Source organism: Sinohyriopsis cumingii, chromosome 18, assembly GCF_028554795.1.
Source record: "Sinohyriopsis cumingii isolate HCF-2022 chromosome 18, ASM2855479v2, whole genome shotgun sequence".
NCBI classification, from domain to species: Eukaryota; Metazoa; Mollusca; class Bivalvia; order Unionida; family Unionidae; genus Sinohyriopsis; species Sinohyriopsis cumingii.
Genome location: NC_142978.1, coordinates 49699208 through 49843386, shown reverse-complemented (window position 1 = coordinate 49843386; position 144179 = coordinate 49699208). Strand labels below are relative to the sequence as shown.

At 37.0% G+C, this 144179-nt stretch overlaps 1 protein-coding gene across 1 annotated transcript; it reads right to left on the bottom strand.

Annotated features, from left to right (window-relative positions):
* Window positions 1–72933: 72933 nt before the first annotated feature.
* On the bottom strand, window positions 72934–133759 carry LOC149776603 (uncharacterized). Its single transcript, XM_089941094.1, has 10 exons — window positions 133632–133759; window positions 117460–117575; window positions 114905–115289; window positions 103274–103364; window positions 102414–102548; window positions 99369–99510; window positions 97208–97348; window positions 86684–87036; window positions 81746–81884; window positions 72934–80827 (listed from the first exon to the last, which is right to left on the bottom strand). Exons 2-10 carry the CDS (start codon window positions 117563–117565, stop codon window positions 80214–80216), a joined length of 2106 nt encoding a protein of 701 aa, XP_089797220.1. The 5' UTR covers window positions 117566–117575; window positions 133632–133759; the 3' UTR covers window positions 72934–80213.
* Window positions 133760–144179: the final 10420 nt, after the last annotated feature.

The window sequence follows — 144179 nt, the reverse complement described above, 5'->3', positions numbered from 1 at the left end:
TCAAATTGTGATATTTGCAAACCAGTGTCGACGTTTTGATCACGACCCATGTATGACAGCAATCGATGGTACACACGTGCGATATGGTTGTCGCCGTAATTAAGCTGTATATCCTCGGATGGTTCCTGTTGTCCGTTTATTCTCAGCGAAACATCCCTGACTCCTAATTGATCAAATATCATATGGCTGCGTTTCTTGATTACCCAATCGTTCCCTATTCTGTAGCGCTATGAATATATGACGCGGGGCTGAAACACCCTGTTTTGATGCCAGGTGCCATGTAAACGTATCGGCGACGTTATCCTCTTTAGCATCAGTTGTTACCGCTAGCCAACTCAACAACGATTTCCCTCCCTGTTCCATAAATGCTAACAATCGTGCTTCCGTGGTAACTGATGGAGTCAGCACCGGCATCCACAATGCCATTTTAGTTAAAATGACTTTACCGGCAGCGACGCCAGCAGCACGCCATATTGCATTGTTATCATCGCCCCTTCGCGTTAGCGCGATTGTATGCTTAGCCCCATATATAACTTTTCTAACATTTCTGCAGAATCCAAATATGTGATGGAGTGGAATCGCGCATGAAAACTTTCGGCGTGGTCTTTTTAGCATCAATATTCGTGCTGCGAATCCCATATTGTAATTATCGTTAAGACTTTTTATAACAGTGAAATTAGCGCCTGGTCTTGCTCTGCGATCTGGATTGGCTGCTTCAGCTTGATCAGCAACTGCGGTATCTCTTTCCGCCAGCACGTTAACGTACTGAAAGTGATCAGCGTTATCGGTGGAGTCCTTTGCGAACATCATAGATGGGCCCGCCGATCTTGTATAATCATCCGAGTATCTCGCTAACCCAATTATCGTCGTTGCAACATCAACCTCGCGTTCTATTGACTCAATTTCTCGCCCGTCAATAAGATATCTGGCGCTCTCAAATAACGCCATGATACCGTTGTTGACGAAACCAACTCGAACATTATTGTCATCTGCGTATGGTGCATTATCGGCGGCATTTGTCACGAGTTCTCCCTCGATTTCGATAAACGCTTCACACGGCAGAAAGTATTTACTGGTATCTTGGACTTGAAGTTCAATTCGCGATCGTAGGTCAGGTTGCGCTGCATAATAAGAATAATATTGATAATCACGGACAGAATCATCCCTGCGCACTGGGGCATCCATATCAAACGCGGGATCAGCGGTTCGCGCAAACATTTTATTATTTATCATGTTGATGTTTTCAATTGCGATTTTTTCGTCGTAAATTCTTTGAATTCTGTTTAAGACCACTCCCCCGCTATTGTGTTCATGGGCGCGTTGTGGATGACTGAGCCGCCAACGACTCTAGTTTTTCTTCCACGGCGTTATTTATTACTTTACTGACATTCGCAGGCATCACTGTCGTTGATGGCATCACCGGTGGTTTCTGTTTTTTTCTTCTCACCAACGACATTAGTTTGTCCCGCGCGGCTGAAAGCGCCTTTCCGGCAACATCCCCAATAGCACTAATACCCTTATGACGAATAACATCAATAGCCTTCATTCCTAATTGTTTGGCCAACGGCGCTACTTTTGGAGCCATTCTTGTAAATAACCCCGCAATGGTGCTACCGAGACCATCTCCATAGTACGCGCGGTAAACAGGCAATCGCGAGTTTACCACGTAGAAGAGTACTGGTTTATCGTGGTTGTAGTGTATGATCATCTTTATTATAAAAACACCGGTTTTTCAATTAGTGATTGACCCCCCCCCCTTTCCCACCGCCGTGTGGAAAACCGGAATAAATTTTGTCAAAATTTCCTTGGGTTTTTGCCCTCGATAAAAATCCGGTTTTTTTCCGGTTTTTTCTTGATTTTTGGTCATTTTTGGTCGTTTTTTGTTGCCTATAGTCGTTTTTTTCGATTTTTCAGCAAAAACATCGATTTTCTCTAAATGATTTCCTGGGGTTTTTGCCCTAAAAAACGACCAAAAACGGTCAAAAAACGACCAAAAACAGTCAAAAAATGGCCAAAAACAGTCAAAATTGACGCGGATTTACAATATTATATAATTTTGCAAACGGTTGACATGTGTGGCGGGTTAGTTTTGTAAAACATTTTTTACTCTGACCAGTTTCCATCGATGGGGGAACTGTCATAATTATTCTGACATTTCCTCCATTACTCTGTCATGTGGAAAACCGGAATAAATTTTATCAAAATTTCCTTGGGTTTTTGCCCTCGATAAAAATCCGGTTTTTTTTCCGGTTTTTTCTTGATTTCTAGTCATTTTTGGTCGTTTTTTGTTGCTTATAGTCGTTTTTTTTTCGATTTTTCAGGAAAAACATCGATTTTCTCTAAATGATTTCCTGGGGTTTTTGCCCTCGAAAAATAGCAAAAAACAGTCAAAAAATGGCAAAAAACAGTCAAAAAATGGCCAAAAACAGTCAAAAAATGGCAAAAAACGGTCAAAATTAACAAAACGATAATTTTATAATTTTATAATTTTTTTAATCATCCACGAGTTCGTCTATGAGCGTTCGATACGCACCAATGTCCATGATACCGCCCGTAAATAACCGCTTGCAAATATCAGCGGCCTCATTGATTATTTCCGGAGAGTTATTTCCGGCTCTTTTTCCTCCGATTAGTACCTCTAGCCGTGATATATCACTGAGAACACTGTTAGGACAGGTAACGCCGTAGGATTCTTTACCAACAGAGTATCCTTTTCCTTTTTTTGGTTTTATACTTTTTACTTTATTGTGGAATATTATATATTTATTATCACGCGGTGATAATACGTTTTTATGTTTACTCGCCAAATACACTATTCTTGTCCAATCCTTTAACGACTTTATATTTTTCTCGTAACCGCTATTGATATGCTTCTTATCTCGTATGCTCTTAGCAAAATTGTTGGCAGCAAAATTAATTAATTCTTCATGGCTGAAGCCTCTAATTTCATCTATTGTGCTCTTCTTGAGTACATTACGGGGTATATCCCTCTCTTTTTCTTCCGGTATTTCTTCTTCTGGTATTTCTTCCGGTATTTCTTCTTCTGGTTCTCTTGCGGTAGCACCTAGTTCTTCTTCGTCGGCCATTGTAACATAAGGTTCTTGTGGTTCCGTTATAGCGAGTGGTGGTGACCTCCGTGTTGTATCAGCCGCTATTTTTGCAGGGAGTGTTTCTAAAGACCTTTTTGTTTGTTCGGTCTGAGCCGCTATCTTTTCAAGCGCATCGAGGACGGGTACAGTTGCCGCCGTAACATCTTTGGTCGCTTTAGTTACCGGGGCAAAGAGTTGTTCGCTTCCAACAGTAAAATCGGTTTGTAGTTGCTGCCGCGTTTGAAGTTGTTCTCGGACCTTGTCTCGTAACGGTATGAACTTTTTAAGCGCCGCCAGCCGCTCTCTGGCTAGCCGAGTAGTAAGTGATTCGCCTACCATTATTGCAATTGCGAAGCAATTTCTAATTTCTCGCCGGAGTTTTCGTCTATAATCCTTCTAATGTTTTTGATCTTACTAGAAATCTCCCGGCGTCGTTCATAAACACGTCCGAGTTTTTTTCGTATTATTTCAACGGCAGTAAATAGTCCAATGAATGCATTTGCGTCATTGTGGTACAAGTTTTCATTAATCATATGTTGTAATCGTTTTATAAAAAAGTACTCGCGGGCCAGGGTAAAACGCCCCCGTTTCGACTGCTCGTTAATAATCTCGTAATCGGATAATATTTTTTCACTGTCGAGACCATCAGATAATTCAATTCCTTGATTTTTTAATTTTGAAATCTCGGCTAATATATTATTGATGTCTTCGATATTCATTATTCTTATAAAACATCTTGTTTTTAAATAAAAAAAAATGAAACCCCGCGTATCAATTCCGGAATGGACAATTTATTGTCATGGCGACTTCGTCAGCGCCATAGGCGCCGGTGACTTCGTCACTCGCTGATATTTACATATGAAAATCGAATTCTATGCCCGGTCTTTTTTGAGATTGCTGTTTGATATACTCGTTCTGCTACTTTTCGTATTGAGGCGATACAAATGTCAAAGTATCTACTGGCTTCATTCATCGACTGAAAAGTTTTTTCTTCGTGAGTTGTTGTATCAAATGACTTTACGGGTTTTGCTTTCTTTGAGTATTTACCAGTTTTGCCTTTTTTGGTATTCTGACTTTGCGAGATAGCTTGCAAGTTTATAAGAGAATTATCAGTCTTATTATTATTAATATGATCAATCACAAGTCCATTCTCGATTAATCCGTTGAATACCTCAAATACCGCCCTATGAACATAGTACTTCTTCTTTCCGGCACCAAACATCAAATACCCCTGATTATTTACGGTACCAACCGGCTTCTTCAGTCTGCGGTTTCTGACAATGCCGTCGCGAGATGCCTCGTAATTAACGAGCACAGGATGCGGCTGAAATTCTTGGTCCATTTGTATAATAATACTACTTGTCTAATTTATTATTTGGTTTAATTATGAATCTTTCAACGTAGTCTTGGGGGGTTTTGATGACGAAGTCAGCGGTGGGGTCAATGACGGCGTTTTTAATTCGTTTGTCATAATAGCGTTTTAGTTCCCTGTATCGCTTTTCGCCACAATTGATACACAACTGCGATTTTCCTCTTACACCGACGTGGCAAACCAAGCACGGGAGGGGGCCAAGAGAACCATTACGAACGCTTTGTAAATGATACCCGCAGAATTCACCTCTACATGATTTATTGCACGAGGTTGTCGACCCAATCATCAACCATTTGCAGTGATTCATTATACTATATTCTTTCATTTAAATACTTGTTTTAATTATATGGATGAGTTCGAGAGATTAGCAGCAATTAAGCCCTGGAAAAATATTAAGTTCAATCTCGATAGAGTCCTCAAGGACACACCAAAAGCGTTAATAAACGATAGAACCCTGTTGAGTAAAATACGCGATTGTATCATTGAATTGAAGCGTGATGGTGCATCTCATAGTTGGTCAACATTTCGAATTGATGGCGTTGTTGATGCTACCATGAACGACAACCGCGCAGCAACGATAATATCACAACTTGACGGTAAAAAGTATTTCTTCAGAGTAAAATTCATTGTCCGGGTGGAATCAGGTGATTGGATCATACGTGATAAATTTGAACCAGTTCTCAGCGACAAGAAAACAGTCATTGTCAGCCGCGACTCCAAGCCGGGGTTGTTAACCGGAATTGACAAACCATACTATGAACGAGCGTATCCTGAAACAGCAGTTGTTTATGGAATATACCCGTTAAATAAGAAACCTGATATCGGAAAACTAGCGCCGATGAAACAGTCAACGGGGATAAATTGTGTAGCAGAACGAGTAATAGAGCATTTTACAAATGCATGTCGAGGAAACAAATTGACTAATTTACGACGTAGCAAAATCAACCAGTGGGAACTAACCGTAAAAGAGCGTGGAGCAACCATCAGCGACATAGCGAGATTAGAAACATCGCTGAGATTTCCAATAACCGTTACAACAATAACCGGTGAAGTATTATACGAATCAAAGTACAAATCAAATGGAGCCCCAATCAAAATTATTGATCATAACGAACACGCATGGACGCCCGCGATCACAGTGTTTCCACGGGATAGAACAGTAAAGTATATACCCGAAGAATTCTCCAAGGATGGTTTTCTCGCGGAGAGGAAACTATTTGATGCTATTGCTTGTTTGTGTAAAAACGACCCTGTATCAGTGTGGTTACTTCGCAGCGCTGATACCTTTGATCAGTTTGTAAGACCAAACGGTGAATTATATCGCACTGAAGCATTTCACAACAAGATGAAAAAAACGGCCATGGAATTTGAAGAGCATGATGAACAACTGCTAACAAATTGTTTTACGATTCCATCGGTTGCGGCTCATGTTGCAGCGAGGAAAAATGCGTGGAGACCAACGCGCAAGGAATTTCTACCGGATGTACAATCCAGTTGTTTGGAATACTATCACGGTGGACTATGGAACACTGAATACAGCCGCGACGCTATGATCTCGGTTGATATGGTTGCCTGTTATCCAGCGAGTTTTCTCGGGTATGGATCCGCCGCTGAGTACTTTAGACGATTTGGACACCCCAGACATGAAATGACTCGTGTTGCTATTAATGGACCACTGCCTGATTTTGATTTAACCGGATTCGCTCGCGTAGTATCATTTGAGTTCGCGGCAGGACTTCATCGCTGTTGCTATATTTGGATCGGTAGACACATGGCTGAAAAGAAGTGGTTGCCAATAGCGCTGCTACGGTATATGATTGATTGTAGCATGCTAATTTCGTTGATTGTCAGTGACGCGATTATATCATACCGAGCGCAGACTGAAGTCTGGTTACCAGAACCGGAGCGTCTAGATAGCATAATTGACGAGTCCAAAAAACACATCGATGCCGACGAGGAATATATCGTCGAATGGTCCAGGAGGATATTTAACCAACGAAACCGCGAGGCAAAAGATCTCGGTAGAAAAATAATCGGTAAGTTCACACAAGGTGGAAAAAACCACGACTACAAACGATATTGCTCACGGCTGATTATAGATGACGCAGAATATGATTTCGTGATCAAGGACGCAGTGGCGAAAAATAGATACGTGAACTGCGAAACAGCTTTCTTGTCCAATGGAACAAGGTTGGGTACAGTTGTTACCTACAGCGATGGAGACAGCCCGGCATACCCGCATTTGAGGGCGTCTATGCTGGGTTACGCCGATATCAATTTATTCTCGATGATAAATAAATTTCCCGACACCGCGGTTAGAGTAGCCGTTGATTCGTTTTATGTTGACGTAAAGTACAAGGAAAACGTAGCCGAGTTTACTAGTCCGGACGAGAGTTAGGGTACATGGAGAATTAAAAATGAAATACGACGCGATTATTCCCCGTCAGCAGATGTTACCGTTGAAAACAACTACTTACGCGGTGATAAATTATCAGAATGGTCTAATGCACCACCGTGTTCTGACCCAATTTGTAGGCACAAGACGGTTTATTTAAGCGGCTGTGGCGGGTCAGGAAAGACGACTCGGGCAATTGAATTATTCCGAACGCGGGCAAGTATAATCGTGCTTACACCGACCCATAGACTAGCGCGAGAGATAAAACAACGAAATGTTGACGCCGTTACTTATCACAGCTTTTTTCGATACAGCGGCGGTGAGTGGACTCCTGATCGAATGGGGGAAAAATTTATTCCCGAGGTTATCATCTGGGATGAAATATGTACTGTTTCGTCAGATGTTTTACAAATGTTTCTTAATTGGTTGCTGTTCGCGAATACAGCGGTGATCATGTGCGGAGATCATGGCCAACCACCACCATTTGTCGGCGAGGGTCCACATGATTGGTTAAGGGATTTTGTGGACTATTATGAAGAAACCGATACTGATTACCGAGCACTTGATGAACAACTGCGCGAGGTGAAAAAATTAATCAGATTACAGCCGGATAGAATTCAGTGTGAAATAATCCGCGAGGTGATTCCGGAAACGCCGTTAAATGAATTCTGGGAAACATGGAAACCAAACGATTTAATTGTAGCGAGTAGAAAGATAGTCAGGGACACACTTCAGCGGAGGTTGTTTACGTTGCATAAGGAAAAGTTTACAACGCGTCCAGTGCCGTTATGCTATAGACCCGCGGATACACGGCGGCAGAACATTGAAGTTGAGATTCCAGGCCGGACAGAAAAACAAATTCTCGTGCTGAATGATATCGTGCTCGTTGATATCAGCGTCGTCGAGGACGCGCTACGTGCTAATAAATCCCCGTGGACGCTAGGATACGCAACAACAATACATTCCTCGCAGGGACTAACCATCACGGACACAATTGTTTGGATGGTTGATAATCGCATCGAATGGTCGAATCTAGTCTATCTTGCGGTGTCCCGAGTACGGAGGATAAATCAGCTTCGAAGAATTGTTGTTGACGGAGTCGGTGACGACAACGACATCATCGATGCAAGCGTCATTGATAGAAAACTCTCGGGTTACCGCCAACAGGATAAAAAAAAACAGCGGCGTTTTGATATTGATGCCGAATTAATAATTGCGTTACGACAACAACAGAATAATCACTGCGCGAGTTGTAATTGTATAATGAGTTGGCGCTATTCGGATAAAGACGCTCGCCAATTTACCGTGGACAGGATCGATAACAGTCTCGGTCATGTCAAAAACAATGTGAGATTGACCTGTCTTGAGTGCAATAGACGCAACGGCGCTAGTTAAGACCACGCGGGGGTAATTGAGTATCGTTAGGTATCACTTGTAGTTGCTCGCGTGTAAACCCGCGCTGAGGAGCAGTTGAATCCAGTCTATAGATCGGTGGTCTATTAGTTGATAGTGTTATCGTTGATATGTTATGTGTGGTAACACTCCAAATAGGATCAGTAGCTCTTTTTTTACCGCCTTCAAGCTCTCCTGGTTCATATAGATATCTCACGGTAACATCGCCGAGAATCGGCTTGGAAACGCTATCTATTTTTGATCCTTTGGGTATATACTCGTATTTAATCGCGTCGCTGGGCTTTATGTTGATTGCTCGGGTAATCTCGTTATTTAACGCTGCAATTACGCCTGGCAACCTTTTAACCCATTCACGAGATCGTTTTTCTTGGATGAATTCCTTCGCGTATTGATATCCAAATAACCGTTCAGCAAGAGTCCGATTGAATCGTTCAACAATTGCCTGATCACGATGTAGCGCAGTATGACCTCGTCGTATCGCGACGCTATGATGTTTCAGCGTTGATAAAACAGCGCCGCGAAATTCACTACCAGGATGAACTTGTAATAGATTTGGCCAGCGCAGAGGACCTCTTCGATAAATCCGCTCAAACGCATCGGCTACTTCAGTTGCTGACTTTGTTTTTAACGGTTCCGCTTGTTTATATCGACTCGCAACATCAACTACGGTTAGCGCGTATTTGTAACCGTTGTCATGCGGCAGAAATAGTATATCAGCCTGATGAACTTCATTAGGTACGCTGACATCAAAGCGCGAGAAGTTGATTTGTTTAGGCGGTGGTAGATAGATTTGCCATATAGCCTGTTTGGATAACCAATTAGCCGCAGTGGCCTTTGTTACCTTTGCAGCGCTTGCAAGCTTACCAATTGCGGCCTTCCCCTTCCAGTATCCTCTCGGAGAATAATAGATGGATTCCATGTTGTTATTAATTACCAGCGCCCACCATTAATTTACCTTTCATAGCCGATTTTACCAACCATGAGGCTAATTTTTCTTTGACGGATTTATCAGGAATAGCATTTAACGCGTGAATTAATTTTACGTCCGCGATATGACGCTGTTGCAGATCGCTACTTTTGTAAGCAACATCATGAGCATGACACGCCTTATCAATAGCATTTATTGGGTACTCACCGGGTTTGGGTTGATTTTGATCATCGAGTCTGATATCTAATCGTGTTCCGGGGCCACAGTAGCTATATCCTGGGAGGTGCTTTTCTCCTGGATACTTTGCCCACGGGGGTCCGGGGAGTTTTGATAACTTGGCTGCAATATCACCTCCTCGCTTTTTTTTAAAACATCCCCGGGTCTAATAGAAATAAATCTAAATTTCTTTGTACCGCATTGTACACACTTACCAGTAAGCGCCGATCTGTTATTTCTTGTTGTAACAGTTGTCATATCATTTGTGCCAGTACGCACTCTACACTTTACACAATATAGATCCATAATTTATGTATAGAGACATGAATATAATTGACTTTTCAGCGACTAAAACAAGAGAACCAGTTAAGCATGTTGCAGCGTTACCAAACTCGATCCGGATGATTATCATCGGACCATCTGGATCCGGCAAGACGCAATTGTTACTTAATTTAATAATGAGATGGATGAAGTGGGATAAGTTGTATTTGGTTGCTCCTAGCGTAGATGATCAACGATGCTACGAGGTGTTGAAAGATTTCAACGAGAATGCATCAGCGATCGCTAAAAAAAATGTTATTGAGTTTATTACAGATATCAATGATGCACCAGGTATCGATGATATTGATGGCGACGTTAACAATCTAGTCGTGTACGATGATGTTATGTTAGACAATCAAAAAAACCCAGCTAGGATATTTTCCAGAGGCAGGCATAAAAACACTGACGTGATATATGTCACTCAACGGTATACTCAGATTCCAAAAGTAATCAGAGACAACTGTAATATTCTTGCTGTATTCAACGGCGTTGATACACACACGCTACGAAATATTTGGCAGACATGGTGCGGCGGTGACATGGACTTTAATGTTTTTCGAAACTTTTTTAGTCATGCTCAGTCGACCCCACATGGATTTGTAACGATAAATTTACATGACCCTCGGACACGATATCGTATCGGACTTGACCAAATATTCGGTTAAATTGCAAGCAGCAGGGGGGGGGCGATGACATCGACGCGGTCGTCGCTGTGTTTACCGGACGCTGACGACGCTGGGATCGCTGAGTGCAGAAGGTATTAATTAAACCAAATGACGATTGGACGATCCCCCGACGACAACGTCGTCTTTTTTTTTACCAGGCGCTGACGACACCGGATCCGCTGAGTGCAGAAAGTAACAATTAAGCCAAATGACGATTCAGACAAATGTCTGATTCGCCCCCCCCCCCCCCCCGCTGCTGTATTTCATATTTCACAGAAAAATTTCTGAATACTGTTTTTCATATTTTGAAACTCTGTTTGGTATAATATCAATAATAAAATTGTTTTTGACTCGTAAGGTAAGGACTTTCTGCGTAGACAACATATATCCGAAAGTAAATGTATTTGGTAACCGTGTTAGCATCAGCGATAGTAAACTTTTAACTTGTTGAGATATAAACACCCGTTGCGCTGTACAGAGTTGTCCATGTAATATAATCGTTAGATCCCTCTAATCTCCAGTAGTATATGCGGCCGACACTAGCACTTGATCGTCCTTGTAACTGAAACTTCCAAAGTGCAACAGCATCAGGGCACCGACTTTTTATCCAAACATTGCTTGTTTCTTCATGCGTTGTCCACTCGCGACCTTTTAGATCTTATTCAGTTAAACGAACAAGCGAAATTTGGATCATTTCCAGGGCAATGTGTTGGCGTTGTCGCTGTAAAACCTCAGTCATTATCTGTCGAATCTATAAGATGTGGAATATAACCGACGTTAATGCGAGCTCTTTTTGTGCTACCTACAACACTATCTACGTACAATTTATTTACAAGATCAGATACACCAACAGTAACGTATATTATTGTTATTTTATTCGCTACCATGTCTATGGTACATGTGATTGTACCTCCGGTTTGTTTGACGTAAAGAACATCGACTGAAGTACCTGCGACAGCAAAATAATTATTGCTCAAACGTCGACGTAAGATTTGTTTGGAGAGACTGGATGCTATGTTGTTGTTATCTTCCTTGATCCCATATTTGGCGTGCATGTCATTGTGTCTCCAGATTCTGCTACTCGTATTGTGGTATAACGAGTTATCATATCATCGGCGTAATTCTTGTTTGTTAAATCCGATATTGTTGCTGGAAAAGCAGTTGATGTTATCTTGTTGACGTCCATGTCAAGATTACCTGTCATTGTGTGGCAGAATTTAATTGAAAAAAATTTGTCTGACACATTTTACATTTGCTACCAAGCTATCGTTGGACAACGGAGTGTTATCGAGTTGAGTATTGTATATCACTTTAACTCCCATATCTAACGAGTTTTAAGTAGGCGCTCAATGATCCTATCAGCTAATCATAAGATACTGCATCTGATTCTTCACTCGGAGGAAAATATGTTGGTAGTCCTATTATCTTACCACCGTCGACAAATGAAATAGTACCTGGTACAAAATCATCAGATTTATTTATTTTTAAATTTGCCACTGTATTTAGTTGATTATAACTTACCGCATGCGTGATATCAGCGTTGTTTAACGTCTGTGATGTTCTGATATTTGTTATCTTATTATTGCTCATGTTTGTGTTGCCGGTCATTGTTCCGGCGGCCAGTGAAAGTTTTTCAGGTAGAGCTGTGGTTAGCTGATTATAACTAACCGTTTGTGTGTTATTGACGTTGACAGGAGCATATGTTGTTTGTAGATCTACCACTCGTTGTCCTGACATGATAAGATTGCCGGTCATTGTATCCCCAGATTTCTTGAGATAATTTGTTACATCAACATCTGTTGTAGTTGCTTGTTTCACCAGATGAACCACTTACTAACATACAAAATGTTGTGTAGTAACTCATGTTTATTGTAAATTATCAGGATAAAATTTGTGTACATGTTATATGATGAGCATAATAAACTTTGACACAGAACGATTAATAAAAATTAAACGCAATTTTGAGCTATCAGACTGTCATTACCTGATAGTTGGACGCACTGGATCTATCAAAACAAACTTGTTAATGAACTTGCTACTCAACGACATATTCAACTATGATCGGGTGTAATATTTATACGGTAAATCCCCAGCAGGATAAAAATGAGTTGCTAAACGAGAACAATGAATACATAGAAAAACTAAAAAATGAACTTGGTGCTGGCAAAGATATATTTGTTATAAAAACACCTGAAGATCTTGTTCCTGTTGCCGAGCTATACTCTGACGAACATAAGATTACATCCCGTTGAGCAATGCTGGAATAGATAAGACGAAATCTAATTTTTTCATTGTCGCGAAATCGAAGATGTAATGCAATTTATCTTGCCCAGGGCTTTTGTAAACGTTGATCATTTTATCATAAGAAATACGGGTTGTTTTATACTGTTTATCTGACTCCACAACAATGATGTGCAAAACATATCACGAGAACAATGCGGCGATGTTTCAAGAGACACATCGATAATGAAATAGTTGAAATACTTGATCATCTAAGATCAAACGGATCTTTAACGACTGACGAGTATTATGTGTTACCCAGCTCTCTGATTCACTAACACAAACCAGTTATTATATTTTTATCTGCGAATAACTAATTAACATGTCGTCGATGGCACTGTTGGTCGACTCATCTCAGACAATATCGAACAGCATATATAATAACTGCTGCATGTAGTGGTATATCATATGATAATTTCGAGATCGTTCCAAACTACAAAACGCTATTTGCAAGAATAACACTAAAAACAAATTATGTTTTGATCTTAGCGGACAATACATAATAGGATCATTGTTAGGATAAGCGACAATACGGATCTGACACATCCGTGACAGTATCGTATGATATCGAGTCAGCCGTCAACATCATAGATGTAAATACAATCCTGATAAACTGTTCTATTGCAACTGGGTCATACACGACACGAGGTAACCAAGGACAAACAATGTATTCGTTTAGTCCTGATGTTCCGCCGGGATTGTTAATTCAAATAAATCCGAAACAGATAATATACTATCCTATTAGTGCCCAAAATCAAATATCATCTATCACGATGACACTTACCGATCAACCACGTCATCAGATTGATGTTAACAATGAAAGTGTTACTTCCTATCTTCATCTTCGCGTCAGCAACTGACCATAGTGAGTAAGCTCACCATAATTAGTTACCTAATCACAGCCAAGTTTTATCAGACAATTTGTATAACAAGATGATACAACGAAAACGCTATCACAAAATAATCGTAGGTGGTTTCTTCGGAAATATCTCCTCAAAGATAATAGAAAATATACATAGAATAGCTCACAAAGTAGCACCTATCATCTTAGACGCATTAAATGTTTTTGCAACAGGAGCCGGATCTACAGCAGGAACAGCTGTCGGACAAAAGATCGCTGATGAAATCAAAGGTGGAGTAGTAACTGGTTCGGATATAAATCATGTTATTTCTGAAATAGCTCCATCATAAGAAACAGCACGTGCGATGATAACAACCAAAAATATTTTGTCTCCAGCTGGAGCAAGTATTATTAGAAAGTTAATAACACGAGCTTAACATAGGAGTGGTAGCACTTGACATGATGTTGCTGCGTTTTATTTGGTTGTAAAATAGTCACTATTTGCTCTGACAATTACAATACAAATGTCTATAACAATACCTTGACCTTGCAGACGAAGCAACCCTAGACGAATCTGCAACGGAGTTATTGAATATCTCGACGAGAACTAATGAGCCTAACAAGATGGGAATCTAAACATTTAATACTCGAGACGAAGATGTGTTTTTCTTGCCGCACAAAGCCGTAATTGAAGTTCAAGGTAGTATAAGGACAGCTGCTAGTTGTAATGAAGGCGTCAATATACATGTTGCACTTATTAATAACGGATGGAGTTTGTTTAAAGGCGCACGTTATCAATTTGCGAATCAAACAGCCGAAAATATTTCTTTGCACTTGCCAGTTGCAAGTACTATTCTTAACGTGGTGGCGTTCATCGATGATTACTCGAGATCTATTTCAATAAACATGATGTGGTTCAAAGATACTGGAAGTGAAAAATTCAGTTTCAAACAAATTTGCTTATTTTGGTGAACTTGCAGCTGGAGCTAATATTGGTGAAAGAGAGGTTATAGCAAAGCTGAGCACAATATTTGGGTTTAGCCGCGATTATAACAAGGTATTCCGTGAAATAAAACATACGCTTAGACTTGACCAAGCAGATCAAAGCGATTGTCTAATGAAAACTGCTGATGCTGGTGCTGGTGATCCAGCTAATACTTTTCAGTTTGTGATTTCACGATTTGCGTTATAGATTCCACGAGTTATTGTATCCATCTCAAAACTAATAGAACTTGAAACAATGTTAGCCGCTTACAGCAGAAAAATATATTTCGAAAAGCTTAAGGTATACAATATAGTTGTACCTAAATCGACCAATAACACATGGCGAATAACAACAGCGCTTTGTGAACAGTTATTGAGATATATATTTGATGCATTTCAACGACAAGAATGGCGCAATAATCAACTACAAAACAACTCGATTTTCGATAACGTTGACGTCAGACGAGTATTTGTCAGAATAAACTCTAAGCAATATCATGAACGAGCGATGGAATGCAATTTTAGAGATGATGCTAACAAAATTTTGCCTCGCGTTTGTATGTATCTGATGGAGGCGATACAACAAAAGTATCAGGATGCTGACAGTGAATCTCAGATATCTGTCGAAGAATTTCGATTTCTTTACCATATATTTCAGTTTGATGTTAGTAAGCATAGCGAACTAGCTATTGGATCAACAGCTGAAGTCGAAGTAACATGGACGTTAGGAGAGGTTCCAGTTGATGCATATTACACGGACAGATATTTAACACTTGACGCTGTACGGGGTGGGATGATTGTCCAAGTGTAATGTTTAAGAACATTGCAGTATTATCAAACAAATGATATAGCTAAAATGAAATACATTTTACATGATATTGATTTGTCACATGGACAAAAAACAAAAGCTAGCACGATCTATATCTAAACAAAAAGTAGTTTCACTAAAAATAGATTTCAAGACTCAGCTCGTTCCTACAAAATTACCTCTGATGCAACGACAAATAAACAAAATATTAAAAGGTATGTATTCGATCTGTAAGTGGCACAAATCTTAACATTTTCCAGATCGAAAGCGATCCTTGGCGGATCAATCGCAACAACAATAGCTACCTTAGGAACGTTACGCTTAGTTTCAGCGTCAGGTGCAATATCAGGAGCGACAAAAAAAGCTGTATCCGGAGATGATATAAAACAATTATTATAAATGGATTGCAGTGGAGTGCAAAACACTCTAATTTTATCTGATCAGTGATTATAAACAATGCCAACACCACGAGGACGAAAAATTCCTATGACAACAAAAGAAGAACCACAAGAACTAACCGCAGCGCGGTTAGGGCCGGGTTTAAAGGTCCGCTGCTAGCATGGATAGCTGGAAGTCAATTACGAAATATGTTAGGGATAGGACGTGAAAATGCAGGTATACCCAATGCAAAGACGGACGACTAGTGGAAGTCGTGGCCGAGGACTGATGCTACTCGAAGAAAAAAATAATCCGTTACCGGGACAAGAACCTTACAACGCCGTTGATGCAATTGCGATGCGTCATAATATTTGTTACAGTGATCACCTCGAGGTTGCGATCGGGTCATTCTTGACGAATTATGAGATATGAACGAGGAAAAAAATCTTGTTTTTGCTCAGCAATATTGAACAAGATCACATGCTGAAATAAGGAATAATTAGTTTGAATACGACAGAGAAACTCTAAGCAAATATGTCAACTGCTGCTTGACCAACAGCGATGTTGCTGCTATACTAAACATCAAATGACACGGAACGAAAGAATATTCTATCAAAGGACGTTGGGAAAGCTGCTTTGGTAATACAACTATATATTTGATTAATGTTGATTAATATTGAAATGTTTTGCCGCTGATGAGATTGAATGAAATAGTGTTTCTTCTGTTGTAGAGTTTGTAGCCTTAACAGATCTGGCGGGAGTTTTGAAATTAATATCACGTCCTCTGCTGCATCTTGTAATTTCCTACTGAAACACAAGATCAATATTTTCGAGACGATTATCGTTTTTAATGCTATTTTTATGATCGATAACTAAGCCACCTGAAATCAAATCATGAAAAACTTTAAACACAAATCTGTGTGATTTATATAAAATTTGATTAGTATTACCTCCTCGTGCCATTATCCGAAAATAACCATCTTTATCAACACTGCCAATATTTTGTCTTGTTTGGATGTTTCTGACAACACCTTCTTTGTTAGCCTCATACAAATCGTAGATCGGATGATGTTTAAAATCCTCTCTCAGTGACAAATTTGCAAAATTATTGTCCGTGACTTGACATAATAAAGTTGCATTCCAGGTGGAATACCATCATTGAACAGTGTGCAGATAAATTCATGCAAAAACATGTCAGTGTACTTTGCGTCATCGATGGATTTTAATCTTATAATCAGCTGGTGTTATAATACCGAAAGAAGCTTTAGTTTTAAGATTAATAATCACTCCCAGTTCATTGCCGGCGAACAAATTATATTTTGGATGACACCAGAATATTTCCTGGCACCTTGCAAGACTATTGAATATGATAGGTCTCAGGTATAAATTTGCCATCAAATCTCTAATTGGTATTTTCTTAACATGTTATTAGAGAAATATAAAACACAATAGTACACAATGCTGAAATTTGCAGATATAGTAAAACGAAGTTTGGTCGTGACAAATATCAGCCTAAAAATTGCAACAACACTTGCCAGATTCGATAACAGTTGGAAATTTGATAATCAACTTTTACCAACAAGTTTCTCATCTACAAATCTGTTTCATTTACTTCAGCCAACTGTAAAATCTGAGCTTGCAATGCACAAGGGTATAATAATCATTGTGCAATTTCATGTTCGTTTTCCAAAGATGAGTATATCAGCGGATCTGCTAGTCAATCAACAACAGCAGCAAACACAACAGCAGTTCGAAGATCTTGCCGATCCTTTCATTACATCGCTATTCCCTAGAGTTTTGATTGGAAAAAATTTCATGTCATTGTCACATGATATTGGTACATGTCTATGCTCTTAAAATAAGTAACGGAAAATAGTGAAGACAACAATCTTTGTAAAATTTAACAAATAATGTATTTCTCTAGAAGACAAAGTGAAAAAGGAGAAAAAATAACTTATCATATTGCGAATTAAATCACCACCACCACCCCAAAAAAATACTCCAAGAATTAAAGACAAAAGTCCTGGTAATAAAATGTCCTGAATAAACTCAGTTCAGTTCCCGAAGAGATTCAAAATTGAAGGCGATGATGTCTTTAATGGTCTGCGAGTTACTCATGTGTCAACAGTCTCTTGTTGAATGACAAAAATATTATTCCAGGTTTTAATTCAGTATAAATTCCAGCTAATGTCTTTATTCAAGAATTTCATCAGAGTACTTTTGCTTTTCCAGTTAAAATAATCATTTGAATTCAATAATTTGAAGAAAATAAAATTCAGCCACAACTGGTCACAACAAATTACAACTTAAAGTGTTAGATGTTATAGCGCAACTGGTAAAATCCTCACAGTCTCAAGATAATATAATTCTCTAATTGACTTCAAGGTCACAATTAGCACTTTCTAAAAACAACCATTACCTAATGAAAAATAACCGTCTAGAATGATATAATGAGCCTTGTTTATTTACAAAACCATAACCTACAAAATTCACTTAGGATTCTCCAAAACCCTGATCCTGATCAACTTAATTACTCCTTCTCTGTTTACCTGAATACTAATTCGTTAATAAGCGCATACACATGCCAGGTAAAGATGAAAACATATTACAGTTCACGAATTACAAACACAAGATGAAAGTTCCGTTTATAATATACCACGATTTCGAGTCGATTCTACTTCCTGTGCAAGGAGCAGAATATACACCTGATAAATCATCGACAAGAAAAGTACAAGAACATGTTCTTTGTGGGGTCGCATACAAAATTGCACGAGCTTTTGATAAACATTTATCAAAACCTGTTAATCTTAATCGTGGAGAAAATAATGCTCTGTGGTCATTAAAAAATCTCAGCGAGGTTTATGCCATCAGGATGTTGCTCGACAGGATAACGAAAATAAAACCGCTTAAAATAAAACAAGAAACAGAATTTGCGAGCAGGTGTTTACGACTCAAGATCGAGTAAATGATCACTGTCATATTACATGTAAGTATCGCGGCCCATCTCATAACAAATGCAATCTTAAATATACCGCAACAGATTTTGTTCCTGTTGTCACACAGAATTTCCGTGGATATCATTCTCATATTATCGTAGAAGAATCCGGCAACTAAGATATAATTAACCGCCTATTCATCAAAGCAATGATAAAGTAAAATGCATTCCAAACAATACGGAAAAGTATATGAGCAGCAGAGAGGGCGAACAGACCAAGCAAAAGAAGTGTCCAACTGCCGAAATAAGCCTTCCTAAAAAAGATTAAAATGACGTAAATGACCTTAAAAATCAAAATAACTAACCACGTTGAGAATTCCCTGTAACTCAATTTTTTTCTCTGACTGAAAACTCATCAAGCGTGTGACTATGTTACGAAATTGAATCAACTTGAGGTTGTGCTCTCTCTTCTGCAGGAAATTAAATCATTATTTGTTATAACAAATAATGGTTCATCTAGAATCTCACACAGCTTGGTTAGCCCGAGAGCGACTAGAAGCAAAAAATATTTCTTCCTGTTAGAGATTCATTCAAAATAAAAACTACGGGCGCGGCAAGAAGCTCAAGTTGAATACGCAGAAGGCACAGAACAGTTATTCAAACCCGTCACAACAGCTACTGAAAAAGTCGTAACAGCTATTAAGGAGGATCTTCTTCCAGTATCAAAACAGAATGCTGAACACACTGAAAAAATAGCAAAAAGAACCAAGAAAACAAAAAAAGATTTTACGAGAACTTCCAACTGAAATAGCTGCAACTCAGCCTCCATCTGTCGATGAAGAAATACTTGAATGTATTGGCAAAATTCGTACTGAAGTTGCCGACGTGAAAAAAGAACTTGCACCTAAACCAATAGGAGAAAACATTGAATTGATTAAAAACTTTAAGGAAGGTTTTATCGCAGATATTTAAAAAACTGAAAGTGAAGAACTACCTGAAAAATATTAATTAGTATGTTTGATGAATCTAGTATTTTAAAACCCGGTTATAAAGGTATAAGTGATGATAGTCTTATTAAATGGATATATGGCATATATAGAAACAAAAACAAGCCAGAAATGATGATTTAGAATACTGAAGTCTTGATGAAGAAGTACGAAAAATGTATAAAGAGACACTAAAACAAATAGAACAATGACAAAGACTACAACACAACCCTTCCAGCAGGAACCTTCATATCAACTTCCTCCACCGTAGCAACAAATAAAACAACAAAAGTCTTCTTCACCGCAGCAAATGTTGATGTCGGAACTTCAAAGGTGTAAAGAGCTACTTAAAAATGCAAAAGTAGGAAGATTACCCTTAAAATTATTTAAGGAAAGCTCGAAAATAGCAAGTGAGGAAGAAGGAGCAACTGGTAGCGGTTTCACGGGAAGCGGTCTTGTTGCTTGTCCTAACAATGTTCTCTCCGACATAGAACGACTAGAAATTCTTATAGGAGGAAAACGAGCTGGTAATAATTCTCCTTAAATAATTAATGAAGCAGCTGATATTTGTCAGCGATTATTTCAAGGTGGTATGATAGATATCGGCGTTTACCGGGAACTTGTTGACGAACGTGTTGACGATTTCAGTGACTAGTTGTCACGGCGATTAGATAAATGGCAAGTAAAATAAGATGATCGTAGACAATAGTCATTATAGACCTGTAATGGTCAGAGCAATAAACTCACGATTACCTGCCTACACAGCGATTTACAGAGATGAGCTTTATGATGTTGTTCAGCGATTATTCAGAAGGTTATCTCCAAAAGAAGCGCCTGTTGCAAAACAATTATCAATGAAAGCTATTGACGTTGTTAGTGAAAAAGCTCCTGTTGCAATCGTCAACATTGCTGGTAAAGCATTTACAGCGGCTAAAGAAAGACTAGCACGATTAATAAGACGAAAATCACAGGCAGTGAAATTACCAAGAACTGAACTCATGCCTGCAAATGTCAGTAAAATAATAAATCAAGCCGCAAATCAGAGACTGGCATCGATAGCAGATCAAGGACTCAGTGAAGCAGGGAATAATGTTTCAAGTTTAATATCAGGAAGCGGGGTTTCCGGCCGGCGGTATCAACGTGTTAGACGGAAACAATTATAATAAAATGTTTAAGCGCATATCCGACACAGCATTTGACATGGAAGCACCTGTCCTAAAAGATGAGTCCTTGCGTGATTATCAGTTTTATTCTTATGACGTACGATTACCAGATCAACTTGGAAGAATTGAATTGCAAGTCCATGATACAAGCAAATATTTTCTACCCGCTGAGGCTTTTATTGAGGTAGAAGGTGAAATTATAAAACAGATGATAATGAATATGCAGTTGAAGATAAACTTTGTTTTGTTAACAACGGCATCATGGCACTGTTTGATGGCGCTACTTACGTGATTGATTGAAAAAACATCGAGACGATTCAGAAAGATGTTGACGTTGCTACAACAATAATAGGACTAGCAAGATACTCTGAGGACTTTGCAAGGTCAGCCGGTCCAACGATGATGTTTGTAAAAGACAATTCTGACGTCCCTGACAGCGATCAGCATAGTAAAAGACGACCAAGAAACAATGCCAATAACGCTGGCGCAGATGTGGAGTCGATAATTATTGAAGCTAAATGAAATCACAACTTAGGATTTGCAACACGCCGAGCAATGTTGGAGGGACGTCGTAAAAATTTCTCACTATCACATATCTTTAGGTTTTGCAGAAATGTCAGAAAAGTTATCTTTGGAGCTAAACACACAGTTGCTCTAGTGAGAAAGGGTTCCAACATTGAAGCTTTATGGCATCCTGCTGGAACTTTTGTTGTGGATGCCGGTAATGACTCCAACGATCGCAGAAGAACAGCGACTGTTATCTTGTATGGACACAGGTGGTAAATCATTACTGTCATGGTTGATAACAACTACAGATAGTATAGAATCTAACATTAACGGGCTATTTACATGGTACATAGCATCACAGCAAAGTGTTTCTGCACCACGACATGCATTTGTTGCGCTTCAGGAGACTGCGCCATTGCGCTCGCAAGAACGTTCCGATTTGAAATTTGACAAACTTGGTGTTACCGAGGTTTCTTTACGAATAAACGGACAACAAGAACCAACAGAAAACATATGGCTGGATTTTGAAAACAATCAAATAGCACGTGCGTACCATCGGTTAATGACGTTTATGGGACGTGATCAAAATGTAGATACTGGTATGCAAATCTCACAGCATGATTTTAAAAAACGGTATCCGATCTATTATTTTTTACTGGAGCATCTTGATTTATCCAGACAATCTGTCGTTGATATACACTTCAGAGCCATCGTGATTACTGGTGGTGGTGTTAATTACAGAACAATCGCGGTTATACTCAGTGAGAAAGCGATGTTACTTCAAGGTGGTAGTGGTCGAATGAGGGTCGTTGATGCACCAGTGGAAAATCTTTAATCCACGCTATTTAAAAACACGAGTATTATCATAACCTGTCATATCATCACGTTTGTGTTAGTCTGACTCTTGGTCAGATTATAAAACTTCAATCAAATTAGAACAGAACTGCGGAATGAAAATATCACTAAAGCGGGATCAAATCACGGGTGGTCAAATTAAATTATCATTATCAGAACGTCAACTTGAACATTTCAACAGCGCTAAACAATCCAAAACAGGCGTCAAACTTAATCTCTCTGCGGGTGCGACTAAAGACTCAATTAAAACAGGTGGTATTTTTTCCACTTCTCGCGGTTATTTCAGCGTTGATAGCATCAGCCGCATCTGCCGTAGCGAAAGCAGCCGAATTAGGTGCTGTTGGAACCGCTGATGGAATGGCATTAAAGAAAGCAGCAGGAAAAGGATTAAAAAAGAGTGTGGTCTACTCGTGGACTGGGTCAAAGATTACCAGGATCTTATTGAGGAAGAGGCCTGAGGCTTCCAGGAACACTTCGTTAATTATTCCAGCATCAAATTTTGATTTACTTGATCCTACTAAACAACTAAAAATAAAAAAACTTCATAGATGTTTTCGTGTGAGATCAATTACCACAACGACCAAACAATATTTAAACGGGTATTATTAATTTGATGATAATTCAGGACCCGGTACTCATTGGGTATCATACGCAATTGATCCACGTGGAATTGTTTATTTCGATTCGTACGGGTTAGCTCCACCTTGTGAGTTTATCAAGTGTGTCGCGCCACTTTATGCAAAAGTTTCATTTTCAGCGCTACCAACAAAAACAATAACATATCCGCCAATATGCAGCCGTGAAGTAATTAATGTACTTAACGCTATATCAAAGTCTTCCAATGCACCTCATAAAGTCGTGTATGATTATACAAGTAACCGCTTCGTTTTAAACAGATCTTAAATTATAATATTTGGTATTTACGGAAGATCTTCTTCTACCAGTGTTAAGAAAGAAAAAAAAAGATGATATTAATATGTCGAAGGACGCGACTAAAGATGAACTTGTTGATATTATGAATCTTACTGGAGTTGACTGAGATAAAGACGTTGTTTTTCAGGATAAATACGGTGTTTTAAACACGAGCAACAGCAAATGGAATTATATACTTCGACGCGTGCTCGGTGAGGTCACGGATAACATTCCAGTATTTAGCGACGTTGGTAGAATCAGAGACTCATGGATATCGTTTGCAACCATAAGAGATGAAATTGTAAGAAGCGTTGCTAATCGGTTGAAAAACACTGGCGACACAATGACGGGCGAACTTAGCATGAACGGGAATAAGATAGTGGTTTTGAGAGATCCAACATCCGACAAAGATGCCGCAACAAAAGAAAAATACGTTGACGTTAACTACAGCACCGCAGATGATAAATTATCCACGTTGCGGGCCGAGTACGGTGTTCACGCAAGCGCGTTTACAAATCTCCGTAGAAATTTTAGAAAACTTAATGAAATCGCAGATGAATTCTTTGGTGATCCGTTGACAGTTGACGCAAAACTTTCTGATATCAAGACGAACATTGACACGATTTAAAAAAAACACAAGAAGACATCGTAAGTGGGATTCCTGAGATCGTTAACAAATTTAATCCGATTAAAATCCCACACAAGCAGATTACCAAAATAGTATACATAGTATCATCTGGATTCTCAACATGGTCACAGCAAAATGAAACTCTCAAGCATACCGCAGAGGTTACTGGTGTGTACAGGCTGTCTGTATTCAGTGCTGCAAAATTTGAGATATTTACAACGTATCCATGGCGGCATTCAACCGAAAAGTTTTCTGGAGTTGTGTCTATCATATTAAATAAAGGAACGAAGAAATATTTATTCTGGAAGCAGCTGATAAAAAATTAACCGCAACATCTTGCTGGTGGTGTCTATAATTTGTAGCTGAAACACCTTAATTGATTACTGTATAAAATATAATGAGTACCTCAAGCGACGTTCAAAGATTCAGGTACAATCAAGCACGTGAATAGCAAACAAAATTAAAAGATACCGTCGAACAAGACACAATAAAAATAAAGAAATATCGTAGACGATTAGTTATCGTCGACGTAATCGTTTATTCATCATTCACTGTTGTTGCTGGAACCGGCCTATTATTATCAATGATAACAATGATGGCGCCAGTAGCTGTAACAATCTGTATTTCAGCTACAACAACAATTGCCGGTGTTCTCAATATCATTGCAACAAAAGAAATATGTACCTGCACAAATGCAAAATTGCATGATTATATGATACAGTTACACACAGCGACAACAGCGTACTCCAGATTATCATCATTATTATCAAAGCGCCTTAAAGATAGAATAATTTCTGATTTTGAGTTTTCAGAAATGATTAAAATATATCACGATGACGCTGATATTGAAGGTACAGATAGATCCAATAATGACATTGTCAGGCGAACTACTTCAACAAATTGTAACGAACACAACTCCGTTTACATACTACGATGATCTCAGTAAGTTCGACTAATCCTGAATTTAACGTCAACTTTCCAACTGTGATTCCAGTAAAGGAAATCGCAACTGGTACAATTACGAGTATATTACAGCTGGCCAAGCATTAGTTCGAAATCATTTAATGGAATGACAGCAAATAATTCGCTTGAATTTACTAACAAGAACAAACCGGACGGAACACCTGACTTGTAAGTTGTTGGGATATGATTGATCAAATCAACGATGAATTTCAGCGTAGAATAAAATCAATATGCGAAGAGAATTAAAAATATAAAGTAATGTTTATGAGCCGACCTTATCTGCCACGATTGAAATACATTCGCAAGATTGCGTCGTTGATATGTATGAATCTTCAATAAGATTCGTACTAGGTTGGCCTGATGTCGCACCTGCGTATGAAGGACCACCAGAACCAAAATTAGAAGATTTTACATCAAATGAAAAGAAATTTATAACAGATTCAGGATATCGAAAAACTTGTCCGTGGAACGAAGAAGATGTTGTTTATTATACTACTCGTCTTGATGGCACAGAACAACCCAAGTTATTAAGTCCCGGCGACGACTTTTTAGGTATAAGCAAAGAAGGTGGAACTTTTATCGATGAAAACAAAATTGGATCATATTCCTACATCATTAGGTCCGAATATAAAAGAGTAATTATTAAATTACAAAATTTATTTTTCAGTGCCACACAACATTACAACGATGAAACAAAGCAACAGATCACTGAGTCAATACAACATCTAAACCAAGTTGCATCAGATCTCGAGTTTATCAATAAAGTGATCAGTGTGTTTATGTTTGACTTTGGTGATTTTATACACCCTCGTTATCCTGTATATCCAGGTGTGAGAACAATAAGACAAATGTTTTTAAGACACTACGCGATCACAGAATGAGAATTACCAACTTTTATAATACCAGGATTTGAAACTGACGAGCTAAATAAATCACTCCACGATATTATCAACGAAAACTTTCCTAAAATTGTCGAGTCATGGAAAAAAATAAATCATCCAGCAGGTATTCTCAGACATGATAATGATCCATACGGAGGCGGTCGTCATATCTCATCATGAATAGTCAATATAACATCAACGATCGCAGTAAATCTAGTTTGTGATGAATCGATGACAGCTATCAAATAGATCTTGATAGATCTTGGAAAGTCAAATCAGGCTCAACAAGGATACGTTTTATACACATTCACTTCACAAGTACCTCCTGGTGATTTGATTGTGCAAGAACCAATCAATCCTGTTTATCTACAATGTCATAATAATATATTATCACGAATAAATTTCAAACTTTCTGATCATTTGGGACACTTAATTGACCTGCGCGGGGAAGAATAGATGATAAATCTGTATGTAAGATCGTAAATCTTTGATCTTAATGATTAGCGTGAACTTCAGAAAATGAAATATTCATAAAAATAATAAATATTTCTGATGATGATAATTCGGAATAATAATAAATATTTCCGACAATAAATAATTCAGAATAATAATAAAATATTTCTGATGATAAATAATTCAGAATTATAATAAAATATTTCTGATGATAAATAATTCAGAATAACAATAAAATATTTCTGATGATAAATAATTCAGAATAATAATAAAATATTTCTGATGCTAAATAATTCAAAATAATAATAAAATATTTCTGATGATAAATAATTCGGAATAATAAAAAAGGATTTCTGATGATAAATAATTCAGAATAATAATAAAATATTTCGAAAAATATTTACAAGGTTACACGTACTCAGCGACAATCAATATTTTTTCACTTTCACTCAATCGTTTCATCAGTAACGAAGTTACTTTGGATCGTATCACCAGTAACGAAGTTATTTGCTGACATAATTGTTTTCTTTGCTCCGTATTCACGTGATAATTTTGATCTAATTTTTCCTACTGCGGAAGAGAGAGGGACGAATTCTTTCACCTCGTTATCTTTTACTGCAGCTAGCGACTGAAACATCGCCGTTTTACGAACTTGTATTCAAATGGTAGCGTGTATCCACCTTCATGTTTACGTTCTTGTAATATTTCATAAATCAGAAATAATTTTTTTTTTAGGATTCAGTTCATCAGATATATTAATGCCGTCTTTTTCTAATCTTTAATAGCAGAAATAATATCACTGATATTTTCATAGTTTATTATGCAGTATATAATATATATTTAAAATAAAAAATATTTTACACAACACAATTCCAATGTGAACGCCAAGCTTGTCACCGCATTCTAGTAAGTTCAGAGGGCACGAAATATTTACACAACACAACTCCCATGTCAATTCCTAGTTTGCCACCGCGTTCTAGTAAGTTCAGAGGGCACACGAAACACGACCCCCTATGTGAGCTCCTAACCTGTCAAACAACAGTCTAGCAAGCTCAAGAGGGCGTGTTTAGTGAATGACGACACAGTACGCAAATCTTAATTAACTTAATTCTAAGGGCTGCACAAAACATAAATCTTAATTAACTTAATTCTAAGGACGGCACAAAACATAAATCTTAATTAACTAATTTCTAAGGACAGCTCAACATATAAATCTTAATTAACTTATTTTTAAGGACAGCATAACACATAAATCTTAATTAACTTATTTCTAAGGACAGCACAACATATACGGGAGCCATTCTCTACGCTCAACAGATTTCTGCACACACCCTCCCATATCAAACTCGTGATTGAAAATGAGCACCCACAACGTTGCCTGACCTGGTGAGGAGGTGTGCTTTTTTGTTGAGGTTCGAGGCTTGGCAAAGCCCCCAATGATATATATATGAAAATCGTGAAATATGTGCAACCACCGACAGTTGTTAGTCATGGGACTCGATCGCCAGACCTCGAGTATCACAGTTTTAGCAATGAGCTACGGAAGCATCTGACAGATTTATGTTTTAGAAATCATTATAAAGTTAGCCGTTTATTTAACACTTTTCATCACACACTGTTTTCACAGGACAGTTGTCCCACGCCAGACTTCATGATATAACCTTTCCGACTCTTTATTAACAGAGAAAAATCATCACGATATATGTCACTGAAGAAATCATATATTTTGCGTATTTTTCCCAGTTGAATCGCAAGATTCAACATGAATTTAGTTCTGAACGCACGAATTCAGAAAGAATCTTCTTTTTTTGGGGGGGGGGACAGACAGATCCCCCCCCCCCCATTCTAGCCAAAAGGTTGTAAACGGTTTATGTGTTTATGTTTTCCCCGAAGGTGTGTTGTTTGGATTTTATGGAAATTTAGAATTAAAAATTATTTAGAAATTTCGAAAGGGGTATTTCAAAATTTTCCCTAGCGTGTCTATGGGTTGTTCATCGGAGAGTGATTTCCATTACCATCTCGGAATTCCTTCCCTTGTATTTTTGTCGACCTTGCTAGGGTCGCCCATGTCCCATGTTTGCTATATGAGTGTGCGATATGTTATGATTGCTATTTTTTGTTTTCGTGTGGGGACAGCATATGGTGTCAATTCTATTCCCAGTTGTCTTATTTTCTCCCGTGTTTACATTACACCGGGAGTGTTCTTTTAATTTGGAATTTTCTGCGAGTAGCGTTATTATGTGTATAAATTTGAAACCCTGTTGGTTTGTATGTGTGCACTATATGTCGCTCTCGCGTATTGAAAAAGATTGAACTGTGCTCGAGGTGGGGTCTATACTTTCTTTATTTTGTGTATGTCTCCCATCTCGAGCAGGTTCTCTTTTATTTAAATTTATGCTAAAGTACCAACATATTTTTTTTATTATAATTTGTCTTCTTAGTACATATGGAGCTGTGCTATGATTAGTACTGATAGAAGAAAAAAAAAAAAAGAAGAAAAAAAGGGGGGGGGGGAGCGGTGACCTAGGGTGATGTATTTATATGGTTAACAATGTTACTTATTTCTATATTTTATTATCCCTTCCGTAAGGGTTCCTTTTCCAGATTCTTCGATGGTCTTGTTCACTTCGCGTAGCGCCATGTGACATAGCCCCATGGCGTCCTTATCTGTGCTTTCCTCATGGGGGATATTATCATCTATTATCTATTGGTATCACCTGTCCACAAGCTTTCATAGTTGTTACTATGTAATTTGTTATTTTGTATAGTATATTTTTTGTTAAAGTTTCCATCAAGGTACAGAATATTTTCTGATTTGTATGTCTCATTTTTTTGTATTTATGTTATAACTTGTTCTCTGTTGTTTTTGGTTGATATGGATTATAATATTGTGCATGTTTTACTAAAAGGGCCTTTCTTACACAGTACTCTGACCATATGCCGTCTCACTGCAGCCTCTCCCGTCAACCATGCATCATGCATGTATTTGAAGCAGAGACTTTGGATTTTTAGGGAGCCTATCGACCAGTGCCCTCATGCTTTTTTCCAATTAATATACATGTGTTCTTTTTCTACTTTACATGTTATTTTCCCTGTGATTTCCTCCCTTATCCAGTGATATGTAAATTTTTCGTCAATTTCCCACAATTCTTTCTTGTCTCTATATTTAAACAATAATTCTTTGGTACTTCTAAATTTCCTAGGTATTTCAAGTAATTTAGTGAGGTTATTATTTTTATTATTATTTTTATATAAGTCAATTCTATTTCTTAGGGTAAAGTCAAACCAATATATATATATATATATATATATATATATATATATATATATATATATATATATATATATATATATATATATATATATATATATATTCCCTCCCACGGTAGTTTAGGATCTGAATTTAATCTTTTGAATTTATTTATAGTTGTTATTTTGAGAAGTATCGGGCTAGGGATTCCTATTCCTCCCCTTTCTTTTGCCCTATATTACGTTTCTTTGTTTATATAATGCATTTTGAAATTCCATATATATTTTACAATCTGGTTATCTATCTTGTTCAGTGTAAGGTTATTTATGTCTCTCTACTTCATAATATAATTTATATTAGCATACATATATGTTTTTGCCACTTGGGTTCGTTCCATGATACATAGTGGCGTTAGTGCCCAGATATCAACATTTTTATTTATTTCGTTTTCTATTTTTTTACAATTTTCCTTTTCTTCATTTATTCCAAAATATATGCCTAATGCTTTAACCCTTTTTATAAATAGTTGTGGTGGTAAGTCTGAGTGTTTACCTGTCCAGTTTCCTATTTCTAAAATTTCTCTGTTTTATCTTGAGTGATTTGCGATCCGGATGCTTTACCAAATTTTTCGAATTCCTTTATTAAATGTTTATAGGATTTTGGATCTTCTATAAAGTTTGTACAATCATCTGCATGCTGCAGCATTTTCACATCATCTTTTAAATTTGGAACTTTTATACCAACTATTTCTTTGCTGAGTTTTATGCTAATACTCAGCATTTCGATTGCTATTACATATAATAGCATAGGTAGTGGGCATCCTTGCCTCACTGATCCTTGGATTTCAAATCTTTCTGTCATGGCTCCATTAACCTGTACTCTAGAAGTTATGTTGTTGTACAGTATTTTAGTCCATTTTCGAAAATTATCTCCAAAACCGAATTTTTTAAAGAACTTTTTGTATATAGTTATGTTCTAATCTATCGAAGGCTTTTTCTTAGTCAAAAAGTACCATAGCAGCTTGTTTTCTTATTTTCATGTAAGTAGTCTATAATTTTTTTTATATTAAGTATGTTATTTTGTATATCTATTTTTTTTAGGGTCCACATGTCTGATATGTATTAATCATTTGGTCCATACCTTTTTTTAATCTGTTTGCTAATATTTTGCTTAAAATCTTATAATCCATATTTAGGAGGGAGATGGATCTCAGATTTTTAGGTCTTCTCTTTCTCCTTTTTCTTTATATATTAAGATTATAATTCTGTCCGTCATACTTTCAGGCATTTTCCCTTTATTCGATGTTTGAATACTTTCTCTTATTTCTTCTTGCGAGATGAAATCATCACATAAGTCTTTATGTTCTGATGATATCACCTCGCAAGGGATATCTTGCACTATTCATCGATTGTTTTCCCTGTAATGTTTTGTGTTTTTTATAAACTGGAATAGAATTCTTCAATATGATTCATAATTTCCCCCTGTTCTGTTGCTAATTTATTGTCCGCTATTTTTAATTTATCTAGTATTCCCCCCCCCCTTCATTCTCTCTTCTCTTTTGTACAAGCCTTCTGCTGTTTTGTAAATTTGGGTGAATTTTCCAGCTCTAATTTCTTTCCCTCTCATTTCTCCCTCTATAATCGCATCTAATCTCTTTTTTAATTTGGGTTCTAAATCGCTGTTATTAATTTCTTGGAGTTAAAATATTATTGCTTCTTTTTCCAATTTCATTTTCATACTTTTTATATTTGAGAATTTAATCGCTATTTCTTTGAATTTCTTTTTTAAAGTTTCCCATTCTAAAATGATATCTATATTCCCTCTTTGTTTAAAATCCTCTATTTCTTTTTTTTTCATTTATAAAATTAGCATTTTTTAAGAGTGAATTGTTAAACATCCATCTCCCTTTACCCCATCTATTTTATGTTTTAATTTCCATGGTCATATAAATAAGTTTATGATCTGAGATTTTTAAGTTCGATATCCCTGCTTCTTTATGTATATTTTCATTGTAATTTGTACACAGAAATTTATCTAGTCTGCTTCCTTTATTTATTTTATATTCGTATGTATCTTTCTCCCTTAATATGTTTAGCCTTTTATATATGTCTACCAATTCATGTTTCTTTAAAAAGAATTCCGGTTTAATCCTTACGTCGTTAGGTGTTAATTCCTCTTCCCTATCAATATTTTCTCCTATCCAATTGAAATCTCCCCCTATAATAACATTTTCCAAGGTATATTTTTCTAGGTACTTTGTAAGTTTCTCTATAAAAAAAAATTGTGGTTTCTGTTAGCTGGCATATATATGTTAATCAGATGGGTCTTTTCAATGGTTATATGTAGAAGCCTTCCTTTAAAAAATTTCCCTTCATCTATTCTTTCCCACATTAGTCCTCTTTTATTTTTAATCAATGTCGCTATCCCCCCCCCTTACATCATTTCCTTCATAGTCATTTTCAAAAGTATACAGTCAAGAAAACTTTCACACAGTGCTTTGGTTTCGTTGTTAAAGCCATTATGCGTTTCTTGGGAAACATGATATCATAATAGTAGTGAATAGGGTCACCCTAGCCTCAATGGAAATTAGCATTACAGGACCCCTTGGGTCACTCTAGCCTCAATGGAAATTTAACATGGGGAAAAATCATGGGTCACTCTAGCCTCAAGGGGAATTTAACATGGGGAAAAAGTCTTGGGTCACTCTAGCCTCAAGGGAATTGAACATGGGAAAAAAGTCTTGGGTCACTCTAGCCTCAAGGGGAATTGAACATGGAAAAAAAAATCTTGGGTCTGTTGAGCGACAAGGGAAAATGGAACAGGATCGGGACCCTATTTTAATAGGGTCCCGACCTGATCTGATGGGTCTATGGAAATGGAACATACGAAAATTGAAACAGGGAGGGGTCTCTATTTTTTTTAAGCAAAAAAAAAAATTAAAAAAATGGGGTAGTCAATTGAAAGTCTATCTCTTTTCGAGAGATGTGGGTGGCCCTGAAAAGGGCCTTTGGGTTTCTTCTTCTTCTTCTAACTCCTTAACTTCTTTATCCATCCCCTTATTTTTTCCATCATTCCTTTCTTCTTCTTTTCTGTTTCCGGTATCCAGTCCGGGTGACCCATGGCTCGGAACTTCTGTTGGATTTTCATCCAGTTAGCGTTCAGTTTCTCTAGTTCTTCCTTTTTCTTTCTATTTTCTTCTTCTTTCCTTTCTTTTGCCCACCTGTCCTTGTTTTTCTGCACTTCTTCATCTATCACCTTTCTCATCTTTTCTTCCCCTTTTTTCAATTGTCAACACTCCTTTTGACAAAGGGCCACTCTGACCTTTGTTCTATCTCTTCCAAGAACCTTCTTACTTCTTTTACCTTCTCCATGGCCTCTTTTATTGTCCCCACTCTGACATAAGGGGGATTTATCAGACCTCTCAATCTCTTCACTTCTTTAATTAATCCCTCTATCATCTCCCTGGCTAATTTTAGTTCGTTCACGTAGTGCAGACTTGTTCTTAACCTCCAATCTCTTTCAATCCTTTCAACTCCATATTCCCCATCCACCATCCAAAAATAAACATGCCTTAAATTATTAAACAGTTGTGACACCTCCATCTTCGTTTTGGTTATTCCGTATATTGGTTCTAACATTGAACCTTGTGGGTTCTTATAGTTAAAGCGCGGACGTGAAGGAAAACATCCCCCTACTTTTCTCATTTCATATAATATACTATCCACATAATCCCCCTACTTTTCTCATTTCATATAATATACTATCCACATAAGTGAAGCAGCAATTAACAAACCCCAAATCTACTATCCACACACACAAAGCATTATAATTAAACCCAATAATCTACTGTCCACACAAACGTACGTGAGTGCTTACAAACACACACACACACACACACACACGAAAAAAGAGTCAGTGTTTATATTCACACTACTCAAAATACACACATTGGCAAATCGATTACTATTTCGTTTCTAAAGGTTTGGGTAGCCCTGAAAAGGGCTGTTTGTTTTTGAACTCCAGTGACACCTGGTTAATGATGCCACCTTCCAGGCCTGGCACCACACACACATCTTCTTCCCCAGTCTCCTTTTAATTTTTTTCTTGAGAGCGCAGAGGGAGGATGATTGGCTTCAGCACCCCAATCCTCTGTCTCTGGTATCTTGTAAGCCATCCTCTCTCCTATTTTCTTTTCCTCCTCTTCCCTCAGCAGTAGAGAGGGTGAACAGACCACTTAAGGGAATGGTCACCCTTGTGTTTAGACCAAAAAAAATAGTGACCCTTCATAGAGGTCAATACCACGTCTACGATTATTGCTTGTCCCAAACAGAATTGTAGACGAACCCCCTCTGCTGCTATCAATATTGGGAATCATCATCTGAATCATGGGAATCTTTTGTTTTGTTCTTCAAGTAATATTCAAGTTCTGATGGTGGTTTTTCTATTTTTGGATTTATGTTCTTTCTTTTTCTGTAATAGTTCATCAAACTTCTGTATCGATCTCCACCGCAATTTTTGCAAATCTGATATAATCCTCTAACGCCGTTGTTACATCCAACACATCTTCGTGAACCAGCATGAGGATTTTTCTTTAAAATATAATTATGTTTTTTACAATATTCTCCACGACACCTTTTGTTGCATTTATCTGTTGTTCCTTGAATTAACCACGCACAGTTGTTCATTATATTAATGATATCTGTTTAATTAAATTTATTAATTTATCCAAATATTTTATCAAGACCCACACGATATCTTGTTCTAGGATCATGTAAATTTATTGTTATAAATCCATGCGGAGTAGCTTGCGCTCGTGAAAAGAAATTTTTGAATTTAATTATATCCATGTCACCGCTGCACCAAGTTTGATGAATATTTCGCAGCGTGTGTGTGTCTACGCCATTAAACACAACTAAAATATTACAATTGTCCCTGATTACTTTTGGTATTTGTGTATATCGCTGAGTAACATAGATAACATCTGTATTTTTATGTCTGCCGCGAGAAAATATCCTGGCTGGATTTGATTGTTTATCCAGCATCACATTATCATACACAACTAAATTATTAATAAAACCGTCTAAAAAATCAACGGACGGTGCTTCATCAATATCTGTTATAAACTCTATAACATCATTATCTTCGTCCAGTAATCTTGCATTTTCGTTAAAATCTTTTAATACTTCATAACATCGTTGATCATCAGCGGATGGTGCTACCAAATATAATTTATCCCATTTCAACCATCTCATTATCAGATTAAGTAATAACTGCGTCTTACCCGATCCAGATGGTCCTATGATAATCATTCTGATGGAATTAGGTAGCGCAGGATGATGCTTAACAGGTTCTCGCTGCCGAGTTGCTGAGAAATCAATTATATCCATATATATTATAACATGAATTTATATTGTTTACGCTGTAGAGTTAAAACTCCGACTACTGATTTAGCTACAGTTATAACAAAAAATAAAAAAATAGCGTATGGTGGAAAATGTTCTGTGTGCGGTAGAAAGAAATTTTCGTTTTTACCTAATAAGCGTGGTGGTGATATTGCTAATTTGATGTCAAAGTTTCCGGGTACTCCATGGGCTAAATACCCAGGAGAAAAATATCTACCAGGATATAGTTATTGCGGTCCTGGTACTCGACTCGATATCAGGCTCGATAATCAAGATCAACCAAAACCAGGCGAGGAACCAGTAAACGCTATTGATCGAACTTGTCATATTCATGATGTAGCTTATAAAAGTAAAAATCTACAGGATAGGCATATTGCAGATGTGAAATTAATTCACGCGTTAAATTCCATAAAAAATAAAAATATCAGAGAATCATTAGCTAATTGGTTAGTAAGATCCGCGATGAAAAGTAAATTAGCGTTTGGGGCTGGTAATTAATAATGGAATTAATTTATTATTCACCAAGAGGATATTGGAGAGGCAAAGCAGCAATTGGTAAACTCGCTGATGCAGCAGCGGTTAAACATTCTACTGCTAGCGCGTGGTTATCCAAACAGGCAATATGGCAAATTTATCTACCACCACTGAAACGAATTCAGTACGCGTATTTCGATGTCAGTGTTCCTAATGAAGTTCATCAAGCTGATATTCTGTTTTTACCACATGATACTGTGCGTGGAAAAACGTACAAGTACGCGTTAACTGTAGTTGATGTTGCAAGTAGATATAAAGAGGAAGAGCCGTTATCAACGAAAACATCATCTGAAGTAGCCGATGCGTTTGAACGAATTTATCAACGAGGTGGTGGACCACAAAGTGGTCTGCGATGGCCACAATTATTACAGGTTGATCCTGGTAAGGAATTTCTTGGTCCAGTATCATCGTTGATGAAAGGACATAATACCAAAATACGACGAGGTCATACTGCAATTCACCGTGATCAGGCAATTGTTGAGCGATTTAATCGAACACTTGCTGAGCGGTTATTTGGATATCAATATGCTAAGGAATTTATTCAAGATAAAAGATCTCGCGAATGGGTTGCAAGATTACCAAGCGTGATAGCTGCATTAAATAGCGAGATTACACGAACAACCAACAAGAAACCCATTAGCGCAGTCACAAAAAAAAAAATATACCAATACAACGAAAAGGTACTGAAAAGCAAAAAATATTGGGTGATGTTACAGTTAGATATTTATATGAACCGGGTGAACTTGAAGGTGGTAGCGCGAGAGCGACTGATCCTATTTGGAGTGTTACCACACACAAAATATCCACCGTGACAAGATCGCCAGGTAGACCTGCAATCTACAGACTAGATTCGGCTGCTCCTCAACGTGGATTTGCACGTGAGCAACTACAAATAATCCCCACGGATTCACAATTACCACCGCGATCACTTAACTAGCACTAGCGTCAAGGGTGCCTGCACCCCTACGTCGATTACACTCAAGACAGGTCAACATGGTATTTTCTCGTGTATGACCGCTACTATTATCTTTTCTGTCTACGGTAAATTGTCTTGAATCATTACTCGAATACCGCGATAACATTATACAATTGCAACTTGCGCAATGATTATTCTGCTGCTGTTTTAACTCAATAATAAATTCAACATCAAGATCAAAGTCGCGTTTATTTTTTTTATCAGATTGTTTGTATCCGATTAATTTTTTTCTTATTATATCATCATCGATGACGTTGAATTTATTAACGATTTCAGGAATTATAATTCTACGTAACTGAGACATTTTTTCTCACCCTCGATACCACTAAATAGACTAAATTTGACCACTCGATGTGATAGTCTACAATCCAGACTCGTGTGTCAGAAATAGTTAATCCCTGAGACGAGTGGATCGTCATAGCGTATCCCAACACCCATGGAGATTTGTCAGCGTGTAATGCATCTTCGACCACACTGATATCAACGGCGACAATATCATTTAATACGAGATTTTGATTATCAGTCTGTCCTGGAATATCAACATTAATATTCTGTTTTCGTGTATCTGATGGTCTGTAACATAACGGTACGGGTAATTCTGAATATTTTTCTTTATGCAGCTGAAATAACTGCTGTTGTAAATCGTCTCTGACTATTTTTCTGCTTGCTACGATCAAATCGTTGGGTCTCCATAAATTCAAAAAATCACTGATTGAGGTCTCTGAGATCACTCCGCTTATTATTTCACACTGAATTTTGTTTGATTGTAATCTGATTAATTTTTTTAATTCCTTTAAATTTGCATCGAGAGCTCTATGATCATCGTCTATTTCTTCGTAATAATCAACGAAATTTTTTAACCAATCATGTGGAGATGGTCCAACAAAAGGCGGCGGTTGACCATGATCGCCACACACCACCACAGCGGTATTTTTCGTCAACAACCAATCAAGAAACATTTTTAATGTATCCAATGACACCGTACATATCTCGTCCCAAATAATTATTTTAGGTATATATTTTTCTCCCATTCGTTCAGGAGTCCATGTATCCCTGCGCCACCGAAAGAAACTATGATACGTACACGATTGTACTTGCCGTTGTTTCATCTCCCGTGCAAGTCTATGTGTGGGTGTCAGCACGATCATATCTGAATTTCTAAAAACATTAATCGCTCGAGTCGTCTTGCCGCATCCACCAGGTCCATTGAGATATACTGTCTTATATCTAGTTATTGGATCACTCAACGATGGCGCTTTCGACATTTCTGATATTTTATTACACTTACGATAAAAATGTCTCATCGGAACATCTGCTGATTCTGTATAATTGTGTAATATTTCCTTTTTTGTTCTCCACGAACTCCATCGTTCATCATTACTTGTAAATTTCATAGCAGACTCTAAATATTTACTCGAAATATAAAACGAATCTGTTGCGACTCTGACTGCGGTCTCAGGAAATCTATTAATCATCGATAATAAATTTATAGAAACATAAGCCAACATGGAAGATCTTAGATGAGTATACTGTGGGGAGATATCATTTATGTAACTAACGATCGTACCCAATTTTGTTCCGTCGGATAAATAAACACTTTCTCGATTTACAAATATATTTCTCGCTGTTGTATCAGCGATTATAAAATCGTACTCGGCATCATCTAAAATTAATCGTGTGTGATGTCTTTTATGATCATATGCACCACCCTGAGTAAATTTACCTATAATTTTTCTGCCGAGATCTTTTGCGGTTTTGAGTTTAATCTCGAGAATTTTAGGAGCTTCTTTGATAATATCATCTTCGGAAACATCAGGACATTTTTCCTTAAACTCGCTAATAACTTCATCAACACTGATAGAATCTGGCATGGGCAACCAAACTTCGGTCTGCGCGTGATATGATATAATTGCCTCACTAACCACCAACGATGTCATTACCGCACAATCTAGCAAATATCGTAATAAAACTATAGGCGCTCAACGTTTTTCACAAAAATGTCTACCAAACCAAGCATAACAAATCTTGTGAAGATTTTCCTTAAGCTCGAATGATTCAACACAAGCGAATCCAGTCAGATCAAAATCAGGTGATGGTCCATTAATTGCCACTCGCGTCATCTCGTTTGTAGGGTGACCGAATCTTTTAAAGTATACAGAACAATCTCCGTATCCTAGAAAACTTCCTGGATAACATGCAACCATATCAACCGAAATAACATCGTTGTAATTATACTTGGTATTCCACAATCCGCCATGTCCGTATTCGACGCAACTTGCGCGTACATCTTCAAGTAAATCAAATCGTGTTGGTTTCCATGAATTTCCTTCTCTAGCGAAATGAGCCGCAACAGATGGAACGGTAAAGCAATTAGTTAGTAATTTGTCAGTATTTTCCGCGGAGTGCTTGCATTCTAAAAACTTCTCCGCGAGATTTTTCATCTCGTCGTGGAGAGATTCTGTGCGATATATTTCACCGTTTGGTCTAACAAACTGATCAAATTCACCTTCCTCATTACTTTTAAATAACCATACCGATACAGGATCGTTTTTACTTATTTCGTTGATAAAATCAAACATATCTGCCCCCATATCTGGGGGGTAAAATCTAATAGTTCGATCACGTGGAAATATTGTTACTGCGCTGGTCCATGCGTGCGCGTTATGATCAATAATATTTATTGGAGCTCCTTTTGATTTATATTTTGATTCGTACAGTACTTCTCCCGTTATTGTCACTACGGTTATTGGAAATTTTAATATTTTTCCTAACTCAGCAACATCTTTCATTGTAGCACCGGTATCCTTAACTGAATCAGCCCACGAGTTTATTTTTTTACGTCTTAAATCAGTTAATCCATTTCCACGCATCGCGTTTGTAAAGTGTTCTATTACTCGCTCGGCTACACAATTTAACCTTGAAAATTTCATGGGTGTCAGTTTATCAACGTTGGTTTTTTTTATTTATCTCATAGATTCCATAAATAACCGCTGTTACAGGATACGCTCGCTCATAATACGGTTTGTCAATACCCGTTAATAGACCCGGTCTGGAATTTTTACTTAATATGGCGATTTTATTATTGCCAAGGACAGGATCATATTTGTCACGGATAATCCAACTACCTGTTTCTGTTAATACAATAAATTTTACTCTGAAGAAATATTTTTGATTGCCCTCATACTCAGCGATGTAGTTAATGATAGTTGCCGCTCGCTTGTCATTCACTGTGGCGTCCTTGACAGTATTGCGTATAATCTTGAACGTTGACCATGTATGAGATGCACCATCCGTTTAAAATTCTTTCTTGGCGTCGTGAATTTTATTGATCAAACTTTTATTTTTCGGATCAACCAGATCTCGTACTGGCAAGTCTGGAGATAATCTGTCGAGGTTGAATTTATATTTAACAGGCCTAGTTTGGGATAATCTCTCAAACTCATTCATATAATTAAAACAAATATTTAAATAAAGAAAATTATGTATATACAATGTCTCAATGCAAATGGTTGATGATCGGCTCAGTAAATCGATGCAACAAATCCTGCAGAAAGGAATTTTGTTGGATACACTCACAAAGTATACGACGAGGAAGTCTAAAACAATACCGTGTCTGCGATGTGGTATTGGAGTGCGAGGAAAAACAGAATTATGTGGAAAGTGCGGTGGAAAACGGTTCAGAGAACTTAAAAGATATTATGACAAAAAAATTAATAATAGTGAAAACGCTATAAAATCCGTGGAGGATTATATATCAAGATTTCAGGCAAACAATGATTTAAACAAATAATATTATTGCATATATGGAGCAAAATATATTTGTCCCACATCCCACAATAACAAACTATGAATCAGATCGTAATGGCATGATCAGACACTGTAGGTTGAAGAGACCAGTTGGTAATGTTACTAATGCTGGCTATCTAAGGTTCAACGCTGGAAGAAATAAAATGTATCATTGTCATCGATTCACGTATGAGTGTTTCTTCGGAGTGATCAAAGATGGTCTTGTTATTGATCATATTCACGGGGATCCTCAAAACAACTCCTTATCCAATCTGAGGGTTGTCACGCAAAGTCAGAACTCTGCACGTGGTAATACTGGAAGATGTAAGACAGTTTCTAGAAGGGCGGTAAATTGCACAAACACAGAATCTGGCGAAGTAATTATATTTCGTTCGATATGTTTAGCTGCGAAATACTTTGATATTCACTCATATTCAGCACAAAGAGTAGCAGAAAATATAACCAGATCTGCTTTCTCAAAAAAATATAAGCAGAAAATCACCTTTCAGTACTGCTAACTATCATCACCACCTCGAATTATATTTTTTTTTTTTTGGGGGGGACAGAAATTGTCATTATTATACTACTTATTTTTTGACTCACGAAGGGGAGGTAATTTATGGTCATGTGCCGTCATTCATTCATTGTATATATCCATTTCATTGTACATACCCATTTCATTGTACATACCCATTTCATTGTATATCTTCACCAAACACACCCTCTTGGGCCTCTAGACCGTTGTTTGACGGGTTAGGGGCTCTCATAGCGGGGTAGTGTTTCGTGTACCTGTACCTTGAACTCGCTAAAGACTCGATAGGGGTTCAGGGATAATTTTTTTTATTTTAAAGATTTACATATTATATAATGAACCAAGAAAATATCAAAGACATTATTTCTGCTATTAAAAAGCTAGAAGAAAACGGAATTAATAAATCTGATGAACTAAACCCGTCGCGCATGCACAATGTGCGAAGGCGACGTTAATTCAAATAAGATAAAAAGTCGTACCCAACAGTATTTACTCGAAAAATTTACTAAGAAGGCAATCGCGGTAAGCGAAATCAATTTAAATACACACAGAGCAGGGCTAATTCCTTAAACACCATTATATTGGTTCAACTGTTTTGTGATTACCCCATTCCTCTCCTGATACTAGTGATTAACGATATCTATAAAATCTACAGCATCCAGACCCAGTCAATACAACATCTACACCAGTGAGAGGGCAAAGAATCAATTGTCTTTTAGCAAGGCTTTTCAATATAGATTGAAAACCCGATTCCATAAAATTTAAGTCAGTCAATTGTGATTCTTCAATCGCTGTTGAAAAGAATATTACAAATGTATCTAATTCCGTGAATAAAGTTCAGCTGGTCACTTAGACCTAAACTTAGTTAATCCCTGTATTTCAAAATGTAAAGCATACTATGTACGCCAAATTCTAAAATTGAATTGCATAGAAAAATTATGAACTATAGAGACTGACTCAAACTACAAATGCGACTAACACAAAACTGGCAATAGGGAATTGCCCGAAATAGCTAAATGGTCAAAATTTGACCTATTAATAAGTCTTTGCATTTCATCGTTCGGCGTACGTTGGAGTTTACTGCCGAGTCCTTTGCCTCACGCACGGAACTGGGTTGTCGCCATGAGTGTGGTATATTCCCATCTGACAACTAAGTTGCAATGCAGACAATTGCCGACGAGTGCGTGTGTGGTTAGAGTCCCACTCGTCTAGCATAAGACATCGTCCTATTGGGGATTTATAGCCCCTAGACCAGGGGGTCTCAAACTCAAATCACCCTGGGGGCCACATGAGGGCATTTTGAGGACCCAAGAGCCGCATCACCTTTGTTATCTCCCATGACACCTTGTGACTCCAATCATTTTGCGAGCCACATGATACGGGTTGGCGGACTGCGTGTTTGAGACCCCTGCCCTAGACGTACTGAGGCTGGGATAAAAGCTGAAGTCCCGTGCTTGCACGTTGGAATGGGTATCATCAGGTGCTTGGACTCTTCATATACAAGACAGCTAGTTAAGGAGCATATTACGTATGTATAAACGTGTACGGGTATGTGGCTCCTATTCCCTCACGTAGGATAAATTAAGAAGCCAGTAGTGTTGGCATTAACCTGTCTGAGTATTTTGTCATTGTTTAGTTGTTGCAATATGAAGCTCTTACCAGATAATTTTATTGTTTGCTTTACTTTGCAATTTGATGTCTTAGTGTGTGCCAGCGTAAACTGAAAGCTTGTCAGTACCAGTCGATATAATTAATTATATTTGTTCCATTATTCCATGCAGATTAAAAACGAAAAAACTTATTGCCAGTCTTAACTATGATACAAATTATCATTATTTCCTTGTAAGCTGCTAATTTCAAAAAAATGTACAGATATGCAAGGACTCTGTGTACGTCTGAAGGCGTGTGTCCGTGTGTGCGAGTCTCTCTCGCTCTCTCTCATACGAAAAACAAAATAAATGCCAGAAATGGAGAAAGTGCAACAGAGCAAAATACATCTAGCCCGTATTTACAAAACTCCCCAACTTGACTGTACATGCCTACATATATATAAACATACATACATACATACATACATACATACGTGCGTGCGTGCGCGCGCGTGCACGCACGCACGCATGCATGCATACATCCATACATGCATGCATGCACGCACGCATGCATGCATACATGCATACATGTATTTCTCGCGGCTCTAAATAGTTTATGTCAACGTTAAAGCAAGCGACTTCAAACACAAGTGTCCGACTTCTTCTACAGACCCGTCACAAGTACAAAGGGTTATAAAAATGAGCTTGAATAAAACTTACTGCATGGACAAACTCTGTGCGCGCGCGCGTGTGTGTGTGTGTGTGATATGGATTTTTAACGTAACTTTAACAATTTTTCAGTCATATCGCTACGATGTCTGCAGTGTGACAGTTTATAGTTATGTCTAGCACTGGAGCATCATGCCGCAGACATGTAGCATGATGTCCCACCTAGTCACATTATCTTTACACCAGGCCGACCAGTCCTAACACTAACCTCTTAATGCTGAGCGCCAAGCGAGGCAGCTGTTAGTACCATTTTTGTAAGTCTTTGGTATGACTCGGCCAGGGATCGAACCCACGACATCCCGCATCCGAGGCGGACGCTCTAACCACTAGGCCACCGGAGCGGTCATGGACAAAATACATAATTTATTCGTTTAACACGTCAAAAACGGATATTAATCGCAATCAGGCAGATAAACCTTTTCTACCCGAAGTTCTATTTTGACAATATGCATTTTCTTCCTTGTCTGAGTCATAGACACTTTGGACTACTATTATCCACTGATGATAAATGAACTGATCATATTTGCATGATTATTCAGAACACATTCGTCTTTGCCCGTCAGTAAGTCGTATTTCGACAGTGTCCCGTCAGTAAGTCGTATTTCGACAGTGTCAACATTGATATAAAAGGAGATCTGGGACATGTTTTAGTAGATATGCTAAAATCAGCGTTTCGTTCGGTGGCCCCAGTTTTGAAACCGATGGTCACATGAGGATTGCACGCCTTGAAAGATACTGCTTTGACGCAAGGCAAAGAATTTCTCCAAAATGTCATCATTGACAAACAAAATCCCAAAAGAAGCCTTCTTGAGAGCAGGAAAAAATGTCCTGCTTTAAACTGGAAAAGACATTTTGGGCCGACGAGAAACTCCTATAAATGCCCTGGACGCTGCCTAGTCAGTCATTCCCGCTTCCCTGTCACCACAGCAAGGACAAGGTAGAATGAGACGACGAAGACACCTCTCCAGGGGACTTCACACACACAGAGCTAGAAAGACAAAGAAAATAAGAACCGTTCGAGAATTAGACGTTTTTGATTATTAAACAGAAAAATGATGCACCGAGAGTCTTGCGAATGTCGGAACTAGATCTGTCTGCCATGCAACACACTATGATGACGATGCAATAATCCCAAATGAATAGAATTTCATCCCACCTCCTTTATGACGAACTCAGCCGCCATCGAATTTGAAACCAAAGGACAGCCAGAAGATTACATCGATCTGAATAGAAGTTTCTTGTACCTGAAATTCAAAGTGATCAAAACCTCGGACACTGTTCCGGGAGCCTAGGTTAGGGTAGCTCCCGTCAACAATTTCATGCATTCCTTGTTCAGCGAAGTGGATTTGTACTTGAATAACAAACTAGTCAGCAGTAGCACGGATACATACCCTTGCCGAACATACGTGGAAAATCTCTTGACGTACGGAAAAGATGATAAGAACACTCACCTGGATGCTTGCGTCGTATGGAAACCTGACATAGCAGGCCACTACAAGTTTAACAACACAGTCCTGACAGCAGCTGACGATCGTCACAATGTGGGTTTTAAGGACCGTCGAAAGAAAATCCTGCAAGGACGTAGTCTAGAACTGATGTATCGTTTGCATTTAGATATGTGGTTGCAATAAATGTATTTGCTGAACGGGGTAATTATCCAACTGGGACTGAATCGTAGCAGTACCGTTTTCACTTGATCGCCCACGCCAACGAGTACAAAACTATCATCCAAGAAGCCTGACTCTACGTGCGACGTGTGGAAGTGTTACCTAAAGTGGGAAAAGACATCAGCCACACTTTGAGCAGAACGACTGCCAAGTATCCGATACGACGCTTGGAAGTGAAAACCTTCACTGTTGCCGCTGGACTTCGATCCAAGATCGAAGTTCATCTGTTCCAAGGACAGTTACCCAAACATTTAATCGTTGGTATCGTCAGCAACGAAGCCCTCAACGGAGCCGTCACTGCCAATCCTTTCGAGTTTAAGCACTAAAGAGTGTCTAAGATCGAACTCAGTCGCGATGGCAAAATCTTGTGTACCACACCCTTCGAACCTAGGTTTGCCGAGAATAATTACTTGCGATCGTACTTGTCCTTGGACGAAGCCACGCGACAGTTAGGGACCAACACCAGTCATGACATTTATTACGAAGATTATGCAAGAGGCTACTCTTTGTGGGCTTTTGATTTCCCCAGACCAAGGCAGCAACGAGGGACATTTCCGCCCTATAAAATTTGGTCAACTGCGCGTGGAACTTCAGTTTGCAGAAGCTCTAACCGAGACGGTGAACCTCATCTTGTATGCCGAATTCGAAAAAACTCTAGAAGTCAACAGTTTAAGAGAAGTCGTTTTAGACTATTAGAAGCTATGAAAGACTATTATTCCTCTTTGAGGGCAGAGTCTCTTTGGAAATGGAATGGAATGATATTTAGGATATCTTGGAAGCAGAACCAAAAAGACAGAGACGAAGAGAACATGATAATGTCCAGATAGCCAGAACAATAACAACATTTATTTTCCTGCTTTGCAAAACACCTGGCAGCATCAGCAACAACAGCAGCAAGAGCCATAAAGAGCCTTTGTGGACTCTTGAGTGGACACTAATGAGTTCTCCTTCTCCTTTCGATGAAGCAGAATGTATCCCGTGGGAAAGTCTGCAGCCAGACGGGGACGAAATCCGAGACATTAAGAGAGATTTTCCAAACTCTTAACAAACAAAACAGCCCTTTTCATAGTATCCAAAAAAATATCTAGAAAATGCATATTACTCTATTGCCAAATTTGTCTATATTTTTGTATTGGTCTGTGAGTCTGATTATAAGTTGAAAAAGATAGAAGTGTGCCTATAAACACTTCGTTTCCCAAGTTTGTAAGATAGTGAGTGTGTTTGTTTAGGGTGCTAAGTATGTATGGTAATAAAGTGTACTTATGTGACAAGTGAAAGTGAGTGTTAGATCCGCGCATTCCATATTTTGATTGTGGTGTGGGTATTGTTAGTTTTTATGTAATGTGTGTTTTCCTTCACGTCTGTGCTTCAGGGATACAAAGCTGAGTAGGATTTCAAAACTGTAAGAACTCCAAATGCACATGGAGTATGCCCAGCGTCTGCTGGATGAACTGGCCATGGAGGCGATAGAAGAAAGTGTTAGGATTGAGGAAGATTAGGAGAAGAAAAACGAAAAGAGGAGAAGTAAAACAAGAAACAATTGTACTTCACCTCATTCTAAGGCAAACATGTGAGGTAAAACCTGAAGTAAGGATGTCATCACTAACATAACGTCAGCCACAGCCACAACCAGTACAGAAAGCCGCTGTCCCCCATATAGAAAACTGGGACGAAGAGTTGTAGAGGCAGCGGCAAGAGTATGAGCCGCAGAGACCTCAACATCTGGAACAGACGAAGGAGAGAAGTCTTCACTATCCCACAAACTGTGGAATGGGATAGTGAAGCCAATCAAGCTGCCTCTTCACTCCCAACCACACACATAAATTGGGAGCAAGATTGGAATAGGCGTTGCGTGTGTGAAGCCAGACCTGGGAGGTACAGGCATTAAGCAGGTGTTTTGGGAGTTTTACATAAACCAGTCCTTTTCAGGGCTAACCAGATCTCCAGAAAAGAGAGAACGATCAAGTTGCCAAATATTAAATTTGTGTTTGTTGGTAGTGTGTGTAAGTATGTGTGTGTGTGTCTTTTTCCCATAAAAAAACAACAACAAAAAAAATGTCCATACACTCATGGTTGTTAGTATTGTGTGAAAGTCTAGTTGTGTAACCATAAACACTGACTCCTTTACTGGTGTAACAGTATGTGTGTGTGTGCATGTTTCTGTGTGTGTGTCTTTTTTCCCATAACAAAACCATTGTCCATAAAAACTAATGAGTGTTTGTTTTGCTTTGTAAATAAAAATTATCCTTATTCACTATGTGCTAGTTGGGTAGTATAAAATTATTTGTTGGTATTAGTTTGTTGGTTTGTATAATTTTCTTTTTAGATTAGCACTATTATATACGTGGATTGTTTAGTATGTGATATGGGTAGTTAGTATGAGGGGATATTTTCCTTCACGTCCATGAATGAAGAATATAAAGCGTAGAGGTTCTTCAATCGTGCCATTGAACACTGAATAATCCAATACGACGAGTAATCATATCAACAAGATGAAGAAGTTGCAAGACGTTCGAGATAACTTCAACATGATTGAAGAAATGCTAGTCAGTGTGGAGTATGGGTGTTATAGCCCCCACCGAGTCAAGATGGAGCTTAATAATTTAAGAAAGACCAAAGACATGCTAAAAGATGTGATAAAGGAGGAAAAGGAAGATCAGGACGAAAAGGAACAAATCAAAGTCTACAATGATAAGCTAATGAAAGAAGAAAATGAAAAGAAGAAAAAAGGGGAGAAGAGGAGAAGGAGTAGAAGAAGCAGGAAAATGGAGAAAGAAGAAGAAGGCAAAGGTGATGGTGAAGGTGAAAAATTGCGGCGGAGAATAGATGAGAGATATTAGAAGAAGAAGAAAGCTAGAGATCCTTTTCAAGGCCACTCAGCTGTCTCAAAAAGATACCAATTCTCTTTTGCCCAAAAAATGTTTGGTCGAATTTTTTGTTTGATAGATTTATGTCTATAAATAGATGTATGTCTATGTCTCTATTTGTTCCTAGAGTAGTGCGTATTCAGGTCAGCCCCTTGCAACACTGTTCCGCACGATTGAGGTTAGCCCTTTGCAACATTGTTGCCATTGTTTCCCCATTGTCCAGTACCGTGAAGTCACTCATGTTAATTTTCTATTGTCCCTAGACAGTCTCGATCCATGGTCGCTATGTTAGATTCCCATTGTCCCTAGACAGTCCCACGCATGTCAAATTCCGCATACCCCATAGTGCAAACACCCAAATTTAGTATATAAGTCCCATATTCCCAGAGTATCCCACTCCACTACTTCTGTATATGTCTACGTTGTCTTTATCCCTATACAACTCCCTTTGTCCCTATCTATTCATTTCAACTACATACCTACAGCAGCGAATACTACATCTTCGCTATCTACACCTTGGTGGATCGGACAGCTATATCGGTGCTTTGTCCTAGCTACATCTATTGGATTTCATATGTTACCTCCCTTAGTATGTAATTCCAACTAACCAACAGCGTAGTACACTGTACATCGGGTAAAACGGTGATGGCAATTGACCTAAAAAGATACCTTGTAAGTTTAAATTCGAAAGTATGCCTATGTACCAGAAGGAAGCCATTACATATCTATTTTGGTGAAAGGTATTTGTGCCAACACGGACCGGCACTGGAAAAGTGCTGATTTATCAGTTCATTCAAATTGTGTGCTCCCCTTTTCCCGATCACGTAGGAACAGTGGTCAAATTTGAACAACTTAATTTTGATTGGATGCGGTGACTTGCCGTCGAATCCAAATAAATGCTGAGACACGAAGTACAGAAATATCTGCTCGACATGTTAAGGTGTAGATAGGATTATCGGAACCTTGGCTAGCGAAGATGCACATATTGAGGTCAGTCACTTGTAACAATGTGCTAATTTATCCCAGTGTTCAATGCCATGACGTCACCTATTTTCAATTTTCATTGAGGCTATAGTGGCCAACCATGTTAATTTCTTCTTGAGGCTATACAGGCCCAAAAGCCCATGTTTTTCCAAATAGCCCCCAATTACTACTGACATCCTAATTCTCATTAGATTAGAAGTGTTGCATATATGTGACCGAACGGAGAGGTTAGTTTATGAGAGGTCAAGAGATTTGCAAAATTTGGTCAGAAGCTTTTATTTCAAATCAGAGGATGCAAATGGACAATACTGACAACTATTAAATGAATTTCATGTTTCTTTATATAAAAAAATGCATATCATCTCAGGAAATGCTTCCTTTAGTAGTAACTTGTTGCCTTTCATACTGTCCTTATACGTAGCACAATCATTTAGTAGACAATTATCTGGATTACATTTTTTGTAGTCTTCATCATTGTTGATCTCACTTAGAAGATAATGTATCATTACTGAATCCAGGATTCTTCTGGAGTCAGCCTGAATTGTCCTCATGATAGAAAATGCCCTTTCAGTGTTTGCATTGGAATGTAGAATACTACAACGCTACAGGGTTTACCAAGAAGAGCAGCAGGGAAGGTGAACAGACCATTTTGTAGAAGCGTCCAAATACCGAAATAAGCCTTCCTAAAAAAGGGATTAATAACCTTAAAAATAACTAACTACACTGAGGGTTCTCTCTGAGAAATCCTCAAAGAGTTTCCCTCTTGGGGGTTAGTCCACGTTATTTCTCTGACCGTAAACTCGTCAATAGCGAGTACATTACAAAAAAACAAACCAACCTGAGGTCGCACCTCCCCTGCTGATGTAATTAAATCATTATGTTGTAATAAATAATGGTACATCCGGAATCTTATACTGCAAGGATAGCTCGAGAACGATTAGAAGCAGTCAAAAAATTTCTTCCTGTTAGAGATTCATTCAGGAAAAAAAACTACAAGCGCAGCAGCAAGCACAAGCTGAATACGACGAAGACACTAAAAAGTTATTTAAACCCGTGACTGCAGCTACTGAAAAAGTTACAACTTTCATCAACGAAGATCTTCTTCCAGTATCAAAACAATCCGCAGAACAAACTGAAAAAATAGCAGCGAGAACTGAAAATACAAAAAGGATTTTACGAAATCTTCCAACTGATATAGCTGCAGCTCAACCTCCACCTGTCGGCGAAGAGATACTTGAGGGTATTGAAAAAATTCATACTGAATTTGCCAACGTGAAGAAAGAGCTTGCACCTACAACTAAACCAATAAAAAAACATAGAACTTATTTTAAAAAATTTAACGAAGGGTTTGTCGAAGATATTAGAAATACTAAAAGAGAAAAATTACCTGAAAAAATGTTGAAAAAATATTGATCAGCATACTTAAAAATTTTAAAACCTGGTCATGAAAACGTAAACAATAATAATCTTATTAAATGGATATACCGCATATATAAAAACAAAAAACAAGTCAGATATGATGATTTAGAATACAGAAGTCTTGATGAAGAAGTAAATAGACTTTATAAAGAAACACTGAAACAAATAGAACATCAACAACTCTCCCAGCAGGAACCTTCATATCAACTTCCTCCACCTCTGCAACAGATTGAACAACAACAATCTTATTCCCCCCAGCAAAGGTTGATGTCGGAATTTAAAAAGTCTGAAGAGCTACTTAAAAAAGCAAAGGTGGAAAGATCACCCTTAAGACTCTTTGAGAAAAGTACGGAAACAACAGAAGAAGGAGCAACCGGAAGTGGTTTGGGAAATAATTATGTTTGTCCTGATAATATCATCAATGACGTGTCACGGTTAGAACTACTCATAGGGGAAAACGTGCCTGAAATAACTCACCAGAAATAATTAATGAAGCAGCTGATATTTGTCAACGATTATTTCGCGGCGGCTTTATGGATATCGGTGTTTACCTAGAACTTATCGATGAACTTGTTGATGATTACAGTGATTCTAGTTACCATGATTAGATAAATAACAAGTAGATTAAGATGATCATACACAATGATCATCATGGACCTGTACTCACGATTACCAACCTACACAATGATTTACGGAGATGAACTTGGTGATGTTGTTCAGGGGTTATTTACAAGATTATCTCGAAATGTAGCGCCTGTTGCAAAACAATTATCGATGAAAGCTATTGATGTTTGTCGTGAAAAAACTCCTGGTGCAATTGTCAATGTTGCTTGTAAGGCGTTCTAAGCGAACAAAAATAGACTAGCACGATTAAGAAGACGAAAATCACAACCACCAGTAAAACTAACAAGCACTGAAAGTATGCCCGCAGACGTCAGTAAAAAACTAAATCAAGCTGCAAATAAAAAACTGGCGGCCTTAGCAGATCAAGGACTCGGTGAATCGGAAAATAATATTTCAAGTTTAATATCAGGATGGGCTGTTTCCCGAATCGGATTTTCCAAACGCGGTAATCCACGTGTTAAACGAAAAGATTTATAATAAAATGTTCAAGCGCGTGTCTAACACAGCATTTGATATAGAAGCACCTGTCCTTAAAGATGAGTCTGTACGTGATTATCAGTTTTATTCTTATGACGCACGATTACCAGATCAACGTGGAAGAATTGAACTACAAGTTCATGACACAAGTAAATATGTTCTACCCGCTGAGGCTTTTTTTGAGGTAGAAGGTAAGAACAAACGATGCTAATTACGCAGATGCAGTACAAGTTGGTTTTGTCAACAACGGCATTATGGCACTGTTTGATAGCGCTGCCTATTTGATTGATGGAAGAAATATCGAGATAATTCAAAAAGATGTCGACGTTGTTACAACAATAATAGGATTAGCAAGATATTCTGATGATTATACAAGATCAGCAGGTCCCACAATGATGTTTGTAAAAGATAATACTGGTCACCCCGATGATAATTCATATAATATAAGACGACCAAGAAATTTTGGAGGAATTGCTGACGCTGATGTGGCGCCAGTAGTTCATGATTCGAATGAAAATTTCAACTTGGGATTTGCAGCGCGTAAAAATATGCTGCTAGGAGATAATAGAAGATTTTCATGTACAATTCCACTATTGCATATTTTTGGATTTATTAGGAATGTTAGAAATGTTATTTTTGGAGCTTGACACACGGTTGTTTTTCTAAGAAAGGGTGATGATAACGATGCAATCTGGTGACTTGCTGGTGATGCCGATAAAGTAGTATTTACAAAATTTTCCTTGTGGATGCCGGTGATGACTCCAACGATCGCAGAAGAACAAAAAATACTTTCTTTCATGGACACAGGTGGTAAATCCTTGTTGTCATGGTTGACAACAAGCACGGATAGCATACAAAGTAATACTAACGGTCAGTTTACATGGCATATAGCATCACAGCGAGGTGTTTCTGATCCGCGGCATACTTCTATTGCGTTTCAGAACTATGATCGTTTAAATAATCAAGAACGTACTCATATGATATTTGACAAACTAGGTATCACAGACATTTCTTTACGAATAAACAGACAACAAGAACCAACAGAAAATATACAACTTAATTATGAACAAAATCATATATATCATCGTTTGATGTCATTCATGGGACGTGATCAAAATGTGGATACCGGTTTGCAAACATCACAGTATGATTTCAAAACTTTGTATCCGTTTTATTACTTTTCGCTGGAGCATCTTGATCTATCAAAACAATCTGTTGTTGATACACATATCAAAGCAACATTAGATACAGGTGGTGATGTTGATTACAGAGTAACGGAGGCGTAGCTGGGGGGGGGGGCAGGGGGGTACATATGTCCCCGGGCGCCAAGGTACAGGGGTGCCAAAATGAGGATTACAACGTTACATTATAATAAGTAAACAAGGGTAATATTCAAAATTGTGATTAAACGGGGAGGGGCTGGGGCGCCAATTTTATAGTTCGTCCCCGGGCGCAAAATATCATAGCTACGCCTCTGCAGAGTAATCGCGGTTACACTTAGTGATAAAGCCATGTTACTTGAAGGTGGTAGTGGTCGAATGAGAGTCGTTGATGCACCAGTAGAAAATCTTTAATCGTGTTATTTAGAAACACAAGTATTTATCATAAAATGTCATACAGTCATGTTAACGTAACTCTGACTCCCGGTCAGGTCAAGAAACTTCAATCAAATTCAACAAAAAACTGCGGCACAAAAAAAAACGTTAAAACAAGATCAGATTTCTAGTGGTGGTCCAAATAAACTGTCACTAACCAAGAATCAGATTAAACACTTCAATAAAGCACTGAAATCAAAAACTGGAGTTCAACTTGTTCTTTCTCCGAGCGCCATTAAAGATATGGTTAAAACAGATGGTATATTTCCACTTCTTGCAGCAATACCAGCGTTAATAGCTGCTGCCGCTCCAGCCGTAGCAAAAGCAGCTGCTGCTGGAATGGTATTAAAGAAAGCAACAGGAAAAGGGTATAAAAAGGGATCTGGTCTAAGATTACTGGAATCTCGTTGGGGACGAGGTCTGAGGCTTCCAGGATCACTTCGTTAGACGCTCCAGCATCAAATTTTGATTTACCTGATGCTGGTAAACAATTAAAAATAAAAAACTTCAGAGGTATTTTTATGCGAGATCAATTACCACAACGACCAAATGGCGTTGAAACAGGTATTATTAATCTCGACTCGAATTCAGGACCCGGTACTCATTGGGTATCATACGCAATTGATCCACGAGGAATCTTTTATTTCGATTCGTACGGGTTAGCTCCACTGCGTGAGTTTATCAAGTATGTTGCACCACTTCACGTGCGAGTTTGGTATTCAACGCTACCCACACAAACAATGACAGATCCGCCAATATGCGGCCGTGAAGTAGTTAATGTACTTGACGCTGTATCAAAATCATCCAAACCGCCACATAAAGTCGTGCATGATTATACAAGTAACCGCTTCGTTACGCAAAACGTTTAAAACAGATCTTAGATCAAGGATCTTATATAATGGTTGATATTTACGGAAGAAGATCTTCTACTGGCGTTAAAAAAAAAGAAAAATGACATTGATCTGTCGAAGTAAGCGACTAAAGATGAACTCGCTGATATTATGAACCTGGCTGGAGTTGACCCAGATGAGGTTGTTATTTTTCAGGATCGATATGGTAATCTAAAAACTAGCAATATCAGGTGGAATGATATAGTTCGACGAGTAACTCGGTGCGGTCACGGATAACATCCCTGTGTTTACTGACGGTGGTAGAATCAGGGATTCAAGTATATCGTTTGCAACTATCAGAGATGAAATTGCAAGAAGCGTTGCTAATCGTTTAAGAAACACCGGCGACACAGTGACGGGAGAACTCAACATGAACGGGAATAAGATAGTAGTTTTAAGAGATCCAACATCCGACGAAGATGCCGCGACGAAAAAGTATGTTGACGTTAACTACAATACCGTAGATGGTAAACTATCCACGTTGCGGGCCGAGTATGACGTTCACGTAAATGCGTTTGCAAATCTTCGCAGAAACTTTAGAAAAATTAATGAAACCGCAGAGGAATTCTTCGGCACTCCGCTCACCGTTGACACAAAACTCTCTGATATCAAGACGAACATTGACACATTCAAACAAACACAGCAAGATATCGTAAGTGGAATTCCTGAGATCGTTAATAAAACTAGTTTGATTAAAATTCCACCCGGAGTAACTCCCGGGCATATTACTAACATCGTATACACAGTATCATCTGGATTTTCAACATGGTCGCAGCAAAATAAAACTTTCAAATATACCGTAACAGTCACTGGCGTGTACAGACTATCTGTGTTCAGCGCTGAAAATTTGAGATATTTACAACATATCCCTGGCGACATTCCACCGATAGGTTTTCCGGGGTTGTGACTATCATATTAAATAAAGGAAACGAAGAAATATTTACTCTGGAAGCAGCTGATAAGACATTAAACGCAACATCTTACTGGTGGTGTTTGGAATTTGTAGCTGAAACAGCTCAATTGTTTAAAGCGTAAAATATAATGAATACCCCAATCGACGTTCAAAAATTCAGGTACAATCAAGCACGTGAATGGCAAACATCGCTGAAAAATATCATCGAAAAATACACGATAAAAATTTAAAAAAATATCGACGACAACTAGTTATCGTTGACGTAATTGTTTATTTAGCATCCGCTGTTGTTGCATCCACTGGTGTATTATTATCAGCAATGACAATGATTGCACCAGTAGCCGTGACAATCTGTATTTCAGTCACAACAACAATTGCTGGTGTTTTAAATATTGCTGAGGAAAAAAATATGTACTTGCACGAATGAAAAAGTATCCGATTGCATGATAAAATTACATACGGCGACGTCCGCATACTCGAAGTTATCTTCTTTGTTATCAGCAAGCCTCAGTGATGGAATAATTTCTGATTTTGAGTTTTCAGAAATGATTAAAATATACAACTGCGCTGGTATTAAAGGTACGAGTATTAATAATGACATCAGTAGAGCTACTCCAGCAGATCGTGACAAACACAACTCCACCAAAAACAACGATGATCTCAGTAAGTTCGACTAGTCCCGAATTTAGCATCAATTTTCCAACTGCAATTCCAGTAAAAGAAATCGCACTAGCACAACTACGAGTATATCATAGTTGGCCAAATATCCGATCGAAATCATTTAACGGTACACAGCAAATAATTCGCTCGTATTTGCTAATAAGAATAAACCCGATGGAACTCCTGATTGGCAGGTTGTTGGGATACCCACTGGTAGTTATGGGATTGAAGAGATCAATGAAGAATTTGCACGTAGAATAAAATCAATAACCGGAAGAGAGTCAAAAATATCAATTAACGTTCATGAACCAACGCTGTCTTCTGCAATCGAGATAAACTCTCCCGACTGCGCCGTGGATATATATCAGAGTTCAATCAGAACGGTGTTAAGATGGCCTGAAATTGCTCCGGAGGCACCATCGATACCACCAGAAGCTAAAAAGTCTGACTATGTCACGGACAAGCAATCATCACGATGTAAATCCATCATACAAACAATATCTACTTGATATCAAAAAAATGTAACGTTGAGTAGTGAATTTACCTTTGTTAACAAAGGTAATATGTGGTGGTCTTTTATTACTGAGATAATTCCTCAAGAAGGAGGAAGAGAGAGGAGAAGAGGTATAAATATTTTCTTAGAAGATAATAATATTGAATATTTTAAAATCATTAATCAAGAACATAAAACACAGCTACAGCGACTACGGCAGTGTTTCCAAGAACATATTTTTGATTTGTCATTGTCACGTAGCGAAATCATTAAACACATAGAAATATTAAATCAGCTCGTATCTGACATGGAATATATTCACCAGCGATTAATTTAGGTAATAATTAATATGAAAATGTCAGACGATAAACAACGATTTTTAATTGAATACTCGATGACAGAAGCTACACTGGTAAATTTTAAATTTCCGGGGTATAACGCACCTGAATTAAGAAAATCGGTCAGTGATGTAATCAACGAAACCTTTTCTGAAATACTAGCTGCGTGGAGAAAAACACTACCACCGGCAACTATTCTCTGGTACAATAATGATCCAGCGGGGCAAGGACGACATATATCTCCGTGAATAGTCAATATAATATCCACAATCGCGGTTAATCTCGTTTGTGACGTAGTCGATGGCAGCTATCAAATAGATCTTGGAAAGTCAAATCAGGCTCAACAGGGATATATCTTATACACGTTCACTCCACAAGTTCCCCCTGGGGATTTGATCGTGCAAGAACCAACTAATCCTGTTTGTCTACGGTGTCATAATATTACATTATCACGAATAAATTTCAAACTCACTGACCACCTCGGACACTTAATTGACCTACGTGGGGAAGAATTAATTGTGAATCTGTATGTAAAATCGTAGATTTTTATCGTAATGATCTTTGATCAGAAACATTTTATTTTAAAATATTTCATTTTATCAGAAATATTAAATCAGAAATATTGTATTATTATTCTGAAATACTTTATTTATTTTGAAATGTTTTATTTTATCAGAAATATTTTATTTTATCAGAAACATTTTATCAGAAATATTTTATTATTATACTGAAATATTTTATTTATTCTGAAATACTTTGTTTATTCTGAAATATTTTATTATCATTCTGAAATATTTTATTTATTCTGAAATATTTAATTTATTTTGAAATATTTTATTATTATTCTGAAATATTTTATTTTGTCAGAAATATTTTATTATTATTCTGAAATATTTTATTTATTCTGAAATATTTTATTTTATGAAATTGATGGGGTGGTTGGTACTTAAAATCGTGTAAATCGATCAGATTGTTAATTCTGATGGATAGTTAGGTACTCAAAATTATGCAAATCGATCAGTTTGTGAATTCTGATACGTAGTTAGGTACTCAAAATCATGTAAATCGATCAGATTGCAAATTTTGATGGGCAGTTAGGTACTAAAAACTATGCAAATCAATCAGTTTCGCAAAAAACTACTACAAAAAAATCTTATTATTATTCTAAAATATGTTTTTATTATTCTGAAATATCTTATTATTATTCTGAAATATTTTTTTATTCTGAAATTGATGGGATGGTTGCTACTCAAAATTAACAAAATCAATCAATTTTTTAATTCTGATGGGGTGGTTGGTACTCAAAATCATGCAAATCGATCAGATTTTATAATAATAAAATATTTCAGAATAATCAAATATTTCAGAATTTAAAAAATATTTCAGAATAATAAAAATTTTCAGAATTTAAATAAATATTTCAGAATAAAAAATATTTCAGAATAAAATATATTTCAGAATAAATATTATATTGTTAACCGTTAACAGTTGTCACTAAAGAAAGCAATATTTCGTGTTTTTCGATACAACTGAATTTTAATTCTGAACACATGAATTCAGAATATTACAATGTATTTATTTCTACCTAACAAAATCAGATATACCTAAAAATAATTTAGCAAACGTTGTGGTTTCGTGACATGGTCAAAGGGAGGTAACTCAATTACATGGAATATTCTCAACGGAGTCATCTCCATTTAAATAACACTGAAATTATATAAACTTCAGATTTTAGCGTAGAATACTAAAAAAAAGAACAATTTTTCGAATTTATGCTACAATATTACGGGATCTCACCTGACTTAGAAATACATAACAAGGGAGAAAATTAACCACAAAAAATATTTTTACAAGTCTGATATTTATCGTAAATACGTCTGCGGATCCGTGACATGGTCAAAGGGAGGTAACTCAATTGCATGAATATTCTCAACGAAGTCATCTCTCTTTAAATAACACTGAAATTATATTTTAACGATGGAGAAAAAAATTAAATAAATAGTTAATAAATATAATTCGAGGTAATTACTCATTGGCTTGACAATTGATCTCCCTGACAATAATATTGGAAGGTGATTTTCTGTTTATATTTTTTAGAGAAAGCGGATTTGTATATATTTTCAGCGACAGAATGTATTGAAAATCTTTTAATATTTTATTTATTGACAATATTATTTCTTCGCGAGTCTCTAAATTTATGGATAAAACTGCTCTGGCACTCTTATTATTATAGCCAGTGTTTCCGAATCTACAATCCTGGCTTTGTGTGACAACCATCAGACTGGATAAATTATTATCGGTTTTCACACTGTTGATGTGATCGATCACAAGACCATCTTTGATTATCCCAAAGAAACACTCGTACACGAAACGATGACAGTAATAATTGTTCTTGCCTCAAACACCAAACATTAGATAACCGTGATTGTTAACAAAACCAACTGGTTTTTTCGACCTGCAATTTCTAATCACACCATCACAATTTGCATCGTAGTTCGTTATTGTTTGATGCTTCAGAAATTTTGGTTCATTTCTATTATAATATTATTTGTTTAAATCATAATTTGTCTGAAAACTTAGATAATCCTCCACGGATTTTATAGCGTTGTTACTGTTATTTTTTTATCATAGTATCTTTTAAGCTCGCGATATATTTTCCACCACAACTCGCGCACAACTGTGTTTCATCTCGTACTCCGACACCACATCGCAGACATGGTATTGGTACTAAACTCCCACCACGAACGCACTGCAAGTGTTGTTCGCAGAATTCCTTTTTACAGGATTTATTACAGGGAGTCAATGAACCCACCATGTGCCATTTGCATTTCTCTCTCGCTTGAGACATTGTATATATAATATTTTAATTTAAATACTTGTTTGAAATATAATATGAACGAATTCAATAGATTATCCAGAATCAAGCCCTGGAAAGCAGACAAATTTAATCTCGACAGAATATCTCCTGACCTACCGATGCGAGATCTGGTTGATCCGAAAAATAAAAGTTTCATTAATAAAATTCACGACGCCAAGAAAGAATGTCACGCAGATGGTACATCTCATGTCTGGTCAACGTTCTAAATTATACGCAACAAAGATATCATCGACGCTACGATGAATGACAAACGAGCGGCAACTATCATTAGCTACCTTGACAATCGAAAATATCTTTTCAGAATAAAAATTTGTCGTGTTAACAAAAACAGATGATTGGATTATCCGTGACAAATATTATCCTGTTCATGCTAATAAAAAAAACTGTCGTACTAAGTAAAGATTCAAAACCAGGAATGTTGACTGGTATTGATAAACCGTATTATGAGCGAGCGTATCCTGTAACAACAGTTATTTATGGAATCTATCCGATAAATGAGAAACCCAACGTTGATAATCTGAAGCCGATGAAATTTTCAAAAATAAACTGTGTAGCTGAATGAGTAACGGAATATTTTACCGTTTCGACTCGTGGAAACGGTTTAACGGATAAAAGACGTAAAATAATAAACGAGTGGGGAGAAATGGTTAAAGATACCGGGGCGTCTATCAAAGATGTCGCTGAGTTAGGAAAAAACTAAAATTCCCAATAACCGTAAAAATGATAACAGGCAAGATTTTGTATGAATCAAAATATAAATCAAAAGGAGCGTATATTGAAATTATTGATCATAACGCGCACGCTTGGACTAGCGCAGTAACAGTGTTTCCACAAAATCGAACTGTTAAATTTTCCTGCGGAGACATGTTTGATTTTATTAACGAAATAGGTAAAAACGATCCTGTGTCAGTATGGTTATTTCAGAGTTCTGAAAACGATGATGAATTAGGAAGTATTTGTACCGAAGAAAAATGTAAATTTGATCAGTTTGTAAGACCGAATGGCGTTATTTATCGAACAGATCTTCTTCACACAAAAATGAAACATTTTGCGCTGCAATATATTGATGATACTGACGAACTATTGAACAACTGTTTTACTGTTCCGTCAGTTGCGGCTCATTTTGCTAGAAAGAAAAATTCGTTGAAACCAAATAGATTTGATTTTCTTGATGATATAATATCGAGTTGTGTCGAATACGGACACGGTGGACTATGGAATACTAAATACGATCATAAAGATGTTATTTCGGTTGATATGGTTGCATGTTATCCGGGAAGTTTTCTCTGATACAGAGATTGTTCTGTATATTTTAAGAGATTCGGTCATCCGACACACGAAATGACGCAAATATCTATAAATGGACCATTACCGGATTTTGACTTAACTGGATTTGCTTGTGTCGAGTCATTCGAGTTTGCTAAAGATCTCCATACGATTTGTTATGTTTGGTTCGGTAGGCATTTTTCAGAAAAACGCTGGGTACCAGTGGTATTGTTACGGTATATGTTTGATTGTAAAATAATATCGTTGATTGTAAGTGAAGCAATTATATCATATCGGAAACAAACCGAAGTTTGGTTATGACAACAAAAACAGTATTCCAATGACGAAAACCCCGATAAAACTGATTACGAGAATAAAATCACAAAAGATCTTGGCAGAAAAATAATTGGTAAGTTCACCCAAGGAGTATCATATGATTGTACAAGATTGATCATAGACGATGCTGAGTTATATTTTATAATCGCTGATACAACGAATAGAAATACGTTTATAAATCGAGAAATAGATTTCTTGCCAAATGGAAATAAACTAGGTACAGTTGTGAGTTATATAGAAGGTGAGTCATCGCAGTTTACTCATTTAAGATCATCAATGTTAGCGTACGTTTCGATAAATCTATTATCGATGATATATAGAGTTTGTAAGTTTGCAGAGTCGCTACGGATTCGTTTTACATCAATAAAAAATATTCAGGATTGTTGAAAAAAATTAAATATCGATACTTGTGCATCGTGGGGTTCGTGGAGAATAAAAAAAGAAAGTGTACTTAATTATTCCGAATCCGCTGATGTTGAAGTTAAAGATATTTATTGTAAAAATATCAAACATTAAAACTATCGTCTGCACCATCGGTATACGATCAAATATCCAGACACAAGACAGATTATCTAAACGGACCTGGAGGTTCTTGTAAAACCACTCGAGAGATCGAACTATTTCTGAACTCAGATATGATCGTGCTAACACCTACACACATACTCGCACGAGAAATGAAACAACGAGGAGTACAATCATGTACTTATCACAGCTTCTTCCGATGGAAGGGCGATACATGGACCCCTGATCGAATGGGAGAAAAATACATTCCAAGGATTATAATCTGGGATGATATATGTACAGCATCATCAGAAACATTAAAAACATTTCTTGATTGGCTATTAACAAAAAAATACTGCTGTGATCACGGTCAACCACCACCGGTAGTTGGACCATCTCCACATGATTGGCTGAGAAATTATGTAGATTATTACGAAGAAATAAATGATCATTATAGAGCACTTGATGCAGAATTAAGTGAGTTAACAAAATCAATCAGGCTACAACCGAATAAAATTCAATGTGAAACTATGCGTAAAATAATTTCATTAACTTCAATGAACGACTTTCTGCAAACGTGGAGACCAAACGATTTGATAGTGGCAAGTAGAAAGATAGTCCGTGATACACTTCAGCAGCGGTTGTTTCAGTTACATAAAGACAAGTTTCCAACGTTGCCAGTTCCGTTATGTTATCGACCAGCAGATACACGGCGCCAAAATATTGACGTTGATATACCAGGACAGACCGAGAGACAAAATCTCGTTCTTAATGATATTGTTGCAGTTGACGTCAATGTTGTTGAAGATGCTCTAAAAACAAATAAATCTCCGTGGACGCTAGGATACGCGATGACGATTCACTCATCTCAAGGATTAACTATTACCGATACAGTTGTTTGGCTCATTGATGATCGTATCGAATGGTCAAACTTAGTTTATCTTGCAGTATCTAGAGTTAGAAAAATATCTCAACTGCGGAGAATCGTCATGGACTCGTCAGTGATCAATGATGATATTGACAAGGATATAATAAGAAAAAAATTAGCTGGTTATAAACAAAGTGACCAAAAAAAAACGCGACTTTAATCTTGACGTTGAATTTATTAACGCGCTGAAACAACAGCAGAATAATCATTGTGCAAGTTGTAACTGTGTAGTGTTATGAAGTACTCGAGTAATAATCCAAGACAATTTACTGTAGATAGAAAAAATAACAGTCTTGGTCATACACAAGAAAATACTATGTTTACCTGTCTTGAGTGTAATCGTAGTAGGGGTGCTAGTTAAGTGATTTGAGTGGTAATTGTGTGTCCTCGGGAACTATTTGTAATTTTTCACGTACAAATCCACGTAAGGAGCAGTTGAATCCAGTCTGTAGATTTCGGATCTACCCATGAATCTTGATCAGTCGCTCTTTTTTGTACCACCTTCAAGTTCACCAGGCTCATATAAATATCTTACAGTAACATTACCTAATACTGGCTGCGCTAAAAAATCACGCTGTTGTATTGGTATGTTATATTTTGTTGTTGTAATTGCATGAATGGGTTTCATGTTGGTTGTTCGAGTAATCTAGATATTTTACGCGGTTATCACACTTGGTAATCTTGCAACCCATTCGCGAGATCTCTTGTCTTGAATAAATTCCTTCGCGTACTGATATCCAAATAACCGCTCAGCAAGTGTTCGATTAAATCTTTCAACAATTGCCTGATCACGATGAATTGCGGTATGTCCTAGTCGTATTTTGACATTATGTTGCTTCATTAACGATGATACTGGACCAAGAAATTCCTTGCCAGGATCAACTTGCAATAGTTGTGGCCATCGTAGACCAACACGTTGATAAATTCGTTCAAACGCATCGGCTACTTCAGATGATGTTTTAGTTGATAATAGTTTTGCATCTTTATATCTACTTGCAACGTCAACTACAGTTAGCGCGTACTTGTATGTTATTTGACGTCTTTGGATTTTAACGGTATCATGTGGTAGAAATAATATACCAGCTTGATGAACTTCATTAGGAACACTAACATCAAAATGTGCAAAGCAAAATTCTTTCGGTGGTGGTAGATAAATTTGCCATATGGCCTTGTTGGATAACCACGCTTTAGCAGTAGAATACTTGACTTTTTCTGCATCAGCGAGTTTACTAATTGCTGCTTTACCCCTCCAGTATCATCTTGGAGAATAATAAATCTATTCCATTTATATATTACCAGCACCTAGCGCTAATTTACCTTTCATCGCGGATCTTATTAACCAGTTAGCAAATGATTTTCTAATATTTTTATTTTTTATAGAATTTAATGAATGAATCAACTTCACATCTGCAATATGTCTGTCTTGTAGGTTTTTGCTTTTATATGCTACATCACGAACATGACATGCTTTATCAATATCATTTATAGGATATTCACCTGGTTTTGGTTTATCCTGATTATCAGGCCTGATATCAGTCGAGTACCAGGACCGCAATAATTATATCCTGGAAGATGTTTTTCTCCTGGGTATTTAGCCCAGGGAGTGCCTGGGAACTTTGACATTAATTTAGCAATATCACCACCATCTTTCTAGGTAAAAAAGACAACTTTTGTTCTGTTACATACTGCACATTTTCCACCATATGCTATTCTCGCGTGTTTGTTGTAACCGTGGATAGATCATTAGTTGGGGTTTTAGTTCTACAGCGTAAACAATATAGATCCATATGTTTATATAATATGGTTATAACTGATTTTTCAGCGACTCGAAAACGAGAACCAGTCAAGCATCATCCTGCATTACCGAACTCGATTAGGATGATAATAATAGGACCATCTGGAAGTGGAAAGACTCAGTTGCTGCTTAATCTTATAATGAGATGACTAAAATGGGATAAGTTGTATTTGGTGGCACCATCAGTTGATGATCAACGATGTTATGATGTAAAGATTTTAATGAAAACGCAAGATTATTAGATAACGATGTTATCGAGTTTATAACCGATATTGATGAAGTACCGTCTGTAGATTACATAGACGGATTTATTAAAAATGTATTCGTGTATGATGATGTGATGCTAGACAAACAATCAAATCCAGCTAGGATATTTTCTCGAGGTAGACAGAAAAACACTGATGTGATTTATGTTACTCAACGATATGTACAAATACCAAAAGTGATCAGAAACAACTGTAATATTTTAGTTGTGTTTAATGGAGTTGATACACATACGTTGCGAAATATTCATCAAACTTGGTGTGGCGGTGACATGGATATAAATAAATTTAGAAACGTTTTTTCACGAGCGCAAGCTACTCCGCATGGATTTATAACAGTAAATTTACATGATTCTAGAACAAGATTTCGTGTAGGTCTTGATAAAATTTTGGGATACATTTACAGCAGCAGGGAAGGTGCCGTCTCAAATTCGTTCGTTTTTTGTAATGTACTCGCTATTGACGAGTTTACGGTCGGAGAAATAACGTGGACTAACCCCCAAAAGGGAAACCCTTTGAGGATCTCTCGGAGAGAACCCTCAGTGTAGTTAGTTATTTTGATTTTTAAAGTTATTAATCCCTTTTTAGGAAGGCTTATTTCGGTATTTGGACGGTTCTACACAATGGTCTGTTCACCTTCCCTGCTGCTAGAAGTTCAAAGTGTTTCCTGTCTGAGGGGAGGATTCACGTTGCTGACTACCTGCCAGAACTACTCAAGATCTGCGCCATCAGGGCCGAGTTTTAAATGTTCTCCTTAAAATCGACTTCATATGAATGACAGAGTGCATATTCATGTTTCTTTGAACTTTATTCCAACCACTGAAAGTTTGGTTTCCATCCATTACTGAATTTCGTTTGATATTTCAGTTGTTTAGATTTCTCGCATTTTATCACAGGGACATAATGTAGACTTAGATATCTAGATATCTGTTTATGCCATTTGAGCCTTTAAGTAATGACTAATCCAAATTTAAAAAACCGACAACAAAATCACCCCTACCAAAAGAATCCAAGTAATATTAATCGTTGATACTGCTTGAGCTCTTTAGTATTTTATGAATATTTAAATTACATATTGTGCATTACATTTGTCTGCGATTGAGGTTAGCGTTTTGGCTTACCTGACGTTGGATTTTGTATTTTAAGATATTTACTAAAAATTTAGTTCATAGCCTAACCTTGTTTATAAGTTTGTTATGTTCCAAAAAGTGAACTTGTTGACAATATTTTGGAATTTTCCACGAGTTTTTCAGAAATGCTTTTGCGGCATAGGTCAAGTTGGGATGTAAATAAATGACTAGGTAAAAAATTATTAATTCCTGTTTTAATATCATTTTGGGGAATCTACGTTCGCTTTATAGCTGTGTTTGGTTATAATTTTAGAGGAAATATTTAGTTAAATCATTCATTGGAATTACAACATGCTCACTGAATTCTTGGACTAAAACACTACTTTGGGATTATTTGAGGACCCATTGAAAGACATTCTGGATTATATATGAATACAGCAATACCTTAAAGACTATTAGAGTTCGTTTGGACCATTGTATATCTTTGGACTTGTAATAGAACATTTAGAATTGTTTGGGCTTTAATTCACAATAATGTGTCCCTTAAATGTTCGTTTTATATTCTAGGTAAATAAATTATTTATTGATTGTACTGCTTCTTTCTGTCTAACAAGTAATCCAAACAATCCATTCAAGCCTTTAATCCTTTCCTTATTACTACTGATTACACATAGTATAATCCAATGATTACTTTTTGGGGTCTTTTTTGTCAAATTGGGAATTAAAGTGTCAAGCTTCATGTGATCACAGAAGTCTTTACTTTAAAGTTGCTGCAAGAAAGCGAAGTGTGAAGAAAAGAAAAATGGAACAATTTGTGTTTGGAACCATTTAAATAACTTTGAGTACTCGGGATATTTTAACAAGCAATAGGAGGGATGTGAGGCATCCATGTATGGTGCTGAAGATTAATGCAAATTCTATACGCAATAGGAAGTACCGTACTTGCCAGCCTATAAGACGATACCTTTTGACCAGAAAAACTTAGCTTTGTCTTATACTCTGAATTTACTTATATAAGGATTATGTCATCCAAATCGCTTTATCATATTTTTCGTATGGAAAATAATTCTCCAAGAGTACGAAAAATAATGTGCAAAAATATATTTAATTTTTGGGAAGAGATCGTATATGAATAAGTATAGGATTCCATATTGAGTATTTTAAACAATTACATGATCGTCAGAATTAAAAATTAACGTAAAACAGATGTAATTGCGTTAAAGCAGCATGCACCAGCAATGTACATTGTTTGGAATGTACGTTGTTTAAATTAAATTACATACATGTGCGTTAGAATTTACAAGTTAGAATATGAATAACCATGCCAAAGATATATTCCAACACAAATTTCCTTTTCCTAATGATCAAATAATCCGTATGACCCACTGAGAGAGAGAGAGAGAGAGAGAGAGAGAGAGAATGACAAGCAGAGATGTCTTCATGATTGTAAATTTGTATTGTTCACTTACCTGATGACTGATTTTATTTGTGTACAAGTGCAGTACCATATTCCATTATCAAGTAATACCACTAGTTTAGCAATTCGTTCTAAGGTTTGTTTGCACGTCCAGTACTAAAAAATCACATGGTTTTGTGGTGGTAGTTACATACTAATGAAATATGCTATGGCTGTATTCAGTCATTCCAAGCTAACACCTGTTTGATGTCATGATTCTGCAGACCAGATCAGATTAGCGAGGCTACCAATAGGGAAATGAGACTATCCATAGGTATTATGAATACCATACCATATAGTTAAAGGAAATGCCAGGTGGTCACTATTGTAAATTTCTCAGCCAGTGACATTTTTAAACTTGCAGACGGAATCGAAACCAATTTTAAGTACATCTAGCATGAGCAAAGATATTTAAAAAAAACAATTGCCGCCTAAGTAAAGGAAGAGTACATGCACTTTAAACAAAATTTTAATTGTTGCTATGGCTGTATTCAGTCATTCCAAGCTAACACCTGTTTGATGTCATGATTCTGCAGACCAGATCAGATTAGCGAGGCTACCAATAGGGAAATGAGACTATCCATAGGTATTATGAATACCATACCATATAGTTAATCGAAACCAATTTTAAGTACATCTAGCATGAGCAAAGATATTTTAAAAAAACAATTGCCGCCTAAGTAAAGGAAGAGTACATGCACTTTAAACAAAATTTTAATTGTTGGGTTTGGAGAGGTTGTTATACTTGCAAAGAAAATGAGACAGCATGCAAAATGGTCATTCTTGGGATTTAGCCTAATGGAAACTATATTGTTGTAACTATTGTGAATATTTAAACCATGAATCAGTATGTATTTTCAGAGTTTACATTTACTGTTTCATTTATTAATGTTTTCTCTCTTTGACAGCCCGCTCTGGTGGCCTAGTGGTTAGAGCGTCCGCCTCAGATGCGGGAGGTCGTGGGGTCTCCAGCTGAGTCATATCAAAGACTTACAAAAATGGTACTAACAGGTGCCTCGCTTGGCACTTAGCATTAAGAGGTTAGTGTTAGGACTGGTCGGCCTGGTATCAGGATAATGTGACTGGGTGAGGTATCATGCTGCATGTCTGTGGCATGATGCCCCAGTGCTAGACATCACTATAAACTGTTACACTGCAGACATGATAACAAGATGACTGAAAAATTGTTAAAGCTATGTTAAAAAATCCAAATAAAAGTTTCAGCAACACGAGGGTAATAAGTTTAAAAGAAGAACAAAAAAAATCTATGAAGAGCAGAACTTTCTCATATATCGGACCATAATTTATTTTGATCATGAGGTGTAGAAAAGAAAAAATGCAATGGAATACATATGCATCATTCTCTCTGTATCTCTCTCTCCCTCCACCCCCACAAAAAGCATTTTAGTATTAATGATGCAATTTCCCTATTGCTGGTAATCTCAAATAGCAGATAGTGATACTTTCAATATTTATGAAACCGAAGTTATAAAATTTTAATTCCACACAGCATGGCAAGTTTTATCCTATCTGTGACTCAATAAATTTTCGGATCAGCATCATTATATGTAGCTAAAAGTACACAAGACATTGAAAATACTTCTTGTGAAACAAATTAGGTAATTTTAGTTACATTTAATGATCCTGACTGGAAAGGTTACTGAGTTACAGGTAGGATAAAATTTGCAATGCTGTGTGGAATGAAATGAAAAACACAATCAGAGGTGTTGATCTGGCTTCCTCTTATACTCAGCATCGACTTATATAAGGATGAAGGATGGAAAAATTGCTAAATTTCTTGATTCAGCTTAAACTCCGCATCGACTCATAGGCTGGCAAATACGGCATTGTAGCAACCGCTCTCATTGGGTCCAGTAACTCCTACACATCAGGAAATGCTGTCATAGTAGCATTAAACTTTCATACATTGTGAAGTGCTGTAGCCAACTGAGACATATTCATCAGGAAGTATTGTAACCCCTTCTAAAAATGAAGGGGATCTTCCCGTGAAGCAGCAGAGGTATGATCCTTTTTCTGGCCTGATAGGCTCAGTGACTTTCTGCCAAGACACAAACCTTGTTGAGCCACAAGACAGGTCATTCAAGTATCCCATGCTGCCCTTAAATGCCCCCATTTTCCAAAACTTTGGAGCATCGACTTACGTACCGGCTAATGTGGTACTACTCTCATCGGGTCAGGTAACTCCTGTACATCAGGAAGTGCCGTCATAGTAGCAGTCAACTTACATACACTGTGAAGTGCTGTATCCGACTGTAACATATACATCAGGTAGTGTTGTAACCCCATCTAAAATTAATGGGATCCTCCTGTGGTGAGGCAGAGGTGTGATTATTTTTTCTGGCCCTATAGGCTCAGTGACTTTCTGCCAAGACACAATCTTTGTTGGGAAAAAACAACGAATGGGGTAACCATCTATGCATATGCATTCCATTATTAAAATTGCTACAACTGACAACAGAAATTCCAAAAGACACATACCCCTCAACAGACATGTATAAAAAAAAGTCCTGGGAAAAGAAGGGAAATCTTCTGATTGTAGTAACTGGACCAAGGTATCAGACTGGAGGTGGGGATAATGTCCTTGAACTGAGGACTAGCATGAGGATAATAATGCAGTAACGGAAGGTAGTGTAATACTGCTAATAAAATGTAGATTATTGACTTCTGTTATAACTGTGTGGTACCAATAGAAATGCAACCAATCATCAAGTTTGATGATTCTAACACGTCTAGAACTCAAGAAATAAACTTAAAATACAAGATGTAACAAAATCCTGTTAAGTCTGAAGAATATATTATATTGACCTATATTGGTAAATGAAGTACTTATTGAGGTGCATTCTAACTTCAAGATTCTTGATGCTATGTATAACAGAATGTGTACAGGGTGATAAAAAAAACAGTGGGCATTAACTTAAATTTGACCAAGAATAAGGTTGTCTGCCTTAGCCTTCTCCTCACTGGATAGGTGCTATGAAGACCACTCCAGACTTCTGCCACGGACGGGAAGAAAGAATGGTGTTGTGTGTGTGTGTGTGTGTTTGTGTGTGTACAGATGCCAATAACACGGGTAGTAAACTAGCTCTCCTCTACTTCACAGAGGCAACCTAAGTGAAAACCACATGCTGATATGACCATCCATTCAAAAAGGGTAGTGATAAGATTTTTAAGATGGCCATCACGGGCAATATTTTGAATGTTCCTAAGTCACCCTATTCCTTCAGCCATGTTGGAAATAGTACGAAAGGTTGACTATAGATTTAGACCAATGGGTCCCAATGATCTAGACCTTTAGTCAATGTAATCAATTTTGAAAAGTTATTGAGCAGAATCCATTATCATGACCACGAATTTTGACCTTTGGACTGTGAAGTTTCTTTATTACCCAAATGCAAGCCATCCATGAAGTTTGATCAAGAACCATTCTCTCAAACACAAGTTACTCTGTAAGACTCATTTTAGACATTTTCCATACCCTAACTTTGGACATGATACAAGTTTTAAAACTAAAGTTCTTCTTCAAAGAGTGTCCCTCAAGGTTACTGACACTCTACTTGTTGAACAGAATTTCCAATAATACAAGATCATTTCCTCCTTTAACTGCAGAGTTTTTAAACCATCTCTGATATTCTTCCGCAATAACAAGACTTTCAAATCAGCTGCTGTGGAAGACATATTAACTGTCAGATAGGTATCATTTTGATTTAGCAACACGGTTTTGTCCGAAATCTTCATGTGAAAACTCCAAGTTGATACGACTGTCCATCTTGGAGGAATAATAATAATCGATTTTCCAGATGGCTGTTGTAGTGGTCATATTGGAAATCAGCTTGGCACCATTTCCATTCAGAACTAACTATACAGCATAAGAAGTATTTTGGTGAATGCATCACGCTAATATGACCAGACACCAAAAAGATTTCCAGGTGGCCATTGTGGCAGCCAGATTGGATATCAGATTTATATTAGTTTCATTTACAACCATCTTAAGAAGTCTTTTCAGTAAAAGCTCCATGCTGATATGGCCATTCATTCAGGAGAAGTAGAGAAGAGATTATCCTGATGGCCACTGTGGAGGCCATATTAGATATCAGAGTGGCACCATTTTCCTTTAGGAACAACTAGACATCACAAGAAATCTTCTGGTGAAACCCTTATGGTAAAATGACTTTTCATTCAGGAGGTAGAGCATTGACAAGATTTGCATGATGGCTGCTGCAAAGGCCTTATTAGACACCAGATTGGCATCAGTTTCATTTAGAATCAACTAGAAATCATAAGAAGTCTTCTGACGAAAACCCTATATGAATATGAATTTCTGTTCAGAAGTAGTAGCAACATATTGGATGTAAGTTCAGAACCATTTTGATTAGGACTACCCAGATATCGTAAGAAATCTACTGGTGAAAACTCCAAGTCAACACCGCTTTCCATTTAAATGGAGTAGCAAATAAGATTTTCAAGATGGCTACCATGCCACTGATAGTGGACACTAATTTCAACTTGGACAAACTAGACATCATAAAAAGTCTTTTAGTGTAAACACCATGTTAAGACCATCCATTCAACAAGAGTTTCAATAACAAGATCATCAGACTGCTCCGGTGGCCTAGTGGTTAGAGTGTCCACCTCGGATGCGGGAGGTTGTGGGTTCGATCCCTGGCTGAGTCATACCAAAGACTTGAAAAAATCGTTCTAACAGCTGCTTCGCTGGGTGTTCAGCATTAAGTTAGTGTTAGGACTGGTTGGCCTGGTGTCAGGATAATGTGACTGGGTGGGACATAATGCTACATGTCTGCAGCATGATGCCCCAGTGCAAGACATCACTATAAACTGCCACACTGCAGACATCATAGCGATATGAGTGAAAAATTGTTAAAGCTACATTAAAGATCCAAGTCACACACACACACACACACACACACACAAAGATCATCATAATATCCACTGTGGAAGCCATGTTGGACATCAGAATGGCAATATTTTTAGTTAGACTGAATAGACATTATGAGAAGTCTTTTGCTGAAAACCCTATGTCAACAGGATTTTGGATGTCCAAAATGGTACCATTTTCATTCTGGACTAAGTCTTGGGATGAAACAGTGTGTAAAGTTTAGGAGTAGTGATAGCAAACTTGTACTAATGGATGATGGATGTTGGACAGGTGAGAGACAACAGACCATCTTATACGCTCTCAATCATTATGCTCAGTAGAACTAAAAACTGTTTTTATTCCTTTTTAGTTACAGTGACTTTTACTTTTGACCTTCTGAATCCAAAACTGATTGGCTTCTTCCTTATCCCAAATGTAAATCATCACAAAGTTTGGTACATGTAATTTGATGGTGGTCAAATCCAGTTATTGTGCCAAAGCCATTTTATTCTTCAAGTCAGTGACATTGACCTTTGACCCCATAATAAGATTCTTCATCACTTCAAGTATAAACCATTTTTATGCTTTCAGTTAGTAAGCCTGACCTTTGACCTAAAATATATTGGTTTCTTCCTTACCCCAAGTGCAAGTCATCCAAAAGGTTTAGCAGCTGTAGGTAGTGGATGCATACATCACATTATGCATACACCATTTTATTCTTTCCTTCACTGTGACCTTGTAGTCTGACTTTTTGGCCCCAAAGTCAATAGGGTTCTTCCTTATTCCTAGTGCAACCCAGTTACAATTCTGGAAGCTGAAGATAATGAAGAGCCTGGAGTTATCAAGCATAAATCATATTTCTTTTGCTAGTTTCAGTGACTTTTATCTTTGATGTTTCTCACTCCAAGTGCAAGCTATCCAGAAAGTTTGGTAACCTTTGATGGCAGAGAACTTGAGTCATTGCATAAAACAATAATTGGTAAACAAGAAATGGATCGATAACATCAAAACACTTTCACTGACTGCAGGCATATCAAAATTGTTATGGGTGTTTACCTGTCAAAATATCCGCACATCCAAATTACTCACATCTTACATCTTAGTTGTAATGTACGAGTTGGCAGACAGGGTGGCGGTGCATCATTTTAATTTGTCATAAGTTTTACCAACTTACGAACTTTTACATATATACTGGACTGGTATGCCACTTCATTAATTTATTCTGGACTTCATCTTTTTTCAGATTAGAGTAATTACAATACAAGGTATGGGACATAGACTTTTCAGACTAGAGTAATTACAATACAAGGTATGGGACATGGAGATCTTTCAGACAACAGTATTTACAATACATGGTATGGGATATGGAAATTTGTCAGACTACAGTAATTACAATACATGGTATGGGACATGGAGATCCTTCAGACAACAGTAATTACAATGCAAGGTATGGGACATGGGATCTTTCTGACAACAGTAATTACAATACATGGTATGGGACATGGAGATCTTTCAGACAACAGTATTTACAATACATGGTATGAGACATAGAGGTTCCCCAGACTACATTAATTACAATACATGGTATGGGACATGGAGATTTTTCAGACTAGAGTATTTACAAATACATGTTATTTGACAAGGAGATTTTTCAGACTAAAGTAATTACAATACAAGGTGTGAGCCATGGAGATTTTTCTGACAACAGTAATTACAATACATGGTATGGGACATGGAGATTTTTCTGGCAACAGTAATTGCAATATATGGTATGGGACATGGAGATTTTTCTGGCAACAGTAATTGCAATATATGGTATGGGACAAGGTGAAAACTACTGACTCCAAGTATTATTAAAGCTTTATTTCAAAATCATATAGTGCATTTCACACATCTTTAAACTAGATAGAAACAGGTGAACCTCACAACACAAGAGACCCAGTTAAGACAGATAGCACTCATCTGATTTCATAACAGTTGAATATTTCACTATGCTGACGTATTTAGCATTTTAAGAGCACATACCTACGCAACCATCTCCAAACCTTGCTATCATGTAAATTTTATCCATTTTACTGGAGTCAGATACAAAATCTGTCCAAAGATAAGAGTATTTTTTCTTGCTCATAAATAAACTTATTCAAGATCTTGATGGTATAAAATAACCCAGCTTTATCAAAACTGAATGAGTTCAAGCTCACATTCTGATGGCATCTCATCAAATTAAAATGTGCAGATCCTGCTTTTACTTTAAAACTTATCAAAAACCATGACGATTAAAGATTATTTACTAAGCTGGAGGAAAACTGAATCAAACTTTACTTTTAAGAGTGGATACAAGTTCTGCCAATGCGATATAAGGTAACCTCATAAATAAACATAGATCCTACCCATAATCAAATCTGTCCTGGATCAACATATTTCATTTAAATATGATCAAATGGTCTGAGGCTCTCACCTCTATAGTTCACTCACATCTCTATCTACATGGGTTTGAATCTTGACTCAGCAAACACAAGTATGTGAAAAGGCTTTCCAGTAGCTTCAAATGGGTTGGTGGGTTATCTGGGGTCCTTCCAGATTCTTCCTCCATCAAACTGACTGGCCACCACTTTTCATGTTCCGAAAAATGGTGTTAAACCCACAAAATCAAACCTAAATGGAAACAGTGCTGTTACAGTCTGGACAAGCTCAGCTAAAACAAGATGCAAAAGCACCTCATTAATATGCACAGAACTTGCTCATAATGTACAGATGCAGGACCATACCAAAAGCACACTAGGCCTTATGGCCGTAATGCACAGATGCAGGGCCATACCAAAAGCACACTAGGCCTTATGGCCATAATGCACATATGAAGGGCCCTACCAAAAGCACACTAGGCCTTATGGCCATAATGCACAGATGCAGGGCCATACCAAAAGCATACTAGGCCTTATGGCCATAATGCACAGATGCAGGGCCATACCAAAAGCACACTAGGCCTTATGGCCGTAATGCACAGATGCAGGGCCATACCAAAAGCACACTAGGCCTTATGGCCGTAATGCACATATGCAGGGCCATACCAAAAGCACACTAGGCCTTATGGCCATAATGCACAGATGAAGGGCCCTACCAAAAGCACACTAGGCCTTATGGCCATAATGCACAGATGAAGGGCCCTACCAAAAGCACACTAGGCCTTATGGCCATAATGCACAGATGCAGGGCCATATCATACGCTCACTAGGCCTTATGGGCAGGCGAGCAAAAGCATACAGGAAACCCCAAAACAACACTGCATACCAAATAAAGTACAAGTCCAAAATTAATCTGTAAATGTGTTACAAATTGAAAATTGTTGTAATGACCTAGAACATTTCAAGGAGCTTCTGCTCATCTGTGCTAACAATGATTAAAAAACTTTAATTACAAAATAAATTTAAGATTTAATCATGTCATCTACATTAGAGTACAACTAGGCCAATCAAATTTAATTTATTCATTACCTCAAGAGGTATTTGCCAATCATGCTAAAAGATTTTTGTCAAAATGGCAAAAGACCAAAAAGTTCAACAATGTGTAACAGAATTGGAGAACTGCATCAGTGACCTGTAGGCATAATCACGTCCACTCTTCATGACCAAGTTAAGTGTGTACATAAGTGTCAAGTCATCTGCTCATGACCATGATAGTACACAATGGCCTTTAAGTGTCAAGTCATCTCTCATGACCCTCATCAAGTGTGTAAATGGCCTGTTAGTATAATGAAGTCATCTGCATACAGCCATCATAAAGTGTGTACAATAGCATGTGTCAAGTCATTTGCTCATGACCATGGTAGTATACAATGGCCTTTAAGTGTCATCAAGTCATTTGCTCATGACCATGATAGTATACAATGGCATTTAAGTGTCATCAAGTCATTTGCTCATGACCATGGTAGTATACAATGGCCTTTAAGTGTCATCAAGTCATTTGCTCATGACCATGACAGTATACAATGGCCTTTAAGTGTCATCAAGTCATTTGCTCATGACCATGATAGTATACTATGGCCTTTAAGTGTCATCAAGTCATTTGCTCATGACCATGATAGTATACAATGGCATTTAAGTGTCATCAAGTCATTTGCTCATGACCATGATAGTATACAATGGCCTTTAAGTGTCATCAAGTCATTTGCTCATGACCATGATAGTATACAATGGCATTTAAGTGTCATCAAGTCATTTGCTCATGACCATGATAGTATACAATGGCCTTTAAGTGTCATCACGTCATTTGCTCATGACTGATATAAAGTGTCTAACAGTTCATGCCTGTAAGTCAAATAGTTGTTGTTTTATCATGCGAAAATAGGTTTGAGACCGGCTTACAGATTGACAGACAGACTTAGGGACAGACAGCAGCAAAGTAATATATCTGATAGTATCATCACAGTGGAAGTATAAACAAAATTAAACAATGCAATTACAGTATTTACATTAAAATAATTTCTACTTATTTTAACAACAACAAAAAAAAACACAGAAAGTAATGTCATTAGAAATGTTAGTTGTTTTAGGACTCAGTCCTGGGAATCAGATTATCTGCACAAATTGTCAAGAGTCCTGATGCCAGACAAACAAATAGAGAAATTTTTATCTCCCTAGGACTGAGTCAATAATAATAATAATAATAATAATAATAATGAAAGAGGGTATCTCGATTAGTTAAATACAACTAACCTTCCTTAAGGCCCTCTAAAAAATGTTTATATACATATATCTCCATGCAAATGTTTCTCTCTCAAGAAAACAACTATCTAAGTAAGCACATTTACAAATACTTCTTATACTCCTTGTTGAGAAGTACAGTCTGTTGTTGCAATGGCACGTTACGTACAAAGCAAAGTTGGACCTAGCAGAATTGTGGAAATGTTCTGCACTGAAGTGTAAGAGCCTTTTCACTTTACATTCGCATTTTGCCTTTATTTTCTTTTTTTTTTTTTTTTTTTTCTCCTTTTTTTTTCTTTTTTCTTTTTATATCATTGAAGATTAGTTATTTGCATTTTTGTTCATTTTTTGGTCTCAGACCATTTGATAGAGAGATAAATAGGATTGTATAACAATTTTGTTGCATCTTGCTATCACAATTTATACATGTATAGGGTACTTGACCACTCTCCAAACTAGACAGATGACTGAAAAACACATATATGTTACATATCGTGATGTGCGACCTACCAAGTGAAATTAGCTCAGATTATAGGACTACAATGGAAGGCACACAAGAGAATATACCAAATCAGCCCAAGGGTGCAAGAATGTGTTCATACTTCAATACGCAAGTACTGGATGGACAGCTAACAGCTCACCACCCCCTGGGATGCCAGAACCTGGATTTTGGAATGGCACCTACAGTCCCCCAACAGTGAGAAATCCTTGCTGTCCTAAACACCATAACAGATACTGGGAGGATTGAGGGCCTACAGAACGCGGGGTATAACAAATATTGCTTATATCCTTGCCAGCACGATACCAAACTTCTAGAAGTAGGGGCCATAGATTTCAAAGGAGTGATAGTCCAAGTGAGGGAGTTCCCCCCCCCTTCACATGACAACTTGAAGCCAAATTGATTGAAGTCCATGTAGCGGGTCTACCATTGGAAATAGAAACAAAGGAAATAGTAAAAAAAGTAGAAAGTAAATTCCAGGCCAAAGTCAAAACAGATAAAATGGCTACAGTGTGGGGTTTTGGGCCCATCAAAACTGGAGTAAGGATTTTGCTAATGCCAAGAGAGGAGGCAAGGCAAGAAAAATACCCGTATTTTTCTATGTAATGGGTTTTCACCTAAAACCCTGGTACCGGGGAAGTGAAAACGACATAAAGTGCCCTATATGCATTCAGACAGGGCACGCCCTAAAAGACTGCAAGAGTATACAGGTACCCAAACAAACTGTACCAGCTTTGGTGACATATGCGAGCAAAGCAGTGCCGAACAACCAGGTGCCCCCAACGATGGGCAAAATTGGAAACTTGTTACTACAAGCAAGAACAGAAGGGATGCATGAAATACCAGAAATAGAAATACCACAGACAAATGCAGAGATGACAAAAGCCCAGTGGGAGAAGTTTCTTAGCCCTAATAAAACGGGAATAATGAAAACACCAGCCAAGGAGGTGATATACATGGCTAACAGATTTACCCCATTACAGGAGGAAGGGGAGTCGCTACAAGAAGAGGAGAGAGAAGGGGAAGAAGGCAAAAGGATTAACATGTCAGGATTGGCCCCCCTAACGTGTTCTACACCCCTCCCACATAAAAAAATAAAGAAAAGAAAAGTGAAATTTGCATCACCGACATCACGGGATGAAACATTTGAGGAAGCACATGATGACAAACCACAAAGAAAGAAAGATGGAAAAACAATGATAAAAAAGCAGAAAGAACAAGAAGTAATGGATACCGAAAGTGATGAGGGAAACACGGAAAATGAGAGTGAGGACGACAGTGATAACGAGGGATTTGAAACCAGCTGAGACATAACACGGAAACACAATTGGAAAGAGACACGGAGACTGAAATGGACACTGGAAATATGACAGACCCAACAACCAATACTGATAATTCCAAGACACCGACTGACAATACTTTGAAGGGGGGGGGGACCAGCTCCCCCCTCCAATACTTAGAATTATTTTAAAATAACTTACTGATTTTTAATATTATCATATTTTAACACTACTTCTCCAATCACAAATATATGCAACCAAAAGCGACAACCTGGACAACAGGGAAAAATGGAGGGAAAAGACTTCCGTGTTTTGTCTATAAATGTTAATGGGGTTAATAAGGAAAAAATATTAAACTTAAGTAAAATAACAAATTATGACATAATATTTATACAAGAATCACATAATGGATTCACAAGAGAACTAACAACATTTTGTGAAGAAAAAATGAATGGAATTTTACTTTTAAATAACTACACAGGAAAAGATGGGGGGGGTAGCAGTAATAATTAAAAATAAAATAGGATGTAAATGGGAAAGGAAGGAAGAAATTTTCTTTAAAGGGAGACTTTTACACAAAGTAGTTGGAGATATTCATTTAGTTAACATATACTTTCCGGCAAATAAATACCAAAAGCAACAATTTATAGAAAAATTGTCAAAATATCTAGAGAAATATACAATGGAAAATCTTATACTGGGTGGGTGATTTTAACTGGGTGGGTGACTCAATAGATAGGAGGGGTCCTTTAACAACAATGATCTTAGATTTAAACCTGAAATGGAATACTTTTTTAAATCTCATAAACTAACAGACATTTACAGAAAAATGAATATGCTGAGAAAAGAATTCACGTATGAATATAAAATAGGTAAAGGAAGTAGACTTGATAAATTTTTGGGAACCAATTTTGATAAAAATATAATTATATAGATATGCAGGAATTATAGATTTCAAAATATCAGATCACAGCCTGATCTTTTTAGACTTAGAAATAAAACATAAAAATAGATGGGGTAAAGGGGAATGGAAGCTTAACTGTAAAGTCCTAGACAAACCAGAATTCATCACAGAAATTAAAGAAGAAATAAAAGAATTTGTAAATAAAGGAAATAGGGACATCATCAAAGAATGGGATAATCTAAAGAAAATTTTCACAAAAAAAGCATTAATCTATTCAAAAATGAGATCATACAGACTTAAAATGGATAAAAAACATAATTTTAGATTTAATTAAAACTAATTTAACCGCAGAAATAGAGGAAAATTTAAAAAGGAAATTAAGCAAAATATTTGAAGATAAAAAAAAGGAAAAGAAATTAAAGCAGGCAAATTTACACAAGTATATAAAAAAGCAGAAGGCTTATATAAAAGAGAAGAGTTAAGGGGGGGGAGAAAACTCTAGATTGTCTCAAAATAGGGGATAATGAAAAAATTTCAGACAAAAGGGAAATTCTAAATTATATAAAGGAATATTATTGTGGATTATATCAATCTCAAGTAACAGAAGATAATGTGATAGATGATTATTTAAAAGAAATAGAATGCGAGATGATATCATCAGAATGTAAAGACTTGGTGATGATTTCATCTTGACAAATGAAATAACAAGTGTCATTAAAAATTTAGCAACAGGGAAATCGCCAGGTAGAGATGGACTCACCGCAGAATTCTATATTAAATTCTGTAGTGAGTTGTTGCCTATACTAGAATGGTTGTACAATAATATATTATTAAAAATGATAAGATGACCAGCAGTATGAGGGAGGGAATAATTACCTTAATATACAAAAGGAAGGGGGATAGGGAAGATTTAAAAAATTGGAGGCCCATCTCCCTCCTTAATACAGACTATAAAATTCTAAGTAAGATATTAGCAGAACATGTAAAAAAAGGCATGGGTAAAATCATTAATATAAATCAGACGTGTGGAGCTAAAGGGCGAGATATTCAAAACAATATTATATTAGTATTAAAACAATTATTGATTTTATAAATATTTCTGGTCAGAAAGGTGCTATGGTACTTCTCGACCAGGAAAAAGCTTTTGACAGATTAGAGCATAACTATAAACAAAAGGTTTTTAAAAGATTTGGATTTGGAACTAACTTCCAAAAATGGACCAAAATCCTGTACAATGGAATAACTTCAAGTGTACAGGTAATTGGCGCCAGTACAGGAAAATTTGAAATCCAAAGATCGGTGAGGCAAAGCTGCCCCCATCTATGCTACTATACGTAATAGCAATAGAAATTCTAAGTATAAAAATACGACTAAATAAACAGATTGAGGGCATCAAAGTTCCAAATAGAAGAGAAGAAGTAAAAATGCTTCAACATGCACAAACTTCATTAGGGATTCCAATTCCTTCAAACACCTTATAAAGGAATTAGAAAACTTTGGTTAGGTGTCAGGATCCCGAATAAACCATGAAAAAACAGATTCTAAAAATAGGAAACTGGAGGGGAAATCACTCTGGGTAACCCCCACAACAAATCATGGAAAAGGTCAAAGCTTTAGGAATATACTTTGGCCAAAATGAAGAATGCATCAACTCTGTTTTCTTAAAAGTTCTATATGCGTACACATCAGCATTTATTTACACTGTAAAGTCTCAATATTTTCTAAAATTTGCAATACTGCTGAAGTTAGATGTTGACCAGAACATCAAAGTTTGGAATGTTCCCACACAGGACTACCATGTTACTACCTTCATCAGTTGGGGATGATGGCTGTACAGGTTTTGTGTCTGGAATCTGATGGTGGCGAGTGACTCCCAGCTCTTCTGGTTGTGCAATATTGTGTCCCATCTCTGTCATACAACTCTCCATCTTATTGGTTTCCATGGCAACTGATGCTGGTGATTGTCTGTAGGCACTGCATGAACTTTTCACATCCATGGGTGGTGGGTTGCTGGCTTCTGTTTCCTTTGGCACCCCGATTCTTGTTTTTGAGTAGGGGTTCAGTTTTTCCCGCAATCTCTGTTTCAGCAAGCGGTCCTTTATTGGGCCTGGCTCATTGTCTGGCAGGCTGTTGACTGATTTTGGCAAGGAGGGTCGACTGACTGGCACCTCTGCCATCTTAGGGGTATAATCGGATGAGCTGCAACTTTGCTGTGTTACCAGCTGACCATTATCTGTTATAAACTGTGGATTACTGGGGTTGTGCTTGCCCCTGGTGATCCTTCTTTTGCGGGCCAAGACATCCGGTCTGCTGGCTACAGGTTGGCTCATTATTATCTGGTCCACCTCTTTCTCTCTGTCTAAAATGTGATAAAAGATCATATCTGTAAATTAGACATAAAAAATAACACCAAAGCTATTCCTGCAATCGATTATATGCTGTGCTAAATTAATTTACCCCCTCTCTTTATATATATATATATATATATATATATATATATATATATATATATATATATATATATATATATATATATACATATACACACATATATATATACATAAATACACACACACACACACAAACATAACATGCATTTACAATGTTCTGCATGAAGAGCTGTTAAAGCTCAATGTCTGAAAGTTGGGAGCTTTATCTGTAAATGGTACTATAAAAATATTCAATGGTTATGGCACAATAAAAATATAAAATATAGTGGATATAATATTATAAAAATGTAAAATATAAAGTGATAACACTATAGATGCATGCGCTACTCATACAGAGTTCATGAATATATTTTTCCTTTAATAACATGTTAATGTCGACCAAAAAACTGAATAAATGATAACAGTACAAGGTTAATTTCTTTCATTTTATTATCAAATAAGCATTTTATTTATCTATTTTATTGTAACATGCGATGTGTCCAGTTGCAGTGGGTGGGGGGCGGCGCAAATCGAACACAATTTATTTCATTTCCTAAGTCTTGGGACACATGATGTAGGTTTCAAATAATTCATCGTAAGTTCTGGGACAGGAAACAAAAATTTGTTTCGTGTCCCAACATATGCAGTAAATACAGTAATGTATATGGTACAATATAAATATAAAATATAATGTATTTGCTACTATACAAATATAAAATTTTAATCTGGATGAGATAAAGAAATATTTTAGTGAATTTATAAACATAACACAATCCAACAATTTACAAAACAATAAAACTTTTAGATAGTTCAATAAATATAAACAATGAAAACAAATTGTTACCAACCTGTCATGTAGGCAAGTGCTTCTCCTGCTGTGGGCCTCATGTCAGCTGACCCAGAAAGCATTCTTGACAGAAGATCTCTCATGTCTGTAGAACAACCATCTGAAATGAGGTGTCCAACAGGGTCTTTCTGACTGGCTAACTGTAAGAAAAAGGGAAATCTAAAATAAACATCTCATGAATGATAGTATTAGTGTGTGTGTGTGTGATTTGGATTTTTAACATAGCTTTTGCAATTTTTCAGTCATATCGCTACAATGTCAGCAGTGTGACAGTTTATAGTGATGTCTAGCACTGGGGCAACATGCCGAAGAGACGTAGCATGATGTCCCACCCAGTCACATTATCCTGACACCAGGCCAACCAGTCCTAACACTAACCTCTTAATGCTGAGCGCTAAGCGAGACAGCTGTTAGTACCATTTTTGTAAGTCTTTGGTATGACTTGACCGGGGACCTCTCCAATCTAAAGCTGCAACTATGAGAAAGCTGGTTTTAAGTAAAGAATTTCAAATGAGGCCTCGCTCAAAGGTTCATAAATGTGGTTTTGCTAAGGCTCACAAAACACAGAAAAGATCACATCTCAGTATAAAAAAGTGAGCCACAGGTCTCTGAAACTTGAAGAACTTAATATGATCCACCAAGATAGGATCTGAACCAATGGTCTGATCATTGCTGAATTTAAGTTGTTCGTCCATCGAGTCGATGAGGACCACTCTAGTCATCCGAGGGTTGGAGGGGCAGGTTTTGTTCTGTGCATGCGCATGAGGCTGATGATGCCAATCCTTGCAAAGAATGTTCATTTGCATAAGGGACAAGGGATGATTGGGACATATCCAGGAGGGTTGATGGCATGCACATTTCTGGCTTGCCTCTTCAGCTCTGCAGCTACTGTCCTGCTAGATTCGCACAACTTGGAGCCTTTGTGCACGGAGGAATGCCAAGTGACTTGATCACTTTCTATTTGCTCCCAGCAATCAGGGTTTATGTTGAAGACTTACAATGCTGCTTTCAGATTGTCTCTGAAGCGTTTCTTCTGACCTCCATGGGATTGCTGTCCTTTCTGTAGTTTGGCATAGAAGAGTCTCTTAGGCAGCCAGTGGTCTGGCATGCATACAACATGTCCCGCCCAGTGTAGCTTGGACTGCATCAGGATGGTGTGGATGCTAGGGAGACCTGCTGGGGAGGGTAACTCAGCATCTGGAACCTTGTCCTGCCACCTGATATTGAGGATTTTCCTGAGACTTGTGGTGTGAAAGTGGTTCAGCTTCCTGGCATGGCGATGGTACACCGTCCATGTTTTACATGTGTGGAGAGCACTACTGCCCTGTAGACCTTTAGTTTGGTCTGGATGCTGATACCTCTTCTATACCAGACATTGACATACAGTCTGCCGAAAGTTGTGCTGGCTGTGGCAATGTGGATGTTCACCATGTTCACCTCATCGTCAGTAGTGACGCCCTGTGACAGTGTGCTGCCATGGTAGGTGAAGTGGTTCAGTACGTTGAGTTTTTGGCTATTGATGGTGATGTTGGGCTCAACATATGGCTTTCCAGGGGCTGGCTGATGCAGGACTTCAGTCTTCTTGGTACTGATAGTGAGGATGAAGCTTGTGCAGGAGCTGGAGAACCTGTTAATGCTGCATTGCAGGTTGGCTTCTGAGCCAGCGATGAGGGCACAGTCATCAGCAAATAAGAATTTTCTGATGGCGTCTGTCACAACCTTGGTTTTCGCTTGAAGCCCCCGGGTCTGAATAGTTTTCCATCTGTACAGTACCTGATGCTGACTCCAACATCTCTGTCTCTGAAAGCATTGGTCATCATGACCTTTGATTGTGGAGACCAAACAGGATTTCTCCTCAAAGAGGAAGAATAGAAAATCTGCTACCTCTAGGGGAGGTAGGATTTAAGTGTTTCCAAGGGCAACAATAAAAAAGTCTGCTTGGCATTATGTACCTTACAGGCAGATTGTTGATGGTTAGATATGTACCATTTCAAACTCTGTGAAACAGCCTCTGATTTGACCCCGTTATCAAGTAAGTCTGGTTTTCAAACTAGTTCACAATTGCACATACATGCTGATGATTACATCTGTATGATTTCAAACTCTGTGAAATAGCATCTGATCTGACTCTAATATCAAATAAATCTGGTTTTCAAACTTGTTCACAATTGCACACACATGCTGATGATTGCATCTGTAACATTTCATATGGCAAGATGATGTTTTAACTAGGTTTTTGGCAGAACACATATTCACATCCATTTATACTTTATTCCAACCAATGAAATTCCTGTTTCCATCCATTATTGAATTTTGTGTAATACTTCAGTCATTTCGATTATGGCATTTTAGCAAAGGAACACAAAACATGCTTAGATACATAGAAAAACTTTAATTACCTTAGCCAAACAGGCCTAATTTGTGAGTTCTTTAGTAATAACTAATCCAACCTAAATCCACCAATGTTGTATACCTCACCTGATGAGATAATCCAAGCAACGTTAACTGTTTCATGCTGCTTTAGTAATCCAACCATAATCCATTCAAGTCTTAATGATTTCTGAATGACTACCGATCACAAACAGTACAATCCAATTATAACTTTCAATTTATTGTCGATAAAATTAACACAAGCCAGTTCAATGATGTGATCACAGGAAATCTTTGCCATAAATATATTACACTGGAAGCAAAGTGTGAAGAAAAAAAACCCAGAAAAATGTATGTTCCTGAATGTTCTCTCATGATAAGTTTGAGTACACATAATAGTTTTCATTGAGCTTTGGGAAGGACAGGAGATACCCTTCATCTCAGGAGGAAAACCCTCCCAGCCAGGAAGTTCACATGTATGCTTACCAATAAAAATTATGTTTCACAATTGGTAAACATCTTTACTTTGTCTGATGTTAGTTTATCCAAGGCAATAATAAAAGGCAGATATAAAAACTTCAACCACACATGTAAAATTTAAACAATCACTGTCTGTGAGGCTGTCCTTAAAACTTCTTACCTGTCAGTCTCTAGGGATGTTGTTCCCTACACACACCCCAATGCAACTGCAGGCAAAGTTCCATGATGTGATGTGATTTGGATTTTTAACATAGCTTTAGCAATTGTTCAGTCATACCGCTACGATGTCTGCAATGTGGTAGTTTATAGTGATATCTAGCACTGGGGCATCGTGCTGCAGACATGTAGCATGATGTCCCACCCAGTCACATTATCCTGACATCAGGCTGACCAGTCCTAACACTAATCTCCTGATGCTGAGCTCCAAGCGAGGCAGCTGTTAGTACCATTTTTGTAAGTCTTTGGTATGACTCAGCCGGGGATCGAACGCACCATCTCCCACATCCAAGGCGGACACTCTAACCACTAGGCCACCAGAGCGGTATGCAAAGTTTGATGATGATTCCTTGATGAAAACAATGAATCTTGCTCTTTGAAAGAGAGGGTCAAGTGGGCCTGACATCACATACCTCTTACATGATTTAACTGTAGACAATTTTTTAGACATGCTAATGTAGTTTGTAAGAACACAATCCTATATTATCTCCCAACCATTGTTGTATGTTATGTTTACCTAGGGTACCAATCCGATGAAAAATTACTTCCAAAGATAAAGGTATTATTAATATAGTTCTTGTATAATTGAACTCGCTAATATAGACCTATTTACCAATTTTTATTGAAGTTGGATGAGAAATGTCTTTAACGAGGCAAAACAAGCATTTAAAATCATAATATTAACTGATACATAAGCTTAAATCAAACTCCTCCAACATCTTGATAATATAAATTACATAAATCCAATTAAAATCTATTCAGAAATTGTCTCAAGACAAGCTTTTCTAATCAGATGCAAGATGTAAGGGCCACAAACATTATCAAACACAACTGAGAACTTTTTTAATATAAACAACCCAAGTATGACCAAAACTGAATGAAAAGATGACCTCCATATAGGTAGCAAGCTTGGCTGATCAGATGCCAAACCACAAGCTTTCTTGGCTTTATGACCTCTGGCAGATTTGTGACTGCCGTGTCTTGCCTTTTGTTTCACCAGCTGAGAAAAAAGGACCTTTTCTTTAATACTTTAATTTATGGATTAGATTTAATTCATGTATTAGATTTAATTCGAGGATTTAATTTGATTCATGGATTAGATTTATTATATTGTTTCCAGAAAAGAATAACTGCTCACTAGGTCTTTAAATTCAAAGTTACAAAGCCCACTATATTAAATGAAAATTGGTATTCCATGAAAAGTAATGAATTTACAGTAGTCTTGAAAAAATAACTGAATTCACAATATTTGTAAAAAACAATTTACAATACTTACATAAATTAATTTACAATACTTACAGAAATTAATTCACAATACTTACATAAATTAATTCACAATTAATTCACAATACTCACAGAAATTAATTCACAATACTTACAGAAATTAATTTACAATACTTACATAAATTAATTCACAATACTTACAGAAATTAATTTACAATACTTACATAAATTAATTTACAATACTTACATAAATTAATTCACAATACTTACATAAATTAATTTACAATACTTACATAAATTAATTCACAATACTTACATAAATTAATTTACAATACTTACATAAATTAATTCACAATACTTACATAAATTAATTTACAATTAATTCACAATACTCACAGAAATTAATTCACAATACTTACAGAAATTAATTTACAATACTTACATAAATTAATTCACAATACTTACAGAAATTAATTTACAATACTTACATAAATTAATTTACAATACTTACATAAATTAATTCACAATACTTACATAAATTAATTTACAATACTTACATAAAGTAATTCACAATACTTACATAAATTAATTTACAATACTTACATAAATTAATTCACAATACTTACATAAATAAATTTACAATACTTACATACAACAGCAGCTGCAGCTGCAGCAATGTTTTCTTCTCCATGGAAAGGCCATTATAGGAGTTCTGACCTTCAGTCAGCAAATTCAGAAGTACATGTTTCTTCTGATGGAGGAAAAGTACTGTTAATCCTAAAGCAAAGACATCAACTTTGCCCGTGATCTGGTTATTCATGTTGCTAAACATTCCATTATTAAACGAATGCTGTAAGTAACATCGGCATGACTCAGGGGCAAAGTACTCTGGTGTCCAACCAACAAAGTCCACTTCCTGATTTACTTTCATGGCTGAACCAAAATTTGTTATAGTCAGCACATAGGATCCCTTGTTACCCTCTTGCACGTAGAAGTTTTCAGCTGAAACACAAGTTATGCATGGAAGTTTATCTTTAAACTTTTGTTATGACTCAATGGTCACAAACTTTAGTAACAGAAAAGAAGCAAAACCATCAAGTTTTGTCAAACTTAACAAACAAGTTATTAAAGTAATAAATGAAAAATGTGAGGAACTTACATAATAATGAAGTGAATCCAAATTAGTCCTTATGAAAATCTTAAACGACTGAAAAGCCCCTTATAACTGTACCGGTCCTCCAAGAACTTTAACGCTGTCAAGATGACATTGTCCAGAATTCTTATGAATAAATTAAAACAGTTTGAGAACAATATTACTGTCCAAATAATTAGCACTTTCTAACACCACTGAACAGTCCAAACAAACATTTTTCCTCTGGAAAAATATCTAAGTATGACACAAAATACATCTGCAGACTCACAACAGGAACACACAAAGTCTGAATGACTCCAGAAACCAGAATGAAACTGAATGCTTGATTTTCTTCTTATGTTCACCGTATATTGCAACTGTAGTTTGCAACAAACCCCATGTGACACCATGCACTATTGTTTTGATGAACCAAGCATATTCACATGACCTCAGGCAACCAATGGAAAACCACAGAATTATTCTCAAAACCTCCATATTCCATCAGTCACTGAGAAACTAAGCCACAGACACCATTTTAAGTCTTATTATTAAGATTATTATACTAATTGTCAACACATACATAAATATTTATTTATAGATCCTATGTAATTTGCATTGTTAACACAGCCAAATTATGCACACAATTTATAACCAAAAATATTCTATAGTTTGCGACCACGAATAAAAATTACAAAATTTAAATAAATCATACTAGAAGTTACAGAAAATATAGATATACATAACACTTCAAAGATATCTACATAATGCAATAAGAGAATTCAGTGATGATAAACACAAGTCATGGTGAAATTCAATTCAGCTCTTTGGGTGTGTGTGATGTAGAATTTTAATGCAGCTTTAACAATTTTCCAGTCATATCGCTACAATGCCTGCAGTGTGGCAGCTTAAAGTGATTTCTAGCACTGGGGCATCATGCCACAGACCTGTAGCATGATGTCACACCCAGACACGTTATCCTGACACCAGGCCGACCAGTCCTAACACTAACCTCTTAATGCTGAGTGCCTAGCAAGGCAGCTGTTAGTAACAGTTCTAGAAGTCTTTGGTATGACTCAACCAGGGTTTAAACCCATGACCTCCTGTATCCAGGGCGGATGCTCTAACCACTAGGCCACCAGAGTAGTCAGCTCTTTGGAAAAATTTGTTCATCAGCAATGTTACACAGAGGCTTACATTAAGCAGCCTCATGATTTTAATTTCAAATTAAACCAGCCTCATGATTTTCATGTCAACATTAACCAGCCTCGTGATTTTCATGTCAACATTATCCAGCCTCATGATTTTCATGTCAACATTATCTAGTCTGATTTTCATGTCAACATTAACCATTCTCATGATTTTCAATTCAACATTAACCAGCCTCATGATTTTCATGTCAACATTATCTAGTCTGATTTTCATGTCAACATTAACCATCATGATTTTCATTTTAACATTAACCATCATGATTTTCATTTCATCATTAACCATCACGATTTTCAAGTCAACATTAACCAGCATCAATATTTTCATGACAACATTAAAAAAAGCCTTGATTTTCATGTCAACATTAACCAGCATCAATATTTTCATGACAACATTAAAAAAAGCCTTGATTTTCATGTCAACATTAACCAGCATGATTTTCATGTCAACATTACCCAGCGTCATGATTCTGATGTCAACATTAAACATGCAGAAGAAAATGTTTTTCATTTGTTTGGGTGGTCAATCTTTATCAGTTAATGCACAAGTGACTAAGGCAAGTGACTAAACAGAAACCATGATTTTTTCAAAATTAAGCTCTGAAAAATATCTTACCAACATGACACCCATACAGGCCTGGAATCACTAACCTTGATTCAAGTCTTATACATGGTTCCCATGCTTTTCTAAATATAAATCTCCAGGTCTTTTCCAGGTTTTTTTCAGGATGAAATTAAATTTTTTCAAGGTTAACATACCATTAATGAATGGAATTAAAGAACATTTTAGATTATGCAACATGCATTTTCCAAATCTGAAGATGTTTCTCTTTCAAGACTATCCAACATATATATGTCAGAAAAGATGATCATGTACAAAACCACAAAATGAGTCATGAAACAAATTTGACTATATTCCCATAAACTGGCATTTAAAACCATTTCAATGTACAGAATACAAATTCTAACTTTACTTTGCTGACCTGCAGTATGTTGCTATACATGGAAACAACATAATGAGCATAAATTATTTTGTTTCCTTTCAAACCTTTAATTCCAAAGAATTCTAAAGCAATATGTGTGCATGTTATACAAAGTAAACATTTCCTATCACAGTATGAACAAAACCCCAATAAATGCAAAGTTTTAGAATCTTATCTTGTTACAAAAAAAGTTTAACCTTGAAATTATGTGTGAGAATAAAATCTCAAAAAAGATTTTTCAACCAACCTAAACTCCTAAAGACAATTTGGTTAAACATTCCATCATTTAAAGACATTTAAAAAAGGGATGATTTAAATTTTGACAAAAGACCTTCCAAATTATATACTGTTGTATAAACAAGGACTGATTTTTCTGTAAAATCAACTAGTCTTCTTGTAGTTCAATAAACCAGCCCCCAAACCTGTACTGATATATGGGCTCTTATCGTTTCTTAATATATAATAAAAGGGACGACAATTTCCCATTTCTCCTGCATTCCATTTAAGATCTGAAACCAATGCTCATAGCTACATGTCACTGTGTAATAGTTTCAACCACAGTTCAGCTCAGATATTCAAAAGTTTTCAAATCCAGGTTTCAGCCAAATATTCCAACCCCATTTTTCATATCTGGACATTTTGGATGGAGTGTGGGTTCAGAGCAATTACATATATAAAAAAAAATGGGAATCTGCCACCAACATAAGATAGCTTCAGAGCAGGCCTAGCAAATTTAAACTAGGTTATAATGACTTATTCCTGCATGTAATTGATAGGAAAATTATTTATTTTCTTAAAAAATGGCAATTATTATAATCGTTATCTCTTTAATCCGCTGACAGACTAGATGAAACTCAGCATAGATGAAACTTGACCCGGTACTCGCCACTGACGTTAATAGTCACATTACTTCATAAATCTCAAGCAACGACATTGGAAGTCCAATAATCATGTGATATCAACAACAAACTCATTTTTAATGTTGTTGTACAAAATTTCAATTAAATTAAATGAAAGTCTGATACCTTTTGTAAAATCCAAAGAACTTATAATTCTCAACATATTTATTTTGAGAACAGCTACAAGAAACTTGGTCAGTCTGATTCATCAAGCAGAGTAGTCTGGTTCCCTGCTTTGTATGCTCCCTACGTGACAGCACGTGTCAACGTGGTAGTCACATGATACAACAAAACTTCAAAGTTGGTCTCGGAATAACTATAGAGAATTTTGTGCTCTTTTGTTTTTGTATTTTAATTACAACCAGTCTATTACTTTCATTTAATATTTTTTTCTACAATATTTGAAAATGACGGCTGTGAGACCATGTGTGCTCATGCAACATTCTATTGAAATCACTAGTACCAGCTCAAATTTCATCAATGCATTAGTATCATCGTCCTTCAGTGGATTAAAGACATAATTTTAAACTCTCGCAATTTCTGAGAAAATAAACAAATTTCATATCGATTTCATGCAGTTATAACTCAATTAAACAAAATTTCAAGTTTGCTAGCCCATCCGCTAAGCGACTATGCTTTAACGCAACCAATGTTGTCCTCTTGTGATGCCAGACTGGTTTTCATACCTTCAATAAAAAAGATACGGATATCGAGCTGCCTGTGAAACAAAAAGTCTACTAGATGAACCTCATCCACTGAGTATTTGGAATGTCTCAACAAATATATTTATGGCAAGCACCCAAATGATCCATACTACAACCTCCTAATATTCTGGTTAGAACTCGATAAATTTAACTCAAAGTCAGTTCAGTTACAACTTGATTATAATCTTCCCCGACTTTTTCCTGATTTAGCATGGGAACCCTGCTTATAACCAAATGCAAGAGAAGTTGGTCTAGAAATATGGTAGTGTAGCATTGCTATCTAAATAAATTTCTTCTAATGATGGTAACTCCTCACTGTAAAAACAACTGTTGCAAGGTTTCTCTATTTTTTGTATCTTCACCTATATCTGATGACATGTTTGTCCATATTAAAAGGCCTCTATGTCATCATGCTTTCTGTCAAAGTAGACCAAATTTGCTATTATTTTATAGGTAAAGTTCTGTAATTATTTTCCTACTTTTATTAATGGCAGCTATAGTGGATGGTGAATCAGCATCATTTTTAGAAATCTAAGTGCATTCAAAATATGCTTTCTGACAAATTTGGTTGACTTCTATTGAGCCATTAGCAGAAAACATTATTAAAAGTTCTTCCATTTTTGTCAAGTGTACATATACTTGATGACACATTGAAATAATACATACAAACATTGAAATGCCTTCTTGTCAGAATACATTCTGTCAAACAATGTATATAATAAGTATAAACTGTAAAGCCCTTTATGTCTGGATACATTCTGTTAAGCTTGGTCAGACTGTGTTGATTTAAAGGATTTCTAATTTTAGTAATGACTGCCATATTTGAATCAGCATCGTTTGTATAACCTTGAAAGCCCTTACTATCTTAGTGTTTTCTTTCAAATTTAGTTAAGTTCTGCTGAGTAGATTCTGAGAAGTTACTTATGTTCTTTCTGTTTTAGTAATGGCAGCCAAACTCTCAGCCAATCTTGACAGTGGATAAACACCATTTGTACATCAAGCAGTTTTTCAAGGCATTTATGGCACCTCAGCACAAATGTGGCTATATTGTGCCAACAAAGAATACAATTTTAAAAAATGGGTAAAAATGAAGAATTGCACAAAATCTTTAGGGAGATAAACCCTTCCAAATAAATGGAAACAAGAAGTACAACAAGAAAAAATATAAAATACAATAACGTTAAAATTCTTTAAAATGTATATAAAATAAAAGATGAACATAACACATTTAAACATCTTTAAAACATATTGTCAAATTATTAAAGAGGCATCACTGACTCCAAAAAATTCAAATTTTCTGGGGTGGTACGTCATCATATAATTTCTTCATAGAGTTTGCCTCAAAATACTTCTGTCTCACTGTGTGGAAGCCAGTAGACTCAACATGAATGCATTCCACTAAGAGTGTGGAAGTCAACACACTCAACAAGAATAAATTCCACTGTTCATGTGTAAGTGAACACGCCCAACATGAATGCATTCCACTGTCAGTGTGGAAGTCAACACACTCAACATGAATTCATTCCACTGTTCATGTGGAAGTCAGCACACTCAACATGAATGCATTCCACTGTTCATGTGGAAGTCAACATGCCCAACATGAATGCATTCCACTGTCAGTGTGGAAGTCAACACACAAAACTCGAATGCATTCCAATGTCAGTGTGGAAGTCAACACACTCAACATGAATGCATTCCACTGTTCATGTTGAAGTCAACACACTCAACATGAATGCATTCCACTGTCAGTGTGGAAGTCAACACACAAAACTCGAATGCATTCCGATGTCAGTGTGGAAGTCAACACACCCAACATGAATGCATTCCACTGTTCATGTTGAAGTCAACACACTCAACATGAATGCATTCCACTGTTCATGTGTAAGTCAACACGCCCAACATGAATGCATTCCACTGTCAGTGTGGAAGTCAACACACTCAACATGAATTCATTCCACTGTTCATGTGGAAGTCAGCACACTCAACATGAATGCATTCCACTGTTAGTGTGGAAGTCAACACACTCAACATGAATGCATTCCACTGTTCATGTGTAAGTCAACACGCCCAACATGAATGCATTCTACTGTCAGTGTGGAAGTCAACACACTCAACATGAATGCATTCCACTGTTCATGTGTAAGTCAACATGCCCAACATGAATGCATTCCACTGTCAATGTGGAAGTCAACACACAAAACATGAATGCATTCCACTGTCAGTGTGGAAGTCAACACACCCACATGAATGCATTCCACTGTCAATGTGGAAGTCAACACACAAAACATGAATGCATTCCAATATCAGTGTGGAAGTCAACACACCCACATGAATGCATTCCACTGTCAATGTGGAAGTCAACACACAAAACATGAATGCATTCCAATGTCAGTGGACACTAACATCATATGCACTCTGGTCAAGGTTCACCTTTCAGAAGTCATGCCTAAGTCAGGCAGGTGTACTTGATATGTAACCAACACATTACCACCTTGTCTCTCTGATCTGTTCCATACAAGGGATGCCACTCTCCAATAGTACTTTTGATGTTTTACCTTTTGTTGAGTTTTAAATATGTGTATTCATCATTCGTAAGCTTAAATTGTTTTTAAGCCAGGATGCAAAGTTTACTTGATAATAGTCCTGCACTTCTATTTTTAAAAGAAGTTAAAAACAGCAAATGCTGATGGACAATAAAGACAGAGAAGGTATGAAACATAAATGTATGAAAAGGCCATGCCATAATCTGACTTTAACCTTATTGAAAACCCAATGCTTGCCAGTATATAGCATTAAAACCCTCCTGAAAACCAAATCATTGCCAGTATAAATCATTATAACCCTCCTGAAAACCAAAACTTGCCAGTATATAACATTATAACTCTTCTGAGAACCCAATACTTGCCAGTATTTATCATTATAACCCTACTGAGAACCCAATACTTGCCAGTATTTATCATTATAACTCTACTGAGAACCAAATGCTTGCCAGTATATATCATTATAACCCTCCTGAGAACCAAATACTTGCCAGTATATATGATTATAACCCTCCTGAAAATCAAATGCTTGCCAGTATGTATCATTATAACCCTCCTGAAAACCAAATACTTGCCAGTATATATCATTATAACCCTCCTGAGAACCAAATACTTGCCAGTATATATGTCATTATAACCCTCCTGACAACCAAATACATGTACTTGCCAAAATATATCATTATGGAAAGTCAGTCATTTTCAATGCCTTCAAAGTGCGACACAGAAAAGTAAGCATGACAATACAAAAGGTAAAAATCTTTAAACTGATTTGAGTTCATTGTCTGCATGAGACATTTCAAACACTAACGTACATGAGACAATTCAAACACTACTGTACACAGCAAGACATTTCACCAAAAGATGCCTGCAGCAAGTGTGACCTTTCCCAAATATTTTCTAGGCCCAACTATGTTTATTTAATAAAAATGAATGAAATCATGATAATGTTTCCAAGTGTTATGAATTTAACACACTTAGTATCTTACCCCAAAGAAAGATATGATACAGAATTTGATTTAATTAAATTGGAGAAATTTCTGTAAAAAAATGTTAATATTTCAATCAACATTAAACTAAACCTGAAGGTGTACTTATGCCATTTACAGTTAGCATCAGACAGATACTACTGCTCACTTTAATCATAGGTAAAATTAGTGTAAAAAAGTAAAATGTTAATGACAGTCCCAAAATTCATCATGTCTGCAATTAGTTGACGACTAACTGCCTTCATAATGACCAGTGTTTCATCAACTGAGAAGAAACTGATATTAAATAAGTGCAGAATTCCTCAGAATGAAATAATTAAGATTCTCAAATTATTTTTCACCAGTTTGGGATGTAAAATTGATGTCATAAGTCTTACATTCCACAAATCAGACAAAACTATTCGAATATATTTTCCAAACCATTTCTGACCTTGAGTGGAACATACATATGCTGACCTTACTCATGATACCAGTCATAAAGAAAACACAAGATTTATAACAGTTTCCTAATTTCATAAATCAGTTTGAAGTCAGTATATTTCATCTCAGAAGCTTGGGGCTGTTCTCTTTGAACCTGTAAGGTATCCAAAGAAGGCATCTTTTAGGGAGACTGGTCCACACTGAAAAGTGTCTTCCTTGCTCCCAAGTATTTTTTATATATACTGGAATTGACCTTAGAAAGTATTGGCAGCCATGTAACTATAGCTGACTTTGTCTACAAAATGCAATGCTTATTTCAAAACATCAATTTCCAATAGCCTGAGGTAATTATAACATCTTTACTCTACCAATTTCCAACAGCCCAAGGTCATTATAACATTTATACATTACCAATATTCAATAGCATATGAATTCATTTCTGACTGACTCCCTCACTTTTACAGCACCATGAATTTGAGTTTTACTGACATTTAAACTGGCTGCTATTTTGCAAGCAGTCTATCCTTTTTCATTTCTTTCAATCATATTAAGTCTTTCCTTGTGTTAGAATTTGTCCCTTTTCATTGAAGGTTCTGTCATTGTCATTTGGTGCTAGGTGTCAACATTATATAATAATAATAATAATAATGAGGACTTTGTATAGCGCCTAATCTTTAGAAGCTCTAAGCATTTTACAATATTAGACAACACCTATAACATAAAAAACATATAATGATATGATTACAAAAACAAACACCATGACATTAGAAAACATTAAAAAACATGCTGAGAACATTTAAGGTAGGAAACATTATTAGGTATTTAAGTTTGTTCTTGCAGTCGAAATAAGTGAGTTTTGAGAGCACTCTTGAATGTGATCACTGTGTCTTTGTGTCTAAGTTCAGTGGGCAATTCATTCCACGTTGCTGGGCCTTGGTATGCAAAAGAATGCTGTCCATATGACTTTGTTTTCATAGTGGGAATAATGAGTATACGATTGTCAGAAGAGGAGCGTATCTTCCTGGTGTGTACACATGGGTGAGGTCGGATAGCTATGGTGGACTGGAGCCTGTCAGTGAAACGTAGCACAGAGAACAAATTTTGTGTTTGATTCTGGATTGAATGGATAGCCAGTGAAGGGTACAGAGCAGCAGGGAGGTGTGCTCTGATCGTGGTACTCTAAGTATGATCCAAGCAGCTGTGTTTTGAACTTTTTGAAGTTTCTGGAGCAGATATTGAGATAAACCAGACAGAACTGAGTTACAATAGTCCGGCCTTCATCCATATTGTATGTGTCAAATTTCACACAATTTGAAACAACAGTTTCTGAGTCATATTTTTTATAAATGGATAATGGATTCCAAAGGCCAACCAACTTTATGTCATGTTATGCAGTTAACCACACCAGGATTCAACTTCACAAGGCCAACATAATTTGTATTCCTCAATGTAATTGCTTGGTGATGGTGCTTTGTGTTAGGCCATATTATGACACTAGGCCATAGTATGACACTAGGCTATAGTATGATGCTAGGCTATAGTATGATGCTAGGCTATAGTATGACACTAGGCTATATAGTATGACACTAGGCTACTGTATGATGCTAGGCCATAGTATGATGCTAGGCTATAGTATGATGCTAGGCCATAGTATGACGCCAGGCTATAGTATGACACTAGGCTATAGTATGATGCTAGGCCATAGCATGATGCTAGGCTAAAGTATGACACTAGGCTATAGTATGATGCTAGGCTATAGTATGACGCTATGCTATAGTATGATGCTTGGCCATAGTATGATGCTAGGCCATAGTATGACACTAGGCCAAAGTATGATGCTAGGCCATAGTATGATGCTAGGCTATAGTATGACACTAGGCTATAGTATGACACTAGGCCATAGTTTGATATTAGATATGACAAGACATTATGACATGAAATGGACAAGCGCAGCATTGTAATAATTATCATGCATAATCCTGACATGTATATGGAAGAAAACTCTGTCAGCTATAAACATCATTTCCAACAGTTTTTGTACTGGAAAATAATCCATTTTTAATTCCAAATATTCTTTGCAATTATAAAAAGGAAATGCTGCATATACTTTGTTCCATACTGTATGAATAACTGTTAGTTCTGTAACTGCATGAACAATAAAAAAACAGTAATTGATAGTTCAAATATATATGTCAAGAAAAGAAAACCTGTATGAAACTTCATAAAATTATCCTATAAATTATGATACAGTAAAGACATATCAGGTCACTAAATAAAACACAGAACTCATTCTAATCTGCTTACGTTTGATGTCAAAGTGGATAATCCCCTCTCTATGTAGCATGGACAGTCCCTCCAGGGCCTGTTTGGTCAACTCCCATATCAGTGTCTGGCTTAGAGTCTCACTCTCTGGTCGATTTTTGACAAACTCAACCAAAGACATACCTGGAAGACAGAAGATAATGTCCTCATTACTGATAGATAAATATGCATAATTAAGCCCCTGATTATACAGCTGTCCCACTTATAATGCAGGTCAAGTCATGGATCTCATCGAACTAGTTATAGTTTGTTGTTACTGCTCTGGATTCCATTAAACTGGTTACAGTCTATTGTTCTTGTTATGGATTCCATTAAAGTTGTTATAGTCTGTTGCTACTGCTATGGATTCCATTGAAGTTGTTACAGTTTGTTGTTATTGTTATGGTTTCCATTAATCTGGCTATAGTTTGATGTTCTTGCTACAGGTTCCATTAAAGTGGTTATAGGTTGTTGTTATTGCTATGGATTCCATTAAACTGGTTATAATGTTATTTTCATGACTGCCAACAGAGCGACAATATGAGATGTCAGATAAGAATAATTGCATTCAGAACCAACTAGATACCATAAGAAGTCTTCGGGTGAAAATATGGTGTCAATATCACTTTCCATTTTGGAGCAGCAATAACAAGATTTCTAAGCCAGCTACCGTAGTGGCCACAATGGATGTTAGATTGTCACCAAGTTCATTTAGAACCAACTAGACAACAAAAGTCAGAAAAGTGACTTCTATCTCATTTCATACTATGTAGGTTCAACAAAAGCCCATCATAAGGTTAGAAAATGTACGTGAACAACATTTTTATAACTAAAACCAGAATGCTAATTTCTATGACTGTAACCCAACCCCAAGTTCAAAGAGTCGAGTGCATGGGTCATACAAATGAAGTGTCTTAGCTTACTATGATTCATCCCTGGTGAAGAAAATCCATCATGAGATTTAGGAAATACAAGCAACTGAAAACCCTTGAACAAAATCTTTGATTCACAGTCTCAATTATTGTTTGTAATGCCAGTTCTTTTTTAAAGTGAGTATGTCACTAAAAGATTTGTCTCAGCTTCATAATGATTCATGCCTGAGTTTATCATTCATTTAAAAAACTGACAAACCCAAGGACCCCTACCTAGTCATAAAGTGGAGATCAATATCGAACAGAGTACTAAAGTGACAAGTGATGACAGTCATTTGGCTGCCGATTTTGAAGAAAAAAAAAGTGTTGTGGGGAAATTTTTAAGAGTATGACCTTGAGCTTGACTAATGGATGAAATTTTGATTTGGATATTGATGATAATTAAGCTACTGGACATTCTGAGAACTTCACCGCTCATAAAGTTTGACCATATACTGATGATGGATGTGTGCAAAATATTATGGAAGTTTACTATATTCTTGGAAATGGACCAAAACAACAAAAGTGATATTCTTTATAATTTATTACTGAATATAAATAATGAAGTAAACCAAACAGATCTGTTGACTTTCCATTAAGGACCTTTTCTGCTAGGTCTCCAATTCTCATGCAAGTAAATTTAATAAAACTGTAATAACCTTCGAAGTTCCTGATGGGTTTTTATTATTTTTTTCCCCATTTTAAATGGCATAAATTCCCATCATTTCATAAAATTGCATCTTGGAAGTAAAACAAAGAAATCCGGAGAGAAAAATTCCACTGAAAGGTTGTAGTTAAAAAAAACTGCAAAGCATGTTTTGGGGTTTAATCAGCTTTACTTTCAACTGCATTTTTTTACATCTGATTATTTTCAATGAATAAATATGTGACTTTAGAGATAATTTAATACTTTATAACATGGAATATGACTTTCAAAAATCATTTGAAAAAACTTGTCCTGTAAAGCCAGACTTGACCAACTTAACTGCATTCTCTCATGCTAATAAAACACTGACTGAATGAATTTCCAGTTCTACATAACTGCTTGTGATATTGGGCTTTTGTATGAAAAGGGTTAATAATGGATATAATTTCCAGTTCCACACAACCTGCAATTTTCATCTATGTTAAATAAAGGAAATCAGTTGATCTAATGAAAATTACTAATAAATTAATGAATGTTTATGGACATTTTGTGTAATGCAGCAATGCAGTTGAAAATGCACTACCTGATATATATTTTTACTACTCACCCGCATTATCCATCAATATTTCCATCATATTTCCCCCATCCACCTCAACTCTCTGTATCACACCACAGATCTTCATTATGTTTGTATGCTTTATGGTGAGGGGAAATGACACTTCTGAGGGTCTAAACTTGTCCAGGGGTATCTGAAGATACATGGGGAAATACAATTTCAGAAGGTCTAAATTTGTACAGGGCTATCGGAAGACAGTAAATGAAAATAACATTTCTGCAAGTCTATATTTGTCCAAGGCAATCTGAAGACATACGGGACAATAACACTTCTGAAGGTCTATATTTGTCCAAGGCAATCTGAAGACATATGAGACAATAACAATTCTGAAGATCTATATTTGTCATGGGGAATCTGAAGACATATGGGAAAATAACACTTCTGAAGGTCTATATTTGTTGTACCGCTCCAGTGGCCTAGTGGTTAGAGCATCCGCCTTGGATGTGGGATGTCGTGGGTTCGATCCCCAGCCGAGTCATACCAATGACTTACAAAAATTGTACTAACAGCTGCCTCGCTTAGCTCTCAGCATTAAGAGATTAGTGTTAGGACTGGTAGGCCTGGTGTCAGGATAATGTGGCTGGGTGGGACACCATGCTACATGTCTGCAGCATGATGCCCCAGTGCTAGACATCACTATAAACTGTCACACTGCAGACATCGTAGCGATATGACTGAAAAATTGTTAAAGCTACATTAAAAATCCAAATCATACACACACTATGTTTGTCCAAGGCAATCTGAAGACATGTGGGACAATAGTAATTCTGAAGGTCTAAATTTGTCCAGAGCAATCTGAAGACATATGGGACAATAACACTTCTGAAGGTCTATATTTGTCCAGGGCAATCTGAAGACATATGGGACAATAACACTTCTGAAGGTCTATATTTGTCCAGGGCAATCTGAAGACATATGGGACAATAACACTTCTGAAGGTCTAAATTTGTCCAGAGCAATCTGAAGACATACGGGACAATAACACTTCTGAAGGTCTAAATTTGTCCAGAGCAATCTGAAGACATACGGGACAATAACACTTTTGAAGGTCTAAATTTGTCCAGGGCAATCTGAAGACATACGGGACAATAACACTTCTGAAGGTCTAAATTTGTCCAGGGCAATCTGAAGACATACGGGACAATAACACTTTTGAAGGTCTAAATTTGTCCAGTGCAATCTGAAGACATACGGGACAATAACACTTCTGAAGGTCTAAATTTGTCCAGGGCAATCTGAAGACATATGGGACAATAACACTTCTGAAGGTCTAAATTTTTCCAGGGCAATCTGAAGACATACGGGACAATAACACTTCTGAAGGTCTATATTTGTCCAGGGCAATCTGAAGACATATGAGACAATAACACTTCTGAAGGTCTAAATTTGTCCAGGGCAATCTGAAGACATACGGGACAATAACACTTTTGAAGGTCTAAATTTGTCCAGTGCAATCTGAAGACATACGGGACAATAACACTTCTGAAGGTCTAAATTTGTCCAGAGCAATCTGAAGACGTATGAGACAACAACACTTTTGAAGGTCTAAATTTGTCCAGGGCAATCTGAAGACATACTGGACAATAACACTTTTGAAGGTCTAAATCTGTCCAGAGCAATCTGAAGACATACGGGACAATAACACTTTTGAAGGTCTAAATTTGTCCAGGGCAATCTGAAGACATACGGGACAATAACACTTCTGAAGGTCTAAATTTGTCCAGTGCAATCTGAAGACATACGGGACAATAACACTTTTGAAGGTCTAAATTTGTCCAGTGCAATCTGAAGACATACGGGACAATAACACTTCTGAAGGTCTAAATTTGTCCAGGGCAATCTGAAGACATATGGGACAATAACACTTTTGAAGGTCTAAATTTGTCCAGGGCAATCTGAAGACATACGGGACAATAACACTTTTGAAGGTCTATATTTGTCCAGTGCAATCTGAAGACATACGGGACAATAACACTTCTGAAGGTCTATATTTGTCCAGGGCAATCTGAAGACATACGGGACGATAACACTTTTGAAGGTCTAAATTTATCGAGAACAATCTAAAGACATTAAAGGAAAATAACATCTCTGTAGGTCAAAACTTTTTCAGACCAAACTGAAGATGCAAATTATGTCAGTTATTAGTAGCACTGTTAAAGTACTTCCTGTCTATAAAGCACTTCATTATGCTTCCTTTTAAAAGTCACTTACTGTCATCTTTATTATATTGGTTTGCTTTACGGCAAGGGAAAATGATACTTCTGCAGGTCAAAATTTGTACAGGACTGACTGAAAACATGGTTTGTCAACTGCTGAATGTGACGTTATCATATATCACCAATGCAATATACCATTATTTAGACTTGACAAAATGACAGTATTGGAGAAAAAAAAAATTGGTGATAATGTAATATAATACGTCTCCCTTCCCCATGTAAACTTGTTTTCAATCCTCTGCAATACACAGCAAGATGTTCAGCATAAAATGATATATCTTCAGAATTAGTACACATCCATCAATACATGTTTTAAAATATAAATAGCAGCAGTCTACAGGCAATGGTCATTATTATCAAAAAAAGAATTTATTTTAAAAAATGGGAATTTTCAAGAGCTGTGACTTGGCCATTGCCACTTAGTCAAGTGCATGTCATGCATGTGCTTGGTAATATAAAATGGCATAAACATTGTGATATTGTTTCATGAAAAGGACACACACACACACACACACACAGTATCTAACACCAAACCTTATACAATTAAAGACCTCAGATGATGTGAAAATGAAATTTATGAAATAGTCAATGATATACTGACCAACATGGAGGCCAATTCAATATTTGTAATTATTTATAAAACTCAGTCTTTGCATAAATAAAAAGCTATGTTAACACCAGGATTTCACCAACAGTAATCAAAATTCTGTAATAGTGTAGAAATAAAAAAAAAGAGAAAGGGAGAAGGGACAAACAAGTGTTAGAAATGAAGCCATCTAGGAAGCAGAGTGATCTGGTCTGCTGACTTGTTTTTACATACCTTTTTCCTGATGAACTCGTGGCGAGAAACAAGGTCTTGACATCTGTCCACTTTGCCATATGCACCATGATACAGGCTGGTGATATGGATTAAGTGTTTGCCTTCTGTATATTGCCCTTCATCCACTGACAGCTCCTGAATGAAGTAAACTAATGTGTCTCTAAAAACATGAGCTAGTAAGAGGTAGTCAATCTATCTTACATATAACAAATCTTTTTAAAACTAAGACAGCAAATTTGGTTTGAAATTTTGCTTAGTGTAAATCACGAAAGAGATCTTAACGATCTATACCAAATAGTCTAGAACTACAGATTTGTGATAGCGTATAAAAATTGGTATTCTAAATATACATGTCACTGAAAACTAGAAATGAGTTCATGGAACAAAAATGCAGCACAACAGTGACAAAGAAAATGCCCTAACCAAAAACCTAACTAAAATGATAAATGGATTTATATGCAGAAAAGTAGACAAGGGCAACACTGTGTGGATAAGGGTACAACATTACTTTATTTGGCCAAGGGCAACACTATATGGCCAAAGACAATACTATATGGCCAAGGGCAGCATTCTAATTACATGGGCAGCACTCAAATGATAAGGGCACTCAATGTATGGATAAAAGATGGTGAAGGGCTGCAATCCAAGGACACGGACAAATCCCTATGTGGCCAAAAGCAGCACTGTAATGACAAGGGCAACACTCCATGTCCAAAGGCAGCAATGCAAGGACAAAGGCAACAATATATGGTGAAATATAACACTCTAAAGGACAAGGGCAATGGAAAAGACAATATGTATATGTACCAACTACATTCATAGCTGGGCATACAAATGTAAAGCATAGAAAAAATTATTACCTCTTTCAATACACAGCCCTGTGTATGTGAAGATGGCTGAAGTTGTTCTAAAAATTCATGCAAACCTTCTTCCTTGGTGTAACTCACTTTGCTGAAAAGATACAAATGATCTCATCTAGAAATGATTTGGGATATCTTTTATTTAAACCACATACCACATTTCTAACTAACAAAAGCATTAGTAACATTGGTCACATCAACTAAAAGCAGCAGACAGACTTGTCTACAGCCTGCCTCCATTCCATTATGAATCATACCCCACTCTGACTTGTCTACAGCCTGTCATCTTTCAATTATGAATCATACCCCACTTCCTGACTTATCTACAGTCTGCCTCTGCTCCATTATGAATACTACCCCACTTCCTTCCTGATCTACAGTCTGCCTCTGCTCCATTATGAATACTACCCCACTTCCTTCCTGATCTACAGTCTGCCTCCACTCCTTTATGACTCATACCTGACTCCGACTTATCTACAGCCTGCCATCTTTCAATTATGAATCATACCCCACTTCCTGACTTATCTACAGTCTGCCTCCGCTCCATTACGAATCATACCACACTTCCTGACTTATCTACAGCCTGCCACCTATTAATTATGAATCATACCCCACTTCCTTCCTGATCTACAGTCTTCCTCTGCTCCATTTTGAATACTACCCCACTTCCTTCCTGATCTACAGTCTGCCTCCACTCCATTATGAATCATACCACACCTCCTAACTTTGAAAGTATTTATCTAGTACAGCTACAATCTAGGTGAGGATTATTTAATCCCTTCAAACTTTACAAATTTCAAGCTGAACCTTGTTCCATCAGCGCAAACTTTTCAAATTTAGAAAAATAAAGTCTTCATTGGCATGGGCAAGGTCAAAGAAATGGTACCGTAGCAGATGGAACAGCCTAATGTACATTATAAAGCGCATGGTTATGATGTGGATGCTTTTGCTGGTAAAAATAAAAGTTAGTATAACTACATTGTATACAATGTGCAAGAAAGCTACTGCTATAACTGGTAAAATTAAAATAATGGGAAAAAAACTAGTGTGAAAAACTCTGAATCATAAAAATGTGTTTTAAATTCTTTATCATTTTTTTTATTATGTACAACAAAAACCAAAATATGGTAGTGTGAACAAAAATGCCAAGTTTGTAATATTTTTGTAGAATGTATATTTAAGCAGCATTTAGAATTTTTTTATGCTTTGGCTACATATTAAGTAATAATCAAAATATTCAGATGTCAATATGTTTTTTCCAAATCAATGAAGAATACAAATAAAGATAGAGAGTACTTTATTCTAATAAATTATATTTTCTTTCGAGAATACTTACCCATCACATTGCTGCCTCCTACATCCAGTCCTACTACGATATGGAAATTCTTTTCTGTCAATACATGTATCATATAAACAATGGGCAAAAACTCTTGTCCATTACCTTCCCTGACCACAAGGTGTCACTAGTTTTCAAACTGAACGAAATACCAGTGAGGATGCTTGTGGACGGGAGGGTCTTTAAGTAATGTGATCAGACAAGTATTCTCCGAGAAACATTATTTGCTAGAAAAAATTGCTTTCTTCTTCGAATATAATACCAAATGACATTAACATGAGGAGAATAGGAACTAGTGGAGGGAATGCTGATCAACCAACCTACACCTCAGGTGTCCTTCTAGGGATGAAAGATTAGATTCTCCATGTGAACAATAACCCACTCTCGTGCTTAAAGCAACACTGTGTATGGTCATGCGACCCACCACCATTCTATCAGAAAATGATTATTGAAATCTTCTTAACAAATATGTAGGCTGTTTGTTTAATTGGATCTAGTGATCATCTGGGTAGCTGCCTTAAGGTACACCAGACTTAGGTTTTGTCTCCGTGGAACTATATGCCTTACGTAAAACTTGAGAAGACTGACTGCATGCCAGCCAGGAGCTTCTATGATGTCTCAGACTGAAACGTTCCATTCAAATACATGGCTCACAGAGATCACTCTAATTTCTTGCGCAGAATATCTCCTGAGGCAACTTTGATCTTTTAAGACTTTAGAGTAGGCACAAGAAGATCTGATTTGAAAGATGATATCCATCCTTCCCACGGAGAAAGGGTCATTTGCAGTTGACATGACTTGTATCTGTGCGCTTCAAGTAGTGCTTGAGGGAGTGGACAGGATATTGCACAGCTGCTGTCCTTTACTTGTCTATACTTGAGAGGGAGCAATGACTCAATAACTGTTCACTAATACTAACTGGTTCTTGCCTACAAAGCTTGGTTGTGTAATTAGGATCACCAAATCATCCAACAATTTGGTCAACTGATAAGACATGCAATGTGCTCACCCTGCATGCAAAAGCTAAAGCTATCAGGAATCAGGTTTTGTACAATAACTGCTTCAACAAGGTACAAGCTAATGGCTCAAATTTCTCAGAATTGAGCCAAGTTAAGACTCGGGACAGATTCCACTTTGGAAACAGGATAAAGGATTTTGGTCTATTCATATCAAAAATGGCAAAATCTTTCTCATGACTGACATCTAATCAATGATGATGGCTGAACATGTCTGATATTATGGAGTGGTAACCTTTGATGGTAACTGGTGACAAGCTTCTCCTCAAAGAGCCTAAAAAAAGGTTGACCATTTCAGGTATTAAGACACTCAAAGGGAAGATGATACTGACTCAGTACCAGTCCCTCAAGACATGGCATCAGTCCCTCAAGACAATGCACCAGTCCCTCAAGACATAAAATCAGTTCCTCAAGACATGGCACCAGTCCCTCAAGACATGGCATCAGTCCCTCAAGACATGGCACCAGTCCCTCAAGACAAGGCACCAGTCCCTCAAGACATGGCACTTTCGATCCAAGCCATCCAAGTTGAACTACTCCTTGCTCTCTCGATTCTGTACAAACTGGAAGGTCTAAAAAAAATTATTTTTCAATCTCACAAGAGCCAGGTGTAAGGAGAAATCAGTTCATACAGAGGTGAAACACATGCAACCAAGGTTGTTTGAGAAGATAAGTGGGGCCAAAATCTTCCTTGGTTGATCCACTGGGGCTGTCAGAATTATTTTCTGTATTTTTTATCTTTGGTACTAAAACTATTGGGGTTGGAGTTGGCAAAGGCCGATAAACCTCCCAAAAACTGATTGACAGTGCATCCATGACCAAAGCTTCTGGGTCCAGAACTTGTGAGAAAAAGGTTGGAAATTTGTGATTCCACCGTGTTGCAAAAATGCGGATCAATGCATGCCAAATTGTACAAATGCGATTAAAAACCAAGGGATGAAAGGACCATTCTGTATGAAAAATCTGACCTTTTCCAAAAGGACAGAATGTCATCCATGACATTGAATCTGCTGGGAATGTCTGATTTGTACATAGATCTTAAACTGACAGTACCAACAAAGAAAAAACCAAACCAGCATGCACAGGTTGGGTCATTTGGTGCTCAACCCCACTCCGTTACAGGAGGTAAGTGACCACTATGGAGTTGTCTGACATAATCAGGACTGAGTCCCTACAGAGTCCTGCTAAAATCAAAAGGTGTTTATAACAGCCTTTCATTCTGAGGGGTTGATGTGAACATGCAGTAACCTGGTCCCTATTTTCTGCTGACCATATCGAAGTCAGGCAATGAATGGGTAACTCTAGCTGGAAGTAACATTATGTCCAGATGTCTGTACACATAGGTTCCCCACCTATATGTACTGACATCTGGACGTAATGTCACTTCCAGCTGGGGTTTCTCCTAAGTCCTGTCATAAACCCACAGTTGTTGCACCAATGACAAAGGAATGATCATTCCTCATTCTTGATAGTGAACATTTTATTGAGAAAACTGGAAAAATAGGACCAATGAACAAGCAAAGTCAGTTGTAATGGGCACATATAAAGGCAGCCCAGTGGGATCAAATCCAATGCCACAGTGAATAATGTAAGAATTTTCTCCCTGAAATCCATGTCCTGTTGGAAACAGAGTCAACATATTCAATGATCCATATGATGTTGACATGAAGGAGATATAATACCAGACTGGTTATAAGCTCCTTACCAAGGCAGACACAACATGGGATGTGTGAATATCAGATTTTCCTGCTTCACAAGAAATTGAGGACAGGAGATCATTTCTGCGATGAGAAGAGCAGAACTTAGAATGTTTCTCGAGGAGACCATCCAGAAACAGCAATGTTGCCATAAAGGAAGTCATCCAGAACATGGCGTTGATGTGATCCATAATTTGGATAACACCTCTGGGGCTGATATTTAGGCTGGACAGAAAAACTTGACATCAAAACTCTGTCACAACCAAAGCAAGTTTTGAGATGCCGTATGAACAGGGACATGAAAGTAGGTATTAAGAATGACAAACTTGTCCCTTTGAATGGAGAGTTGTATAGATGAATTTGTTGCAGTGACTCAGAAAATAGGCTGATCCAGTGCAATTGGAATTGCTCGAGTCTGGCACCCACTGACAGCCTGTCTGCCGATGGTGGGGGTGTTAAGTCTGTGGTGGAAGATACAGGGCTTTGGCGGAGAAACTTCTTACCTCCCTTGTAAGTGTGCCTCCTCGAGTAGTTCTGCTTTCATCTGGTGGCATACGGTTAAGGTCTGAATGGCACTTGGGACATTAAACATCCCTTTTGCTTGGTTCACTTACTACTTCTCGATTTTGACAGGAACAGCTGGGTTTACACTAGGATGTAGGTGGAGTGGTAAGTTTGAGGGGGAGTAGTTATTGGGCTGCCAACCTCCAAACTTCTTCAATTTTGCCCCCAACCAGCTATGGCAAAGCAAAATGGTGTAATCCTAAAAACTAGAGTGTGATGTGGCTTTAGCAACATGGAGTGAAAACATGCATCATGATGTTATCAGGTCAAGATAGATAAAGACGGTTAATGCATATGCCAATGAATGGTGAGCTGTTCAGTTAATGACCTGGGCAATTCAAGCCAATGACTATCAGGCATGTTGGTTGGCTGATATTTCCGCCAGTAGGAAAATTGTCAATGAGGCCAGATATAACTTTGAAGATATGGCATAAATGTTCTGAACCAGCTTCAGTACAGCAAAAAACATTATCCAATTTATGAACAAATGGGGCAGACATATAAACTGATAAATTTTCATCAGATCATGGGAGTTCAGTATTTTAGGCACTGAAGTGAGTCTTGTATCAGCATCATGAAACGTTAGCCTTAGCATTCCCAGGTCATAGATGTGTTCAGATAGTCTATCATTAATTTGATTTTTGTTGACTGGGGAAAAAGCCTGAAGGATAGAGACTCTCCCTCATCATCGATGTTGACTGACACTTTGACTCATTGTGCAAAGTCTCTTGTTCATGGACTGCTACCATTTTAGGATAAACCATTCCCTGTGGCCATAATGAAGCAAGGCTATCATCTCTATATAATTCATGGCCTATATACTATTAGTGAGCAGTGAATATAAGACAAGCTGGCACTGTTATACGATTTGATTGCATTGGTATGGATGATTGGTTCATTGGGAGTATGGTTAGGATATCTCCCGGCAGCAATGCAGTAGTATAGGATAGATCCATTAAAAAACCCATGTGCCCCAACTTACAGGCTCGAAGGCCATGATTGGACATACATTAGAACTTTAGCTACCTGGGTTGCCTAAACTGGGGGGGTACGCTCTGCCATTGTATCATAATTACCTGTAGGAATTTAAAGATTTGCTTTGTCCAACTTTTGCTACAACTGTAGTTCATACACTCTTGGACTATATGTTCACGCAATGCATGGTACTAATGAAGTACATGTTGCATATGCAAGTTCCTTTGGACTGAACTTGTTTTGTTTATTACACTACATTGACAAGTTTCACTCAAAAGACCAAAAAAGGTATAAAATAATAATGCAATTTGCTAATAAGGCACTAAATAAATACCTGTTACTAACTAGGTGAGTGAACAATAGGCAGAGTGTGAAACCATGATCACAACATATATCATGTTGTTCCATGCTGTCTCAATAGACAAAGTCTGACAAAGTGACAAATTCACAAAAATATTGGAAAAATTTCAACAATACAACCGGCAGAGGAATGATTAATACATAAATCTAAATTCCTTAATGGATGAATATGATTCATGATGATTTTGTGCTACGTTGACAGCAAATACAGCAAAGTTGAAAAATTAGTGACACCTAGTGGTGACAAGGGGTACAAGTTGTTGCCTTTTGTCTATTTAAAATAGACAGAAGAGATAAGTTTCTTTTTAGTAGCGCTGGATTCGGGAGGTATCAGACTTGTACACCTATTGTTAATGTCATGTGAAACCTATTCAAAAGAAAAATAATATTGTAAAATAAAGGCCGATAGTTTTATTGTATGGTGCACAATAGTGACAGATCTTTACATCTATGTTGTGCATACCATGTAAGATACTTACACTTTAATGACTAAAACTATAATAAGATAAAAAATTCCCTAACTTATAAATATGTCGTTCTCTATACCATAAATATGTCATATATGTAGATTAGAGATTTTAATAATTTTTATATTATATGCTTAAAATTCCACAGTAATTAAGTACGAACAGAAGCATCTTGGCCATATAAATATATTTAATTCTTATTTAATGTGATCAACATTTAAAAAGAATGTGTAGATATTATTATTATTATTGGGTTGCTGTAAGATATACAGTAGATATAATTTCTATAGTGTAAATGTATAATAAACATATAAATTATTAGTATTATTATTATTAAAACTATTTCTTAATTTCTAAATCTAAGTTTTCTTAATCTTAATATTACAATAAATAATACCTGCCATTACTTTACAATATTATTTCCATTTTTAGTTTTTAGTTTTTCATTATTTATCTATAAATAAAAAAAACTGTCATCTGAATATTTTATTTGATTCTGTATGCATATGTATATAGTTAATTCTGTATGCATATGTATATAGTTGATTCTGTATGCATATGTATATGGTTAATTCTGTATGCACATGTATATAGTTGATTTTGTATGTACCATATTTACAGTATGTTTTCGGACTGCAACAAATAATTACTTTTTTTGTCATCCGAATACGTATTAAATTCTTTAATTAGGTGTCTGAAAACATACAGGTGAAGAGATTTATTCCCCCCCCTCCAAGTACGTAACGAAGTTACTGTTAGCTCACATGACGATGTGCTGCCATGAAGTAAAACAAGTATTTTGTCTAGCACCACAGAAAGGATAATGAATGAAAAACAGGCATTACTTGCCTATTTTGTCTATGTGATACATGTCCATCCACCAGAAAACACAGCCATACATGTATTAGAGTCACGATTGTGTGCGTATTTTACAAAAGAACCGCCATATTACTAATCCTGCAATCCACAGTTTAACCCTCTGATAATCAGTGATCATTAAAATCTACATTACCAACGCATGCAAGCTTAATTTTTGTGTAATTAAGATATTAATGCAAACTAAATAAAAAGATTTTGGAATTATAATTCTTAAGATATTTATGACAAACATTTTAGCATCGAGAGTAGAAATACCAGTACATGTATGATGGCTGATCTTAGAGCACCAAGGGTGAGAGGCTCCATATGGGGTGAGTGTTGTATGCATGCCTAGGAAGGGTAAAAATAACAAGCAAGTTGCAATATACGAGTTGGCGTGATCAATATGTTGGTAATTAATTTAAAATAAAGGTGATCTATTTGTTGTGGTCCTATCTTTTTTTTCCCTCACGTAGCCGAGGGTAGCTTCAAAATGAGTGGAGCTTGCCGACTCGAAACAATCGACTGCTCAAAGATTGTTTTGATGTATGTCGGAGATTTCAAGGTGTCTGGGTGATAATTGTTAATAATATAACTTGTGGGATTTCTTTGACAGGTGTGTTTGGAAATAAAATGCAGCCATCTGGATTTCATTAAAAGAGCACACGATGTACTGAGCATTTAGCACCCACAATCAATATTTATCGTCTACAAAGAGGTTTACTACCTGCAGAACAATAACTATGTTTAAACCTTGGTATATAATGCCTCACGGATAATTAGGGGTTTGTTTTGTTGCACAATGCCAATGAATTTTACTTATCCATACTGACTCTCTGATGTATTGTTTAAGGATATAAAGCAGGGGTCATGGTTTCTAATCAAAGCCATAACTGTCACACCTGTTTGAAGTGGTTTTGTGTGTAGCAATGTCTACACTGACAACCAATCATATTTTTGTTAGCCAATCAAGCTATTAAAATATAAAGTATAAATAAAATACCCACCACTATCAAAAGTTTATATACTGGATAGCTGTCGTTGTGAAACATAATATTGTTAGTACTGTAATAATTTTGATAGACAAGTTTATCATATGTTATGCAACAAGCGAGGAGGCACTGCCTAATTCAAGGAGGGACTCTCCCTTGCCGCAATCGTCTCCAAAGAGGCCAGTAAGCCATCCACAGAAGCAACCTCGAATAAATGGTTTTGAGGATGCATCACAAAAAATTCAAGATTCCGAAATCCACCGTGAGTACATGGATGAAAAATGACTTTTCTGCCGATTTGAACTTGAACCGGGGTATATGTATATAGTTGATTCTGCATGTATATGTATATAGTTGATTCTGAATGTATATGTATATTTTTGATTCTGTATGCATATGTATATAGTTGATTCTGTATGTATATCTATATGGTTAATTCTGTATGCATATGTATATAGTTGATTCTGTCCTCTGTATTAATAATAATAATAATAATAATAATGTAAAAGTTACTTGCTCTGTTTAAAGCAGTCAGGGTATTGACATTTTAACACATTAACCCCTGGATGTTTTTGTCGTTTTTGCCTGAAATTCGAGTAGGAAACACATTTTGAAAGCTATTTCTGAATAGATCTGAAAACACCAAATCCTAGGTGATCGTTCAGTATCATACTGCCTAGTTGTGTTAGAAACATTGTTTATCATTGGCTATTTGGCTCGCGCATGAGCCGAAAGGTAAAAGTTGGAGTTCTGTTTTTTTGCTAAACGGAGCCATTATTTTTGTATTGAGACCACCCTTTATTCCACATGCCCATCTTATCCTACTTTTTGCAAAGGTTCATCTGTCTGTTTGAAGTTCATACTGGTTTGCCTTATATCTGAGACCAAAAAGTCTAAAATCCGGACACAAAATCTGAGTCCAACCAAGGGCGAAGTTTGGGTAGAACAAAATTGGGTCTGAAAAATGAGGTTTTTCCCTCTGTATTTTGTAGTGCAACTAGAAATTCCAGATTATTTGTTATCATTGTAGAGCTACATCTTTCTACCTTTCTATAATACCACTCACTTTAGTGTATCATGCATGACCATGACGCTACAGAGCTCGGCATTAGGCTACTACCTCCTGCCACCTTAACTCGTCGCTAGGGGTTAATGTGTTAAATTAAATTAAATCAAATTATGAATTTTGCAAAAATATCATAAAGCCATTTTTTATTCTGACTGCATTATTTTTTAATGAGATGCAGGTAATAAAAAATATACTAAAGTCTCCTTACATTACATTTTCATGATTCAGAGAATTCTGTACCTGTATTTTTGTACCTTTCATTTTACTGGTTATAGTGGTTGGTTTCTTGCATGATTTATACAAAACAAAAGTGCTGACTTTTATTTTTACCTGCTTTAGTATCACATTCATGCACCTTACAATGTACATTAGGTAGCTCCATCTATTAAACATAGCATTTCTTTAAAAACTGCACCAGAGCCGAAGTTATTATTCATCTAAATTAAAAACGTTAGTGCTGATGGAATAAAGGTTGGTTCGAAATTGGTAAGTTTTAAAGTGATCAAAAATTCCTTAGCTGGATCGTAATTGTGCCAGGTAATACACTCTAAGAGTGGAGGTGGGTTGTAATTCATTAATGGACTGCTGGCAGACTACAGAGTAGACTTGGCCTATATCATTTAAATCTAAACCTGAAATGAGCTGCACCACGGAATTTTCTGTTCTGGATTTTGTACTCTCATTTAACCTTAGTGTACACTCATTATCTACCAGCATTTTAATTATTATAATACAAGCTTATGTTCTCTGAATTATTTTTTTTCCAAATTAACAAATCATTTATTACACGACAAATTATTGTGTATTTGCATAAATTCAGACAACTAAATTAAATCTACATTGCCACTGGGGTGGTCTTAACTTTAAACATATGTTGCCCTAATGTCCACCAAAAATATTACATTGCAACTTGGCCAACTATCACAAACTCTGAAACTTTCATTGCTTATTACAAAGTTTTAAAACAGTCATCTTAGTTATATCACCTTTGTGACTCTGGACATTGTAACACCAACAGAGACATGGGTGGACATCCTCTAATGAAAACCTATAGGCATATTTTTTTATTTTTTTATTCTGAAAAAAAATGTGCCCATGAGGGTGCACAGTGTCGAGATCTGGATGACAATAGAACACGAGCCTGTACTCTGTATTCAACACTGCATTATACCTACTACAAGCCTTTCACAAAATCTGATAACTGCAGATGAACTCCAGTTACTGTTCTGAAATCAGACATTTAGACCTTGACTTTTGGAATCTGAAATTGGCCAATTTCTTCCTTGCCCATGTACAAGGATTTGATACTAATTCCTCTTTTCCATTGGAGACTATCCTCTGGCTTCTCACCTGGTAGCAGCTTACATGCAAGTACCTTAATTGGAAAAACAAACCAAAAGATGTTGTTAACATGTTTTGAATTGGGAGGGCTGATCGGACAAACTTTGGAAGGACTCCAAAAAATCATGATTGGGTGTATATTTGAAGAAGAAATAATACTGGCAAATGAAAACTTCAAAAACATCCTTAACACAAATCTACCCTGACTGTGACTTTGGCCCCAAAGTTTAGGAGATGAGTAACATTAATGCAGAATAGCTGCATAAAGTTTCATTCCAAGCATTCAGTTAAGGGAGTTTGGAAATATAAACAAATCAAAACTCTTTTTCTGCTGCTGTGATTTGGAACCCAAGATCAAAAGGGAAAGCAATTATGTCAAAGAACGTATAATCTTGATTTGTAATGATTCAGGCCATATGCAAAAAAATTAAGAAGTTAAAGAAATATAAAAAAATGAAAATCTGAATGTTGACCGTGATGATACACAGCCAGAAAGGTGTGATAAAACTATAGAACAGTCACTCAGTATATAAACTTTGGATGATATATGAAATACAAAATAATATTGGAATAAAACTGCCTATCTAGAAGCAAATGATCATGAGAGACTGCATTTGTCTGAGAGTGATTACATGCTTAAAACAAACTGATAAACACAATGCAAAACTAATGGAAACTAAAGCCTTAGCACTTCTGGGACACAGAGGTCTCTTTGTCCAAGGAAAACGCTCACTGAAAATTCAAACACAACACAAAACAATTAAAACAGAAAAATGTAAAAATATAAAAGTGTGTAATCTTGTCCTTGATACAGTGTGCAACTGTACTTTTCATTTTAGTTCAAAGTGTCACTTGATAATGTTTTTATAAATGTATGATCAATTAAAAATACTGTACAAATCTGGGTTAAACTCAAACCACCTGCAATATGAAAAAGTAACAGAAGCTGTAATTACCATGGGATAAACTGAGAGCTTGGATGATTGCTGAAGATGTTTTCTGGCAGTTTCTCACTGACGAAATGTATCCCCAAATCACGTGGACTGATATTTGGTTCTCGGACCTTAATACTCAGGCTGTCCATCCAGTCCGATTCACTGAATATTGGCCGCTTGTCCACTTCTTCAAAATGTGCTGAAAATTCATTATAACTGTACTTATCTGCATTACTCTCTTTCTGAAAACTCTGGGCACTCTGCACTGGTGGCTGCCAATCACTATCCATGAAAGCCTTGGAAGCATGGCCTTGATCAGCAAAAAAGTATGGCTTGTTAGCATCAAAGAAGTAATCATGATCCTCCCCTCCTGGGGATAATACCTGCATTGCCTCTGTATCTTTATCTGGCAAACAAGCAAAATTAAACAAATGAAAATTTACAAATTAACCTATGGCTGCACAGTTTTACAACTGTAAAATGTGCTTTTCAACATGCAGTCCACAGAAACGAACATGAAGTTAAGGCTTTTCATAGGATTTTAATACTGAGAGTCCATAATGAGTCCAAAATACATTTATATAATACTTTTTAAAATACGAAGAGTCCTATCCAAATTTTTATATATTATCTGAGTCAATGACTCTTCCTATGGGTTCAAAGAGAAACCCTATAAAGTGTGCAAGGATTTCCAATCCTAGATATTGGAACAAGGATAATTTGTACCAGTTTGGGAATTTTTAAATAAAAATAAGACTGCATATGTATAAGCAAACTATGTACAGCACCATTTAATGTTATAAAGGAGTCAGCAAACTATGTACAGCACCATTTGATGTTATAAAGGAGTCAGCAAACTATGTACAGCAACATTTGATGTTATAAAGGAGTCAGCAAACTATGTACAGCACCATTTAATGTTATAAAGGAGTCATCAAACTATGTACAGCACCATTTAATGTTATAAAGGAGTCAGCAAACTATATACAGCACCATTTGATGTTATAAGAGTCAGCAAACTATGTACAGCACCATTTAATGTTATAAAGGAGTCATCAAACTATGTACAGCACCATTTAATGTTATAAAGGAGTCAGCAAACTATATACAGCACCATTTGATGTTATAAGAGTCAGCAAACTATGTACAGCACCATTTAATGTTATAAAGGAGTCAGCAAACTATGTACAGCACCATTTGATGTTATAAAGGAGTCAGCAAACTATGTACAGCACCATTTAATGTTATAAAGGAGTCAGCAAACTATGTACAGCACCATTTGATGTTATAAGAGTCAGCAAACTATGTACAGCACCATTTAATGTTATAAAGGAGTCATCAAACTATGTACAGCACCATTTAATGTTACAAAGGAGTCAGCAAACTATGTACAGCAAAATTTAATGTTATTAAGGAGTCAGCAAACTATGTACAGCACCATTTAATGTTATAAAGGAGTCAGCAAGCAACCGTCACAAACTACAGAACTGGAGTAAATGAATTATTGAGCACTGTCATACAATCCTGTGTGGCAAAATTTTAATCTTTTTTTCACGTAAAATAACTGCAATGAATACAGATTTTTTAATTTCTATTAGTTGCATAGAAATGCAAGACAGAAACAAAGATTTTGTTATTTGACTTGTTATCTTAATCTCTAACTCCTCTTACTTGGGATGGTTCAAATCAAAACCGGGAAAGTTTGGGGATTATTCCAGCCCACCCACCCACCCGGGTAAAGAAATCCCTGAATGTGTGAAATTACTCATAAACATATTTTCCATTAGCATTGCATATAAATACTGACAAATATTTAAGTTTTTGGTATAAAAAATGTCACCATTTGAGTGCAATGAAATATGAGAATAATGCTGCATCCATTTTTTAATTCTACTGGGATATAGAAATAATTTACAATGAATTTTTGAATCTATCAAAAACTGTTGCATCCATTGTTTTTATTTATTGCGATATGTGAATAATGCTGAATCCATTTTTTAAAAAATTTACTGAAATATGAAAACAATGTTACATCCATTAATGCACATATTTCACTAACTGGACCACAAACTCATTGTAGATAAATATCTGTATTTCATCAAATGGACTACAAACCCATTCTAGATAAATACCTGTATTTCATCAAATGGACTACAAACCCATTCTAGATAAATACCTGTATTTCATCAAATGGACTACAAACCCATTCTAGATAAATACCTGTATTTCATCAAATGGACTACAAAGTTTAACACATTCTAGATAAATACCTGTATTTCACTATATGCACTGTACAAACCCATTCTAGATAAATACCTGTATTTCAATAAATGGACTACAACTCATGCTAGATAAATACCTGTATTTCACAAAATGGACTACCATGATGGACGAAAAAAACAAAAGCTGCCTGAAAAAAAATTACTGAGCTAATTTCTTTCCTGTTTTGAAATAATTCAGTGTGCTAGACAATGTAGTTTTCACCTAATTCAATTTTACATGTAGGCACTATCTGAAAGATTTATGAAAATTCAAGAAACCTTTTTCTTTACATTAATGACAGGCAATCATTTTACCTTGTGAAATGCAGAAGTTTAGTTCATCCGAAGGATCTTCTGCTATGATTGCCATGTAGGCCGTCTTTAGCTCCTCTAGATCAGAGCTCGACAACTTGTCTTCCATATTGAAAGCTCTGAAAAAATTATAATTAATCTAAATATATATATACATTTCCATTGATTTTTCCAGCCCATATACAAATGTTTATAAAATTTAAAACACAAAGATGTTAAAATTATGCAAAATGTATATAAAATAACTCCAAATACACCATTCCTCATTTTAACTCTGAGGGATTCATATAATAAACAATGTTATCAAAGAAACAATGTTATAATGAAGGGCCATAAAAAGACTGAGCACTTTATTATCAATTGTAAAAACTAATAATGTCCAGCTTAGTAAATAAACAGACATATTGTGTCTCTTTCCGAAGATTAAATGGTTTCATTGGTCTTCAAAACAGAGATGTATCAATTCATCTATACGCATCAATATTGTGATATTTCTTTCTGGATTTAGTAAATTATTACTGATTTAATATAATGATGCAACATGTTGGAAATGAGGTGATGGAATTATACAGCTCTTAAAATATCATGCACAATGCAGGGCTTTTCACAACAGCCAGTAAATGGTGAATTTCACTGCATATTTTGCCATCTGGTAAAAGTTGTTTCCTCTCAAAAAGGTATGTTTAAGAATAAAATGTCACAAGAACAATTGAAAATCATAGAATTCTTGCATCTGTGATCTGAAATTTTTCCATCGGAGCATGCCTTCAGATTCACTTAGCAAACTCGTGCACCTCTTCCGAAAATTAGGGAAAGCCTTGTTCATGATACATAAAAGAAACAAAACGAGCATGAAGAATGGCACATTGTAGGTCTGCTCAGTGTTTAATAGTAGTCTTTGTAAGAATAGCATGGCTGACCTGGAGATTACTTATCAATGGGTCTCAATGACCCCAACATTTAGTCAAGGTGTGAGGTCCTACACTATTACAGTGCCAGAAACCATTATTTTCTTATTAGACCTACAATAACCATGACTACTCTAGACCCAGAATCAATAGGTTTCTTTATTGTTATTAGCAAAGTCTGATGAAGGTAAGTGCTGTTGAACTGAAGTCATTGTGTGGAAAAGTAAAGTTTACATACAGATGGAGAGACAACACCCTGACATTCAATGCTGAAAACTGAAGTTATCACATGGAAAAGTAAAGTTCACAGACGGATGGACAGACAACATCATAACATACTATGCTGTAGAACTGAAGTTATCATATGGAAAATTAAAGTTCACAGACATATAGCAACATGTCAAAATATACAAAATAGAAATTACCATTAAAATTTAAAGCTAACATTTCTCTCTCCTTTTCCTATGAACAGATCCAAATATCTAAGCAACAATAAAAGTAAACATATCCAAATAATGTTGAACAACATAAGAGAATATTTAAATGTGTGGAGCAGATCTGATCAAGGAAAAATATATGCTGGTCTAGCATCTGTAAATTGTCACAAATCTTGGTCACCAAGACATTTGCCACATGCTTGCATATCTTGGTCACCAAGATACTTGCCACATGCTTGCACTTCTTGGTCACCAAGACACTTGCCACATGCTTGACTTCTTGGTCGCCAAGACATCTGCCACATGCTTGCAATTCTTAGTTACCAAGACATCTGCCACATGCTTGCAATTCTTGGTCACCAAGACATCTGTCACATGCTTGCACTTATTGGTCACCAAGACATCTGCCACATGCTTGCACTTTTTGGTCACCAAGACACTTGCCACATGCTTGACTTCTTGGTCACCAAGACATCTGCCACATGCTTGCAATTCTTAGTTACCAAGACATCTGCCACATACTTGTGCATTCTAAAATTTACTGCATCATAAGGCATATCAAACTGCAAATCCAATATTACAAAGTGCACAATGTTTAAGTAAGTCTCCAAACCAATATATCTTGAGATACACATTGTCTTTTTACATGTATTTTTAAAAAATGAACAGGTATGCTTAATATGTATTTTTTTAAATATGATAGGACCTTCAAAGGCATGATGAGGCAATTACGGTGTTGGAACAAACATCAGTTATGGTGTTGGAACAAACATCAGTTATGGTGTTGGAACAAACATCAATTATGGTGTTGGAACAAACATCAATTATTGTGTTGGGACAAGCATCAGTTATTGTGTTGGGACAAACATCAATTATGGTGTTGGGACAAGCATCAGTGATTGTGTTGGGACAAACATCAGTTATTGTGTTGGGACAAACATCAGTTATTGTGTTGGGACAAACATCAATTATGGTGTAGTGGAGCTAAGTTGTAGGTGCAACAGTGGAGCTAACTAATGTTAGAGGGGTCCCCTGCAATGGCCTAAGAGAACACCGAACATGGTTCTATTTTAAGTCAAGTAAAATTACAGATCATCATTACAGTCATATTGACGTTAATATCATCATGAACCACACATTCATCAAGGTGGGTTACATTCCACAGGTATGATAACACCAATCTCTTGGAAAAAAACATACAATGATAACTGCATCATAATGAATTTTGATAGCATTTGCATCTTTACCCTACAAGGTTTAAAAACAGAATATGACAATTCTGAATAAAAATATGAGAAAAATGTCAGAAATTCTTTGCTTGCAGCAATGGTACATGCCTTACAGTCTGTTTCTTTTTCTTAAGTGTTTAATTTGAATTTTTAATCTCATAAATGAAGTAATGTGGGATCAAGTCAACATGTGTGCCCATTAATATTTTAAGTCAGTCTGACCGTTATACATTGTACCAAGGTTTAGGTGACCAGGATCAAACAGCGTTACCACATCAATATATTCTAAAAAAGTTCAAGTTCTGAGAAGCATGCATCACCCAATAATCTTGTTTTAGTATTGTGAGAATCTGACAAATCACTGCCCCTAGTCCAAAGGCAGCCATATTACAGGTTGTGTGCTAACCTAATGTTGAATTCAAATAGCCCAATGCCCAAAAGCAAATATGATACTGGATCTGGGACATCTTAATGCTGAATTTAAATAGCCACTGAATGCTGGATCTGGGCAACTCTAATGCTGAATTCAGATAACCCCAAACCCAAGGGCAACAAAATGTTAAATTCAAATACCCCAGTAGTTGTGGACAATTACATTATATCATGATCTAGTTTACTTTTTTTCTCAAGACAAAATTCTACGGAAATTATTTAACAAAGGTGAATATTATTTGTGAATAACAATGTTAATAACCTTTGTGTTTGCTTACAAATTGTACTCATTAAAAAATATAATAGCTACTTGCAATAACAAAATCTTGAAATAAGTGTTCCACTTTGCATGCTGTCATTATTCATTAATAACTGATCACTGGAACAAATAATATATTTTTTTTTGTATGTCATATCTTGTATGAAATTACTGGTTTTGTCTATGGACTTAAGTTTGAAATAAAGTTTTTATTACTGTATATATTATCATTATTATTTACTTAAAACTTTACAAAAGTGAAGTCCTCTAGACAGCAATTTTATACTGAAATGCCATGTCTGACTGACTTATAATGGGCAGCCATGTTTTATACCATAATGCGGGGCCCCGAGTGGCCGAGTGGTCTAAAGCGCTCTTCGTTACGGATCACTGCCATCTCACCTCTGTCTGCGGCGGTTCGAGTCAAAGATTCAGCCAATGTGGGCATGTGAGAAAGCTTGCCAGTAGCTTCTTGTGGGTCGGTGGTTCTTTCCGGGGTTTTCCGGGTTCTTCCTCCACCATTAATACTGGCCGCCATGTATAGCCTATCGTGCTGAAAAATGGCGTTAAACCCCACAACAACAACAACAACAACATTTATACCATAATGCTATGTTAGACTGACTTAAAATATTAATGGGCTTCCATGTTTTATACTGAAATGCCATGTCAGACTGACTTAAAATATTAATGGGCAACCATGTTTTATACCAAAATACCATGTTAGACTGACTTAAAATATGAATGGGCAACCATGTTTTATACTGAAATGCCATGTCAGACTGAATTAAAATATAAATGGGCAGCCATGTTTTACACTGGCAACCTGCTCAACTGTTCTTTTTAAATTAAGATTTGTCACTGCACCTCGATCCCAACCCTCGCGCAAACCATAAATTTGATGTGGGTATCCATACATTTCTTGTAGATTAGATTAGTCTTGAAGAAAAAAGATTCTTTTAAGGAAGAATTGTGGGATGTATTTATAAGGGACAGCCTTCCATGAAATAATTTTGCTTTTTGATATTTAACAGTAGGTTATTTACTGCCAAGGTAATTGGAATAAAGTGCCTTGAAAAAAGACACACACAGTATCTGACCAGGGCCTGATCCAATGGTAGGATTCAAACTCATACCTGTTTGGTACCTAGCTGAAGAACATACCACAGTATCTGACTAGGGCCTGATCCAATGGTAGAATTCAAACTCATACCCGTTTGGTACCTAGCTGAAGAACACACCATAGTAGCTGACCAGGGCCTGATCCAATGGTAGGATTCAAACTCATACCCATCTGGTACCTAGCTGAAGAACACACCATAGTAGCTGACTAGGGCCTGATCCAATGGTAGGATTCAAACTCATACCCATCTGGTACCTAGCTGAAGAACACACCATAGTAGCTGACTAGGGCCTGATCCAATGGTAGGATTCAAACTCATACCCATCTGGTACCTAGCTGAAGAACACACCATAGTAGCTGACTAGGGCCTGATCCAATGGTAGGATTCAAACTCATACCCATCTGGTACCTAGCTGAAGAACACACCATAGTAGCTGACTAGGGCCTGATCCAATGGTAGGATTCAAACTCATACCCATCTGGTACCTAGCTGAAGAACACACCATAGTAGCTGACTAGGGCCTGATCCAATGGTAGGATTCAAACTCATACCCATCTGGTACCTAGCTGAAGAACACACCATAGTAGCTGACTAGGGCCTGATCCAATGGTAGGATTCAAACTCATACCCATCTGGTACCTAGCTGAAGAACACACCATAGTAGCTGACTAGGGCCTGATCCAATGGTAGGATTCAAACTCATACCCATCTGGTACCTAGCTGAAGAACACACCATAGTAGCTGACTAGGGCCTGATCCAATGGTAGGATTCAAACTCATACCCATCTGGTACCTAGCTGAAGAACACACCATAGTAGCTGACCAGGGCCTGATCCAATGGTAGGATTCAAACTCATACCCATCTGGTACCTAGCTGAAGAACACACCATAGTAGCTGACTAGGGCCTGATCCAATGGTAGGATTCAAACTCATACCCATCTGGTACCTAGCTGAAGAACACACCATAGTAGCTGACTAGGGCCTGATCCAATGGTAGGATTCAAACTCATACCCATCTGGTACCTAGCTGAAGAACACACCATAGTAGCTGACTAGGGCCTGATCCAATGGTAGGATCTGAACCCTTCTGGTTACAAGTGCAGCATGATAACCACGGAGTGACAACAATTAGTAGTAAAGAAATATAATAAATTACAACCTAATAGAAACATTAGAAAAGATCAAAATGTTGCTACCAGTCTATCCACTATAAAAACGATTTCTGGGAAATGACTTATCTGATCCAACATGGTACAAGCCAAACACCTTGCACAGTTGCTACAGTATGAAAAATGTCACTGTGTTGTACTCTTTACCCACGGTGAGTAGATGACTGAATACAAAACAAAAACCCGAGCTAAATACATAAAAAAAAAGTTAGCATAATCAGTGAAAATTATCAAACTTCTTTTACCTATAGTGGGTAGCACCTTCCAATATGAATATATCCATACATTTTCATGAATGTACATACAATGCAGAAACTGGGCTAAATGTACAAGACATAATGCTAAATTAAAATGCTTACACCAACAATGACAAAAACAACACTGAACAGTGATCACAAAATCTCATCTACATGTATGCTTCAAGGCAATACAAAACCAACAGTCTGAATAGTGATCCTAAATCTGATCTACATGTATGCTTCAAGGCAATACAAAAACAACACTGTCTGAATAGTGATCCCAAAATCTCATCTACAAGTATGCTTCAAGGCAAGACAAAAACAACACTGTCTGAATAGTGATCCCAAAATCTACATGCATGCTTCAAGACAAAATCAACAGTCTGAATAGTGATCCCAAAATTTTATCTACATGTATGCTTCAAGGCAAGACAAAAACAACACTGAACAGTGATCCTAAAATCTCATTTACATGTATGCATCGAGATGAAAAACATCAAAACTGAAAAGCACTCAGCCATCTCAAATTAGTTCTTTCTCGCAACTCAAAATAAGCACTAGTGTATTTTTGTAATTTTGACAAACATCTCTTTCATGTTTTCTAAGTATTTGTAGCTTTAGTGTAAACAAAATTCAAAACCAAATGGGATTTATAAGTCTGATTTGATGTATCTAATTTTAACACACAGATTTCAGAGAAAATCTAAATATTTCCAATCTGGGTGTAAACTACAGACTGAACACGAGATCAACAATTAGGATTTAATATGTAATAAATATCATGACATGTATGGCATCACCACACAATATTGTGATATATAACATAACAAGACAAATCATGGCATGCACAGCTTTAACTTACAGTGCTATTGAAATAAACATTCCCTGCCAGATGGATTGATGTAGTCTATGCTGGCAATATTGCTGAGACAAACATCTCCCAACCAATGCAGTCCATGCTGGCAGTATTACTAAGACAAACATCTCCCAACTAATGGATCAATGTAGTCCATGCTAGCAGTATTACTAAGACAAACATCCCCCAACTAATGGATCAATGCAGTCCGTGCTGGCAGTATTACTAAAACAAATATCTCCCAACTAATGGATCAATGTAGTCCATGCTAGCAGTATTACTAAGACAAACATCCCCCAACTAATTGATCAATTCAGTCCATGCTGGAAGTATTACTTAGACAAACATCTTCCAACCCATGGACTAATGCCATCCATGCTGGCAGTATTACTAAGACAAACATCTCCAAACCAATGGATCAATGCAGTCCATGCTGGCAGTATGACTAAGACAAACATCTTCCAACCCATGGGCCAATGCCATCCATGCTGGCAGTATTACTAAGACAAACATCTTCCAGCCCATGGACTAATGCCATCCATGCTGGCAGTATTACTAAGACAAACATCTCCAAACCAATGGATCAATGCAGTCCATGTTGGCAGTATGACTAAGACAAACATCTTCCAACCCATGGGCCAATGCCATCCATGCTGGCAGTATTACTAAGACAAACATCTCCCAACCAATGGATCAATGCAGTCTATGCTGGTAGTATGACAAACATCTCCCAACTCATGGACCAATGCAGTCCATGCTGGCAGTATTACTAAGACAAACATCTCCAAACCAATGGATCAATGCAGTCCATGCTGGCAGTATGACTAAGACAAACATCTTCCAACCCATGGGCAAATGCCATCCATGCTGGCAGTATTACTAAGACAAACATCTCCCAACCAATGGATCAATGCAGTCTATGCTGGCAGTATTACTAAGACAAACATCTCCCAACCAATGGATCAATACAGTCCATACTGGCAGAATTACTAAGACAAACATCTTCCAAGCCATGGACCAATGCCATCCATGCTGGCAGTATTACTAAGACAAACATCCCCTAACTCATGGATCAATGCAGTCTATGCTGGCAGTATTACTAAGACAAACATCCCCCCAACTAATGGATCAATGCAGTCTATGCTGGCAGCATGACAAACATCTCCCAACTCATGGATCAATGTCATCCATGCTGGCAGTATAACTAAGACAAACATCCCCCCAACTAATGGATCAATGCAGTCCATGCTGGCAGTATTAATAAGACAAACATCCCCCTAACTCATGGATCAATGCCATCCATGCTGGCAGTATAACTAAGACAAACATCCCCTAACTCATGGATCAATGCAGTCTATGCTGGCAGTATAACTAAGACAAACATCCCCCTAACTCATGGATCAATGCAGTCTATGCTGGCAGTATAACTAAGACAAACATCCCCTAACTCATGGATCAATGCAGTCTATGCTGGTAGTATAACTAAGACAAACATCCCCTAACTCATGGACCAATGCCATCCATGCTGGCAGTATAACTAAGACAAACATCCCCTAACTCATGGATCAATGCAGTCTATGCTGGTAGTATAACTAAGACAAACATCCCCTAACCCATGGACCAATGCCATCCATGCTGGCAGTATTACTAAGACAAACATCTCCAAACCAATGGATCAATGCAGTCCATGCTGGCAGTATTACTAAGACAAACATCTCCCAACCAATGGATCAATGCAGTCCATGCTGGCAGAATTACTAAGACAAACATCTTCCAAGCCATGGACCAATGCCATCCATGCTGGCAGTATTACTAAGACAAACATCCCCCAACTAATGGAACAATGCAGTCCATGCTGGCAGTTTGATAACAACTTTTTTTCTATATTTGGGAATCTGGATGGGATTGAAAGGACGAAGTGGGGTAGAATTAGAGTAGGAATATCAGCCCACAATTCTTATTGCTCAGACTTTTTAACACACGTTGTCATAGTGAGGGTTATAAACTGATTTATAATTAAAGTAGTGGCAATTATTTACTATGGAACAATCTGAGACATAAAGGGGCGCTCACCAGTTAATATGTACTTTTGAGAGAGTGACGTATGTAAGGTGAAGTAGTTCGCAATTAAAACATGCACAATGGAGAGAATGTTGGCATACCTCTATGCTACATTAATGTAATGTGGATGATACTTCTTTTGGATATTGTACTTTGGAAATTTTATATGATTTAAGCACACTTCTAACTAAAATGACTGCTCCGTTGTGCTAAAAAATCAGCCTGAATTAGTCTAAAGTACACTATACATAGCAGCTATTAAAACAGGGAAAATGAATTTTGCCAGACTAGACAATACCAGCTTCTGAAAGTGCAATGAATGAATTACCAAATATATAAAATGTAAAAAAAAGTTATCAGCTCTTTTTTATACAATTTACCTCTGAAGTTCAGGAAGTAAAAATGACCAAGTAGAGCTAGCACTTTTTTGAAAGGTGCACATCTGAAGTAAGACCAAGCTGTATACTCTATAACCCATAGTACAACCATCAATCATACACCAAAATAAAGGGAATTAAAGGTTCTTTGAATTATACCTAAGATATACAAGGTCTTTTTAAATAGCCAGTATAACCAGTGAAGAAAGCCGGGGAAGTTCTTTTTCTTTAAAATCCTAACCCTAATGCAAAATACAAAACTGTAGAGCGCCACCTAACACAGTGTAAGTGTTGCAAAGAACTCTGTTTCACCTATAAAGAGTGTTATGTTGTTGATGAGACTGGAACACTAGCATATCAAGGTTGAGACACAAGTGTTATGTTGTTGGTAAGACAGGAACACTGAGCATATCAAGGTTGAGACAAGTGTTATATTGTTGATGAGACAGAACACCTAGTATATCAAGGTTGAGACACAAGACATACAGTAATAATCCACTCAGCCACTCAGGGCCCCAACAATTAAATCAATCATATATAAATCAAATCAAATATACATAACACTGTGTAAAAATTTGTCAAACTGTCCCAGTGATAAGCACAATGTCCAAGTACAAACTATGAACTTCTGCACAGAATTAAAAGTTTTTCCTTTCAGTAAAAATCATAGCTTTTCGGATAATCTAGGGCATCTCAATATTCAAGTTTTATTTTGCATTCAAAGCCTCAAAGTCAAAGCATACTGGTTGTTTTTACTTCATACAGAGGGGCCCTGAGTGGCCAAAAGCGCTCAACATTACGGATCACTGCCATCTCACCTCTGTCTGCATGGGTGCTAGTCTCGAATTCAGCCAATGTGGGTATGTGAGAAAGCTTGCCAGTAGCTTCTCGTGGGTCAGTGGTTCTTTCCAGGGGTTTTCCCGGGCTCTTCCTCCACCATTAATACTGGCCGCCATGTATAGCCTATTGTGTGCTGAAAAATGGCATTAAACCCTACAACAACAACAACAACTACTTCGTACTGAAAGCCTCTAAACAGTTTTATTTTGCATTGAAAGCCTCAAAGTCAAAGCACACTGGTTGTTTTTATTTCATACTGAAAGCCTCTAAATCGTTTTTTTTTTGCATTGAAAGCCTCAAAGTCAGAGCACACTGGTTGTTTTCATTTCGTACTGAAAGCCTCTAAACAGTTCTATTTTAGATTGAAAACCTCTAAAAACAAATTTATTTCATACTGAAAGCCTCTAAGAACACTGTTTCATTAGGTACTGAAAGCCTCTAAACACACTATTTTGCCCCAAAAACCTCAAAGCATACTGTTTTATTTCGTATTTAACTGTTCTATGCACACTATTTTGTATCTTTGTGTCTCGTTTAAGTTTTTTGACAGCAGTTCCATGTACTTGCATATGATTGAAAACCAAGGGATCTTCGGACATGAAATACTTCGACCGCAAAATATCCTCAACCCATCTTATATCACAGGGTCTGGTCTCCTTATCAAGATGATTATGGGTGTCCGCCCATGAACTGTGGGGATGGGTTGTGGTGGGTCCAACCTGTAACAATATACTAATAGGTTGTACCACAAACTAGGGCATCAACAAGTACCAGACCGTAGTGAAAATCCCAGGCATTGAAAATTAATGATGAGTACCCATTCACAAAAATAATTTGTCGACAACACTATCAAAATATCATATATCATCAGCAGTATGCTGGCCTGAGTTGCAGCTCCAGCCTATATTTAGGAGTAGGACCACCCGTTATGCATCAGCGGCCACTACTAAATAGCTGCTGCACGTTGGGCTGTACAAACGGCTTCACAGTTGAAAACAATACTAATATGTATACTACGCGTGTTAACATATCACTTACTCATCAGTCAGCGAACGACCGACAAGCTGTGGCTGACTGTGACTCAGGAGAGGGATGCAGGGCCAAATAATCTACTGCTGCTATATGCACAGCTTGTTGCCAGATATGGTCGATATGTTGTTTTTTAAGCAAAAACTGGAAATTTTGTGGGGGACAATAATCATGTACTTGTACACTAGGACAGACTGGTATTATTTAGCTCTGACACATTCTTTCTCAGTTCATTCATTTTTTAGGTTTTAGTTCATAAAAACATTTTAAAAATGTTATTTTATTCTAGTTTGAAATTTTAATATTGCAATGTTTTGCTTACTCAAGTGTAAACCACCTTTAATATTCAAGTTCTTAACCGGAAGTTGACTTTCACCACCATTCGCTGTCAGTAATAAATAACAAAACATGCTGTGGATGTTATTGAAAGTTTATTAATAAGTGAAACAACATTGTAATATTAATTCATTATTACTGACAAATCAAACAAAATATTATACCACAATTTAAAATAGACAACTTGAAGTACAACTGGAAAACAAATTATCTCCATTAACAGACTATCAGCCATCTCCCATTGGGTGTGGGTAAAGTGCGAATGTGAAAATGCAAAAGTGCGAATTGGTAAAATGCCAAAAAGATAATGCGAAACAGTGGATAAAGTGTGATAAACAATGTGCAAAATTATGTAAATAGTCCGTTCGTTTCGTAACCTTACAACAATCCAGGTTTGTGAAAATTTGACGGTGGAGTAACTAGGGTTATACATGTCTTTCATGTTCTAACAGGTACCTGGTTACCCGTTAAACGGTGCAACGGGTACCCGGGTGAAGTTTTCAGTGGTTTTTGAATGCCATACCACAAACCGGTCTCTCTAAACACCCCAAGACTCTCCAAGAACACCCCAATATTACATATATTGGCACCAAAGCTCTCAAAAACGTACTAAGAAGCGAAAACAAAGCAAAAACACATACAGACATTGTTACCACCAATGATTAATAGTATTGGTTGATGTCCCTATTTCCAATAACCTAAGGAAACTAACTCTTACGCATCATATCTCTTTAATTTTATAATATTATTAAACAATTTCCTTATTTAATGGCTTTGCACCATACTTCTCTCATTTATTTTGTTATCAACTGTTTATATACAAATTTTAATTTTAAATCGTGCATCAACATTTTTGACAGAGACGTTTAGAATACATGACCAAGGAGTGTTACAAGCTCCACGCGAGTGATTTCCCTTGATTTTATGTAGCCGTGGAGGAAAGTCGCTCTGTAATTCCTTTCGATTTTACATCAGTGTCAGGCTTGATATATCAGATGTAATTTATCTAAACTGTCTGATTATACAGGTCATTTAATGATTGGTATAGTCACATAGACAATTAATTATCAACAATAACTCACAAACCACCAAGTTGTTTAATTCTCAATAAGAATTACTCTGTCTCAATAGCAAATCCAGAGGACATGCCAAATATATTACCCAAATTACAGACTGATTAAAAAAAGAAAAACGATGAAACACACATAACTGGTTTATTTAGAAGTTATTAATGTTTCCGCAAGCATAACAATAGAATATACAAGGTAGATTTTCATCGTTTTAAATTTATTTAATATAGCAAGTTTTTAGCTGAAATCAGAAAGAATATATATGAGCTATCGAATTTACATTTATTTTTACCAAAATAACTTTCCAATGTTTCCATAAAGAAAATATAAAATTAACTTTTAGTAAATCAAGCCATTATCAACACTATCAAAAACAATGCATATTTATTGACTACTGAGTTCTCTAGCAAATCGTGCTTTCTTCGCATTATATTTACAAATCAAATTGCATAAAGAGTTATTGACAAGTAAAACGATAGTACAATGTATCAAAGAGTTATTGATGAGTAAAACGATGGTATAACGTATCAATGAGTTGTTGGAAACAGTATAAACGATCATCCGATATGTATTGATCCTGTCCTTCTGTACACAGATGCTTCTAATAGAACTTACAAGAGCTTTGAGGAACATATTGCTACAGAGCTAGATAGAAGTGTTGAGTCTGTGGAAGTAAAAGTGCTTGAGATGATTGAATTTGGAAGTGATGATGAGAAGAGTATAACCAAGCCAATAGAGCCTGTATTCCCCTCGGTTACACGCTATCTTTGCACGAGACATCTGAAAGATAATGTCAGGCACTTCCTTCAAAATAAAATATGGGTGGAAAACGGTGAACGTGATATAATAAAGACCCAAATATTTGATACTGGTGTCATCAGAGATACAAATACTACAATAGATTTTGAAAGTTGATCAGAACTTTTGGAAACAGTGATCAATGAACAGCATCCGACATTTGCACTATACTTTATAAATAACTTGAAACCAAGACTACATAAATATTTTTTCAAAAAGATAGCTGCAAAAATACTGAACGCGTGAATTTGACTAATGACAATGCATCCATCAATAACATTCTACAACTTTTCGTTTGACTGGAACCACAACACGTGCAAGATCTAACACACAAATTTTTCAGCGTGACACAGCACCATTTCATGGTTGATAGAAGCGCTCTTTACGACAGTGCGAATTTTCAGTTAATGAAAAAAAAACACATTTTTCTCATACATGACAGCGTCTGGAGGTGCAAATCCGAAAAGCAAACCAAGGAGATTTTCAGAAACGTCCTCAAGGACATTACACGCATATAGAAATCAAAGTACATGAAATCACTAAATGGAAAATACACCGTAATTAATAAAGCTATTATTATATACTACTAATTATTAAATATATATATTGTGTTTTGGAAAGTTAAATGATATTAAGAATTTACATGTATCTGTAATCGTAGTATTGATTTACTGTATAGAATATTTCGCTACCAACTTCATGCTCATTAATAATTAATTTAGAAATAATTTTGGAAACTACAGAACATGATACATTGGCATTTAAAGTCAAACATTTAATACTTCGCAATTACTTCAAACAATGTTGGAGTCAGCCTGAAATATTGAAATTAGTAAGATGTTTTTACTAATCGTTAATTGATTCAATATTTCATTATTTGCATTATGTTCTAAAAATAAAGAAATTCTATAACTGTATGAAGTTGGTAATCTTGAAGGGAAAAAATAATTATATATATATATATATATATACTATTATATCTAAAATGTATGAATATACAAGCAACATCTATGCTACTTGGTGTGTTCAATTCAGAAATAGATAAATAAATATTTAAGAGAGGAAGACTGACAGAATAAAAAAGGATAATAAATCATTACACTAACCTGTATCGCAAATGCGATGCTGTCATTTCCCGCATATATTACAAGACAAAATAAGCTAATGAGGCCTGACATGATTACGATATTGTACACAAAGATAAAACGCTATAGTAACAATTAACACATTTCAGTTCATATTGTACCAAGGGGGCCCCGAGTGGCCGAGTGGTCTAAAGTGCTCACCGTTACAGATCACTGCCATCTCACCTCTGTCTGCGTCAGTTCGAGTGTCGGATTCAGCTAATGTGGTTATGTGAGAAAGCTTGCCAGACGCTTCTCGTGGGTCGGTGGTTCTTTCGGGGGTTTTCCGGGTTCTTCCTGCACCATTAATACTGGCCGCCATGTATAGCCTATCTTGTGCTGAAAAATGGCATTAAGCCCTACAACAACAACAACATATTGTACCAAACTATATCCGATCGAAATGTCTGTATAAACTGTAATAAACTATAAATTAATCCATAATTTACACACATGTGTGGCTCTTTTTGCAAATTTTAAGCGTGTGGTGCGTTTAATTTTCAAACCTTTTTATTTTCATTCAAATTAGCGTGCATTGATTAACTTAATAAAAGTGACTTTAGTTATAATTAACTGTTTGCATCTTTTTTAAATTTATTGCAGACATCAATGAATAACCATGTGATTAGTGGAAATAACCATTAGCAATGTGCTAATTATTGTTTCTAAAACAAATCGGATTTTTTAAATGCAAACTTCTAGTGTACAGTAAATGTAATTTCTTTTCATTCAGATTAGCATGCATTCATTAACTTAATAAATGTGACTTTAATTTTAATTGACTGTTGACATCTTTTTCGGCGACTTAGAGATGTGTTGGTATCTTCTTTAATTGTAGACGTCTATGTGATGTGATTTTGATTTTTAACGAAGCTTTAACAATTTTTCAGTCATATCGCTACGATGTCTGCAATGTGGCAGTTTATAGTGATGTCTAGCACTGGGGCATCATGCCACAGACATGTAGCATGATGTCCCACCCAGCCACATTATCCTGACACCAGGCCGACCAGTCCTAACACTAACCTCTTAATGCTGAACGCCAAGCGAGGCAACTGTTAGTACCATTTTTTAAGTCTCTGGTATGACTCGGCCGGGGTTCGAACCCACGACCTCATGCATCCGAGGCAGATGCTCTAACCACTAGGCCACCGGAGCAGTTAGGGGAAGTCAATGAATAATGGCATGATTAGTGGAAATTAATATTAGTGCTAATTATTATTTTCAATATGCATGAACTGGAGGCGAATTATCCCTTGATTGGAGTGTAAGTGTCTTGGGGTCGAAATGTCATGGGAATTTTCTTCGGGTCGAAATGTCTTCTCTCATGTGGTATTGCTACTTATTTATAAATGTTGCTAAATATTCACTTTACTGCACCCGAACACTCTTCCTCGAAATGAGAGTTGTTTCCCTTGGCAAATCTTTGATTTTTGCTACTTTTTCTGTTAAATAAACAATCGCTAAATATTCACACTTTTTGTTTCTATGTTTGTTTGTGTTGTTGTTGAAATTTAAAGTAGGTAAATGATTGAGTCTTGATGTGTTTTTTGAGAGTCTTGGGGTGTCCTGGGGTGTATTGGGGTGTCTTGGGTGTTAGTGAGACCCTACCACAAACTAGTCAACTTACATTGAATCTGTAGCCTCTAATAGATACAGGAATCAAACGTTTTATCAATAAAGTACGGCGAAATCTCTGACAACATGAAATTACCTTATCGGTGATATAAAAAGTTATAAATGTACATACTGTTGGTATAGGCCCTAACTAACAAATTTAAAACAAGACCCATTTGAAAGGAAGTAAAATAAAACGAAAGTGCCACTCTTTCCCAGTCTAACATGACTAATTAAACATAAAATAACGTCTAAAGAACCAAACTAACCTGCAAAGTGTCTGATCGTTTGTTTTACGGTCTCAACTTTTTTAAATTCTGATATCTGATACGTTTAAAATATTTAACAACAAAGCATACACAAGAAGCTAACCATCGTCTCCATTTCGGTTTGTCTCGAAACGTATGGATCACGTGAAGATATTACTGTACAGGTCTATGTACGCGTCGTTTGATTTTTGACAAAAGTTACCAAATACAGTAGTAGTGAGCTTTCCGAACTTTTCAATGACCAGAGCCACAACCTCTCTTCTCAACTTAGACTTACAGCGTACTATGTTCAATAATGTAGAAATTTCCCTTCACGAGCCAACTATTAGTAAAGAAAACGATCTTCGTCTTGAGACACTGAGTTGTACATTTCATTTTCGTGCGTCACGTGGTGTGGCTTCAATAACTTTTTTCTTGTAAGATTGGACCACCTATTACCCATGTTCATCAGAAGATTAGTAGTGTCATAATATGGCTTTACGTTTTGGGGGGAAGGGTTTGAATTGGTATATTTTAATTTTTTATTTGTACACGAGGCGACCGCCGATTTTTTTTTTTTTTTTTTTGGGGGGGGGATCTAGTGGTGAGTTATTAAGTTTTACAGATGCAGGCTAAAACATGTTTAAAGACGAAATCGTCCCCTGTATGCCGCCCCTATGTTTATACTTCACGGCTTTCTATCCCAGTGTGTGTGCATGCATTCGCGTACGTTGTGTGGATAGTATATTTGGGTTTGTTTGTTTTCTTCTCCCCGTATGTGGATATTATATTTGGGGTTTGTACGTTGTGTGGATAGTATATGTGGGGTCTGTATGCGTTCGCGTACGTTTGTGTGGATAGTAGATATTTTTTTTTTTTTTTGTCCCCTTATGTGGATAGTATATGTGGGGTTTGTATGAAAATAGAAGAAACCCAAAGTCTCTTTTTAAGGACAACTCATATGCCTCGAAAACATTTGCTTTTTCGCCTAATTTGTTTAATCGGTTGTATTGTTGTTTGTGTGATGGATTGATGTTCATCAGTCTATGTCTATGTGTTATATATTAAGTCTATGTCTCTACCTAGGGTAGCGTGTATTCAGGTAAACTACTTGACATTTATGCATATTGACTTTTCTCAAAACGTACTTAGTTCTACAAATCCGAATGACATAACCCATGTCATGGAAAACCTAATACACACTAAAAATGTACTGTAATTTCGAATACATTTACAAGTTAAATCACATTCTCCATACTGCACTGACCAAATAAATACAGTATCAGAAGCAGAAAAGCAGAACTGAGTTGGATCAATAGAAAAACAAAATCCATCCATTCTAGACCAAATGAAAAAAGTTTCTTCAATGCACAATCATGCAAAATATTCCTCAAAATTTGACCAAATGTTGAGGGCTCGAGAATTTCAAAGGTCGCCGGGCGGTGTTATGTGCGCATTAATAGTATTACTGTGTATTGATGAATCTACGGTTGTGTTTTTATTTTGAAATACAGCATAAATTCAATTACTTTGCTCCTAAATAATGAATGGGGGCGTTATAACGACAATGGGACTTCCATGTTAAATAGTTAATTAGTTTTCTTTTTATTTTTGGTTAACACTATTCAGTTAACATAGAGGGCATCACACGGATCTTCTTTTCTTCCTCAAACTTCGTTAAAGCTCATTATCTCCCGTTCCTGATTTTACTTTTGTTTTTAAAAAATCTAAAAGCAATAAACAAACACCCAACGGTCCTTTTCAGAGCCACCCATCTCTCTCGAAAAGTGATTACTCAATACTTGCCAAAATCAAATAAAACTCAAATCCCTTTTTCTCATGTTGCACGTGTGTGAGTGCTTGAGTGTATGTCCTTATATTTTAAAAATCAACACCAAGTGACACTTGCGTTTTTCTTACTGGTATATTCTCTGGTACAAATTACAATACAATTTCACAACACATCACTTTAAAAAGTTCATTTTTTTCTCCTTCTTTTCCTTTCACTATCTCTCCTCTTTTTCAATTTCTTCACTGTCACAGGTTTTTCTTTCGAAAGACGGATAAATGCCCCTCTAGAAAATTTTAAACCATGGCCTACACGTACACGGTGAAATTTAAAGATTTCAAGTCAGACGTAGAGGGGTTTAGCACCGATTTGTGGGATTCTATGTTAACCAGACTGAAACGGCAATGTTTAGCCAACGAAGACGATTGCTTGACACTTTTCATTTATCACGACAGTCTGAAGTCACCTGTTTGGATCGAGTTTAGTAGGCCATCAGAACTGACACCTTCCAAAGCCATGAACAAGATTCAACATGTATAGCAATCCAAAGAGAAGTTTCACTTCACTGATGGAAAAGCGACATTGTACAAGGCCAACGTTTCTCTTCCCAAAGGGACCGGACAACGCAGAAACGTGTTATTGGTGGACAACCTTCGTAGTATCAAGCGTATAATAGTCCAAATTACAAATGAACAACCTTCAAGACATGATGTGTTTAACTTGTGACATCGTCGTAGGACTAACATATGTCGATAAGAACGACACGGCAGATTGGAAAAGTGCCGTCAAAATTATTCAACGATCGAACCGAACCAAGCAGCAAAGAGAAGCAAAACTCATGTTACGGCAAGCTGGCCTGTCCAAAGACATCACTTGTGGCATTCCTGAAATGCAAAAATTACAAAACGTCCTAGCTCCACATTACACCTTGAAAGTGCACCTTCAATAATTGCGCGAACCTCTGCTGTTTTGAGGCAAAGATTACAGAGACGGAAAATACATTCACATAAATCATCCCGATGAAGAATCGATGCTATTACTAGAATCACTATATTCCTAGGATACAAATATTAATTTCAAAAATGTGACTATGGATTTAACAATCGAGAACAACACAAGCATTGTGGATCGAATTGTGAGGGATGCTTGACATCTAAACCTTGACTTGACGAAGGAAATTAATACGTGCATTGTCCAGCTTGTCAGCGAACATTTGTCAGTCAAATATGTTACCAAACCACATCTGAAGACGCAAGGTTCACATCAGAAAAGTACTTGTCAACTCCTGAGATTGTGTTTTATTTGTGGACAAGTCATGCGTACCAATAGTACCAAGGCGCACGTATATTCAGGAAAGAAAAGATATCACATTTGTCACCAGATCGTGGAGTTGGAACACGAACGCTTTATTCAAAAATACCAACCCCAACAGGAGGATAAAGATGACACCAAGAAGAAAGGCAATTTCATCATTTTCGATTTAGAATGCATGCAATAGACCTGCATTCACATTCCTAATTTCTGCGTCACTCATCAAGCATGCGAAAAGTGCATAAAAAACGGATATTTTGTCATTGCCCCCTATAACAATATTGTTAGAGGACATGGAGGAAAAAAATTGGGAACCTAACACGCTGACCGATTTTGCCCAATGACTCTTAGATCCTATGGAAGAAACGTGGAGTCAAGAGGACATCGAACGTTTCGGAGATTGCCATCGATATGCCACGGTGAAGGCTCACACTTTCTAGAAATACTATGGACTGTTTCTTCTGAAATATTATACGGAACAAAACACCGAGTGTCCTAAAGTGACTTTGAACGGAGCCAAACACAATTTCATGCAAGTGGGAGATTCGATGAGTTACTTGGCCATGCCGTTGAGTCGAATGCCTTAAACATCTGGAATGGCAGATTTGGCCAAAAGCTTTTTACCAAACCTTTTTAATACCAAAATCAATCAACACGCCTTTCTACTCCATTTGCCTGAGGCTTACTGCTAAGACCCCGACAACATGCGTACCAAACAACTAGAAACTTTCCACGCTTGGTACCAAACTCACGCTTCGTACCCCTTCGACTTTCAGGCAGAAATGTTAACGTATTGTCGTTCCGACGTAGACATTTTAAGGCGATGCTGTGGAAAATTACGAGAATTGTTCATGGAGCACGGAGGGATCGATTCTTTGAAAAATGTCTACACCATTGTTAAAGCAAGTTACGTAGTGTACCGCAAACAATTCATGCCAGAGAAGTCCCTGGCTGTCATACGCCCTCAAACGACGAATTTTGTAAAACGTCAGTAGTGAATAGGGATACTATAGCGACAATGGGAATTAGCATTACAGACCCCCCCCCCCCCCCCCCGGGAACATATAGCGACAATGGAAATTTAACATGGAGAAAAATCGTGGGAACATATAGCGACAAGGGAAATTAACATGGAGAAAAATCGTGGGACTGTTTAGCGACAAGGGAAATTAACATGGAGAAAAATCGTGGGACTGTTTAGCGACAAGGGAAATTAACATGGAGAAAAAATCGTGGGACTGTTGAGCGTCAAGGGGAATTGAACATGGGAATAGGGGACTGTATAGCGTCAAAGGAATTTAAACAGGGTAGGACTGTATAGCGTCAAGGGAAATTGAACATGGGATTTTTTTTTTATTTAAATTTTTTTAAAAAAAGGGGTAGGCAATCGAAAGTCATTCTCTTTTCGAGAAATGTGGGTGGCCCTGAAAAGGGCCTTTGGTTTTCTTCTGCTTCTAATTTCTTCTTTTTCTCCACCAACTTCTTATTTTCTCTCCTACACTCTTTCTCTTCTTTTCTTTCTTTTTTTCTCCTCCTCTTCTTTCTTTTCCTCCTCTTCTTTCTTCCTCTTCTCATTTTCTTCTTTTTCAATTTTTTCATTCCATTCTCTTATCCTTATCCTTTCCTCTTCATCCTCCTTCTCCTCCTTTATTTCTTTCATCACACCACTTATCATGTCCTTTACTTTTCTTAAGTTATTAATCTCCATTTTTACTCGATGGGGACTATAAGAAAAGTGGTCTTCATTTAGTCTCACTAGCATTTGTTCCATCATGCCCAAATTGTCCAGGACGTCTTGTAATGTTTGCATTTTATCCAGGTGGTTTGAAGCCATCTTCTCTGTAGAATGGTTTGAACGACGAATACTGTTGGTTCTTATACGAAAAGCGCGGACGTGATGGAAAACATCCCCATAAGACATAAAATTGATATTACCTAGTTCATGACCAAACAACGCGCGTACGTGAAGGAAAACATCCCCCTACTTTTCTCATGTCATATAATATACTATCCACATACGTTAACCAGCAATAAACAAACCCCACATCTACTATTTACACACGCAAATCATTAAAACAAAATCCATAATCTGCTATCGACACAAGCTTACGTGAGCCGTTACAAAACCCAAACTATACTCTCCACATACGCTAAGAAACAATAAACAAACCCATAATCTACTATTCACACAAACGTACGTGAGCGCTTACAAACACAAACACACAAACACATACCCTCACACAAAAAGAGTCAGTGTTTATATTCACACTACTCTACCTACACACATTGGCAAATTGATGGTTATTTCTTTTCTAGAGTATTGGGTAGCCTTGAAAAGGGCTGTTTGTTTTTTTTTTTTGGAACTTCATGGACACCTGGTTAATGATGGCACCTTCCAGGCCTGGCGCCACATACACATCTTGTTCTCCAGTTGCTTTTTACTTTTTTTGGGGAGAGAGCAGAGGCGGGATAAATAGCTTCAGAATCCCAATTTTCTGTCTCTGGGATTCTGAAATTTCTTCTCTCCTTTTCCTCCTCTTCTTTGTATCTTCTCTCCGCCTCTTCTTTGTATCTTCTCTCATCCTCTTCTTTGTTTCTTCTCTCCTCCTCCTCTCTTATCCTTCCCTCTTCCACAATGGCTTCCGCGGCCAGTTCGTTCAACAGGCGCCTGGCATATTCCAGATGCACATGAAGTTCCAACAGTTTCGCTAGTCTGGTGTTCATTCTGGTGTTGATCAATCAACAAAGGTAGCTGGACTGACGAGTGACTTTTAATTTATACTAAAAGTGCGGACGTGAAGGAAAACATCCCCTAAAACATAAAATTGATCTTACCTAGATCATGACCAAACAACGCGCGGACCTAAAAGAAACACTCACTCACTTTTTTTATACTACCCATTCCTATTCTAATTTTTTTTTTCATTAATCACTTCAATATACTATTCACATACGCAAAGCAATCCAATCAAACCCCAAATCTACTCTCCCTACACCTCTAACAGCAAAAAAAAGACATGATCTTAATCTTCTATCCACACCAACGTACGTGAGCACTTACAAACACACAATCTTATACACAAACACATACCCTCACACCATAAAAAAAGAGTTAGTGTTTATATTCACACTACTCTACCTACACACATTGGCAAATAGATTGTTATTTATTTTCTAGAGTATTGGGGTAGCCCTGAAAAGGGCTGTTTTTTTTTTTTTTTTTTTTTTTTTTTTTTGTTTGCTATGACAATCTTTTAGTTTCTAAGAATGCGATGTCCTCTGAGGATAGACTTTCTGACGATAGGTCTGCTTCTTCGGAAAGAGAAGAAGAACTCTTTGGTGTCGATACGACAATCGACAAAGCCTCTGTCAGGTTCAGGTTGCTGCTGCTGTTGTTGTTGTTGTTGTTGTTGCTGTTGCTGCTGTCTCTGAAGTCTGTATTTCTCTGTCCATTCTTCTTTTTCCCTGTTCACTTCTTCTCTGAAGAGCTCTTCTATCAGGTCTTCAGTGACTTTTAACATTCTCACATTCTCTATCTCTTCAGCTTTCGGTATCAGACTGTGTCTCACCCTATGCAAATTCACGTAGGCTTCGTTTAGCTTAGCTAGTTTGGAGCACATCTTCGTAGGAAGATGAGTCGACAATGGATGGTTAGACTGGAAACTTCCCCGGTTCTTAAAGTCAAAGCGCGGACGTGAAGGAAAACATCCCTCCACGGTTTTCGAGCCGCAACGTTCAATGAGTGACATGAGAGGGATAGAGAGAAGTCAAAGAGCATCAATCAAACATTCTTATAGCCAAACAAACGACAAACAAACAAACACTTAACACTAACCAACAACTCTAACATTTTTTAACAATAATCCAACATTATAACATCAAACATTTTTTTCTAATCACAAACATTTTTTTCAATTCACAGTCTACTTTAAACAGGGCTGACAACGTTGGGAATGAAATTGTGATTTCCCCTTTTTCACACAAACTTACGTGATCGGTTACAAACACAAACACAAACACACAAACACATACACTCACACTATGAAAAAAGAGTCAGTGTTTATATTCACACTACTCTACCTACACACATTGGCAAATCGATTGTTATTTCTTTTCTAGAGTATTGGGGTAGCCCTGAAAAGGGCTGTTGGTTTTTAACTCCAGATACACCTATCTAATGCTGGCACCTTCCTGGCCTGGCGCCACACACACATCTTCTTCCCCAGTCTCTTTTCACTCTTTTTTGGGGAAGAGCAGAGGCGGGATATGTGGCTTCAGAATCCCAATTTTCTGTCTCTGTGATTCTGAAATTTCTTCTCTCCTTTTCCTCCTCTTCTTTTTTTCTTCTTTCCTCCTCCTCTCTCATCCTTCCCTCTTCGACAATGGCCTCCGCGGACAGTTCGTTCAACAGGCGTCTGGCATATTCCAGGTGCATCTGGAGTTCTAGAAGCTTTACAATTCTGGTATTCATTCTCTTCATCAATCAACAAGGGTAGCTAGACTGCCGAGCGAGTTTCAATTTATACTGAAAGCGCGGACGTGAAGGAAAACATCCCCCTAAAAACATAAAATTGATCTTACCTAGATCATAACCAAAAACAACAACGCGCGGACCTAAAAGAAACACTCACTCACTTTTTTATGCTACCCATCACTATTTTAAAATTTTTTATAAACCACTTCAATAGACTATCCACATACGCAAAGCAATTCAATCTAACCCCAAATTTACACCTCAAACACCCAAAAAAAGACATCATTTTAATCTACTATTCATACCAACTTACTTAAGCACTTACAAACACAAACACACAAACACATACCCTCACATTTTTTTTAAGAAAGAGTTAGTGTTTATTTTCACACTACTCTACCTACACACATTGGCAAATCGATCGTTATTTCTTTTCTAGAGTATTGGGTAGCCCTGAAAAGGGCTGTTTTTTTGCTTGCTATGGCATTCTTTTTTAGTTTCTAAGAATGCGATGTCCTCTGAGGATAGACTTTCTGGCAATAGGTCTGCTTCTTCGGAAAGAGAAGAAGAACTCTTTGGTGTCGATACGGCAATCGACAAAGCCTCTGTCAGCTTCAGGTTGCTGCTGCTGCTGTTGTTGTTGCTGCTGCTGCTGTCTCTGAAGTCTGTACTTCTCTGTCCATTCTTCTTTTTCCCTGTTCATTTCTTCTCTGAAGAGTACTTCTATCAGGTCTTCAGTGATTTTTAACATTCTCACATTCTCTATTTCTTCTGGCTTCGGTATCAGACTGTGTCTGACCCTATGCAAATTCACGTAGGCTTCGTTTAGCTTAGCTAGTTTGGAGCACATCTTCTTAGGAGGATGAGTCGACAATGGATGGTTAGACTGGAAACAACCCCGGTTCTTAAAGTCAAAGCGCGGACGTGAAGGAAAACATCCCCCACACGGTTTTCGAGCCGCAACGTTTAGTGAGTGTCATGAGAGGGATAGTAAGAAATGAAAGAGCATCAATCCAACATTCTTATAGCTAAACAAAAGACAAAGGCATTTTTTTTTCAAAACACAACATTTTTTATTCAAAAATCACTTAACACTAAACAACAACTCTAACATTTTTAACAATAATCCAACATTATAACATCAAACAATTTTTTCAAAACATCTAACATTTTTCTTCAAATACAATCTACTTTAAACAGGGCTGACAACGTTGTGAATGAAATTGTGATTTCCCCTTTTGGAAATCATTAGGCCATTGATGGACACTACGTTTCCTAGCTTGAGACAAAAGATAAGCATAATGGTCACAGAACCATTTATCTACTTTCACATCGTTTCTAGTAGAAGAACGAGGATCAAAATGAGTCACTAAATGTTCTAAGGAATAGCCCAGGCTGCGATGATGCAGAAAATACACACAATATTGTCCACACACCAAGGAATCTGTGCCTTGTAATTTCACATTATTGAATCGGGTGGTTTGAGCATTTCTTCTCATAAAGTCAATGATATCGTCTTCCAAAGGGGGCAATCCATACGAATCGAAATATTCCACACATCCTTCTTGAGGAAAGTAAACGGCTACCCAGTGGGTTCCTGGGAGATGACTGTCGTCCGTGTTGATCACATAAGCTAGATGGTCTTGAGGTGTGCGATGAGGGAGTTCATCTTTAGCACAGACGACATGATTCCAAGAAGCCGTATACGAACTGTGGTTCAAAAGGTAATAAAGTTCCCAGGTATCCATTTGTGTGTGGGTTTTTTTCTTCACAGGCAATAATAAGTCGTCAATTCCATCCTGACTTTTTGTTTGAAAATGTCTGACAAATAACCGTTTCTTCGTTTCGTCTCCTCACTCTGATTCAGGAGAGCCTCGATGCGATGGATCTCTTGAGTGGTTAATGGTGGACAAGAATGTTCACGCAAGTCTTTATACCACTGGTGCAACACGTCTTCCTCCGAGATGTGACTCCAAGCATCGATCAGATACTCGTCCAATTTTTCTTCTTGACTCAGCATCAGGCATTTATCGTGTTGAATTTGACTGGGATGATCGTTTTGACATCCATAGCAATTTTTCTTGATCAATTCCATCATTTTTTCGACCAAGTGTTTGGCAAAACAGGAGACTAAATGGGCTTCTTGTTCTGGCCATCTTGACTTCATCATGATCACTTCTTCTTTCTCCACGGTCTCCTCACATTCCATGTCCAAAGTTTCTCCACTAGGTAAAGAGGGATAACAGTCTTCCATGGCTTCTGATAGTCTAGAATGACTTCTCTCAAACTGTTGATTTCTATGCTATTATCGAATTCGGCATACAGGATGACGTTCACCGTTACATCAGGGTCTCGGTTTGCAAACTGAATTTCCACACGAATCTGGCCAGATTTTATAGGGTGGAAATGTCCCTCGTCGCTGCCTTGGTCTGGAGTGAAATCAAAAGCCCACAAAGCATAGCCTCCTTCGTAATCATCGTATGTAATGCCGTGACTGGTGTTGGTTCCTAACTGTCCGGTAGCTTCGTACAGGGACAAGTACGATCTCAAATAATTCTTCGCGGCACCAAAGTTAGGTTCGAAAGGTCGGGTACACAAGGTCTTGCCATCGCGACTGACTTCAATCTTGGACACATTGTAATGTTGAAATTTGAAACGATTTTCGTTGTAGTCTCCGTTGAAGGCTGCATTGCTTACGATGCCAAGGATTAAACGCTTGGGTAACTGTCCTTGGAACAGATGATCTTCGATCATGGATCGCTGTCCAGTGGGAATCGTGAAGGTTTTCACTTCCACGCGTCGTATTGGATACTTGGCGGTCGTTCTGCTCAACGTTTGACTGATGTCGTTTCCCACTTTAGGTAACACTTCTACGCGACACACGTAGAGCCTGGCTTCTTGAATGATGGTTTTGTAAGTGGCATCAGCAGCAGCCATCAAATGGAAAGCGGCACTGCTGCGATTCAGTCTCAAGCGGATATCCACCCCGTTCAGC

What these genes read in the sequence shown, in the direction of transcription:
- LOC149776603 (XM_089941094.1), bottom strand. Translation starts at nt 117,565, where the DNA reads ATGGAAGACAAGTTGTCGAGCTCTGATCTAGAGGAGCTAAAGACGGCC. An exon ending in AAACTTCTGCATTTCACAAG is followed by an intron (nt 115,290 to 117,459) that starts GTAAAATGATTG and finishes CTTGTTTGCCAG; the next exon opens with ATAAAGATACAGAGGCAATG. An exon ending in AGCTCTCAGTTTATCCCATG is followed by an intron (nt 103,365 to 114,904) that starts GTAATTACAGCT and finishes GTATCTTTTCAG; the next exon opens with CAAAGTGAGTTACACCAAGG.